Genomic DNA, 144,179 nt, shown 5'->3' on the forward strand with positions numbered 1-144,179 from the left:
ACTGATTTATGTGGCTGAATTGGAAGTTTCTGTGCACGTGTAACTTGTGTAATGGTCCAGTCAGAGTAATTAGCACATCCATCACGTCAAACAGTTGTTTCCTCATGGTGAAATACTAAGGGTGCTCTTTTCTATTCATGGTAAGGATCTAGAGAAAAGGGAGCCCTTGACATGGTTGGTGGTAAAGTAAATCAGTACACTCACTGTGGATAAGTGTATAGAGATTCCTCAGAAGCCTAAAAATAGAGCTGTATACAACACGATCCAGCAATCCTCTTCTGGGTACATATTCAAAGGAAATGATATCAACGTCTGAGGAAAAACATCTCTGCACTCTCATTTGCAGTGCAGGGAAGCATTTTACATCTTCGTATGTCTCAGTTTAATATTTTTTACATAATGCACAGGCACTGTCTTTATAATCTAAAAAACCATTGTTACTACTTTCAAAAGAAAGTGCTGTGTGATTCTGTTTCTGTGACATTCTGGAAAAGACAAAACTACAGGGACAGAAAAGAGATCAGTAGGAGGGCATGAGGGGGCAGGTGGTGTTATGGCATAGCAGGTAAAGCTGCCGCCTGCAGTGCCTTGCCACACCAGCATCCAATATGGGCCCAAGTTCGCGTCCCAGCTGATCCAATTCCGACCCAGCTCTCTGCTTTGGCCTGGGATAGCAGTAGAAGATGGCCCAAGTCCTTGAGTCCCAGCACCCATGTGAGAGACCTGGAAGAAGCTCCTGGCTCCTGGCTTCGGCCTGGGCCAGCCCTGCCCTTTGTGGTTACTTGAGGAGTGAACCAGTGGATGGAAGATCTCTCTCTCTGTCTCTACCTCTTATAACTCTGACTTTCAAATAAAGAGAGAGCGAGCGAGAGAGCGAGAGAGCGCAGTGGTTGCCAGAAGCCTGGGATGAGACAATGGGTTAAGGACAAAGGGGCAGAGCGGGAGCTTTGGGAAAGGTGGGGCTGTTCTGTGTCTTGATTATTGTAATAGTTACATGTCAGCAGGTTTTCTTTCTCAAAACTCACAGAACTGTAAAATAAAGGGGATAAGTTTTAGAATATGACAATCATATTTCAGTAAGCCAGAATTTGTTTTGAAAATTTAGGCTGGGTTGGCCGGCGCCACGGCTCAATAGGCTAATCCTTCGCCTGCGGCGCCAGCACACTGGGTTCTAGTCCCGGTTGGGGCGCCGGATTCTGTCCCTGTTGCTCCTCTTCAAGTCCAGCTCTCTGCTGTGGCCCAGGAGTGCAGTGGAGGATGGCCCAAGTGCTTGGGCCCTGCACCCCATGGGAGACCAGGAGAAGCGCCTGGCTCCTGGCTTCGGATTGGCACAGTGCACCAGCCACAGTGGCCATTGTGGGGTGAACCAACGGCAAAAGGAAGACCTTTCTCTCTCTCTTTCACTGTCCACTCTGCCTGTCAAAACAAAACAAAAAAAGAAGAAGAAAAAGAAAAAAGAAAAGTTAGGCTGGGGGACAGCACTAGCAGGTAAAGCCCCAGCCTGCAGTGCTGGCATCCCGTATGGGCGCTGGTTCAGTCCTGGCTGCTCCACTTCCCATCCAGCTCTCTGCTATGGCCTGGGAAAGCAGGAGAAGATGGCCCAAGTTCTTGGGCCCCTGCACCCAGGTGGGAGACCCGGAAGAAGCTCCTGGCTCCATAATGGCCCAGCTCCGGCTGTTGCGGCCAACTGGGGAGTGAACCAGTGGATGGAAGATCTCTCTCTCTGTTTCTACCTCTCTCTGCCTCTGCCTTTCTGTAACTCTGCCTTTTAAATAATAAATATTTTTTTAAAAAAAATAAAGAAAAGTTAGTCTGGCTCATATTTCTAGTTCTATCTTCTCTGGAGGATCTGGTGGAGGTCCTGAAGCTTTCAGAGGGTCTGGTCTTGTAAGGAAGATTAAAGAAACAGGTAAGGGAAGTTTTCATATTCCTGTCAGCATCTTAAAATTCAGCCTCAGCCAGTGTGGGCTTGAGTTTTGTTTTTGTTCTTTGCTCCTTTATTTAAAGTCACTTGAGACCAAGATTTATGTGAAAGACATAGTTTTCCTTGGTATTTAATGAGGTGACTTTAGTATGAATTCAAGTATATGATTTACAAGTTGAGTGATATCTTTATGAAACATTTACATGTGTGACAACACCTAGTAAAACTTTTTATTGGAAACATTGCTTATATGGTGAGAACAGACCGTCAAAATCATCCCCCTTGGAGCAGACACATCACAAGCTGGTTATTTACCCTGCTGTTCTTGCCAGCATCATATCTAAATTCAATCTGACGAGGAATAAAGGACAGAGCGTGTCAGTGACATGATGGTCTTCACGAATATTGGGGTTTTCATTTATTACCAGGGACATTGCATAAAGACTATCTGTCAGTAAGAAATTACATGAGTTAGAAGCTCATGGTTCCTGTCCTAGGGGAGGACTTTTTAAAAAAGATTTACTTATTTATTTCAAAGGCAGAGTTATAGAGAGAAAGAGAGAGGGGAGAGAGAGAGAGGAGGGAGAGGGAGGAGGGAGGGGGGAGAGAAGGAGAGAGAGAGAGAGTCTTCCATCCACTGCTTCACTCTCCAAATGGCTGCAATGACTAGGACTGGGCTGGTCTTAAGCCAGGAGCAAGGAGCCAGGAGCAAGGAGCCAGGAGCCAGGAGCTTCTTCTAGGTCTCCCACATGGGTGCAGGGGCCCAAGGACTTGGGCCATCTTCTGCTGCTTTTCTAGGCACATTAGCAAGGAGCTGGATCAGAACTGGAGCAGCAGGGACTTGAAACAGCACCCATAGCATTACCTGCTTTGACACAGTGCTAGCCCCAAGAGACACTTTTTCAAATTCAGTCATGCCATTTAAATAGTTGAGACCTGTTGTGTGCATTAAGACAGAATTACATCATCGTCCATAGCTACTGATGCTAAAGGTTGTATAGTTGGAGTGTAATGGAAGCCACCCTTCTGCTTCTTCCTCAAGTGAACAGAGAGTGTTCTACAGATCACTGTCATGGAATGAAGGTGGGTCACTGGCTCAATACAGAGAGCAGAAGCATTCCAGGTACTTTTGGCTTTAATTGACTATGAAATCTCTTCTGTTTCTCCTTGAAAGTGATTTGAAATGTGTGACCCAGGGACTGCACACACAGATGCTCCTGGTTCAAAGAAAATCAATTGAGAAGTTATAAATACCAAAAATGCCAAATATCTAAGCTACCAATCCTGGTAAAGGGCATGGTGAAAAAATGGCAGAGTTCTTGACAGAAAATAATAAAGCCATTTCTTCTATTATATTTATAAACTAGGAACTTTGAGCGCTAAACCCATATATCCAATTTTATAGACTTATAAGTCTGTGCTGCCAGACTGTGAGCCTTTTGAGAGCAGGAACAATTCCTTATTTGCTTCTGACTCTCCAGTACATAGGGTATGTGGGCATTCCAACAAAGTTGTGCAAGGAAAGAAGGGAGGGAGGGAAGGAGGGAAAAAAAGGAAGAAGGAAGGGAGGGAGGGAACAGAATTAGTAGAATCAAGTCATGGGTCACATGTGAGAGGTCTAAATTTGAAGCCCACTAGCAACACCCCAACAACAGGCCAAAATAGCAGAGTTTAGCTGGATACAGTCCAGTATAACGAGAACACAACTGCTAGCTTTACATGGACTATGCAGCTTTTGTCCTGGACTCTAACCAGGGCCAAATGGGGACCCTGAGCAGCCATCTTGAGAATGCCATGCAGGCTATCAAGAGGAGTAGTTGAGAACACAGAATCACTAGCCCCAGTGGTGGTAGGGTCTAGCCTCAGGAAGCAAGCTTCCTTCTCCCACTGATGTGTACACCTGAGCTCCCTCTGTGGAGTGGGGGCTGGGGCTGGTTCAAGAAAACCTTGGGGGGAGAGAGAGGTGGCTTTTCCTTCTTTAGTGTCCCTAGCGGCTACACCCCACTCTCACCTGGGAAAGACCAAGGTGAGCCACCAAAGTTGCCTTTATAGGTGAAGGGTATCTTTTGTGGGATTCTTGGCTTAATATATATTTTAGGTCAGCACATCTAGTCCTATCGTTTCTATGTAGAGAAATAAAATCCCACCAAGGAAGAAATGCAATCATTGTTTAACATAGAAGCAATCTTAGGCAGTAGCTATCGAGGCCAACACTGCATTTTTGAAAAATGACATCTCTGTGGATCATCTTTCCCTCAAGGTAATTCTGAAGTGACGTTTCCCAACTTCTCTGGAGGTAATGAAGTCTTCATCTCGGAAACACTGGCTGGGTGAGCTTGTGACTCACACCTCCGATGAATTAATAAAAGTTGAGAAAACAAAACCCAGATGTTTCCCTCATCTTATTATACGCCTCTACACTTTTTTTTTTCAGTTATACCGTCCCACTGGCTGATTTGCTTCTATTGAGGCAAAAATCAATTTTTGCACGGTGGGTGTGCATGCCTATTTGATGAACTCTCGCAACAGTTATTTGGCTCAAGCATCCAGAGGCTGCAGCTGAGGCCCCTTTTCCAGCGAACTAATGGCACACCGTGTTTGAGGACAGCGTAGCAGAGGGCTTTGGACACTAGACTGAATTTGCTAGAGAACTCTTGTGATAGCCTCTGGGGAAAAGCAAGAAGCCAAGCAGTCTCTCTGCTTGCACATAAACCTCCACAGAACCAGAAAGGGTCTGGCCAACTAGCCGTGGCTTCCTTTCCACATCCAGGATTCATTCCTGGCCCTTGACCCTCCTGGAAAATGCTAAGAACTGCAGTTTAGAAAGCCCACAACATATATTTTCATTTTTCTGGCCAGACTAGTGGGGCTACACTGAAACCCAGAGTGACGCACTTATAAAAGTTTCCTAATAACACCAACCATCGGTCCCTGAGAACTTCTGAAGCTATCTGATTTTTGCAAGGATGTAAAATAATAGATTTTTCCTCCATCCATTGTACTGGGTTAAAGCAAATATTTCCCCCCAGACACCACCCAAAGCAAAAAAGCTCCAGAGCTTCCTAGGTTAGGATGGGAGAAATGATCGCAAAACTCAACATCTTGCAAACTTGCATCCTTTCCCAACCTTGTTGTTTGGGCCCATAGTCCCCTTCTCCCATTCCTCTCTTTTCTTGATTGGGTTCCATGATCCCTTACGTAAGGGATCCAGAAGGAAATAGCCCCATTATGAAGCTTCTCACACAATCGCAATGCTCTTACCTAGTAGGATGCATTCTTGGTCACCTCTGTGTCCCCAAGTGCCTGGCTCAGAGCTCAGTCGGATGAAGTGCGCAGTGTGTATTAACTGGAAGTTAGTAAAGAAAATATTGGTTGGCCAGATTGTTTAAATATCAACCTCCTGATTGCCCTTAGAAGTGAAACTGTTGAGTTTCAATAAAGTGTTTAAAAAACCGATCTTGTAGCACAATCAGGGGGTCCAATTGCCATTACCTTGCTTTCTCACCCTAAACCAACTCTGAGATTGAAAAAATAGGCAACTTCCACTATTTGACAGAAGTCTTCCAGGGTTTTCAAATGAAAAAAAAAAAAAAAACAAAACAGTTCACATGCTTTTTGCCTAGTCCACATGGGAACACAAATGTATAGAAAATTCAAGTGAACAAAAAAAATCATGCAATAAAAGCCTCATGACTCCCAAAGCAACCAAAAATTGAATACTTCTCAAGCAATTTTTGTAGGATTAGTATTTAAATACACAGTGAACCACTTCAATTCCAACAAATCTGGAGAAATTAAATCTTGTTTCCAAGAAGTTCTCACAGAGCTTTCAATGCATTTTTCCGTCACTGCAAAAGAAATAATTTGCACAACTAAGCTGCCTTTCTTGAGTGGGGCCTAGTGCCCAGCAGACAGCACTCAATGGAAAATGAGCAGAACTGGTGTCCGACTGGGACCTTGAAGACAGGGCTCCCCAAGCTGCAATTGCATTGTGGGTTCCTAGTAAGAGACAGGTTCCCTTCATTTGGCAAACGTGGCCAGAAATGGTCAGGTCTCATGAAGTTCAGACTTCAGCATGTGACAGCCTGGACTAAGCCAGTTCTGAGTTCAGTCCTCACCACGGCAACTACTTGGGACATCTCCAACTTGCTGAACAGGAGACTCTGAAGGAAAGCAGCCCAGACTAGCTGCATGGTCGGCACAGAATTTTCCATATTTTATTGAATAGCACCTCATCAGCAAAACTTTAGAGGACTTGACTTCAGTTTCAAAAGCTTTCTGAATTCCAGTCAAAATGTCTCAATGTACAGCATTGCATTTGATCCCCCTAGCAGTCCTGGCAGAGCTATGTGGGACTTGCTTTCTAATCCAGTACCAACCACAGTGCCTGGCACATGGTAAGAGCTCCATAAATGTTTACTGAATCTGTGAATTGTCATCATTTTATAAGGGAAGAAATAGGCTTGAAGAGGTTTGAGCGGTTTCTTGCAAATGCCCAGTGGCAGACAGAGCTAGGCCTCGGGTCTCCTCACTGTTAGCTCATTTCTTCTCCCATTCCATTGTGCTGGCCTTCACAATCCAACTGATTAAAGGCCAGGGCATTTTGCTCCTTTGCCGAAAAACTTGTTGAGCATCCACCCTATACCAGAACTTTGCACCACTCTTCCTAGTTTCTGCCCGGTTGGCTCTTTCCAAGTCTTGGTTTTAATGGTACCCCACAAGGAAAGCCTAACTACTCCTACCTACAACTGGCCTCCTCATGCCCATTACCCTCTGTCACGTGTCCTATTTGTCACTCATCCAACCTTTAGTTATCTGATGTGTTTTATGGTCTACCTTGCCCAGCTGGAACGTAAGCTCCACAAGGGCAAGTGCTAGCCAAGGCTTGGGCTGTCAGTGCACTGTGAGATGAGGGTGTGCTGCAAGCCAGTGTGGTCTAGGCATATTTAGAAAAGCCTTGAGAACAACGGACTTCTATGGCTATCCAGAGAATAGGAAGGAGATGGGTTGTTTGGCCCAGAGACAGAACTCAGGGGAGACATCCAGCTCCTCTTTTCACATGCCTGAATTTCAGGCAGTAACATAGAACAGAGGAGTGGACTTGCCCAGGAGATCCATCAGGATGGTGGATGGCAGTGAATTGCAGGAGGGGGAGTAAGAGAGTCGCAGGGAGTGGATTAGGTTCAAGGTACTGCTGCTTATGCTTGTACTTGTACAATTGGAGGCTTATTATTTTCCCCTACTACAGATGCCAGGAGGGTAATCTCACATCGATTTTATTCCTCACTCTACACACAGCACAGCGCATGGTGTGTTTGTCACCCAATAGATATCTGGCTGTCTGGCAGCTGTATGGAATATCAATTGCAGGCCACTGTTCACTTTGCTTGTAATGCTCTTCATCCTGCTCCTCGTCCTCACTCACCTTCACTTGGCTGACCCTGGACATGAGGTCTAAGCTTAAATCACTTTATAAGGAACATCTTTCCAAGTCTCCACACCACCAGATTACATAATACTCCATACTTTTGCTTCATAGCATTTATAATGATTGTATTTAAAGTCGTTGATTACTTAAGATGGACATTGTTCTACTAGAAGACAATCAGTCTTTCTGGCAAGAATGATTCCTAACCCCTGAGACAGCTGTCAGTACCTCCTATAGAATACTTTCCATGAGTGCTGGAACTGCTTAGGTGTTTATTTTCATCGTGTGGCCACAGACATGGTGCTCAGATCTCTCCTGAATGAACTTTACAGCTAAGAAAATGGGAGGTTCAGCATGGTCGAGTAAGTGGTCAGCACTGCACACTAAGCCAGTAGCACAGCCTGCATAACTTCAACGCCTGACCTTTTTCTATTACACAAAACTGTGTGGACGTGAAGCCATTGTGTTCAGGACCAGAAACTCTGCTATGAAACACAGATGCTTTGGTGAAAATATCAGGAGGCTAAGTATGAAGGAATGCTACTAGTTAGGCTGCATTACCCACGGGTTTGATGAGACACAGGATGGCCCTTTGCTAACAATGCAACAACCTTGCCAATCAGTGGAATTCATGCCCAGCAGCCACCAACAATGTAGTAAATAGTGAGACAGAGCTGAGATTTCATGCGCTACCCTGGCCTAATGGCAGGTGGTGCCTGCTGGTTAGAAGTCTACAACTGGGGGCCGGCGCTGTGGCAAAGCAGGTAAAAGCCACGCCTGCAGTCCCAGCATCCCATATGGGTGCCGGTTCAAGTCTCAGCTGCCCAACTTCTGATCCAGCTCTCAGCTATGGCCTGGAAAAGCAGGCCCAAGTCTTTGGGCCCCTGTGCCTGCATGGGAGATCCAGAGGAAGCTCCTTGTTCCTGGCTTTGGATCGGCCCAGCTCCAGCCATTGTAGCCACCTGGGTAGCAAACCAGTGGATAGAAGATTCCCTCTCTCTCTCTCTCTCTCTCTCTCTCTCTCTCTCTCTGCCTCTCCTCTCTGTAAATCTGCCTTTCAAATAAATATTTAAAAAAAAAAGTCTACAACTCCATCAATCTTTCTGGTTATACTCAAGGTGGATTAGACAAAGCCAGTAGAGTAGTGGTTAAGAATCTTGCCTTTGGAGTCAGACTGGATTTGAGTCCTGGCTCTGTCAGTTACTTGCCATTTCTCTGTAGCTCAGCTTCCTCATTTGTCAAAAGGGGTTAATAACAGAATGTACCCACATAGCATGATTAAAATTACACTATAGATCCAAAAATACCTTGTGTACACACTGCCTATACCTAAGAAGAGCTCAACAAAGCCTCATCCTACATTATGTAGGGTGTACGTCCTGTGAAGGATTCCCTGATTATGTCAAAACATCAGTCCTGTCATGTCCTTAGGCTCATGCACTGGGTCAGGTTAACAAATGCACTTTGTCAAATCCACTGTAGTGAATTTGTAAACACAGATTGGCTGAAGCAAATAATCTGTTGCATGTAGGCCCCCACTCGTGTCCCTCAGTGGGCTATGCATAAGGAAGCTGGAGTGGACAGCAACACAACAGTACCTTGCCATTGCCAGACTAGACCATGTTGCTGTCAGCATACTCTAACCCATAAAAATCCTCAGGTACAAAGAAAGATGTTTCTTTAACTAGGACGAAGGGCTATGTGCATGATCATGCTGTCAGCCAAACTTGGAACCACCCTTTTACCCAACCGGATACAGAATTTACTCTCAACATATAATGGAACGAGTATTTTCATGACACTCTCCATTACTGAACTAACAGGCTACAAATCAATGCAATGGAATTTGAGGGCTTTGACTCATATTTCTTAAGTGGTCCAGTCGTGACCATAAACAAATACATCCACCCTTACACATAAGCACCAAAAATTTGCCACCCCATAAGTTAAGTTCTGTTAGGTTTCTGTTTGTTTTTTCAGTCTTCCTTCTTTTCCAGTAGGTCTATAGGTAGAAAAATAAATGAAGTCAGCACTCTTTACATCACATTAAACCGTGACTCAAATACAGTGAGTGGTTATTTGCAAGGCTATAATTTTTTTAATGACACATTTTTCCTAAAGGAAACCACTATAACATCTGTCCAAGTACTCCAAGGGAAAACAAAAAAAAAATACGTAAAGATTAGAAGTCTATTATTTTAACAGCACACTGCCAAACACGGACAACTAGGATTAATGCCAAGAAACCTTAAAAAATAACTTTAAAGTATGCAACGTTCAAGTCATTCAAACATTTAGGTGCCACAAACAACGGAAAAACAGGTCCAAGAGCAGTTCTACTTGTGCATGATGGCAACTCAGACTGTACTTCATCAAGGTCCATTCCGGTGTCTAAACCCAGCATGTGTCTGAGCAGAGATGGTTTTCTCTTCTTTGCTTGAAGATGTGTGTACACAGATTAGAGGAGAAGAAATATCTTCCAGATGCTGATGGAAGCACAGCAGGCTTGCTTCCCCTTTGATAAAGTACAAAGGCAGGTTAGTTGACTCAAGCTTTATCAGTTTCCCTAATGAAAAATCTTATGCATGCTCAAACAGACGAGTTACTGAATTTGTCATGCTAAGTATTTACAGCCATTTTCATAAAGTGAGCTCAGTAACCTGACAGAATAAAAAAAAAAGTAGTTGTTAAATTATTATGTAACCTTTTACAACTTGGATAATATCATGGGTAAATGACGCTGACATTCAAAGTTCCTCAAGCATACATTAACAAGAAATTATTTACTGCATGAAGAGGCACACATCATATAAAACATACACTTCACAGGAGGGATTCCTGCATGGCAGGAAAGTCGCTACCACTACGTAACAAATGGCTATGCCAACAGTCAAGGCTGCCACTAAAGGGTATAAGAGAATTCCCTTAAAATCTCAAGGAGTGCTTGCAACAGCACAGATACCTTTGGGAATAGGTACACGTTTTGTTCGCAAAGATTATTTCTCTGTGGAAAATTTGGACATCATGTAAATAAATTAGTTTTCTGATTGGATAACATTTAAGGCAATGCTTCACAGACCTGAGGAGGTACATCCACAAAGGTTTCTTTCTTCTGAATCATTAACAGGTCAGAATCAGCATCAAAAAAAAAAAAGAATTCCCCTTCCAAGCTCTCACTGCACCTTCAAGTCTTTTCAGCATTACAAATTAGAATCTACTCTCACACCCTGAATATGAAATAGGAAACGGTTCTGTGCTCTTCCTTGAAAACTGTCAGGAAAACAAAGACATGGCAGCTTAGATATTTGACATGAAAAATAACATGAAGAGGAAGACAACTACACCTGTCACACACAAAGGAGCCACCTTACAATCAATGCTCCAGAGTGCTAACATTCCCCTTATGGCTGACTTTGGCATAGTGTGGAACGATCATGGATTCATAAATTAAGTTTTAACATCAACTACAGACTAACAAATGACAATTAGACACAGTAAGTTCAAAAATTTTACATTTTTGCTCCTGTTTGGCTGCTAAAGAGCAGCGATTTGAATTGATATAAAAACTTCTGACAACAAAGCTTGCTATACAGATAAAGTATATAATCAAAAATTAAGCAGCAATTAACTTTCTTATTTAAACTTATCTGGTATAGAGTATTTACACATTTGGGAAGAGAGATCTCTGAAACCACCATTCTCTTTATTCCCCTGTTGCCCTCTGCCTGCCCCAGTCCCTCCAAGTCTCAGCCAAGTGCTCTGCACACTATACGCCTGTACTTTGGCTAAGCCAGCTGGCTGACTCCCATGTTCTTCATCTGCAAGAAAAGAAATAAGGGTCTTCGAAGTCATCTGCAGCCTCCTTTTCTGCACAGCAGTGTACTGTAATCAGCAAATCTGTTCTTTCACAGCAAGGCAGGAGAGGGCCTCCACACTCCCCCCCCCCCACAACCCGAATGGGGCAAGATCACAATGCTATCATCTCCTTGCACCAGAGAAAGGGAGAGGAAGAGGTCACAACAAAGGCAGTAGCAGTCAACAAAAGTTTCCCAATAAGGAGCCTCTCCTGTCCCTGGTATCCCTAGGAACTAACACTCCCTCTTCTCTCTCCCTCCTCCACTGCACACACAGAAAATTAACTCACACCACAGGAACTTGGTACTCTGGTTAAGTGTCAGGTAAATGGAACAAAGAGTTAACTCCGTCACGTTTTGTAATCTAACTGGAACAGAAAGATAACAGAACACACAACATTACTGTGAAAGAAACTTTCTAAAACAGATCCAGCCTACACAGTACAGCCAGGAAAACAAAAGAATGATCTGTTCACAATCTGCCTTGTACAGGATATTTATATTCGTTCTAAGCCATATAAATAGCATTTATATAGCAGACACATTCAGAGACATGCACTGGGACTTTTTAGGTAGTACAAATTTCTTCACAATCACATGTGCAAATTGTACAAATCACTAAGTGAGGACTAATAAGCTTAGGCTGGGCCGTGCCTTGTATTATCTAACAAATTTAACGGGGGTTCAGAGTCATCCATAGGAAGAACCAGGCGTGTCCCGCGGATGACCAGCTCATGGTCCCCAAAAGCAAGCTCTCGATCCAAGGCATCTTCAGAATTGTTCCCCATGAATCTTCTAGGGGCACTGGATGCTGCTGATTCAGTGTTCACAGTAGAATCCCCATATGTCAAACTGATATCGCCATCATTAAGAATGAGATCGGAATCGTCATCTTTCAATTGTTCCTGGTTCTAAATAGAAATGAAATAAGGTTTGAGAATTGTTAACAAATTTAAAAACAATTTCCAACAGGAGAATTTCAGAAGATTTCCTATTTAAAACCCTTCGGCAGTAGCCAATTGCCCTCAGAATAAAATCCAAAGTCCTTATCTTGGCTTAAAAGACCCAGTGAGACCTGGCCCCTTCAACTTTGTCTTCTGCCACAATCTCTCCCACACCGAAAGCCCCATTGTGTCCTGGGCAGGCTGAAGTGGTGACAACTGCCAAGATTTCTACTGCTTTCCCTTGGCGTCAGGCTGTTCTACATGCTGTCTTCTCCACCCCCTTCACATGACTAGCACCTGCTTATCACTTTCTACCAGAAGTCTTCCTTGAGCTTCCAGGTCTAGGTCAGGTGTGCCTCCTATGTGCTCTCGGGGCATCCCAGCCTTGGCCCTCTCCCTATAGTAGTGCTTACTATTCTACATGGTTTGCCTTCAAGGGGCTTAAGTCTTATGAGGGAGATTGGGAGGAGAAGATGAAGACATAAGTGGTTATGACACAAACAAACATAAGTGCTACATGGTCCAACCAGCTAACAGAATTTAGGGCACAGAAAAATATATAGACCCCTCACTGTATTAGTCTTCTAGCTCCATAAGCTTTGGTTCTAAAGAAAACCATGTGGCAAATATGGTATACTTAATAAAGTTCTACAAAGGGAAAAAAAGTCAAGAATATATAGTTCTGGGCCCAGCATTGTGGCATAGCAGGTACAGCCACTGTCTGCAACACTGGCATCCCATATGGGCACTGGTTTGAGATCTGGCTGCTCCACTACTGATCCAGCTCCCTGCTAAGGCACCTGGGAAAGCAGCAGAATATGACCCAAGTGCTTGGGCCCCTGCACCCACATGGGAGACCCAGAAGAAACTCCTGGCTCCTGGCTTCTGCCTGGCCCAGCCCCAAACATTGCGGCCATCTGGGGAGCGAACCAGAGGATGGAAGTTATCTCTCTGTCTCTCTGTTATCTGTCTCTATTTATTTCTCCTCCTCTCTAACTCTGCCTTTCAAATAAATAAAAAATAAATCTTTTAAAAAAGAATGTATAGTTCTATTGTGGTAGATAGAACACGTATGGGTATGCAGAAGAGCCTGGAAGGATATCCAAAAGATAATGAGTTTCATTTTCTTCTTGACATGTTTCTGTACTGGTTTGCTATTGCTAGAAATTTCCCTAAATACTCAGAAACAAAAAAATGGAGTCAAGCACCCAGAGTCACCAACCAGCCAAAATCCCTTCCTATCTAATGTGGTTAGAACAATAAGCCCAATTTTTGTCTTTCACAACACAGCTCGTGTGGCTCCTTCACAGGGCAGTGGAGGCTTGTCAGTACCTTCTAATGCCTTTATTGAGTTTGAAATTTGGGGTATTATCTATAAAATTTTAAGATCCATATGCCTTTTGACCCAGCGATTCTACTCTACACATTTACACTTTTTTTTTCTACTCTACACATTTTAATATGCTTGGGTAAATTCATATGTAAAAGGAGAATAACTCTTAGTACTGCTGGTAATAATAAAAAGCGTCTATCCTTAGAATAATATACACATATAAGTTTGTATAGATAAAATATATCAGAAAGTATTCACTGTAAACCTTCAAAAAACACTGCCTCTGGGGAATGTAGGTAAGAAGGCGGCAACTTTTCACTTTGTATATTCCATATTGTTAGAATATTTGGCCATGAATATGTTAGTTTTATAACTAACACAGTTAACAAAAATAATGTAAAATTAAGTTTAATGTCTATTTTGAGTTAGATTACCCCCCACACACACCATTAGATGTTGAAGTCCTAACCCCCAGGAAATGTGAATGTGACCTTGTTTGGAAATCAGGTGGGCCCTCAACTAGCACGACTATTGTCCTTCTGGAAAGGGGAAATCTGGACACAAAGATAGGCACACATCCAGGGAGAATACTATGTGAAGATGAAGGCAGAGATTTGGGTGATGCATTGGTAAGTCAAGGAATGCCCAAGATGGCCAGAAAATTCCAGAAGCAAGGGTAGAATCCTGGAGCAGATTCTCCATTACAGTCCTAGAAGGACCCAATCTTGCAGACACCTTGACCTTGAACTTCCCAGGCTTAAGAACTGTGAAAAAAAATCTTCTGCTGTTTAAGCCATTCACTTCATGGCACAGGCTGACATCAAAGGTGTTTCAGATTTTGAATTGTTTTCAAATCTTGGAATACTGGCATATATATAATGAGATAGAACCCAAGGCTAAACATGAAATTAATTTATGTTTTATATACTCATGCTCTGAAGGTAATTTTATACAATATTTTTAGTGTGCTTGTGTTTTGACTATAACATATTACATGAGGTTAGGTGTGGAATTTTCTACTTCTGGCATCCCACTGGTGCTCAGAAAGTTTTCCGGATTTCGGATTGTGGATTTTCAGATTAGGGATGGTCAATGTGTACTTCGTTAGATCAGTGCCAGCAAACTTAAAGAGCAGTGTGTCATATCGTGCTGTATTGCACAGACACAAAATTGTTGTGCACCTTTTTTCGCTTTTTGTGATGGCAAGCAGTCTCTCCTGAATCCATAAGCCAAGCTTCAGTACCAGAACTAACAGAGCTGGCTGAGCTCTCTGAGACAGTCACATGAGCTAACAGAACACAAGAGACACGGAGACAATGCTTGGGGGAGGAACCTGGACAAGGTGGGTGGGAGAGACCAGGCAACATGGGGTATTCACAGCCCACCAGCACAATCTGTCAGAAATGTATACTTATTCAACATAATACAAAGCTGTCAGATACTTCTCTCTGGCCCAGATGCCACCCCTACTCTGCCTACTGGTTCTCATGCATTGCCTGCAGAGTCTGCGCTAACGTCCCCCAAAGGAGGCTGTAAGAAGTGGCAGGTGCATGTCTATAATGCTTCTGTCTATTGAAGGTTCTGAGTGTTGTATCCAAGAAGTCAGAACTGGTGGGCTTTGTTAACAGTGGTGCCTACTGCACATCTAGAGCATCTCTAAAGGGTCAACTTAGAATCAAAGGGATTTTTTTTAAAAAAAAAACAAACTTTTAAAAATTAAAATGTTTACAGCTAAAAGCAAAGGCTGTTAGCACATCTGTCATTTTTTTTTCCTTAGCTGCAACATTTACTGAATTACTAATCATATGTTGGTAGCTAAGGAAAAAAATATGGTATCTAGATTCTCTCTATATACACTTGTGCCTCCTAGCAATGTGGAAGAGAGGCAGATAAATCTTCCCTAATATCTAAAAGTTAGGAAGTATGAAACAATAATCTGTTGCACTTCAAAGGTGTCAAACATTCTTTTGTAATCTCCTTACAGCAACTCTGGTGACCCTAATTTGTAGATGAAAACATGTACATTTTATATTGGGGTCAGGCCACATACTACAAATAAATGAAAGACAGCATGGGAGCACAATGACTTATTATAACCCTCTATAATGAGGTACTCTCCTGTATCTGTTATCAACTCATGTCTCAGAGGCTGTGCCCTATACATAGGGTTCAGTGTACTGCCTGGGTAAACAAAATATGCTTAAATTCCCTTTCATGGATCTTGTACCTCAAAGGCAAACTGAAATAAAACAAAACAACCCATCCATAGAACACAGACATACAACTTACTGAGGAATTTAGTTTGTGGATAAAAGCAACTTACTTCGTAAGCCTGGGGGCTGGTCAAGCATCTGGCGATGGGTCCGCAGCAGGCAGGGAGTGTAGTGGTGAGAGGAGGCCCACTGTGGGTCAGCAGAGGCTTCAGATAGCTGCACTGGTTAAGGAAGGGCTGTATTCTTTGGTTAACAATCACCGTCACAGTGTACCAACCACTTCAGAGGCTAACAAGAGGCTTTCCCATATGCCATATGATGATCTCATTTCATCATCACGTCATGGCAGTGACAGCAAAGGGGGATTTCCTCATCATCTCTATTTCACAGACATGGAAACTGAGGCTCAGAGAGGTGAAGGATCTTCCTAAGGTCACACCATTAAGTAAACAGGGCTCAAGCCACCAACCCAGATTGGTTTGATTTCAAATTTTGTGCGCTTTCCACTAGTGTATCATACTGCTTTTTTGATTTCACTAAAAGCACAGAGAACACAATATCAATCTAGGATTCTCTAGCACTGAGGGAGATAAGAGAGAATGAATAGAATGATAATGGTCAGAAGCCAGGTTGAATATTCTAGTAGAATATAATAATATAAATGTTTGTAACCATTTATTGTGGATTCACCTGGCCTCTTGAATGCTATGCGTCAAAGCTCAGTATCAGGTTGATTCTTCTCCCATGAGGCTACAAAGAGGAAAGGGAAGTCAATTCTCAAAAGGCATTTAAAAAAACTGCCTGAGGGGGCCAGCGCTGTGACACAGTGGGTAAAGCTGCAGTGCTGGCATCCCATAAGGGCACTGCTTCAAGTCCCAGCTACTCCACTTCTGATCCAGCTTTTTGCTATGGCCTGGGAGAGCAGTAGAAGATGGCCCAAGTCTTTTGGCTCCTGCTTCCACGTGGGAGACCTGGAAGAAGCTCCTGGCTCCCGATCAGCCCAGCTCTGGCCACTGTGGCCATTTGGGGAGTGAATCAGTGGGTGGAAGACTTCTCTCTCTTTGCCTCTGTGTCACTCTTTCAAATAAATAATAAATCTTTAAAATACCTGCCTGAATCAACAGCTTCTCTATCACAGATCCTCATTTCAGTATTTACTTATTCTCCAAAAAATAAAAATAGATGTGATAACATGATATCAGGAGAGAAAAGTGGGACTCACCCAAAGAGAGAGAAAGAGAGAGAGAGAGAGAGAGAGTGAGAGAGAGAGAGAGAGTGAGAGAGAGAGAGAGAGAGAGAGAGGAAGAAGGACACATATGCCATATTCTTCACTTTCTGAGAACCTAAGGTTGTTTGCAATTAAAAATGAGGAAGTTAGAGAATATTTCATGCATTCCCATAGTAATAAATTCTAAGTAAAGATTAAGGCACTCCATGTAAACACACTTCATAAATACCTGACCACTCTAACTAATAGAGTGCCTAAAAGGTTATCTGTAGGAGTGAAATTGAGAATCTAAGATGCGATGATTTTGAACAGCCCTTATCTCCACTACAAAGGAACAGTTTTTTTCCCCATACTATTTGCTGAACTCTGTACTTAGTGTAGGGTTAATCTGATGTGTATAAAGTTAATCTAAAATAGATCTTCATAACAAATAAGAATGGGAATAGGAGAGGGAGGAGGAAGAAAGGTGGGAGTGCAGGTGGGAGGGAGGGTAGGGAGGGAAGAATCACTATGTGCCTAAAGTTGTATTTATGAAATGCATGAAGTCTGTGTACCTTAAATAAAAGGATTCTGGGAAAGAAAATACCTGACCGCTCAAAGCCACTGAAAAACTGGAATAATGAATTCTACTAGTGCATCAAGTACAGAAATGACCAGGTCCTGATCTTATGGTACTAAATAGGTGTCTGTATTAAAGAAATTTTAAAATCTTCCCAGACATATAGCTCTAGGCCCAGATGCTTCACTGGGAAAATATTTCCAGCACTTAAGAAAGAAATTACATCAATATCATATAAACTCCTTCAGAGAACAGAAAAGGAGGGAAAAATTCCCTACTCACTTTACAAGGCCAGCGTAACCTTGCTATAGAAACCTGACAGACATTACTATAAAAAAAGATCACAAGCTAACATCTCTCATGAAAATAGAAGCAAAAACCAAACACAAAATATTAACAAATTAAATCCAGTGACAGACACGAGGGAGAACACATCATGACCAAATAGAATTTGTTCTATCAATGCAAGATTTGATTAACAATCAGTGAAATTGGCATAACAGATTAAAGGAGAAAAAATAAAACCTCAATTGGTGCATAAAATTATCTGATAATATTCTATGCCTGCTCATGATAAAAATATAAAGTAGACTAGAAATAAAAGGAAATATTCTTAACTTACTACAGGTGCCTCAAAAATCCTATAGCTTAACATCATACTTAATGGTGAAATAATGAAAATTTTCTCTGAGGTTACAAATAAGAATGTCCTGCACCATGACTCACATTCAGCTGTTACACTGGAGATGTTCAGACAGTGTAATAAGAAATGAAAAAGAAATATAAGAGATTAGAAGGAAAAAATAAAGCATCATTATCCATAAGTCACTTCATTATATACACAGAAAATTAGAAAGAATCTATAAACTATTAGAAATAGCAAGTGGGGGTCAGCATTGTGGCAGTTAAGCCATCTGTAATACCAGCATCCCACATGAATACCAGTTCAAATTCAGACTGCTCCACTTCTAATCCAGCTACCAGATAATATACTTGGGAAAACAGCAGAAGATGGCCCAAGTACTTAGGCCTCTGCCACACATGTGGGAGACCCAGATAGAGTTTCAGGTTCCTATCTTTGGCCTGGCCCAACTCTGCAGTTGAGGCCACTTGGGGAATGAACCAGTGATAGAAGATCTCTCTCTCCCTATCTCTGTCTCTGTCTCTCCCTCTGTAACTCTGGCTTTCAAATAAATAAACAAAATACATAAAACCTTAAAAAAAGAACTAGTAAGCAAACTTAGTAAGATTATTGGACAGAAGCTCAAATTGTAAAAACAGACTGCATATCTATATGTTAACAACAAAAAGGGGTGGATATTTGGTGTAGTAGTTAACACATTACTTGGGATGCCTACATTCCATATCAGAATGCCTGGGTTCAAGTCCTGGCTCTGCTTCTGATTCCAGCTTCCTGATAATACATACCCTGGCAGATAGCAGGCAGCAAAAAGTTGTATCTGTATCACCAATGGAGACTCAGATTCAGTTTTGGGCTGCTGGCTTCAGCTTGACCCAGCTGAAGTTGTTGTGGGCAATGGGGAATGAAACAGTAGATGGAAGATCTCTCTGTGCCTGTCTCTTTCTCTTTGCCTTTCTTCTTCTTCTTTTTAAGATTTATTTATTTGAGAGGCAGAGTTACACAGAAGGAGAGAGAGAGAGAGAGAGAGAGAGAGATCATCCATCCACTGTTTCACTCGCCATATGGCTGCAACAGCTGGAGCTGGGCTGATCCAAAGCCAGCAGCCAGGAGCTTCTTGCAGGTCTCCCACATGGGCACAGAGGCCCAAGCACTTAGATCCTCTTCCACTGCTTTCCCAGGCCATTAACAGGGAGGTGGTTCAGAAGCAGAGCAATCAGGAATTGAACTGGAGCCTGTATGGGATGCCAGCATCACAGTTGGGGGTTTAACCTACTGTGCCACAGCACTGGCCCCTATCTGCCTTTCAAATAAATAAAAATAAATGAAAACAATAACAATAAACAAGTAGAAAATTAAATGTCATTTGCAACACCATCAAAAACATCAAATACTGGGGTAAGCATTGTAGTGCACTGGGTTATGCCACTGCTTGGGACACCTGCACTCCATATCAGAATGTGAGTTCGAGTCCCAGCTATTCTACTACTGATCCAGCTTCTTGCTAGTGGCCTGGGAAAGCAGCAAATGATGGTCCAAGTACTTGGATTCCTGCCACCCACATTGGAGACCCAGATGGAGTTCCAGGCTCTTGGCTTTGGTCTGGCCCAGCCCCAACAGTTATGGGCATTTGGGGAGTAAACCAATGAACGAAAAAAATCTTGCTCTCTGTCTCTTCCTCTCTCTCTCTGTCACTCTTTGAAATAAATAAGCAAATCTTTAAAAAAATCAAATACTTATGGATAAATCTAAAGAAACATGTACAGTACATGTAGAGTGAAAAGGACAAGACATTAATGAGAGACATTATAAAACATCTAAATAGGGGCCGGCGCTGTGGCGCAGCGGGTTAACGTCCTGGCCTGAAGTGCCGGCACCCCATATGGGCGCCGGTTCTAGTACTGGCTGCTCCTCTTCCAATCCAGCTCCCTGCTATGGCCTGGAAAAGCAGTAGAAGATGGCCCAAGTCCTTGGGTCCCTGCACCAGTGTGGGAGACCCAGAAGAAGCTCCTGGCTCCTGGCTTCGGATTGGTGCAGCTCCAGCTGCTGCAGCCAATTGGGGAGTGAACCATTGGATGGAAGACCTCTCTCTCTCTCTCTCTGCCTCTCCTCTCTCTGTGTAACTCTGACGTTCAAATAAATAAATCCTTTAAAAAAGATCTAAATAAATGTTTATTGATTTAAAGTCTCAATATTAAGATATCATTTCTCTCCAAATTCACTATGGATTTAATGCAACACCAAGAAAATTGTTGGTAGTCTGTGTGCATGTGTACACATAAATTAAAAAGCTGTTTCTAAAATGTATTAATGTAAAAAACTAAAGTTGCCAACACAATATTGGAGAGCAAACCCAAGAGATTTACCCTGCTGGATAACAAGACTTTTAACACAGTATAGTAATAAAGAGAGTGTGGTACTGATATAAAAATAGAACTAGAGTCTAAAAATTGACCCCCACTTATTCAGTCAAGTGATTTACAACAAACACTCCACTACAATCCAGTGGCATACGGATGACATTTTCAATAAATGGTACTAGGTGAATTGGATATCCATGTTAAAATATAGATCCTGACTCATACTTCATATAAATAAAAATTAATTTGTAACAGATCAAAAATATCAAATGTGATAGCTAAAATAATCAAACTTCTAGAAGAAAAAAACACGAAAATATCTTCTGAACCTTGGGATATACAAGATTACTTAAGACACAGAAAAAACTAGACATAAAAGAAAAGACGAACAAAATGGACTTCATTACAATGAAGTTGTATTCCTCAAAAGTAAAGATTATGATGAAAAGGCAAGATACAGATTGAGGGAAGATATATGTAATTGACAAAAAAACTAATTCAGGGATATGTGTATAAAAATAACCATAACTCAATAAGAAAAAGAAAAAGACAACTCGGTTTAATAACAGACAAGACTTGAACAGAGACACTTCACAACTGGATATCCAAATAGTCAAAAGACATATGAAAGGGCGCTTGAACTTAAATTCAAAAGGTAACAAACACCAACTTTTGGTGGAGACGTGGAACAGCCAGAACTCCTTTAACTTGTTGGTGCAGGTGATAATAAATGCACCAAATTGGCTGGAAACAGTGAAGCTGGTTACAATCACCCTGGAAATCTGCTTGGCAGTATCTATTAAAGCTAAACATACACTTGTCTTAAATTCCATTCCTTGGTACATACTCAAGAGACATGAGTGCTTATGTCCACAAAAAGACACATGTGTATATTTGTGAATGTGTGCATGCATACATTATGGATAAACTACACAAAAGATGTTGAATGAGAGAAGCGTAAAAGAGTACATAAGGGACAAGCATTGTGGTGCAGTAGGTTAAGTCACCACTGGGGGCATTCACATCCCATACTATACTGGAGTGCTGGTTTGAGTCCTAACTGTTCTGCTTCCAATCCAACTCCTTGCTAATGTGCCTGGAATCCCTGCCATCCATATAAGAGACCCAGATGGAGTTCCAGGATCCTAGCTTCAGACATGTCCCACTCTGGCTGTTGCAGGCATTGGGGAAATAAACCGACAGATGGAACTTCTTTCTTTCTTTCTTTCTCTCTTTCTTTCTCTCTTTCTTTCTTTCTCTTTCTCTCTCTCTGCTTCTCCCTCTGTCACTCTGCCTTTCAAATAAATAATTAAATCTTCTTTAAAACGAATAGATATGATTCCATATTCATGAAGATCCAAAACAGATAAAACAAATCCATGCTGGGGGGCAGGGAAGGCATTACTGACTGCAAGGAATCATAAGGTACCTTCTGGGGTGTTGGAAATGTTTATACATATTTTGATATGGCTGATAGGTACCCTGTGTAGACATAAGTCAATATTCATTAGACTGTACACTTAAGAGTCATGTACTTTATTGTATTAAAGTTATACGTTAATTATCACAATCTGGCTACACAAAGGAATTAACACCTAGAATGATGAATAGTTAGTTCTACCTGGCCACTAGGTATTAAAATGATCCGATTTTTGTTGAGTACTACTTAATAGGGTTGTACTGAGCCAAACAAATCTTGATGCTTACTTCTATAAGAATATATAGAAAAATAAGCTATCATTCTATTCTTTCTCTACATGAGGATTATTCATTTGCTTTGTATAATGTGTAGAAAATGTGCAAAACATTTTATGTAAATACTGCTATTTTTTGTTAGAGACGAAAAAGTCCCAGGAGATAAAGAAGTAACTTATATCCAAATGCTCACAATGGAGCCAAAAATGATGACATAATTTTTAAACAATTTTTAAAAGACAGGTGCTCTCTCCCAAAGGGAGCTTTAATACCACAGATATGATTGTACTTTTTGTTTCTATATAGTAATTTAATTTTGAAGTACCTGCGAAAAGTGAATGCAAAAATCTGGTAAACAGAATACAGTAACTAGTAGTTTCTAATCCTAAGTGTCAAGTGCACTTTTCTTAAATATTCAAGGCTTTGATCATAAAGTTGGAAGGAAAAAAATCTTTACATGACTCTCAAATTTGCTTCAATGGAACCTACATGAAATTTTGATTCATTTACTCACAAATCTTAGCCTGAAAGAACTCCGTTTTCTATTTTAATTTTTAAGAAATTAATTTTAATTGTGGTGAAATGCTTTTTAAAAGGCATGACTTAAGCAGGTTATAAACTATCAACAATACTCAAAGTATATATAGCTATGAGGAAGACTCATAACAGGACAAGAAGGAAATTTTGTGATCAACCAAAAAAAAACATTAGCTACCCACAGCATTCTGAATGAAGAGGGGGACTCTCAGTTTTTGGAACGTCAGAGGGTAAAAGGCATATTCTTGAAGATTGCAGTATCTGACACTACTGCATTCTTGTCTCACTCTCAAGTTTTTTCCCTTTGGGAGCCTTTTCTCTTTCACCCTATCAAGTACACTACCAAGAACAAACAAGTACCTTTTGTAGGAGTCAGTACATTAACCAAAGGCCAATAAATATGAAAATTTGCTCAATAAATAAACCCATATAGCAAAGAAAGCATGTCATGCAGGGTCTGGATTCCCTCCACATAGGCAGCTTTTGTACTAACCAGTCCCTACTGGCCTTCTGGCTTTGCACAGACATTCATTTGTATGGGTTTCCTTTTCCACTATACTGTTGGAAAAACGGAAGACTGAAGGTAGGTTTTGTATTCTTCAAGAGAGCAATGGTCAAAACAGCTGTCTACTAAACTGAAGTTACTCATGTTCATACTATCATTTTTTCTTGGCTAATCCTCCATCTGCAGCGCCAGCACCCCAGGTTCTAGTCCTGGTTGGGGTGCCGGGTACTAGTCCCAGTTGCTCCTCTTCCAGTCCAGCTCTCCGCTGTGGCCTGGGAGGGCCCAAGTGCTTGGGTCTCTGCACCAGCATGGGAGACCGGGAGGAAGTACCCAGCTCTTGGCTTTGGATCGGTGCAGCACCAGCCGTAGCGGCCATTAGGGGAGTAAACCAACGGAAGGAAGACCTTTCTCTCTCTCTCACTGTCTATAACTCTCTCTCTCTTACTGTCTAACTTTGCCTGGCAAAAAAATTTTTTAAAAAAGGATACTTATGATCAAAGTTGTACCATATCCGGAAGAGCCAAGCACTCTCTGCTTTGGTAGTTCTCCTTTCATTTTCAGGAACACCCTGTAGACAGGTAATATATAAATCAGTATATACACAAAGATACAACCACATTTATTTAAAACTATCAAAAATAGAATAAGAATTCTTTCCAATGTGGATAATATTAGAAATCTAATAGTATGGTGCCAGCTCTGTGGTATAGCGGGTTAAGCTGCCGCCTGCAGTGCTGGCATACCATATGGGTGCAGGTTTGAATCCCAGCTGCTCCACTTCTGGTACAGCTCCCTGCTGGTGCTCCTGGGAAAGCAGCAGAGGATGGCCCAAGTACTTGAGCTCCTGCACCCACACAGGAGACCCTGAAGAAGCTCCTGGCTCCTAGCTTCAGATTGGCCCGGCTCCGACTGCTGTGGCCATTTGGGGAGTGAACCAGTGGATGGAAGATCTCTCTCTCTCTCTCTCTCTCTCTCTCTCTCTCTCTCTCTGTGGGTGTGGGTGTGGGTGTGGGTGTGGGTGTGGGTCTGTAACTCTGTCTTTCAAATAAATAAATAAATCTTAAAAAAAGAAATGTAGTAGCATGTATTTTGCAGCTTTGGAATAAGAAACTGAAATATTCTTCTGAATACCTCTATTACTCAGGTGGCTTGATAATTTGTGACTGTACTGTCATTTTAAAAAATCTGTGCATAGTAATTCACCTCCTAAATCTGAAAGAGTTCATTCTTCCAGGCACTGTAAATAGAAAACATCACATCAACATCCTTGAGAGTTGTCATGAGTATCAAAAGTAGCCAGCTTTTTCAAAGTTGCTACAATGTTCTTAGAACACTAGCAAAATGAAAACAAGTAGGGAAATTTAGTAAGGCTGACTGGTTAGGAGGGAAAACTAACATAGTAAGCAGGCATCTTTTAAAATAGCTTCCAAGAGTAAAACTATGTCCCTATTTGTAATAGGGTGTAGTCAGTAATGCAGTTCTGTGTTTTGGTTCCAGTTCCAGCTCATTAACATGAGTTTATACACATCCTTTTCCCTCTCTGGACCCAAATTTCTTCAGGTATAAAACCTAAGGTTTAGAGACTTCTCAAGGCTGTTCCTAACACCAATGTTCACTAACAATGAATAGCTCCACAAATAGTACAGAGTTTAGATGATGGATTTGGCCCCTTCCTGTCCCTCCTAGTCCTCGAAATAAATGACTCTTTACCCTCAACATGTATCCATACACAGGCAACATAAAAACATCTGAGCACACTGTATAGGCTTACAAGAGCTCCAAAACACCTGAATTGTCGATTTTCTTTCACATCACTGGGCGTAGTTTGTGTGTCTGCACTGCTGGAAAAGCAGTTTATCAATAGCTCTCACAGTGGCCTCACCACATGAACACCTGATACCCATACCCCCCCTTCCATACTTACTATAATGTTCCTCTGTGCTTCCTAGTGGACATGCAAAATTATTGAGTAAACAGAATAACCAACACATTTAAACAGTTCTGAAGGCAAGCAAAAATTGGTATGTTTTTCTGTATGTTACAACTGGTACCCATATACCTGGCTCTCTCTCTGTCACTCCATTTCTCCCCTGTGGCGACAGAGGTGGTAGAGTTTTATACAGACAGTGGTCAAGCATTTGTCTTGTGACCTCTGTGGTGATTTGATTCTTGTTTTGGTACAGGAGTGGAGGCACTGAGGAACCAGTTCCCCTTGGACTCTATTCCTGCAGCATGGCATAACGGGAACTTACCCTGCCTGGGTGGTTTGTACAAGCTTTCAAGCCCATGAAATTCTACTTTAAGCTTCTGACCACAAAAGAGGCATGTACTTACTATATCACATATACACAAATTTACTCATCACTCAAAAGCTGACAAAATTAGCACTTAGGAAATGAACCCGATAAACATGTTTTTAAAACATACCCTAAAGACACATATACTGGAGCTAGCTTCAGTTAAGACAAAGAATTGTGTTTTGAAAGTGTTTTGAGACACTTTCCATTTTCAAAAAGCTACTTTGTGTGTGGGGCTCAGAAGTCAGTAAAAAAAGGGGGATGGAAAATACCAGAAAAGGGTTGTCAGTTGAGAGAGGCAGCCAGTTACACTAAAGTCAGTCCAACAGGCTCAGGTTCACTGAGAAACAGAGACGTGGAAGGAAGGAAGGAAGCAAGGAAATGTGGCCAACACTGAGGCCCAGAGTAAGAAAGTGTGTTCCCCTAGTACAAGCAGGGAAGACTGGGTCAAGCTTCTAGGCAGTTCTCAAGGGCAGCTGCTGGTCATCCAAATTGAAAGTTATACAGGAAGAGCAGCTGGAGTGAGGCTTACATCAGAGACAAGGCTTCATGCGCACACCAAAGTGGAAAAAGGCTCCTGGTGCCAGAGCAGTCACTTGAAAACCCAGAAGCACTTAACAGACTACTCTCCTCTGGGGCAAAGGCCAGGGTGGTGCACAGATAGGAAAGGTATCACCTTTGATATCCACATGCCACCTAAAATTTGGTTCTGTCTGTATGGCGCAGTGACAAATGCCAGGAATGATGTAAGCTAAAAGCTGAGGCAAACAGCTTAGGATCTAAACAGTAGTGTGAAGTCTACTGTAGAATGTTTTCTTTCCAAATGACCGCACATTCAACAGAAATGCCAGGGATAACACAAATGCATATTTACCAAATGTTCCTGGTCTGAATCAACACCAACCCTAAAGGAAAAAACACAAAGAGCAAATGAGATTTTGAAACCATGAAAAGGTCTACCTACAAAAGTATACTTGTCCAGCAACTACCATTCCCAACACAAAAGCTATGTGGAACAGTTAATAGCTTCTTGCTTCTCTGCTATTGTCGAAGTAAATTTTTGGCTCCTGCTACGTTCCTTAGCAACAGCTTGGATTCTAAGGTAAGCAGAGTATACTAATGATCCTCTTGCTGAAATCCCACTACTGGTTTCAGAAAAACAACATTTTCTTCCCTGAATTTAAGTCTACTTTAAGCAGACTCAGGGAGAACACTGCCCCTACTGCTGAATAAGAATGACTACGTAGATCTAAAATCAAGGCTGCCACAATGGAATTCTGGGAGGGTGCTGCATGTTTTTGGACCTCGGCGCTCTCATGGCAAAATTCTGTTATGACAACTGAAGAGAGGGTCCAATTACAATTTTCTCATTGAATAACAGACAGACATTAGTCTTGGTTCTTCAAAATTTTTAAAAATGTATAATTAAATTCCTGTTTTCCATAGCCCAGGAAAGAACTTAATTAAGAAGTTCTCAAGCTGGCGCCGCGGCTCACTAGGCTAATCCTCCGCCTTGCGGCGCTGGCACACCGGGTTCTAGTCCCGGTCGGGGCACCGATCCTGTCCCGGTTGCCCCTCTTCCAGGCCAGCTCTCTGCTGTGGCCAGGGAGTGCAGTGGAGGATGGCTCAAGTCCTTGGGCCCTGCACCCCATGGGAGACCAGGAGAAGCGCCTGGCTCCTGCCATCGGATCAGCGCGGTGCGCCGGCCGCAGCGCGCCTACCGCGGCGGCCATTGGAGGGTGAACCAACGGCAAAAGGAAGACCTTTCTCTCTGTCTCTCTCTCACTGTCCACTCTGCCTGTCAAAAATTAAAAAAAAAAAGAATAAGTTCTCTTTGGATCTGGGATTGTGGTGAAGCAGGTTAAGCTGCCACCTACAAGCCAGCATCCCATATTAGAGTGCTGGTTTGAATCCCAGCAACTCTGATTCCACTCTAGCTCCCTGCAAATGTGCCTGGGAAATCAGCAGAAGATGGCACAAGTACCTGGGCCCCTGCCATTCACATGAGAGACCTGGATGGAGTCCCAGGCTCCTGGCTTCGACTTGGCCCAGCCCCAGTTGTTGTGGCCATTAAGGGAATGAACAAGCAGATGGAAGATTTCTTTCTCTCCCTCTCTTTCTCTGTTGTTCTGCCTTTCAAATAACAAACAAATCTCTTTTTAAAAGGGAGGGGATAGTGTGGCACATCAGGTTAAGTCACCACATACAATGTCAGCATCCTTATCAGAGTGCTGGTTTGGGTCCCAGCTGCACTGCTTCCAGTCCAGCTCTCTGCTGATGCTCCTGGGAAAGCAGCAGCAGATGGCCCTACTGTTGGGCCCCTATCATCCAAATGGGAGACCCAGATGGAGTTCCTGGCTCCTGGCATCAGCCTGGAACTGAGAGTTCCCAGTCCTGGCCATTGTGGCCATTTAGGGAGTGAACCAGTGAATAGAAGAACTCTTTGTCTTTCCTCTGTCGCTCTTTCAAATAAACAAAATAAATGTTTAAAAAGAGAATTAAAATTTAAAAGTTCTCTTTGACACCTTTGTGGCCCCTAAACACAGGAATCATCAACTGTTCTTTCTTCCTCTGTTTCTCAGATGTTTTCTCTCCTGGCCATCCCAGGCACTTCAGGGCAGGGACTCATTCTGACTCACAAAGTCAGTTGCTTCAGGTTCTCCTAGCTGCCCAGCTCCCAAAGACCTAGCTTCTAAAGCACAGAACTCACTGGGTTCCTCCCTTGACAACACTCTGAGGGTTGTTTACATCCCATAGGGCCAGATCTGTAGGTCTTTATGTGGCACTCAAGACTCTGTATAAACGAGAGCCTCCCTTCACTGCAACACACCTTGGTACACTCACTTCTCCAAATTCTCTCTACATTCCTTATACTAGCCATATTCATCCACCCCTCTCCTCAAACCTGTCCTCCCCTGAGCCTCCATGCTTTTGGGCTGCTGTTCCCTCAGCTGACATGAGCTTGCCTTTAATTTTCTGTCCTACTTGTTTTTCAAGTTCCAATATTTCTATGTCGCATCAAGCAGAATCATTTTGTCCTCTGTGCTTTCACAGCACTTCCTAGAGTTCTTTCTTAAAATGCTTAGTACAGTAGAGTTATTTACCTGTCAGTCTCCCCAAAAAGACTGTGAGCTCCTTGAGGGTAAAGGCCATGTCTCAATTCATCTCTGTATCCCCAGAGTCTAGCACAGTACCTGACACACAATAGGTGCTCAAAAGTTTATCTATTAAGTTAAGTACTGCAGACAACACAGAAAAAACAGCAGCATGAGAAGCTGTACCAGTAGCATCCCAGAATACAATTAACACCACAGGGGGAAAACTGGAAGACAAGGGAATCACAGTCAGGTATTTGGAAACAGAAGGCCATGACCAGATTCGTAATCCAAAGACAGGCTCGTTTTTTTCTTTGTTAAAATGGCCAAGAAGCTGTTTAATATCTTCTTAGTCACATTAAATGCTAACATCATCTATGCATCTCAAGTGACATCTAGTGGCCTTGCAGAAAGCACACTTGTAATACTTAGATGGAACATTATCGGAAGCCAGTGCAATTGAATAACATTTATAGAGCACTTATTATTTGCCAGGCACTGTACTAGGCACAGGGCATAGACATGAATTAAACATGGCCCCTGTACTCCAGGAGCTCAGAGACTAGTGAGGGAAACGGACAGAACTACAGCATAATCCCTAAGGACTCACTATCAGAGAGTACTGTGTTCAAATCTGGACTCAACTGGCTTTGGCTGTGAGAACTCAGCCAAGTTACGCAGCCCTATGAATTGCAATCCCATCACCTAGAAAATGGGGGTAATATCCACCAGAGTTGCTACAAGGACTAAATGAGAAAAGGTATTGAAATATTGTAGGTGGCCGGCGTTGTGGTGTAGCAGGTAAAGCTGCCACCTTCAATGTCAGCATCCCACGTGGGCACTGGTTCCAGTCCCAGCTGCTCCACTTCCAATCCAGCTCTCTGCTATGGCCTGGGAAAGCAGAAGATGGCCCAAGTCCTTGAGCCCCTGCTCCCACATGGGGGACCTAGAAGAAGCTCCTGGTTCCTGGCTTCAGATCAGCCCAGCTCCAGTTGTTGCAGCCATCTGAGGAGTGAACCAGTAGAGGGAAAACCTCTCCTCTCTCTCTGCCTCTCTATAATTCTACCTTTCAAATAAATAATCTTTTAAAAAAGTATCGTAAGAATGTCTGATACATTATTAATGAACTCTAAGTGGAAGCTCTTAAAACATTATTATTACAAGGCTGAATGAGATCAGTGCTATAATAGACCCAATGTCACATAAACAGTAAAGCGGTTCTGGGAGAAAATAATTGGGGAACACAGTGGTTAAGACGCTGCTTGGTACATCTGCATCCCAAAGAGTGCATTGGCTGGAATCCTGGCTCTGCTTCTAATTCTAGCTTCTTGCTAATGTGAGCCCCCAGAGGCAGCAGGTGATGTGTCAAAGCAGTTGGGTCTCTGTCACCCACATGGGAGATTTGGATTGAATTCCAGGATCCTTGCTTTGGTCTGGCCCAGATCCAGCTACTGTGGGCATTTGGAGTGAACCAGTAGGTAGAAGATCTCTATCTGTCTCTGTCTGTCTCCCCTTCTCTTTCTGCCTTTCAAATAAAATCAAAGTAAATCAATGTTTTAAAAAAAAAAGGAGGAGGAGGAGGAGGCAGCACTTAGCCGTGTCATCTTCTAGGCCAAGGGAAAATAGGAACAAAGGCTTGAAGACAGATAAATGCAAAGACTACATGCTAAATGACAGGAAGCCAAATGTGACTGTCACAAATTATGTGAAAGGATGTAGGGGAGCCAGAGCTTTGGTGTAGCAGGTAAAGCCATTGCCTGCACTGCCAGCAACCCATATGGGCACCAGTTCGGGTCCTGGCTGCTCTACTTCCAATCCAGCTCTCTGCTATGGCCTGGGAAAGCAGTACAAGATGGCCCAAGTCCTTGGGCCCCTGCACCCACATGGGAGACCCAGAAGGAGCTCCTGGCTCCTGGCTTCAGATTGGCACAGCTCTGGCCATTGGGGCCAACTGGGGAGTGAACCAGCAGATGGAAGACCTCTCGCTCTCTCTGCCTCATCTCTGTGTAACTCTTTCAAATAAATAAATAAATCTTAAAAAAAAGGATGCAGGAACAGGTGGCTGGTTCTAATCCATTGAGGAGCCACTGGCCACACAACAATGAGAATGATCCTCTCACACTGTAATTTAATCTTGTTACTCCCTTGTTTTAAAATCCTCCAAGATTTCCAATTATGTTTTCAAATCCAAACCCCTTGTCATATCTTTCTGAACCCTATGGTAAGGGTTCCACAAACGATACTCCACGAGCACATTTGGTATCCCTCCTGTTTTGGTAAATAGGGTTTTGTTGGGACACAGTCACTTTAGCTGGTTTACGTACTGTCTATGGCTGCTTTCATACTAGAGTTGAGTAATTAAGACAGAGAGTCTATGGCCTGCAATGCCTGAAAGATTTACTATCAGTCCCTTTACAGGAAAAGTTTGTAGACCCTGTGGTCTTGCCCACCTCATTTTCTACCTATCTTTCAATCACTGTATTACTCCAGCCACGTGAACTATATGCATTAAAGGGGCCAAGTTTGTTCTTGCCTTAGGGCCTTTGCACTTACTTTTCCCTCTGCCTGGAATACTGTTCTTTCTCATTGTTTACCTGGCAATATTGTCACTTGCACAGACTGAGCTCAAATGTAACCTCTCAGAGACACTTTCCTTGCCTCCTCATGTAAAATACACCGCTATCGCCAGTCACTATCAAAGTTCCTTATCTGACTGCCATCACAGCAATCAATATTATCTATTCATTTTATCAAAAGCTGTCATGTTCTTTCATTTGTTTACTGGCTTACTGTCATTTTCCACTAAAGTACAGTCTAGGAGAACAGGAACCTTTTCTCTTCCTACTACCACTGCCTTTTTCTAGAGCTCGGTTTCTTAACCTTAGCATTACTGACATTTGGGCCCTGATAATTCTTTATGGGCAGGTGGGGAATGTGCTGTGTACTACAGAATGTTTAACAGCGTCCATGGCCTGGGTCTCTACCCACTAGATACCAGTAGCAGGCCCTGCTCCCAGTTATGACAATGAAAAATGTCTCCAGACAACTGCCAATGTCCCGTGAGGGGAAAACAACTACCCTCATCTGAGTTGGAACCTAGAACAGTATCCGGTACATGGCTGGTATAAATTGTTGTCAAATGAACAAATACAAAGTACAGTTGAGATGCTGTACTTTACAGAAATTAGTTCACTGAATCCTTACAACAACTATAGGAAGTAGGTGCTAAGAAACACATATTACAGATGGGGAAACTGAGGCTTTAAAAGGTTAAAGATCACAGCAAGTGAAGGAGTAAGAACTCAAAGCAAAATCTGTCTACGTGAATCATAAGCCTTCAGGCCTTATCATAATCCTCAAAATTGTACTAGACAAACTTTAGGGGAGAGAAGGGAATCTTAAAATACAGCCTCTGTTTGCAGAGGGCCCCTGAACTCCAATAAAACACTAAAACTCAAGAAGTAATCTAAGACTATAAAGCAATGTATATAATTAAGCGCCAACAATGTTACAGGACAGGCAAGACAGGCCAAAGAGCTTTCAAAGCTTCTGATATAGATTATGTATGTGAGTAGTTAGAGCCTTATCTTGTGTTGTTCTTTTGGAGGAGGATCAGGGTGAATATGGGTATTTTGTTTGATATTTATGGAGGGCAATTTGGGAAGAAAAATGATTCTACTTAAACACAGAAGACTCCATTGAAGACTTTTACTTTTCCTCAATCATCTTTAATTTTGTTCTCCTTAGTAGAGTAAGGAAGAATCTTCATTTCTAGACTATTGGGAAAAGAAAAGGGCTCAGTCCTTCTAAAACTGACCACCCTTATTTCTTGATGCAACTCAGTGTAGAAGAAATCCAGTGAAAAGTGGAGGTCCTTTTGTCCACCATGTAATTATTTACATAACCTTGAACAACTAAGAATCTTTCTAAGCCTATTTTTTCACTTGCAAAATGGAGTTTATTGTGATTAGATAAATAAGTAAAAAGCACTTAGCACAATGCCCAGCACATAATAGGTGTTCAATAAATGCCAGGTCCTTCTTGAAGTAATATATTAGGGTTATCAGAACATAATTTTTGATCAGGTTTTTCTATTATACAACAACAGCACATAAGTTATAAGAAAGGGATTTCATTAGTAAAGAAAGAGAAAGACAGTAACAACAACATTCAAAATATGATTTTGGGCTAGCTAGGCTTTAGAACATTAAAAGAAAGGCATAATAGAATGGGAAAAAATGGAGGACAGATTCTACAAAATGTGTAATCTGTTTTCTCTAATGAACCTGATGTATTCTGGAAGCTGGGTAGCTTTTCACATCTACGAAGTTTCAGCCAAACACAGAACTAAAAGCTACAAAGGCTTTAGCAACATTGGCTGCTGTATCCATGGAAACAAATGCAGAACTCTTGAGATACAACAGAGCTTTCAAATTGAATACATTAGCTAGTACACATCTAAGACTAAGACCTCAGGATCATGGCCTTGTATTTTTAGGTTAGAAATAGTGCTGATCATAAAGATGAGAAAGAATGTAACAACATCTAATGTTGATTAAGGTTGGAAAAAATTGGATTGCCTTATATGCTATAGATGGAGGAAAAAATTTTTCATCCAACCTGATGATATGGATCAAAAGCCGTAAATATAGACATATCCTTCAGACCAAGTAATTGCACTTCTAGGAATGCTCCTTAGGGAAACAATCAAACAAGGACACAGTAGTATGTACATTTAAGAATGTTCACATTGCTAATGGTAGCAGCAGCAGCAAAGTCCTCAGATGATACTGGTAATAGCAAAATCCTAGAAACAATATGAAAGTTCAACAACAGGGATTTGTTTAACTAAATCAAGAAAAAGATGTAAAAATATTTACTAATGAAAATGTCCATCATATATCACAAAAATCAGTCCACAACAGAGCCTTTAGTGCTGCCCATTTTTGTTAAAAATAATATAATGCATAGCAAGTGGTCTGGAAAGATACCCCTCAAACTGTTAACAACAGTTTGTTATTTTTCTTTTGAATTTTTCATTTTTTGAACTACATGTCACACACTTTTTAAAAGAAAAAATAATTGCAGATTCCAAAGCTTCAGAAGGCCAAAGCTGAAAAATTTCCTCATGACTAAAAGAAAAATAAACCAAATGCAAAGTTAATACTACAGTGAGGTCCACAGTTACCACTTACCTGATATGCAAGCACGACAGCATTGCGGTAGTGCCGCCACCAAATACCCACACAGTAAAAAACACTATCAGAAGTGTGGTGCTGAACATCATTTGGCGAGCATATGTGGCAGTATCACGAATGGCCAAAGCAAACGCCATTGCCCCACGGAGGCCTACAATGGAATGGAAGAAGTGTTTTTTTCTAGTAACTCATTACCAATGCAGGCTTTATAAATTCAGAGTAATAAATCACATTCTAAAATCTTAAAAGCATGAGAACAAATACATAATAAATACCAGGGTACTTCAAAAACTTTATGGAAATGGAACTATAATATCTTATCTTTAAAATCCACACATAGTTTTTTCATAATATGAATCTTTTATGAACTTTTTGAGGACCTCTTGTATTAACATGCTTGAATGCACATACAAAGGATTTAATATATGATACTGGCATCATTTTTACAAATCTTTAACTTTTATTTTTAAATTAACATAAAATTTGCTTTTTATGACATCTCTATGAGTTTTGACAAATGCACTGAGATGTGTGACCCTGATCATTATGAAGACCCCCACTCCCAATTCCTCTGTGCTATCCATTTTGAGTTCAATAGCTTCATCACCACCTCCCCTCTCAAAGCTCTGGCAGATCACAGATCACAGATCTGTTCTCTACTGCTATGATTTTGTCTCTCTGAGACTGTCATAAAAAAGGAATCATATATTATGTAACCTTTGGGCACTGGCTTCTTTCACTCAGCACAGTGCCTCTGAGACTCAGCCATGTTGTGTGTATCAATAGTTTGTTCTTCTCAGAATGAATGGTATTCCATGGCATGGTCAAGTGAGTTGTATCCAGGTTTTGGCAATTATGAATAGAATTGCTATAAACATTGACTTACAAGGTTTTGTGTGAAAAAACATTCATCTTTATTTTCCTCACTTTATGTGACATATTTCTAAACCAAGGATATAGATCCAGCATATGAAAAAATTCCCATAGGAATGAGACACTATAAAAAGAACTTTTATTTCAGGGTGCAATTTCAATGCTTTAAGGACTCTTATGCTACCAGCATAACATTTCAGCTTGAAATCAAGCTCGCATATGAATTGTGAAGGGCTTCTTGGGGTGGGGAAGAGACAAAAGTTATAACTTACCAGCAAACATCATCATATGCTGAAAATTTGATCCAATCTTACTTCTTCTACCCAAATTAAGTAAGAGGGATAAGGGGTAAATATTGGCAGCTCTTCCCAAGAAAATAGCAATCTAAAATTATTAATAGGTTAAGGATCATTTCTTTTTTACCATTAATATCTCTTAGACTCTAAATTCAAGATGGTAAAAGACTATTTTAGGGAGCCCAGTTTTTACCAAACAGTTGCTTGGTTCCATTGTCTAACAGAGCACTGTACCACAGAACCTTCTACAGTAGAAATTTTCTATATCTGCACTGTCCAATATGGCGAGCACCTGAAATGTAGCCAGTGTGAAGGAGGAACTGAAGTTTTAATATATTTTCATTGTAATTGATTTATAGTAAACAATCATATGTGGCTAGTTGCTACCAACTTAGACAACACAGTTCTAACATGGAAAATTCATCAGAGGAAGAGAAACATGTTTAAGCAGAGCTTCTTTACCATATTTTTAAAAGACTCATTCATTGATACACTCATTTGAAAGAGCAATGGAAAGAGATGGAGACAGAAAGAAACAGTGAGCTCGTCCATATACTGGTTCACTCACTGAATGGCCACAAAAGCCAGATCTGGGCCAGGCCAAAGCCAGGAACTCCATCCTGGTCTCCCACATGGGTGGCATGAGCCCAAGGACCTGGGCAGTATTCCACTGCCTATTCAGGAGCATTAGTAGGAAGCTGGAGTAGAAGTAGAGTAGCTGGGACTGCAACTGGCATTCTGATATATATGAGATGCTGGTGTCACAAGGGGCAGCTTAACCTGCTGAGCCACAATGCTGACCTATCTTTACCATGTTTTTAAGATTGACTACAATAGGTTAATTCACGGTCATTGTCAGTGTTGACAGAATGAGGAAAAAGACTAGCTAAACTTCCCCTTCCTCCCTCAGAACAAAGGAAAGGAGCACATTGACCACATCATAACACTGAAATTCCTGCTAGTCCTAATATGTCCCAATTAAGTCTACACTTCCAACCTGCTCCAAAGGAAAGGCTTAATGTGCACTCAGATTGGTTTTAACTAGAAACCTTTCCTCCAGTTGCTAGCTATAGATAATTTTTTTTTTACAACTACATCTTTAATTTTATGGTTCATAACACAGTTTCCACCCCATTTCCTGAAAGGAACATAAAGGAAAATGTCATATTAAAAACAAAACAAGGATGAGGAAATAGTGCTGGCCTAAGGAACTTGGGAAAAGGGTAGGGTCTGTAAGCTGAAAGGCAACAGGAACTGCCACCAAGCATTGTATGCTCATCCATAAAGTTGCTTCCTGTGGGAGTGCTGGTTCACAATTCTGATACTGTTATCCAAGTTTACTGGAACTGAACAATTAAGTAAATGTATGGCAGATGGCAGGAGCCAGGTTTCTTGCTGTTGAAATGGGAGTTTACAGATCAATTAAGGGAAGAGGCTGTGTAGACAGTGATATGAATTCATGCTTAGCTTAATAGTGATATAGATGGTTACACAGAGAAACATGATAGATGTATGCACATCTATGAGTTAGTACATCCATACAGATTTAGTTAGTATATACATATATATTTCCTTGCTCTGTCTGCCAAGGGGGCACTTCGGCTTCCACCTTGGTACACTCTCAGCTCATTCATTCTGGCAGAAGCCATGCTATGAGCTGCTCCATGGAAAGGCCCATGTGGGAGCCTCCATCCATCAGCTATGTCAGTGAGTTTATTCAGCCCCAGTCAAGGTTGAAGAGAAGCCGCTGCCAACAGTGTAACTGCAACCTTCTAGAGATAGATCCTGGAGACAGAATCACCCAGAGAGGCTGCTTCAGGATTCCTGACCCTTAGAAACTGTGTGAGATAATGCACCTTTGCTGTTTTAAGCAGCTAAGTTTTAGGGTAATTTGTTACAAAATAAATGATACACTTCCTTATGTCACTCTCAGCAGATGATCTCACCTACTACTTCACAAATAAAATAGGCCCCCTCAAGTAGGAGCTCCATCTACATACCCTATTCTCTCTTGTCACCGTGAAAGAGCCAGCCCTCCTCTTAGTGAAGGGCAATTCCTCTCCATATACTTTGGGCTATATCTCCTCCTGCCTCCTCTTGAAGCTTATGCTATTGACTTCTCACTTTCACATATTAAGTTTCTTTATTTCAATTGGTTTTAAAGACTCAATTTGCTCATATGAGTTAGTGGAGGGAAAGAGGGAGGGAATGAGAGAGCAAGCACAAGCATATATCTTTTTCTTTTAAAAAAATTATTTATTTACTTATTTTGAAGTCAGAGTTACAGAGGGAAGGAGAGACAGAGAAAAAGAGAGGTCTCAGGCCGGCGCTGTGGCTCAACAGGCTAATCCTCCACCTTGTGGCGCCGGCACACCAGGTTCTAGTCCCGGTCAGGGCACCGGATTCTGTCCCAGTTGCCCCTCTTCCAGGCCAGCTCTCTGCTGTGGCCCGGGAGTGCAGTGGAGGATGGCCCAAGTACTTGGGCCCTGCACCCCATGGGAGACCAGGATAAGCACCTGGCTCCTGCCTTCAGATCAGCGCGGTGCGCCGGCCGCAGCGCGCCTACCGCGGCGGCCATTGGAGGGTGAACCAACAGCAAAAAGGAAGACCTTTCTCTCTGTCTCTCTCTCACTGTCTACTCTGCCTGTCAAAAAGAAAAAAAGAAAAAAACAGAAAAAGAGAGGTCTTCCATCCGCTGGTTCACTCCCCAGTTAGCCACAACAGCTGGAGCTGCACTGATCTGAAGCCAGGAGCTTCTTCCAGAACTCCCACACAGGTGTAGGGGCCCAAGCACTTGGGCCATCTTCTACTGCTTTCCCAGGCCACAGCAAAGAGCTGGATCGGAAGTGGAGCAGCGGGGACTCAAAGTGGCGCCCAAATGAGATGCCGGCACTGCGGGCAGCCATGGCCTTAGCTGCTACGCCACAGCGCCTGCCCCCAAGCACACATCTGAATTCAACCTTTTCTCATCTTGTACCTACTTCCCTGTAGCATGATCTGCTAACTGTTCCCAGGAATCTATCATTTCCTTCTCTTTAGTAGAACAGGACAATTGTATCTTTTGGACTTGGCAGAGTCTCCTGACTTTTATGATATTTCAATTTGTCAACAATATTTGTGCAATAAACAAAAATAAAAATAGGGGCTGGTGCTGTGGCACAGGAGGTTAAAGCCTGGCCTGTAGTGCCGACATCCCATATGGGCACGGGTTCGAGTTAAAGCTGCTCCACTTCCAATCCACCTCACTGCTAATGTGCCTGGGGGAATCAGCAGAGGATGACCCAAGCACCCACAAGGCAGATCCAGAAGAAGTTCCTGACTCCTGGCTTTGGATCAGGTCAGCTCTAGCCATTGCAGTCATTTGGAGAGTGAACCAGTGGATGGAAGACCTCTCTCCCTCCTTCTCCCTCCCTCCCTCCCTCTTGCTCTCACTCTCCCTGTAACTTTCAAATAAATAAAATAAATCTTTTTAAAAAATAAATATAGATGGGGCCAGCGCTGTGCCATAACAGGTTAAACAACTACCTGCAGTGCCGGCATCCCATTTGGGCACTGGTTCAAGTCCCGGCTGCTCCGCTTCCTATCCAGCTCTCTGCTGGGGCCTGGGAAAGCAGAAGATGGCCCAAGTCCTTAGGCCTCTGCACCCATGTGGGAGACCTGGAAGAAGCTCCTGGCTTCTGGCTTCGAATTGTTGCAGCTCCAGCCATTGCAGCCAACTGGGGAGTGAACCAGTGGATGGAAGACCTCTCTCTCTCTCTGCCTCTCCTTTTCTTTCTGTGTAACTCTGACTTTTAAATAAATAAATAAATTTTTAAAAAAACATTCCATAAAAATAAAAATAAATAAATATAGAACAGAAAAAAAGTTGTGGGGCCAGTGTTGTGGCATAGCAGGTAAAGCCACTGCCTGCGATGCCAGCATCCCTTATGGGCACTGGTTCATGTCCCAGTTGCCCCATTTCTGATCCAGCTCCTTGAAAATGCACCTGGAAAATGCAGCAGAATACCCTGCAAGTGCTTGGCCCCCTGCTACCCATGTGAGAGATCCAAAAGAAGTTCCTGGTTCCTGACTCCAGCCTGACCCAACCCTGGCCATAGTGACCATCTGGGTAGGTGAACCAACAGACAGAAGATTTCTCTCTCTCTCTCCGCCTCCCTCCCTCTAATTCTGACTTTCAAATAAATAAATAAATCTTTTTTTAAAAAAATGTTGCAATCCTAGGGCCAGAGCTGTGGCGTAGCAGCTAAGGTCGTGGTTGCCTGCAGTGCTAGCATCCCATATGGGCGCCAGTTCGAGTCCCCGCTGCTCCACTTCCGATCCAGCTCTCTGTTACGGCCTGGGAATGCAGTACAAGATGGCCCAAGTCCTAGAGCCCCTACACCTGTGTGGGAGACCCGGAAGAAGCTTCTGGCTCCTGGCTTCGGATCGGCACAGCTCTGGCTGTAGCGGCCAACTGGAGAGTGAACCAGTGGATGGAGGACCTCTCTCTCTCTCTCTGCCTCTCCTTCTTTGTCTGTGTAACTCTTTCAAATAAATAAATCTTTTAAAAAAAGTTGCAATCCTTATCTGCCTTTCTCAAAGGAAATTTTATACATTTAAGTGTGTTCTTATCAACAATACCCACCCCAGACTACATGAAAATCTCAATTAAAAATAGTTTGAAAATAGAACACATGATAAAGGATACAAATGCTCCTACTACAAATGTTGGGTTAAAGACATGGTTCTGGAAGGTGAACAGTGTCAGTCCCATGTAGGAGAAGATGAAATTCTCTGCCAAGAAATTGAGAAGCTCAAACAACTGAAATGAAATTTTAAAAGATTAGTCCAGTAAATAAATTCCATTATATAATTTTAAAGCATGAGTATTATTAAGATAATGAAATACACATTTCAAATACATGACGTTCATGCATACACCAAAAAAATATGTAATTTGGAAGGAAGCAAATATAGATGGCATTTCCAGTCTCATAGAAAAAGCCTGGAATGTTATCACCCCCTGCCCCAATCAGCTTCTCTTCTCCAAACTCCCCTCTTCAGTCATTCTTCTCTTCCTCCTCCAAACCCTGATGACTTTTCTATTGGAATGTTCCTTGTGTCCCTGCCACTGGCCTAGTCTAGTCTTCATCACTTCCCCTAGAATGCTGCCAAACAACCCTAACTGGTATCCTGCCACCCACCATCTTCCACCCTGCCCATCCAATGCATCCCTAAAAATAGCAGTTTAAGGTATCTTTTTTTTTTTAAACAGGCAGAGTTAGACAGTGAGAAAGAGACAGAGAGAAAGGTCTTCCTTTTCCATTGGTTCACCCCCCAAATGGCCGCTACGGTCGGCGCACTGTGCCAATCCGAAGCCAAGAGCCATGTGCTTCCTCCTGGCCTCCCATGTGGGTGCAGGGCCCAAGCACTTGGGCCATCCTCCACTGCACTCCCGGGCCACAGCAGAGAGCTGGACTGGAAGAAGAGCAACCAGAACAAAACCAGCGCCCAATCCAGGACTAGAACCCAGGTTGCCGGTGCTGCAGGCGGAGGATTAGCCAAGTGAGCTGTGGCGCCGGCCAGGTACCTCCCTCTTTACTAGCTATAAATCTAGTTCAATTTCTATTATCCTGGCATAGAGAGTTTCATGACAACTCTTAATTTTAAAGTGGTATAACTGAAACACAGTTATATAACTTGCTTCTGGTTACACACCCAGCAATGGGCAGAGTCAAGATTTGAAATAATATATTTACTTCAGAGTCCCAGATTTAATTAATACCACAGGGGTTGGCAAACTTTTCCTGTGAGGGACCAGAGAGCAAAATATTTGGGGTTCTGCAGACCACAAGGTCTCTGTTACAATTCTGCTAGTATAGCACAAAAGCAGCTATAGACCATATATTTTTTAAAAATCAGTGTGGCTGTGTGCCCAGGAAACCTTATCAGTAGACACTGGAATGTGAATTTGCTTTAACTTTCATAGGTCACAAAATATTTTTTGATATTTTCCCAACTGTTTAAAACGTAAAAACCATTCTCAGTTGTCAGAATGGTGAGGGCTGGATTTGGCCCAGGAGATTCAAATTTCCCAAGCCCTGCTCTACTTCCTACAGCCATCTAAGTGTATTAATTCCCCGTAGGCCTTTCCAAGTCCTTCTCAACCGTCTAGGCACACCACCTTCTCTATGACAGGTCCCCCACTTTTCTGATGTCTTCCATTGCATACAATCTGAAGCATACACCATCTAAGTTCTTATGAGTTGTAGGCATCTTGTATCTACAAGCTTTCTACCACTAACAAGATTGGAAACTCTTATTCTGTTGGTTTTTATTCCCCACCCATACTATGTAGGAAAATAATGAATCATTCAGCTGGTTTTCTTCTCTATAAATAGTGCACTGAATTTACTGGTAAAAAGGATTTGTAACCCAAATTATATGCTTAAGGGGGGGAAAGCCTACTTTCTTTTGAGGTGTTGGGAAAGCAAAGGTCATTCACTATGTTTGTGGCTCAAGAAGAAAGAAATAAAGCAAAGGTACTGTTGTTCCTGCTTTAGCATTGGTCCTCTCTACGCTAATCTCACTATGTTCTAATTATCTGGCAAAACTTAAAGCTTCACAGTTCTCACTCTAACCATAAGCAAGTATTTATCTGCTTTTATTTCTTGAAAGCTATTTCCTTTACAATTCCCTCCAGGTACCCTACACATCGAATCACTCAGCACCATCTAAAGCCCAACCACTGTTGTAGTCTCCTGATGTTCCAGAACCAAAACAGCTTTGCATTGCTTGAATGAAGACTGAAGGAAGTTAATCATCTCTATATCACTCAGCAGAAAACTGAGTCACACCAGAAGTTAATCAATCTGTACAACATGACAATCGTTCTAACCAAAACTAAAGTGAACTTCCAAAACATTCCTCTTAGAAGTTATTAGATTAGGGAAACAGTATGCAAAAAGGAAGTTAGCTGACTGGTTATTGGAGCCACAATAATAATAGGTACTACATATTCTGCTGACCTATGTCCATTCTAAAAGTTGTCAACCTTCAACCTATCAGTTCCATTTATTTCTAGAGTCAAAAGAAGAGTCTTAAATAGATTAATGATTAATTCTGAGTAAAAAAGAAAGCCCCTCTATTTTGAAAGAAGGAAGTTTATTGTCAACTATAATTTTCTTACCTGTTTAGTTCTGTGCTGAGACTCCGTAGACAAGTTATTGTAAGTATAATGTGCTTGTGTGATGCCACAAAACAACACTGCAACCACACCTATAAATATAATGAGTTCCAAGTTTACGTAAAAGGATGATTCTCAACTTTTACACTGAGGCTTTTATTTACAGACACAAATTATATGCTTAGGATCAAAAGTTTCATTTGTGACTTCCTGTTGAGAAGAACCACATCTCATTGAAAATATTTTTTACATTCTAAAGTGGTAGCCTAAATCCCAAGCATAATATGTTCAAAATACTAAAGAAGTTGATCCATTTGTAGAAGAAGTGACTTGCAAAGTCACTCCTCATTAGGGTTTATGATCAGAAGGAGAAAGTAACCTACCTGTGAATCCCCATGCTTCAGCCAAGAGGAAGGTACTCCAGGACATCAAGAAGAACAAGCCTGTCTCCAACAACTGGAACTCCCGTAATTTGGTAAACTTTGTTACGTAAGACTGTTAAGGTTGGTAACAAGATCTTGTAATATGACAGTGTGAGCAGACAAAATAGTATAAATGAGGCAATCATAGAGGCAAAAGAAAGGTTCTCTGGCCTCTCTAACACAAAAGTCAGAGAACAAGGAGGCACCAAAGTATAAAAAACTTCTAAAGTGAACATCTTCCTGCAGTTTTCAGCCTTCCTTTTAGTGAGGAAGTCCTACAGTTTAGCCACGTCTATTGCTTTAAGGATGTCACTGTCACAGACCTTGCCAGAAACCATGCAGCAAGGACAGAGAGCCAGGAACAATCAGGCCCACAACATGCCAATTCTATTAATTTACGACTCAAAGGAAGACTTTTGCAATTTTAGCAATTTAAATTTATGAAAACATGTAATTTTCATGAGATTTGACATTTATTTGATCATCTATCATCTCCTGTGATGTAGAGCACTCATTCCATGATGAAGAAACTAAGGCACTTCATTCACTTACACTACTCTAAAAAGTATCTGTAGACAACAGTGGAAGGGGCCTATGCCAAAGGGTGACAAATCTCAGACCAGAATCTAGAACCACCTCAACAACTACATGTTGCAACAAAATGATAAATAAGATATACCTGTAGTTCCTATCCTCAAGGAATCTGTAATAAGGAAGAGATACTATCTGTTCTGTCTCCTTCATAACTCTTTCACTGCCCCTTTATGTCTCAGTTCATCATGAAAAGGTCATAAAAAAGTCTCTTCCAGCACAAAGAAGCAGTATACCAACCAAAGAGAAAATAGAAATATTAAAAAAGGTATTTTTATACTAAAACATATTTGTTTTATAAGAAAACAAATATAAAAACAAAAAAAATTGTTTTATAAAAAAACAAATAACATGTTATTTGTTTTACAAAAATGTATCTTTATAAGTTTTAGAGCTGGAAACTAGATACTATCTAGTGACACTCATCTTTCTGTCATCTCTGCCCTCCACTTTCCTACACTTGAGAGCCAAAGAGGTGAAGTGTCAGTTTCTATCATGTTTGCATCTGTCCCTATAACAGAAGCTCCAGGGAAGCAGAAGCCACATTTGTCTTGCTTATCTTTGATACTCACAGTCCACAGTACAGTATCTAGCATGTAGCAGGCAATGAATAAGTGCCTTCTGAATGAATACAAGAATGACTTGCCCAATATTTCTCATAGGTCATTAGTGGCAGTACCAGGACTTTAGCCCAGATTCTTGGTGTTCCCAACCTGAAGCTTTAGAGCACAAAGGTTAAGACTGGGAAAGCTGAGATGTCCTCTGATATATCCTAACCTGGAACCACGTTTTGTTCATTTGGTGGCATGGTTGTACATTTCATACTGGTCCTATTAAAAAAAGAACAGAAGATGGCCAGGCTGACCAGCAGCACTCAACACCCAAAGGCTTTTTGGAATATATCTACTGCTACATCGATTTAATTTACAGCCTTAAAATTCACCCTCAAGGGGATACTATGTCTAATTAGATTATTTTTTAAATTTAAGTTTTAGATTAACATATAACATTTGAACATTTTTAAAGGAGTACACTGCAACTTCTCAACACTACAAAAAGTTTACACTGATCTTACCAACTCTTATATTGAATGCTTTAGGGCACTGAGCTCTATGCAAAGCAATGAAGTCCTCTAATTTATTTACTGGTAAACATTATTGCTTAATATTTTCAAACCAAGCACTTGGTTATAAGGTTAATAATTACAATGCAATATCCATCAGGGAACTGGGAGAAACCACAGAATACAGCATTCAACTACTCAGTTAAGGAAAAGATTAACATAATAGCAGGATATTAAAGCTGTCACCACTCCAGTAGCAGCACCCATGGCAAAAGATCCACTGAAGATCCCAAGGAAAATCCCAATAGACTTAAACATGGCTGTGACATCAAAAGTGTGACTGTTGTCTCCAGCTGGCTGGTATGCCACTATTGAGCTACAAAAGAGAGAACATTCTTACTTCTAGAAGGAACTTTTACTTTAAAACATTAGCAGTATAGAGATCAAAAGAAGAAATCAGAGGAAGAAAAAAACCTCCAAAATCTATGGGTTTCAATTGCCAAAACAATGTCAAAAGGTGGTTTTCCATTAAACGACAATTTTAGGAGGTGAACCTTTTAAATTCCTCTCCTTGAAAGCAGAACCAAGATTTTCCCTCCAACCTCAATATACTGTACCACATTATTCTTTTATGATTCTGTCTAACAAATGTTAGTATTGAGTGCCTGAACACCCTAACATACTAATGGGAAAAACTAATTAAAAATCCTACTTGTTTCCAGCAGAGGTACAGATATAAAGATTATTAATTGTTCAATACTCACTTGATCACATTTTGGTTTTCCTATATGGGAAAAAAGATTACTGAAAGACCCTTTCTTTCCAACTTTCAGAATATCAGAATGAGCCATTTACCTAATATCTATTCACTCAAATGGACTTTTCTTTTTTTAACGATTTATTTATTTGAGAGGCAGAGTTACAGACAGAGAGGCAGAGACAGATCTCGTTCACTCCCCCAAATGGACACAATGGCCAAAGCTGGGTCACTCCAAAGCCAGAAGCCAGGATCTTCCTCCAGGTCCACCACAAGGGTGCAGGGGCCCAAGGACTTGGGCCATCTTCAACTGCCTTCCCAGGCCATTAGGACTCGAACCAGCACCCATATGGGATGCTAGTGCCACAGGTGGAAGCTTAACCTACTATGCCACAACGATGGCCCCTCAAATGGAATTGTTCAGGAGAAAGGATTCAAAAGGCCATACAAAGAATTAGAATCTCCTTAACAGTACTTTGAACACAGATGGATCCTCTACCCCAAACTTGGGACAGTAAGTCACTCTGAACCAGGCTATGAAAGGCAATTACAGAAGACACTCTCCATCTTGAACTCACAGTCCAAACGTGGTCTGAAAAAGCTTCTTTATAATGGTCAGCCTAGGAAATAGAAATAGCTGAGAAAATCACTGCTGCCAGCAGGTCTCTGCCAATAGTGCTTATCTTATGAAATCAGTTCTCATCTCAGTTAACTGAGATACCAACATTATAAAAAGTCCAGACTCCAAGACATCATACAAGCTGAGTCAAAGAAAAGGAAGAGGAAAAACATATTCTTAAAAAATATAATGGGGGTTGGCGTTGTGGCGTAGATTAGGCCTCCGCCTGTGGTGCCGGCATCCCATATGGGCACCAGTTCAATCCCAGCTGCTCCACTTTCAATCCAGCTCCCTGCTGATGGCCTGGGAAAGCAGCAGAAGACGGCCCAAGTGCTTGGGTTCTTGAACCCACATTGGAGACCCGGAAGTTCCTGACTTCAGATCAGCACAGTTCCAGCCATTGCAGTCATTTGGGGAGTGAACCAGCAGATGGAAGACCTCTCTCTCTGTCTCTCCCTCTCTCTGTCTGTAACTCTGTCAAATAAATAAGTAAATCTTCAAAAAAATAATTAATTCTCCCTGTGGTTTCTACAATGTTTCTCTAGTTCAGGGATTAAAAAAATCTGCTTGCTATATCATGTACAACAAGTTCTTTTCATGCCTCCAAGATTAAATTTAAAAACATCTAAAAGCAAACTAAAATTTCCTAATGTGTATCTATTTAATTGAAGTATAACACTGACATTAATTCCTGGTAATGACACCTAGAAATTTCTGAGACTCCATCTGAATTGAAAGTTTTAAATATTTGTGTTTAAATGTTCAAAATAACTAAATCCTTTTTGGACCAGCCATTTGACACCGTTTTGATAAATAGGAAGAAGCTTTTAATATTATGTTTTTTGTTGTTAAAACAACCTTCCTTCTCCCTGGCAACATTTTTCAAAATGCTGAGTGTAAAAAATATCTATGCCATGCCTCCTGAGGTTGATTCCCCTGGATCCGTTCATGTAAATTCAAGATTCACACTAATCATTATTTATTCTTTAATCACTAAAATGTATATGAAACATTAAAAATAATTTGGGCTAAGAAGAGATGAGAGAGGTTTGTTTTCTTCTATTTTAGGCCAATGCTTGCCTCTGCATTGAAATCTGAACTAATTTTTTCCACAGCGGACAACATTTTATCTTGAGGCAGCAATATTTTTATGATTTACAAATCCTGAAAGTAACACAACGTACTCTTTAGAGGGAAAATACCACTCTATCATTTCACTACCCCTATAGATCTTATTTTCTTTCTGAGTTTCCTCCCTCTCTTTTTTGTTACATGCATTCTGTTCCGTCCTCAATTGTAGTCCTAATGAACTTACAGCTTCAAATTCTACTTCTTATTACAGTCTCTATAAACATATTAAGATTTCAAAGTAATCCAACTAGATAAAGTATCATTAAGCCATTTCCCCAGGGTTAGACATTTAAAGGCTGATTCTAATATTCTGCTACTATAAATGACAATGTAGATGAACATCTTTGTGCTTTTTACATATTTTGAACTATTTCCTTATACTACATTTCTTTTTTTTTTAATTTTTGACAGGCAGAGTGGACAGTGAGAGAGAGAGACAGAGAGAAAGGTCTTCCTTTGCCGTTGGTTCACCCTCCAATGGCCGCCGCGGTAGGCGCGCTGCGGCCAGCGCACCGCGCTGATCCGATGGCAGGAGCCAGGTGCTTCTCCTGGTCTCCCATGGGGTGCAGGGCCCAAGGACTTGGGCCATCCTCCGCTGCACTCCCTGGCCACAGCAGAGAGCTGGCCTGGAAGAGGGGCAACCGGGACAGGATCGGTGCCCCGACCGGGACTAGAACCCGGTGTGCCGGCGCCGCAAGGCGGAGGATTAGCCTATTGAGCCGCGGCGCCGGCCTTACATTTCTTTTTTTAAAAGATTTATTTATTATAGGGCCGGCGCCGTGGCTTAACAGGCTAATCCTCCGCCTTGCGGTGCCAGCACACGGGGTTCTAGTCCCGGTTGGGGCGCCAGATTCTATCCCAGTTGCCCCTCTTCCAGGCCAGCTCTCTGCTATGGCCCAGGAAGACAGTGGAGGATGGCCCAAGTCCTTGGGCCCTGCACCCGCATGGGAGACCAGGAGAAGTACCTGGCTCCTGGCTTCAGATCAGCGAGATGCGCCGGCCATGGCGGCCATTGGAGGGTGAACCAACGGCAAAAAGGAAGACCTTTCTCTCTGTCTCTCTCTCACTATCCACTCTGCCTGTCAAAAAAAAAAAAGATTTATTTATTTGAAAATCAGAGTTACACAGAGAGAGAAGGAGAAGGGGAGAGAGGAGAGAGGAGAAAGAGGGGAGAGGGGGAGAGGGGGAGAGGGGGAGAGGGGGAGAGGGGGAGAGAGGGAGAGAGGGAGAGAGGGAGAGAGGGAGAGAGGGAGAGAGGGGAGAGGGGGGAGAGAGAGAGAGAGAGAGAGAGAGAGAGAGAGAGATCTTCCATCCACTGGTTCACTCCCCAATTGGCTGCAACGGCCAGAGCTTCCACCAGGACTCCCACGTGGGTGTAGGGGCCCAAGGACTCGGGCATCTTCTACTGCTTTCCCAAGCCATAAAGAGAGCGGGATCGGAAGTGGAGCAGTGGGGACTCAAACCGGCACCCATATGGGATTCCAGTGCTGCGGGCGGTGGCTTTAACCACTACACCACAGCGCCGACCCACTTGTACTACATTTCTAAAAATGGACTACTATCTTACTTATGGCTAGTTTCACATGTTGCTCAACTACTTTCAAAATGTTCTTAGTGTAGGGGTGGGGGGCAGGTGGGAGTAGTGTCATGATGCAGCAAGTTAAGTCCCAGCTGCTGCACTTTCAACCCAGCTTCCTGCTAATGTGCCTGGGAAAACAGTAGAAGATGGCTCAAGTCCTTGGGCTCCTGCCGCCCACATGGGAGACCTAGATGAAGCTCCTGGCTCTTGGCTTGGGCCTGGCCCACCCCTGGCCATTGCAGCCATCTGAGGAGTGAACCAGGAGATGGGAGTTCTCTCCCTCTCTCTAACTCTGCTTTTCAAATAAAAAACAAATCGTTTTTTAAAAAGTTCTCTGGTCCAGCAATGTGGCACAGTAGGCTAAACTATGGCTTAACAAAACTAGCATCTCATTGTAGAACTGGTTTGAATCCCAGCTGCTCAATTTCCAATCCAGCGCCCTGCTGATGTACCTGGGAAAGCAGCGGAAGATGACCCAAGTCCTTGGGCCCCTGCCACCCATGTGGGAGACAGAGATGGATTCCTTGCCCCTGGGTTGGGTCTGGCACAGCCTTGGTTGTGCTGCCATTTTGAGAGTGAACCAGTAGATGTAAGAGCTCTGTCTCTCCTCTCTCTGTTATTCTGCCTTTTGAATAAATTTTAAAAATAAAAATAAAAATGATCCAACAGAAACATTCTCAGTAACTCACAAAAATTTACACATAAATATCCTTACTGCAAAGCTAGTCATAGTAATGTAATATTAGAAAACATCAAATATTAATCAATAGGGGATTGGAAAGGTTAATTTGTAGTGCATCCACATAATAGGATAATAGAGGTGTTAATACAGTATCATGTGCAAGTGAAAAATTCAAGTTACATAAAATTAGATATAGTACTAGGCCTATGTTTAAAATTATTAATGTATTTGTATATAAATGTATATAAATATCCTAATGGAAAAAGTCTGGTCTCTCTCATTTTGTTTCAGGAGCCATGTGGGAGACCCAGATGAAGCTGCTGGCTCCTGGCTTCAGCTTAGCCCATTGCTGGCTGTTGCAGGCACTTGGAGAGTGAAGCATTAGATATATGATCGCTCTCTCTCTCTCACTCTCATTTCCTTTCAAATATAAATAATTAATTAAAAAAACAAAAATAACTTTAAATATAAATTTCAAGAAGGGTTGTTTAACATGTTAATTGGCAAACAGAACTCTTTCAGAAAGAGGCTCCCTCCCCTTTGATGAAAGGCTATTTAAAATATATGAGGAGGAAACCTATTATCTTTTAATCCCATTTTTGAAGCCCCTTCATACATGGCAGATTATCATCAAACTAAGACCATACACCACAAAGTGGAATATTTGCATCTTATGTATTTTAAACCACATCAAAGGCAGATAAAAGATGATAATCAACACATTTCCAAGCACTCCAGCCAGTAACCTCCCAGAGTCAGCAACACAACTGTTTTCCCTTCAGCTCTTGGACAAGAACACATTAAGATACACAACTGACAATGTTCCTGCTCTGACGCTATCTAGACAGAGTCCTCTTTCATGAGAGTTCCAGCAGAGAATGTAATGAGTTAACTTATCTCATCAACCTAGAATGGTACTAGCTACATGCCATCCTTAGGAGAACTGAGAAAGAATCACACAAATGGTTTTCCATTCCGCTTCATTCTCTCAAAGAACACCATTTGCAAAAGGCTGCAACCGAAGGACCAGCACAACCCTTTATGCTAAGTGCTATATGGAAAGGGCTTCTCTTTGATACATGTATGATTCACACACAACAATGGATCCCCCCCCCCTTCCTGCTCCAAGCTCAAAATCTTTCAATAAGGTTTTCTTGCTTCCTCCAACAATATTCAACCAATCCTAGAGTTGCAGAAAATAAGAAACCGAAAACCAAGGCACAGGGCACATCAGTTCAAGACAGGACCAGAGCAGAGATTGGCTGACTCTTAATCCATCAGGACAATGAGAAAGGAACATTTCCTTAAGATGATTAAGCAGGAGAACTGATGCTAAAAGTAACTTCCTATACCATATTGTTTTCATTCAGCAGCACTGATAACCTCACAAGTATCTAAGTACTAGAAGATTAACCATCTTTATAGCTTCATTTTTATAACACTTAATTTACAACTACAGTATCCATTTCTTCCTCCCTTCAAATAATATACAATTTTCATTTTGCACATATCATCCATCACTCAGTGCTTATGTTCAGTATCAATAGGAGCTACAGCCTTTAGGTTTAATTTCTTAAAATAAACTTACAGTAGCTGCAGACAGTTGCAAAACAATCCAGTAATAAATATGGCAGGGAGGGTATGACATTTATATAAGTTGCATTCCCAAAAAGACTGCATCTGTTTTATATATTTCATACATATCATTTAAAGGATTAGTGTAACATCTCAGAAATAGTAATTCCCCACTTAGCAGTCAGGCAATGGAGGCAACCAGGCTATGCAAAGCAGAGTGACTTACTATTCTCTTTTAGTTATTAACAAGGTAGAAATTTAGGAGAGAGGGGCCAGTATTGTGGTGTAGCAGGTAAGTCACCTCCTGCAAGCCGGTTTGAGAACCGTCTGCTCCATTTCCAATCCTGCTCCTTGTTAATGGACCTGGGAAAGCAGCAGAAGATGTCCCAAATGCTTGGGCCCCTGCACCCATGTGGAAGACCTGGAAGAACTCCAGGCCCCTAGCTTTGGCCTAGTCCAGCTCTAGCAGCCATTTGGGAAGTGAAACGGTGGATGGAAGATCTCTCTCTCTCTTTTTCTCTAACTCTGCCTTTCAAATAAATAAAAAATAAATATTAAAAAAATTAAGGAGAAAAATATAAAGAGACGATGTGAAGGGCTCTTCTCACAGAAATTTCTGATATGAAGGGAAGGCAACTATCTACAGTGGGCAATATTTGCTTAGTAAGAGTGGGTAGGCAGGACTGAGTTTCTCAGAGGTTCAAACCTGTTCTTCCAAGTGCAAACACCTTGTAATAACTTGTACAGTAATTTCTATAATTAGACAAAAGACACTACTCATTCAATAAATGTCTTCAATAAAAAATACATCAACACTTCCAAAGATTAAAAATCTTTCTGAAATGATTATTTTAAATAAAAGAAACACAAATTAAGGTACAATGAGATACTTCTCAATTATCAAGTTGGCAAAAATATAAAAACTTAACAAACTCTCTGGTGAAGCTATAAGGAAACAGACACTTCCTTAATTCAGTGGGTAAAGTGCAAAGTGGTATTATTATTTTATAGGCAATTTAGCAATGTTTAATAACATTCCAAATATATTTATCCCTCAACCCACCAATCTCACTTCTGGGAGTTTATCCTACCCTCATACTTACGCATGTACAAAATGAAAAAAGTTCAAGATTAATCACTGCAGTATTAATTGGGTCAGCATAGAGTTGAAAATCCTTCAAATATGCAGCAAGGAGAGACTGAGCAAATAAACTATAGTATAGTTCACAATAAAATTCTATGTAGCTGCACACAAAAAATAAAACTCTTTTTTAATATGAAAGATCCTCAGAATATACTTATGTGAGAGAGCATATATAGTAGGCTACTTTAAAAATAAGAAATGAGAGGCAAGTAAGCATAGTTATGTATATTTCTGCTTAAATTTGAATAAAAAATATTAGGATACACAAGAAACTAATGAAATGGTTATCTTAAGGGTCTGGGAACAAGTGGAGAGGTACAGAAGTAAAACTGACTGTGAACATGTGAATATATTATCTGCTCAAAAAATTAAATCAAATTAAAAATTAAAAGGGTGGTTGTCTTCTTGGAATTGTACCTACGAAATACATGAAATCTGTTCTCCTTATAATAATAAAAATGTTTAAAACAATATACACAAAAATATTAAAATACAAAATTATATAGACAGTGCAATCATAATCTTGTAAAAACATCATGCACAAAAGAGTAATATATAACATTTTCTCTTCCTTTTCCTTCCCTGCATTTTCCAAGTTATCTATAAAGTACGTCTTTCTTCAAGAGACAAAAAAATGCCTCATTGATGCAAATGTTTCCATTCATAATGCACTTTATTCAATAAGAGCCTTCCCATTCCTAGTAAACACACTTTGAACATTTAAAAAATAATAAGAAAAGAAACACTTACGAGGACAGCACTATGGCAACAGCATCATTGAGGACACTTTCACCAAACAGAAGTGCATAGAGTTCAACATCTACTTGAAGCTCATGGAATATGGCAAGAACAGTCACTAGCAAGTACAAATAGAAATATTCAGACATTACAAATAACACATGTCCCCCTCGCCAGACAATTATAAGAGTTATTTACAAATGCATTTCTTCATCTTTGAATTCAATCCCCCAAAACATTCTCTTACACCATATTAAAGATTCAGTGATTTCATGTCAATATTTTGCTTTTCCCTAAGTGTATACATGGAACATCTCCTTTCTCTCTCTTAAAAACAGCTGAAAATAACCTAGCAGGACTGAATTGCCCTACATTCTTCATGCAAATGTTAATATTCCCATTTGTGCATCTCCTTTCCATAAAGAATAAATTCAAAATTTCTTATAGACCAGGTAATCATTAATTTTTAATTAAGAAGAGTATTATGAAAAGCATCTCTTGCTACAAACATTATTTTTGCCTTGCATCTTTACAACTCACTTCTATTTGATTGGCAAACTGAAAGTACACCAGTTTGGCAAAGACAGTAGGAAATGAAAACACAAGTTTAGTTTTTAGTTGGGATGGAATTTATGACCAGAATTATAGCTGCTATATTTGACTTAAAAAGAAGCCAACTATCAGGATATTACAGCCTCTGAAGGAAAAAACAAAAACAACAAATCTTTCTCTGAGGAAAGCAATTACATGAGAATTCTTAGAAAATCAGATGAGATTGAAAAGTTGCATTATAACTGTAACTGCTGAGTCACAGCTCACTCAATAAATAAACCCAAGTAGTCATGAAACATTAATATAAGTAAAGATAGGGAGCCTTTTCCAATGTCAGCTATAAAAACAGGAAACCTGCATTTTAAAGATATAATTTCTACTGCAAGGCATTGCAAGTGGAATATACTGATACCAAATCTTTCCAAGAGAAAGAGAGAGGAAGGGTGAAGCAGTGCTGCTCTTTTGAAAAGAGAACCTATCACTCACCCTTCTAGCAAGATGACAATTGCAAAATAACGGAATTGGGACAAGTACCTACAAACTTCAGAAAAAAATAACTGTTCAACTTTATATATGCAAAATATTTTTGCTTTAGTCATTCAGGCAATACTATATATTAATATAGGAAGTCAACCAACTTAAGTTTCTCATAGGCTCTGAAAAGTAGAAGAGGTTGCTGCTAGCATGTAGACACAGAAACTGGAGACAACCGGCTCTTTGCAAAAAAAAAAAAAAAAAATTCCTACCTGCATACCGATAAAGGGAGCAGTACAAACAAAAAGGTGACAACCTTGGTTATCTTTAAGGAAGCATTTTGATTTCTATCTTTAAAAATGTCAAACTACACAAATATCTCTAAAACAGTCCTCTGACTAATCTTTAAAATCCTCTCTTATGGGGTTGGCACTGTGGCGCAATAGGTTAAAGTCCCCGCCTGCAATGTCGGTATCCCATTTGGGTGCTGGTTCGTGTCCCGGCTATTCCACTTCCAATCCAGCTCCCTGCTAACATGCCTGGGAAAACACCGAAAGACAGCCCAAGTCCTTGGGCCCCTGTACCCACATGGGAAACACGGAAGAAGCTCCTGACTTCAGATCGGCTCATTTGGGGAGTGAACCAGCAGATGGAAGACTTCTCTCTCTCTCTCTCTCTCTCTCTCTCTCTCTCTCTCTCTCTCTGCCTCTAACCTCTATAACTGTCTTTCAAATAAATAAAATAAATCTCTAAAAAAATCCTCTCTTATGAGTATAGAACACATTTTTCTCCTTCCTCATAATGTCCTGTGTTATCAGCATTAACACAGGAATTCAGAGATAACCTTATCATCCTTCCTTTAATTGTGCTGGAATGATAACTAAAGAAGATGATTAACTTACAAGGTCAAAGGTAAAACAGAACAAACTTCTACCAATGCCTCAAGGTATAATAAAAGAAAATGTCCATCCTTAGTTCAGAAACTTCAGTCTATGTTCCTATCTCAGTATTTTCATCCTACATTTTCCTCACATTCTAATTTGAATGTGGTTGTTAACTTTATCAGAACTACTAGGAAAATTATAGTCAGTACAATTAAATTCATTCTATAATACAACTTTCCAGAAGATCTGACACTAAAAGGACAGGGGAACAAGCTGTGTTAATATAAAAACAATTTTATAACCCTGAGGCCAATATTATAAAAACAATTCCTCAGTATTTATTAAAGGTGACAAATGATCCAAAATCATACCCGTGTTAGCACAGTTGCCTAACAATCATTTTAAAACTTTGTTTTCTTTTAATTTTTTTTTTACAGGCAGAGTGGACAGTGAGAGAGAGAGACAGAGAGAAAGGTCTTCCTTTGCCGTTGGTTCACCCTCCAATGGCCACCGCGGCTGGCGTGCTGCGGCTGGCACACCGCGCTGATCTGAAGGCAGGAGCCAGGTGCTTCTCCTGGTCTCCCATGGGGTGCAGGGCCCAAGCACTTGGGCCATCCTCCACTGCACTCTGGGGCCATAGCAGAGAGCTGGCCTGGAAGAGGGGCAACCGGGACAGAATCCGGTGCCCCGACTGGGGCTAGGGGCTAGAACCTGGTGTGCCGGCGCCGCTAGGCAGAGGATTAGCCTATTGAGCCGCAGTGCCGGCCAAAAACTTTGTTTTCTTACTGTTAAATGCAGATAGCTGAATATAAATGGAAGATTTTTAGGGAACTGTTTTTTTACACATCTGGAAGGACATATATAATTATTACCCATTTAAACTAATTTATAATCAAGTTTATCTGCTCCTATACCCAATCACTAGGGACAGAAACCAGTCTACATGGTGGGTGTTCTGGCGCAGTGGATTAAACTGATGCCTGGGAAGTTGCAACCATACCAGAGTGCCAGTTCAAGTCCTGACTACTCCGCTTCCCATCCAGCTCCCTGCTGATGCATTTGGGAAGGCAGAAGTGCTTGCATCCTTGCCATGCATGTGGGAGACCCTGATGGATCCAGTTCCTGGCTCCTGGCTTCAGCCTGGCTCAACCCTGGCTCTTCCGATCACATGGAAAGTAAACCAATAAATGAGGTCTCTTTCTCTCTAACACTCTGCCTTTCAAATAAATAAATCTTTAAAAAGAAAAGAAACCAACCTGAATTTCTGAAAAGAAAATCTTATAGCCCTTGAATAAACAATTTGTGGGCTGGTAATAGGCAAATGTAAATAAAAAGTTTTAAAAAATACAAAAATCTGTGCATAAGTCAAAAAGAATCATGAATTTTGTTTCTTCCTCTGCAATTGGAAAGTATAGTACCAATCATGAATTGTACACCCCAACAAAATAAATACCCACATGTGCTTTGACTGGAAAACACTGTATCTGAAGTGCTAAAGCTCCATTCATGGAAAACATACCTGGATCAGTTGCCGATACGATTGCACCAAAGAGTAGGCAATCTGTAAAGTAAAAATCTCCTGCAAGTTGTCCAGTCACTTTCATCAGTGTCACACAGCCGTACATTATGGACCTGTTCAATAAATATACTCTTGACTTTAGAAAAAAAATTAACTGGGTTAAAGAAGTTAGAATAAGAATTAAGAAGATGCAAGGTGGGTGCTTAGCCAAGTAGTTAAAATGCCCATGTCCCACAGAGGAGTGCCTAAATTAGATTCCTGGCTGGGAGGCAATAGGGATAACCCAAATAATTAGGTTCTTGTCATACCCTCCCTGGATGCTGTGGCCATGTAGGGAGTGAACCATGGACAGAAACACCCTCTTTCTGTCTCTTTCTCTCTGCCTTTCAAATAAAAAATAATTTTTACAAGAAGAATAAAAAGATAGTTCTACTGTAGTATATACTTTTTGACTAATCTCAAATTTAATTCATGTCATTTAAATATGGTATCACCAAAAAAGGCAATTAAAAAACAATAAATGTGGTAACACCCTGGCCTTAAGGAAAATTTAGTGCAAAAACCCTTAGACACATTCAGAAATATGACATTTAATAAATCAAAAATGCATTATTTCAAAATTACATTTTGAAGTTTAAAACGTATTTTGAGCTTCAAATACTTACCCAATAACAAAACAAGAAATTGCTGTTCCAAGAAAGGCATATGCTAGAATAGATCCAAGGTTTCGAAAGAAATGTCTCTGACAAAAACAAAAAAAAGTTACTCTATGTTAGAATATTCACAAATTTCTTGTAAAAGGTTTTCCATTTTAGTGTGTCATGCTAATACTAAATGTATTGTTCACTAGAAGAAACAAGTAAGAGAATTCTTACACAGGCATAAATTTCAGCATCTAAAAATGATAAGGAGAGGGTAAGCGAGGAGAATCTGGAAACAACGGCCTTTTTCTGAAATGTTTAATATTCCTTAAAACCCATGAGTTTGGGGCTGGTGTTTTGGTGTAGCTGGTAAAGCTGTCACCTGCAACTCCAGCGTTCCATATGGGTGCCAATTCAAGTCCCAGCTACTCCACTTCCAATCCAGCTTCCTGCTAATGGCCTGGGAAAATAAATGGAAGATGGTACAAGTGTTTGGGACCCTGCCACCCAACGTGGGAGACATGGAAGAAGCTTCTAGCTTCCAGCTTCGGCATGGCCCACTCCTAGCCATTGCAGCCATCTGGGGAGTGAACCAGTGGATGCAAGATTCATCTCTCTCTAACTCTTACTTTCAAATAAATAAATAAACAAAACCCCATGAGTTCAAAGGAAATGAAATACAAAAGCACTTACCCTTTTGAGACTATAACCTGCATAAAATATGATAGGAGGAAGTAGTATGTTGAAAAATACTTCTGGATCAAAAGTAACCTGTTAAAATAAAGAGTTATTTTAGATGAATCCCCTTAGAAGGTCTCATATTACATTATCAAATTATAATAAAGAAAAAAGATAAAATGTTACACTGGTCAAAGGCAAGAACATTAGTATGGAAACAATGTTTCATATAGGATAACTATTGTTCTGATAATCTCAATAATAATAAATTATGAAATATTTTTCAACCACACAACAGAGATAGTATTGGAACAATCAATTAAGTCATATCTGTGGAAAGTACATTAAAATATTTAATAAAAATCTATAAAATAGGAGAAACCATGAACGTATCTTTGCTTTAAACAAAAGAGAGCCAAAACTGGTGAATCTAAAATTTAGAAGCATGGCATTATCATTGGCAAGAGGAAATAGATTTGTTATATCAGTGATATCTCTAAAGTGTATACAGATTGAACATCTCTAATTTGAAATTCCCAAATCTGAAATGTTCCAAAATTCAACACTTTTTGAGTGCCAACATGATGGCACAGGTAGAAAATTCCACCCCAGGAAACTTTATTTCATGCATAAAACTATTTAAAATATGATATAAAATGAGCACCAGGCTTTGTGTATAAGGTATACATGAAACATACATGAATTTTATGTTTAGACTTGAGTTCCAGGATACCTTATAATGTCTATATAAATATTCCAAAATCCAAAATGCTTCTGGTCCCAAGCATTTCAGATAAAGGATACTCAACCTGTATAATACTGAGTTAAAAAAAAATTCTATAAAACTCAGATTTCTAATCCTGAAAGCCCAATTCATTTTAAGACTTATTTGCTATAATAATGCAGATGCCCCCTTCTGTTCATAAGGCTGCAGTAGGATTTGACATAAACACAAAGATGCCACAATTACACATGCTAACATGTAGTTATTTAGCATTTTTAAGAAACTGGAATTTTCCACAAGTGGAGAGAGCTCTTGCTGCAAAGTAAACGTTAAGGTCATATGATATTTTAAAAGCATTAAAGATGGTCAGCAACACAATTTAGTAACTATAAAAGTCAAGTTCTGGGGCCAGCATTGTGGCATAGCGGGTTAAGCGGCCGCCTGCAGTGCCAGCATCCCATATGGGCACTAGTTCAAGTCACGGCTGCTCCACTTCCAATCCAGCTCCTAGATAATGTACCTGGGAAATCAGTAGAAGATGCCCCAGGTACTTGGGCCCTTGGAGACCTGAATGAAGGTCCTGGCTCCTGGCTTCAGCATGGCCCAGCCTTGGCCACTGTGGGCATTTAGGGAGTGAACCAATGAATGAAAGCTCTCTCTTTTTCTGCCTCTGCCTCTCCCTCTCTGTAACTCTGCCTTTCAAATAAATAAAACTTTAAAAAAAATGAATATAGGGGCCAGCACTGTGGCTTAGCAGGTTAAGTCTCGGCCTATGGCGCTGGTATCCCATATGGGCACCACTTTATGAGTCCCGGGTTGCTCCACTTCTAATCCAGCTCCCTGCTAATGTGCCTGGAAAAGTAGTAGAAGATATCCAAGTGCTTGATCCCCTGTACCCACATGGGAGACCTGGAAGAAGCTCCTGGCTCCTGGCTTTGGATCGGCCCAGTTCTGGCAATTGCAGTCATTTGGAGAGTCAACAAGTGGATGGAAGATATCTTTCTCTCTGTCTCTACCTCTCTCTCTGTAACTTTAGCTTTCAAATAAATAAATAAATCTTAAAAATGAATATAATTAAGGCAAGAAAGAACTCAAAGAAATAAAAAATGTATGGAATGTTTCAGATATTACCAAATAAACTTAATGTGCTAAAGCACTATAAGGACCATCTGCACATTCAAAGAAATGTTTACAAATTCTGCTTAACTCAATTCTGGTCACCATTTATTACAAATGTAAATGATACAGAGTGAAACCAAAAGGGTTACAGCAATTATCCTAAAGGAGAAAATGAGATGTCCAGACATACACATTTCCTTACATTATTACATTTGTTAACTGAGGTTTAACTCCATTTAAAAAGACTAATTATTTAAAATATCATTTATTTATTGTTCTTTTAAATCACTTGGTGCCAGTTAACATACTTGAAAAAAAATCCAAAGATTCCCTTTAATATATAAAACTTACCTTTCTAAGCATCTCATTATCTTGAACATTATTAAGTTCATGGGAGCTAATCTCTCCTTTCAGTGTATACTCATAAAATTTTCCACTAACGTTTACCAACAAGGTAGTTGGACTTGACTGCACTTCACAGCTCAGGGTAACATTATTTACATCGCTTGGAACATGAATGCCGTACCGAAGCACAAGGCCCACCAAAAGACCTGGAAATTAAAAAAACAACATAAGTTCTTCTTGGGAACAGATATCACTTCTTTTGTGTCCCCCACCACCCCTCTGGATTCATAACAGAACATCTCTGATGGTAGTCTCCTGTGGCCTCGAACAAATTTTTAAACCAAACACAGTTACAGTTTAAAGTATTACTAAATTCACATATACAAGAGCCCACTTTATATACTCAAGTATAATAGGAATGAAAAAGATTCCTTAGGGTAATGACACAGACCACTGCATCTCTAGATCAATCAAATGATAAGAGAAGTAACAAAATGCCTTTGGGGCTGACATTGTGGCACAGTGGGTTAAGCTGTTACCTGTGATGCCAGCATCCCATATGGGTGCCAGTTCAAGTCCCAGCTGCTTCACTTCTAATCCAGCTCCCAGCTAATGCACCTGGGAAAGCAGCAGGAGACAGCCCAAGTATTTAGGGTCCTGCAACCCACATGGAAGACCCAAAGAAGCTCCTGGCTTTCTGCTTTGGCCCAGCCCAGCCCCAGCCATTGTGGCCATTTGAGAAGTAAACCAGCAAATGGAAAATCAATCAATCAATCAATCAATCTCTCTCTCTCTCTCTCTCCATCTCTCTCTGTAACTCTGTCTTTTGAATGAATAAATCAGTCTTTTTTTAAAAAGAACAAATATCTTCAAATTATCTATACAAGGAATATGCTCTAAGGCAGGGATGGGGAGCATCTGGCTCATGCCATATAAGGCTCACAAAATCATATGGTCTAGTCCTGCCATGGCATCCACAGGTGGCACTTGAAATCCAATGATTTACAGCAAGATAATTTTTAAGTTGATAATGTTATTATATAGCCTGCAAATGATGTTATAAATATCCAAATGGCCTTTGGCAGAAAAAAGTTTCCCCACCACCACCCCTGCTCTAAGGTATCTCAACCTGACAGTTCAGCCATGTTAGAAATGTGTTTTTCTACCTAAATCCATCAATTCACAAGACTTAAACACATACACTGCCCAAGCTTAGTCCCAAACAACATGGCTGGCCAAATAACACACGCTTGACAATTGGAAAGTCAATATTTGTAGATTGACTGAGTTCTTCCATTACTGAAAGGCCAGATATTGCTTTTAAAATATCGGCTTCAAAATCAAAACACAGAATAGCAGTCCTGAATCTGGGGCTATGAGATCACTATATGCCTAGGATTTTACCTGGATCATCCTATTGATATTCAAATATGCACAATGTTCAATGCACAATAAAGCTGTATTGATCAACCACAATTTTTTAATAACAGCTTGAGACAATCTACATATCATAAACTTCACCTTTTTTAAATTGTACAACACCATGGTCTTCAGTATGTTCCCAAAGTTGTATATCAATCATTACTATCTTAATTTCAGGATATTTTAATTGCTACAAAAAGAAGCTGCAAACCTAATAGTCCATTCTCCAACCTCTCAGTCCTGTACCCCCAGCAACAACCAGTCTGCTTTCTTTCTCTATGGATTTTCCTATTCTGGACATTGTATATAAATGGAATCCCGTAATATGCTGCCTTTTGTGTCTGACTCCTTGCACTTAGTACAATGTTTCCAAGGTTGATCCATGTTGTTGTATATATCAGAATCTCATTTTTATGGGCAAATAATATGCCTTCATGTAGATATATCTCAACAGGAAATTGAAGCCAAATTTCTGGAACTTTCCTTAACTCTAAGATGCACATCATATTACTAGCAACATTTTATCTTCCTATTGCCTTTCATTCTGACTAGCCAGCCATTCTTTTAATATGTGACTAGAGAACTATGCTAATAGGCCCCCAGGGTTCAGGACAAAAACAAGGACTCTCCTGCAAGGAGTTTCCAATCCAGTCAGCAAAAATAGACCACATAAAAAATCATATTACAGCATATTTGCATAGAAGGCATTAGAAAAACAAAGAAATACCTAACCAAGCCTGAGGTAGTGAGGCCTGAGGGGAATTTTTCCAGAGGTGTCAACTGAACAGGTAAGCAAAAGAGAAGAAAGGTTCTATTTCAGTTAGGGGAATAGCAGCACATATCCAGTTAACGAAGCAGGAGAGCACACAGCCCATCCAGGGAGTCAAAAGTAGTTTAGTATGGTGGGCTTCTAAAGTGCAAAAGTTGATGTTAGAAAGATAGGCAGGAGCTGACTCATAAAAACACTTGACATGTTGTGGAAGGGAGTTTTAACTTTATCTCAAAAGCAAAAGGGAAGCGTTCTAAGCAGCAGCTTTACATCAGATTTCCATTTTCGAAAAAGTAGTCTAGACTAGAGACGGTCTAAGAGGCCAGCTAGATGGCCAGCACAGGAGTTCAAGAAATAAGAGTTTAGGATTTAATCTAGAACAATAGTGACATAAAGAGAATACAGAAAAGGACTTTTAGAAAATACTAAATTTCAGAAATATTTAATGACACAGAATAGAATACGGGGTAGGGAGATCAAAGACAGAGTCTTAATCAACTTGGTAATCAAGTGGAGAAGTTGGCCTGAACACCTAGGTGGACAGCAGGACCATTCATTGAAGTAAGGGATACAGGCAGAGTAACAGATTCACAGGCGGAAAGGCTGAGTTGAGTTTTGGACATGCTCAGTTCAATGTATCTGGGATGCATGCACAGTTGGAGTATGTGACATCTGAAGCTGGAAGAGATATATACTTTTGGAGATATATACTTTACAGTAATAAGACAGTGCAAGTCAGGTGCAGATGAGATCCACTGGGGAGCAAATAAAATGGAAAGTCGACTATAGATACAGGCCTGGGATTTTATTCATTAATAGCCAACATTAAGTGGCTGCTAGAGGAGGAGGGACTGATGGAGAATAAGAAGGAAAACTGCTAGAGTAGGAAGAAAAGAGAAGCCAGTTGGTGACAAAGAATTCAGGAATAATAAAGGGAAAATTTGCTTTTGATGAAGAGCAAATGATGATAACTATCAAACACTGTAGCAAAATCAAGTGAAGCATGTATTAGAAGTATCCATCAGGTTTGGAAACAAGGAGGTGATGAGTGACCTTGATAATGGCAATTTTACTGGAATAGTAAGGATAGAAGCCAGACCACAGGGTATAAGAGCAGTAGTTGGCCAGGAGTGGAAGAGGGAGTTGGGAGGGATGAGGGGTTCTTCTAGTTAACTCATAGTCACATATACGGCTTAGTATGGGGCCAGCACTGTGGTGCAGTAGGTTAAGCCACCACTTGCAACACAATCATCCCATATCTGAGAACCAGTTCAAGTCTCCATTGTTCTGCCTCTGATCCAGCTCCTGCTACTACTGCTAATACACCTAAGAAGCCAGCAGATGATGGCCCAAGTACTTGGGCCCCACCACTCATGTGGGAGACCCAGATGGAGTCCCCAGCTCCTGGCTTCAGGTCTGGCCCAGACTTGGTTGTTGTGGTCATTTGGGTAGTTAGCCAGTGGATAGAAGATTGATCTCTCTCTCACCCTTGTTTATTTATTTGTTTCAAGTAAATAATCTTTTTTTTTAAAGAAGCTCAGTAGAAGCTGTCCTCTTATATTTGCATGTAAATATCACAGATAAGCTACAACAGATACTAACATCAGCAGCATAAATTATTTTTCAAAGGATTATTTATTTGAAAGTCAGAGTTACAGAGAGAGGGGGAGAGACAGTGAGAGAAAGAGCTTCAATCTATTGGCTCACTCCCCAAATGGCCACAAAAGCCAGGGCTGGGCCAGGCCAAATTCAAGAGTCTGGAACTCTATCCAGGTATCCCACATGGGTGGCAGGGTCCCAAACACTTGGGCCATCTTGCACTGCTTCCCTAGGCATGTTAGCAGGGAGCTGGCTAGGAAGCTGATCAACCAGGATCCAAACCAGAGCTCATATGGGATTCTGGCATCTCTGTGCCACAGTGCCTGGCCATAAATTCTCATGTCTCCAAGCACAACTGTGCAAGGAACCGTATCCACTGGTTCTACTGCACACTCAACCGTATGCTAAAATATCACCAGGTGCCCTGAGGAGGATCAGCACTTGGTCAGCTTTGAAACACACCCTTTGGTAGACAGAACAGCATGAGCGATAATTACTGAGGCTGGAAAAAAAAAATCAAGATCCTTTTATTATGGCCATAAGCATGTGAAAAATTTAAATTTGTTCGAAAAAAGTTGACAGATCAAATTAATATGGGTTACTTAAAAGGTCAAATTCTGGGGATGGTGCTGTGGCATAGAGGGCAATGCCACCGCCTGCAGTGCTAGCATCCCATATGGGCGCCATTTTGAGTCCTGACTGCTCCACTTCCAATCCAGCTCTCTGCTATGGTCTGGGAAAGCAGCGGAAGATGCCCCAAGTCCTTGAGCCCCTACACCCATGTGGAAGACCCAGAAGAAGCTGCAGGCTCCTGGCTTCAGAGAGGTCTAACTCCAGCCTTTGTGGCCATCTGGGGAGTGAACCAGTGGATGGAAGACCTCTCTCTCTCTCCCTTCCTCCTTACCCCCCTTCCCCCCTCTCCAACTCTGCCTTTCAATTAAACAAATAAATCAAAAAGAAAGAAAAAAGCGGCTGTTCAGAAGATAGTTAAAAAAAAAGTTTAAAAAAAAGGTCAAATTCTAATCATGGAGTTAAAGTGATTCTCAGTACAGAGAAAGCACACACAAAAAAGTGCTTTGTTAAGATAAGGCAGAAACTTCTAGACAGAGGCACAAAAAATATTGACATTATAAAATTTAAAATTACCACTAACAGGCAACAAGAAACACAACCACAAAGAGATATCTTTCACTCAAACAGAGAAGCCCTACTCCTCCTACACATTCCTGACCCACTTGTGCTGGAAACCCTCCCAGTGAATGAAACTCAGAATCGCCCAAGGCCCCACTATTGCAAGACTCTGTTAGGAGAAATTGGTATTCTTACGGATTCTAGCCCATTCTTCAAGCCAGAGCACCTGACACCTCTGACAGTCAAAAGAAATCACTGCCAAATCAAGCATGGCCAAAACTGGTAAAAAAAAAATCCACAGATTAAAAGAGTGTGTATAAACATATTTACTACTTGCTAAGAAAAAGGGTGCCATAAGATTTTGCGTTAAAAGCTAATGTAGGGGCAGGTGTTGTGGCATAGCGAGTAAAGCTGCTGCCTGTGGTGCCTGCATCCCATACGGCTGCTGGTTTGAGTCCTGGCTGCTCCACTTCCGATCCAGTTCACTGCTAATGTGTCTGGGAAAGCAGTGGAAGATGGCCCTAGTCCTTGGGCCCCTGCACCCATGTGGGAGACCTGGAAGAAGCTCCTGGCTCCTGGTTTTGGCCTGGCCCAGCTCTGGCAGTTGCAGGAGCACTAAGCAGTAAGCAGTAACGTTGGGGAGTATACTAGCAGATGGAAGATCTCTCTCTCTGTAACTCTGCTAAAAAAAAAAAAAAGCTAACATAACTTAAGATAGCCAAGAAACTCAAGGCTTTTGCTGACCTCTGGTAGTTTTACATGCAGTTATGCATCTCTTTGTATCTTAGCACATTCTCAACAGTGGCTCTTCCAACCTTTATTCTCCTTCTCAGGCCCCCAGCCCCATTTCCTACTTCTATGAGATGCTAAGAGCCATCGACACAGGCTACGTCCATTCCAAGCCTATCTCAATACAAGCTCTTTTATCTTCAGCCTCCCTCTCAGGAAAGAGAAACATCCTTTTCAAAGGAACCCCTTCACCAGGACCATAGCCAATTCCCATCCTAATTGGTTTGTATAGATTATTTGATCCTTATAACCTCTTGACATATTTATCCTTGTCACAGTCCCTGCGTCATCTGTAAAATGGGGATAACGGACTTGCCTCACACTATTTTTCATCAAGTGACAAAGCCAGAATTATAATTTAAGTATTCCAATTCCTAAACCTCTACAAATTTCTAATCACCTCCTTACTGTCACCTCACCAAAGGCTTCTCCAGCGGTTCTCTGGAGAACCACCATGGCTTAGGTCACCATTATCTCACAGCCTTCCAAGCCACCTTTAAATCCTGCCCCCAAAGATATAACTATTACCTCATATATGTGATACTACAAGGTTGAGTGTAGCACAGTATCAGAGGAAAAAAAGCACAAGTTGTTAGACAAATACACGAATTCTGCCTACATCAAGTTCAAGTTTGTGCTCTTAGGGCAGTTAACCTCTCATTGAACTTCAGCTTCCTCATATGCAGTGATGATAATATTAATTCACTTTGTCTTTACAGTTAAGCTTTATCTCTTCAACAGGAAGCAATGTACTTGAAGGGGCTAAAAAAAAAAAAAAACAGGCCTTTTGAGCCAGAGTGACTGTGTTTGAATCCTGGCTCAATACTTATAAGTGACTTTAGACAGGTCACTTAATCTCTGTGAGCCCCAATTTCCTCATATGTAAAATGAGAAAGATAATAGTCCCTGTCTCCCAGGGTTGTTTAGAGGTTTAAGTGAAATGATACTGGCTGTGTGCCTAACACCGTGTCTAACAGATTACAATGCTCAATACATATTAAGTCACTAGACTGTATGTGCTTTGTGAGCAAGGACTATGGCTCACACCTGTATTTTCCATCAGATCTTACACAAAATAAATGTTTATTGATGAATCACATGAGTTAAGCCTAGGACCTTGAATGCCTTAAGTGTAAGGCAAAATAAATATTCCGTCTTTTATACTATCTGTAATCACACTGCAGTGAGTGATCACTTTTCAGGCTTAATTAACTACCTCGACAATTTTTACTAACAGTGACTCACTTTTAAGCTTCTTAAGAAAGGTAGACCAAGGAACAAAATACGTGGGCGCCTTGAGATTGTGTGTTTGCAACCAGAGCAATTAGTCCACATTACAATCTAGAAATTGACCACATTGGCAATTTAAACTGTTTTTTCCCCTACCTTTGTTTCTCAAAATGATAAAGCAAAGGCTTGTTTTAAATAGCATTTTCCTCGGATTTAAGTAGCTAAGCCTACACCACAGGAATAAGATCACCTGTGGGCTGAATGCTGGAGGTGGAGGCATTCCCTTTACACCTAGAAGCCAAGCTGAAAAATAAAGATAATAATATAGTAGGGGCTGGCGTTGTGGCACAGCAAGTAAAGCCACCTTTTGTGATGCTGGCATCCCCTATGGGTGCCAGTTTGTGTCCTGGCTGCTCCACTAATGATCCAGCTCCCTGCTGATGTGCTTTGGGAAAGCAACGGAAAATAGCCGAAGTCCTTGGGCCCCTACACCCACGTGGGGGACCCAGAAGAAGTCTCTGACTCCTGGCTTCTACCAGCCCTGGTTGTTGCAGTAATTTGGGGAGTAAACCAGCAGATGGAAGATCTCTCTGTCTCTCCCTCTCTCTCTGTAACTCTGCATTTCAAATAAATAAATAAATCTAAGAAATGTAGTAACACAATAGCTATGATGGTGCAAGAGTCATTAGAAAAGGTAAATGAGAGTAATTAGGGTTAGAAAGCTTCAACTTCTTTAGTATTTAAAATACTTTGGCCCAATCCCATTTAGTCTCCTAGAACTGCATTTGGGAGTTACTTAAGGGGCTGTTTAGCTCACATTGCCCAGATAGAGAAAATGGGAAGGCTAAAGAATGTCAACTTAACCCCAGATTTGACTCTCAGATTAACACTCTTGTACTATATATATTCCATATTGGATACCTTTGCTTTTCCTTCAGAAAATATTAATACTAAGGCACTCTATCACTTTCATCAACTTAGAAACGTCCAGAAATACAATCAGTAAGCCAACTTTTCTACTTTAGCCCAAGACTTAGATGAGGTTAATAGTATCAGCTACCCAAGAGCAAATATTTTCAGAGCAATTCAAAGTACCTATCTGATATTTAAAAATTACACTATCTTGGGGCAGGTGTTGTGCAAGGAGTTAAGTAACTGCTTGGGACAACAGCATCCCATATCAGTGTTTGGTTAGAGTCCCTGCTACTCTGTGCTTCCAATCCAGCTTCCTACTAATGCACCTGGGAGGCAGAGGATGATGGCCCAAGGGCTTGGTTTCCAGCTACCCATGTGGGAGACTGCATGGAGTTCCTGGCTTCAGCCTGGCTAGCCCTGGCTGCTGCAGGCATTTAGGGGAATGAACGAGTGAACCAAGACGTCTATCTCTCCATCTCTGTCACTCTGCCTTTCAAATACATGAATGTTTTTAAAAACACGTTTGCCTTTTAATTTATAAAACTGAACAATTAAAAGAACTGTCTTGAGATTAACTCGAGACAAAGCAATAGCAATAATATTAATAGCACAGCTAGCATTTATTGAACTTTGGAATTAAGCACTAGGCTAAAAACATTGCTTTCTCACCATAATCCTACTATCATTATCCCCAATATACGAATACTGATGAGGTTAAAAGGGGGAAGGACATTACTTAAAATCACAGTGGGACAGGAATTCAAGCCTGATTTAAAGCAAGGTTCTGCAAACTATACCCCTTGGTCTGTTTTTGTATGGCCCAAGAGCTAAGAATGGATTTCATGATGCTAAAGGTTAAAAGAAAATGCAACAGAGACACAGAGATCTATGTGACCTGAAGAGTCAACAATCTTTACTATCTAGCTGTTTACAGAAAAAAATTACCAACTTGTGGTCTAAAGCTTTGTACCTTTAACTACCACGTCATATCTCTATTTGGAAAGAGGTATCAGTGATCAGTTCCTTGTTTAACACTGAAATACTCACTTGGCACTTAACTAAATATAAGAAGCCATTATTTTCTGTATGTGTATGCACACACACACACAATTTCTTCAAGTTCCTTGAAGGCAAGGGTCTTATACCTCTTTATAGTTTTGGTGCATCAGGCTAACTGTTAAGGATAGCAAATAAATCACATACTGTTATATAGAGAAATGCTTATCTGTTTGCCATTAGGAGCCCTGCAAATGAAATGCAAAATAACTGAAATACAAAAACCACCTAACATATTTAAAAACGAAGAATCCCAGTGAGCAAATATTTCACATACAGGCTTAGAATTCTATTAAAGTAATGAAATCAAAGAAATAAGGCCAAGTATGTGCATTTTCCTGAGGCACACAACTACCTTTCTGTGTTATCTTTGGGATGCATATTCTAGAAGTCTGGATTTACTGGAAAGGTGTTGGAGGGGAGGGTGTTGCATGGAGCAATGTCTTTTGTGCCAAGCTTCCTCTACCTATCTGTAGATCTGAGGGCCAAATCTCAACACACTCATCAGTTTAAGACTGTTCTGAATGAAGATAATCTTAACACCTGGGACTGCACAGACAGGATTGTCTGCTGTCATCTCTTCAGCTGTAGCCTCACAGCAGATTCAAATGGTCAGCAGTATATAGCTTCTTTTTCCCTTGACGCCTAGCAGCACTCAAAATGCCTCCAAGCCCATGGTTTGATTTCCTCTTCTCATCTCCCCTTGTTGCCAAAAAAACAAAAATAAATATGTGACCTCAAAAAGAAGGCACACTGAGACATAAGAACCAAAGCCATTTATTTGGCAATTGGTCAATAACCTCATGTCAACAACAAGTCAGCCACACTGCATGTATGTAGTGTTTGTAATTGCTGCTTGGCTGACCTGTCCTGATCATCATGTAGTACACCACTCTGCTGGAAGAACCTTAACTCTTCCCCACCCTCACTTCTGTACGGCTGAATTGGAAGGGTCAACCATACTCCCCGTGACAGATATTACAGGCATAGTACGAGAAACCAGGACATCATTAAAAACAAATAAATAAAGCCCTTAAGCCTTCTAGAGCCTATTTCACGCTCAGATTGTCACTTGGGCTCTACAACGGAAAGGCTTTCGTTTGTAACCTCGAAAGGACAGGGCGTAGCAAGAGCTAAGTGATGAGGAAAGGTCGACTCTGGCTCCAACAGAAGGCCAGGCCAGATCCTGGGCAGCAGAGACACCGCCGCAGCTTCACTGAACCTTCCACAAACTGCCACCCGGGAGAAATAGATGCCAACGATGCCTTCCCCTCCCCCAGCCCCCAGCCCAACCAGAGACACCGCACCCACTCCCTTCCCATCCTCAGCCCTTATCCCGAGCTCCATAGCCAGAGAAAAGGGGGGGAGGGTGCTAAGGAGAAAGGGGGTGGGGTCGGAGGAGAAAAAGGTGTGGACAGGCAGAGAAAATGGTGAATGAGGCTTAAGAGGAAAGGGGGTGAGGCAGAGAAATGGGGGGCGTAGCAGAAAAAAGGGAGTGAGGTAGAGAAACGGATGGGAGGGCGGGATGTCTAGGCAGAAAATGGAAGGAATTACAAGGGAAGGTGAACACAGGCCGAGCAGGGCCAGGAGAGGAGACAAGAGAGGCAGGCGGGGGGCGGGGGTAGGGGGGACGGTGGGGGAAAGGACAGGGGTTAAGGCACTTGCCATAAATCATAGCCAGGCCAGTTTCGTGCAGGAAGCGGGCCCGGCGGTGCTTGAAGAGCCAGATTGTGAGAATGGTGAGGGTGAGCAGCAGGATGAAGATGAGTAGGTTGGCGCTGTCCTGCCGGTGGCTCTCTTCAGCTTGTTTCTCGGACACTATCTCCTCGTCCATGGCTCTCGCCGCTCGGCCAGAGCCGTCCGAAGCCCCGGCCCAGCCAAAGACGCCCACTGCGAGGAGCAACCACAGGGGCCGCATGAGCCGGCGAGTCCTGAGACCGCCGCCGACGCCGCGACGGAGGGGCGCCCGCCGCCAGCCGCGTCCAGCCATCTCTCCCCCCGCCCCCCGCCCCACTCCTCACCGGCAACCGCCCGCGGTCGGACCACTCCCCGAGGGCTCACGGGAAAGGGGCGGGGCCCGAGGGAAGCCGTCGGAGCGCGCGCCGCCACCGCCGCTGCCGCGGCCGCCGCCCTTAAAGGCGCCGCGGCACCCCAACTCCCTGTTCCCAATTCCTTTGCCCTTCTGCCTGCGGACAAGCACGCTCGGCGCTGCCGGCAATTGGAAGGCTGTCAAATTGTAGCCCACTCCTTTCAGCCAAGGAAACATTGGTTGAGTGTAACCAAGCAGAGGCAGGCTGAGTTCTACTTTGACCGTAGTCTTGGAGCTCTCTGGGGAATAGATCTTTTATAACCCATCTGAATATTGTCCCCCAGTGTCACTTAACAGGTTAAGAAGTTGTCCCCTTGGGAATGGCTTCAATCTCCATCTCTGGAGTTTAAATCGTATTCTGCTTGTTCTGTTCTCGTTGGAAAAAAACAACACAGTAGCTCATAAAATAATTGACTCAAAGTGTGTGTGTGTGTGTGTATTCGGTTTTCTTTACATGCAAAAAGCTGATATAAATCATCTCTCAAGCTAGGAACCTATACAGATAAATTCATTAACCTCGCAAAAAAAAAATTCGATCGCTTTGTGCTCAGGTTTACCGAAGTTCAGAAACACTCCAACCTCCTCCCAAAGAAGCAGTCTTTGGTGGTGTGGTGGGTTTCTCACTTCCCTCTAAATTCTTTCTACTCCTCTCTAGAAGTTCCCAGTGGAGACTTCACACTTAACACCTCTCTTTCTCAAGGAATATTTTCTTGTTCTCAATCTCTCAGTTTCTCAATGAGAATTTTCACAGTTCTCACCTCCTTACTCTAGCTTTGTCTTTGAGAACAGTGGATTCCTCTTTTTTCCATGCTTTTAAAAATCACTCCTTGTATGCGTGAGCTCTCTTTGCTTTCTCTAGACATTATTTCTCCATGAATGAGTTACAAATGTCAACTCCTAGCCTGCCACTCTCCCAGCAGGTCTCTACCTGTTGGATACTGATCGTATCTTGTCCAGACACCTACCACCTTCAAAACTAAAAATGTTTTGAAATAGCTCTTTCACGCTTTATATATATATATATATATATATATATATATATATATATACTTTCTCTATATATAATATATATTATATATACATATACTTTCTGGGGCTTGCGCTGTGGCATAGTGGGTTAAGCTGCTCCCTGCAGTGCCAGCATCCCATATGGGTGCCAGTTTGGGTCCTGGCTGCTCCACTTTTGATCCAGCTCTCTGTTATGGCCTGGGAAAGCAGTAGAAGATGGCCCAAGTCCTTGGGCCCCTGCACTCATGTGGGAGACCCAGAAGAAGCTCCTGGATCCTGACTACGGAGCAGCTCAGCTCTGCCCATTACAGCCATTTGAGGAGTGAACCAGCGGATGGAAGACCTCTCCCTCTCTGCTTCTGCCTCTCTGTAATTCTGCCTTTCAAATAATAAATAAATAAATCTTAAATATATAATTTCTTTCACCCTTTATATATATATATATATATATATATATACTTTCTCTCTCTCTCTCTCTCTCTCTCTATATATATATATATATATATATACTTTCTCAATCTTTGTACTATCAGAGGTACTACTACTAATCCCATTTCTGTCATTCTGATTAGAACTCAAGGTTCTCAAATGTTTTCATCTCATAGTCATATAAGCTCCCTTTTACAACAAGAATGCCCAGGCCACTTCAAGCTGCTGCAGTATGGATTCATACCCCTCCCCAACTAACCAGCTCTTTAGACTCTGTAACAGTGGTAGGATTTAAAAAAAAAAAGTTCTAAAATGGAGTTTAACTCCCAGTCCTGTCCCTGTCATGTGAGTAACTGCCCTAGACCACAGATTGTCACTGTGTGTTCATTCTCTCCTATTACTACCTGGATCCATGTCTTTCCAGGAATATCCATGGATGCCTGCCCTCTACACCCTGACCCTAGCCTAACCACACTTTTCCTGTTCACACAGGGGTAGGCGTTCTAAAGGCAAGAAACCCAGGTAAGCATCCTTTGCAGGCTTCCTGCTGTCCCCTCCTCCCCTGAATATTGGGGTCACCCCAAAAGAGCTACCTAATGAGCTTAATCCTTTCTTGTAGTGTAATCACTCATTCCAAGGCTGGTTTTCAGCAACACAGAACTACTTTCCACTCCCACAGTGTATGGAACTTGAAACAAAACTGTTAGATTGCTTCTCTGACCACAGTTAAGGGAGCACCTTTAAGCCAAGGATGTGGCCCCAGCAACTTAGTCTACGCTGGTAACCATCTCTTTATATCAAAGTTCCAGGAAGAATCTTGAGATGGCAATCACTCTACCAGGCAGCCAATCCTGCAAGCTTTGGGCTCCTTCCAGAATGTACTTCTCTGTGGACACTTCTGACTCCCACCTCCCTGTTTCTCCTCTCACCGATGCCTTTCTTGAGCACGTGCCCCCTGGAATGCCCTCTTTTTTAAGCAAACTACCCAAGTCTCAGCTGCTGGAATTGATGGCCCCTCCACCTCCTTCTTTTACTGGAACCTGAATGTCTCCCAAGATTCACGTGCTCTGAAGCCGTTTCATGTGGAGGCTGTTCATTTCATCTCAACCTCACCCCCCCACACACACACAGACATGCAATTCACACCCAGTATCATATGGCCTGAAGGAGTTGGCACTTTGCTCACTCCCTATTTTTAAAAAGATTTCTTTATTTGAAAAGCAGAGGCAGAGAGAGAGATTGAGAGAGAGGTCTTCCATCTGCTGGTTCACCCTCCAGATGGCCGCAACAGCCAGAACTGTGCTGATCCAAAGCCAGCAGCCAGGGGCTCCTTCCGGGTCTCTCACATGGGTGCAGGGCCCAGGGACTTGGGCCATCTTCTACTGCTTTCACAGGCCATAGCAGAGAGCTGGATCAGAAGTGGAGTAGCCGGGACTCCAACCAGCGCCCATAGGGGATGCTGGCACTGCAGGCAGAGGCTTTACCCGCTAAGCCATAGCACTGGCCCCTCCCCATTGTTCTAACCCATTACTTCTCCCCCCTTCATTAAGGACCTAACACCTTCTCCTCTCCTCTCCTTGCTGTTGTCATTTACTGATTTCCTAGTGAGGCCCACACATTCACAGAGTACTTATGCATCTGGTTCCCAGACTACCCCCCTCCCTCCCAGCCCTGCAATCAGATCATCCCGAGCAAATGCAATGCTAATATCCAGAACTCACCAGCAAATTCCAGTTTTGCCTCCTTTTTCACCAGGAAAATCCTACCCTGCAGCTTTTTCATTAGGAAAATCACAAGGCATTCTGGGGAAATCCTACTTGAAGCTTTTTCACTAGGAAAACCCTACCTTGCAATCTACTTAAACACAACACCCCTCTAGCTTCCTGCTGCCTTCCAGGGTGTGCCTCACAAAACTTTCCAGGATACCCTCAGGTTAAGTTAGGAACCAACAGGGCTCCATGAGCCCCACCCCCACCCCCCACCCCCGAGCAGGTCTCTATCCCCCCCTCCAGGGAGGGTGTTAGATTTTTAAGTTTGTTATTCTACAGGTCATGAGAACCTTGAGGGCAAGGACTAGGTGTCACTTATTTCTGTACTGACAGCACCTAGCACAAGGCCTAACCAAAAGAGGTACTCAGTGTAACATACACAGGAACTTCGAAAAGTTTATGGAAAATGGAATTAAAGGATAAGCTTATTGGGGTGCAAAAATTGAAATTCACACATGGCTTTTTTTCACAATATATATTTTCCATGAGCTTTCTGAAGATTTCTCATATGCAGGGATTTAAAAATACTTTTGTGGGGCCGGCACTACGGTGTAGCATGTAAAGCTGCCATTTGCAGTGTGGGCATCCCATATGGGTGCTGATTCGAGTCCCGGCTGCTCCACTTCCAATCCAGCTCTCTCCTATGGCCTGGGAAAGCAGTAGAAGATAGCCCACGTCCTTGTGATGTAGGCAAGCATATAGGATAAAATTGATTAGGTTCGTGAGCTGGAAGACCACGCTTTCACCAACGCCCCTGTTTGATCTCATACCCCTACTTTTTTTTAAATTTTATTTATTTATTTATTTATTTTTTGACAGGCAGAGTGGACAGTGAGAGAGAGAGAGAGAGAGAAAGGTCTTCCTTTGCCGTTGGTTCACCCTCCAATGGCCGCTGCGGCCGGAGCACCGCACTGATCCGATGGCAGGAGCCAGGTGCTTCTCCTGGTCTCCCATGGGGTGCAGGGCCCAAGGACTTGGGCCATCCTCCACTGCACTCCCGGGCCACAGCAGAGAGCTGGCCTGGAAGAGGGGCAGCCGGGACAGAACCGGCACCCCGACAGGGACTAGAACCCGGTGTGCCGGCGCCGCAAGGCGGAGGATTAGCCTAGTGAGCCACGGCGCTGGCCCTCATACCCCTACTTGACCCCACTTGTGCACCCACCTGTGGATCAGACTAATTAACCACTCCCGTTTGGAAGTGGAGTAAAGGCCTGAAACACGATGGGCCTGGCCCTTTTTCCTTTTTTTTCACTTTGCCCTTCTTTTTCCTTCCCTGCTCTTGATCCCTTGCTGCCCCCACGCCTTCAGGGCATGTGGTCTTTGGGCCACCAGCTCCAGGCTTCCTGGCCTGCATGTTCCTCCAAAGGGCTGGCTTTTAGCCTGCTCTCTGCTCCGTAGGAATCCAGATTTCCCTTTCTCTTTTAGATAGAGTCCTCACTCCCCTATGCATTTTTCTCACTGAATAAAAAGCTTAAAACTTAACATGCTGCCTGGTTTACTTGTGCCAGTATTCAGAATTCTTCTCTGAATGTGTGGCAAGAGCCCACATGGCTTATTAATATTAATATATTAATAAACAAATCAGTAACACTTGGACCCCTGCACCCATGTAAGAGTCCCGGAAGAAGCTCCTGCCTCCTGGCTTCAGATCGGCCCAGCCCCAGCCATTTCAGCTATTTGGGGCATGAACCAGCAGATGGAAGATCTCTCTCTTCTCTCTCTCTGCCTCCGCCTCTCTGTAACTCTTACTTTCAAATAAATAAATAAATAAATCTTTAAAAATATTTTTGCATCTAAATAAGCTAATCTTTTAATTCCACTTTCATGAGCTGTTTGAACTAGCCTCATATCTGTGCATCAACAAATGTTTCTTAAATATAATTCAGTGCCGAGAAAATCTCCAGGTTGTAGACGATACTAAATCCCCCTATGTATACAGGTTCAATCAAGGATAAACTGAAAGAGGGCTTTGCAGTACTTGGTACATAGTAAGTGCCCAAGTAAATAGCTGATAATTGAGTAAAGTGGATAAGTTTAGTCTACACGTTCCTTGATTCATTGGAGGTGCCTGCTAAACACTGAATTAACTAATTCACTTATTGAGGGAAAGGCTGGAAAGCCAGGCTGAATTCATACTGTGGAAGGTCTCCATACTATGCAAATTCTAACTTAATCATTTCCCTGATCAAAAACTTCCCCAATGTCAATTTGGCAGCAGAAAGATGGTAAATGAAGTGCAGAGAGATGAGCAACAGGAGGCCAGTTAGGAGATTAGAAAAGCAGTCTTGTTGAAAAGTAGTGAGGCCTCAATTTAGCAGGTATGGTAAGAATGGAAATGGGATAAGGAATTCAGGAGACAATGCAGAGGTAGGATTACCTGTCTTCACAATTGATTAGGTGCATGGGTGGGAAGTGTTTGAGGAGGAATTGAAAGATGATTCCAAGGTTTGGAACCTGGATAACTGGAAAACGTAGGTCTATGAGTAGCATTGTTATGTGAGTCAAAAGGTCTAATTTAAATGAAGGAATGAAGGCACTTGTGTGGCATCCTAGTGCAGATATCAAAATAGGCACTTAGAAAGTTGACCCTGCAGTTCAGGGGTGAGATCAGAACCAGCAGTCGACTTGGGATCCATATATGCAATATTGAAGCTGTAGGAACTATTGCATTCTCCAAAGAAGAGAAGGTGAAAATGTTACCGGAGAAATTGCAGGGTTCTTGTCTTCGCACAAGAAAGAATTCAGGCATGAGACAGAGAGTAATGGGAGGTAAAATAGCAAGGTTTATTAGGGAAGGGAAAGGACGGATGGGCACCTCTCCAGACAGAGCCTGAGAGACTGGGGAGGAGGAAGGAGGGAGGTTACATGTTGAGTGGAGAGATTACACCTGACCAGGCCAGGCGGGCGGCTCAGCAAAGATGCAGAGAGCTGAGCGCGCAGTCCAGTTGAGGCTGGGGGTTTTTAAGGAGATGGGTCTAGCTTCCCCACCTCTGCTCCTCTTGGAACAAAGGGCTTTTTGGATGTAAATAGAAAAACCTCTCTTGAAGGTCTGACACAAAGGACTTTATGGATGCAAATATTATCAGACAGGAGGAAGGGAGCAGGGTGTTTGAGATGCAGACACTAGGCTGCACCTGGGAGATTGTGGAAGATTGTCAGGCAGAATGGGTGGGAACCTCCACCTGGCAGGTTACCAGGTAGAAGGGGGCAGGGCAGGATGGGAGGGCCAGGCTGCCCCTGAAACATTATCGGGATGACTTTGAGATGCAGATGCATATGCTGGACATAGATGTCTTCTCTTTAGGCCTGTTACACACACATAAGCTCATAACTGACTTCCTACCTAACAAAAAGAGACCTCAGTCTCAGGGCAATAGTAGCCTATGTTCCAGTAGAATAAAGAAAAGGTCACAGCCATCAGAATGCGGCATAAGAATGCTGGAATTTTCACAGTTTACTTTCTGAACAAACCAACCCAATGTGCTACAAAAAGCAAGTAAGATTTTCAGTGCCAATAGGAAGGACATTTGGAATAAATAGTCATATTAACCTCATACAAATAACCTAAAATGTGGTAATGGAACTCTAAGAGAAATATTAATAGATCTAGAAATGGCCCAGTTAAGAACAATTAAAATAATCAAAAGGGAGAAGTATCTGACATTTTTGGAAAGAGTAAAGAGATACAGAATTTCCTCAGCTTGGAAAAAATAGTTGTAAGAGTCAGTAACTGTGAGACTATTATAACACTTTATATGTCTCAATGCTGAAGACAGCCTTATCAGATAAACATAACAATCATGTTCATTTTACAGACAAGCTAACTGAGGCACAGTGAAGTTCAGTACCTTCTCCAAAATCCCAGCAGTAGAAAATGAAATGTCGGAATTCAAACCCAATGTCACTCTAGGGCCTATGTTTTTAACCACTGTAGCATAAATTACCCAGTAAACAAATAAATCTTCAAGATAAGAATCATGTAACCACAGTCTCATTTACTGAGATTCAAAATGCAATTTCTAATGCATCACTTAATGCTTTAAGGAAAATACAACTTTTTGTTTGAATTTCTTACATTGAGTGTACATCACTTTTGTAAGAAAAAAAGTAAAGAGGATGCCATTTTGATATTGAAAATGCCAGTTTACTCAGCAGGTACTAAATTTCCAAAATTTGTTACCTAGAGAGGTTGTACTAAATACAAAAAACTTGAAGAAAAGTTTAGTATGTGCAATAGATATATATTTCTTATAGATACCTATAATAGTCAGGAACATATTTCCTAAGGAAAGTGTTTTTTTTTTTTATCTAGATAGGAAAAGACAATGTGTAGTAGACAGGGAGAATATGCATGGGAAGTGGAGACATGGATGAGTAGCATATGAAGACATTTGTGTAGTTGGGTGGCACGGAACAGTTAATGAAGTTGAAGACAATTCTGTGATAGCAGTGCTTTCTCTACTCAAGGTACTATCCTGGGAAACATGAAGTCTTTGCAAATAACATCCCAGGAGGAAATTCTTTAGACATTATTCTTACCTTCTGTAACATTTACATAATTTGTACACAGGACATAAGAAGAACAGCTGTTTCATTTAGGAAAAATTAAGGTGCTTCCAGGGTCATTTGGGAATTTAAATATTCTTTCCCATGAGGTTTGACTTTTGTTCTAAAATCTCATGAAAACAGTGCTGCCATTAGCTATACCTTGCACCTTGGAGATTAACTCTAATCTAGAGAACCATGTCTGAAGGGATTCAAGGTATTTCTCTGAAGGATATAGTCCTTGGTAACTGTGACTATGAATACTTTGGCTTCCCTTCAGGGTGCAGTCTACACATAAGACAATTAAAATCCAACTCCAAACACACGATTTAACCATTTATTATTGGAAAATGTGAAACTAGGCTAGCTTATCTTGTACTCAGTATATGAGTAACAGGTTGAAGACAGAGAGGAATGCATTTTAAGGGGAAACAGAAAAAAAATCTCAATGTCTGACGAGGTCAATTCCCTGAAGAACAGGATAATGCAATGATAGCTTATACAAATAGCAGATTCTGTACTGGCCTCTTTTTTTCCCCCATAACTTCATCTTTTGAAAAGAAAGGAAACAAACCTCAGATCCCTTCAGAACATTCCTAATCACTTTCTGCATCAGATACATTGGTATTAGAAGAGTTAAAACAGTAGGGCACTTGAAAAGCCTAATTTCAATTTGACCATTGTCTGAGTTAAAACAAAGTTCTAGGAGGTTGTTTTTTTTTTTTAAACTATCTTTTCCATCTTGCCACCTCCCAGGGGTAGAGAAGGAAGTACTTTCTTGCCAAGTACCCAGATTACCTCCTGGTTCTTCCTGATCGTGAGACTTATAAATACATTATACTGCATTTGATATTAATCAAATACTGTGAAAAATTTTGGCAAAGAGGTGAAGAAGCTGGAGAGGGCCTAGAGAAAAATAATGACTTTGACTAAAGGTTTGGAAAATGAGATCCAGCACCAAAAACATAAAGGCAAAGTTGAGGAAATATGAAGAATCCTGGACATCTTTTATTTTCTATTTTCTTTTTTCAGCTTTGGGGAAGGTCAACTGTATTAGGAAATATTTATAATCAAAAAGTTATCAAAATTTAAGAGTGCCTGCAAGTCCACAAGGGTGTGACCTCAATTCAAAACAGAAGGACTCTCTGTAAAGAGTTTTTCAAATAGAAATACATCTATCATATGTTCCCATATCCTTCATTCAACAAACACTTATTGAAAGCCTACGATGTGACAGTCAATGTTCTAGACACAGGGAAATCTCTGTCCTCTTGGAGCTTACGTTTCTGTGCTGGAGGATAGAAAGTAAACAATAATAAGCAACATAATAAACAGGTAAATTGTATAGTATGCTAGAAGGTGATACAAAAAATACAGAAGGCTAAGAGGATGAAGAATGGAATGTTGCAAATTTAAAAAGGGTGGTCAAGATAGGCCTCTAAGCTAGCGAGGATGAGCAAATTGATGCAGCTAAAAGGTAGAATTCTGTTAAGGTTAGGGGAACAAATGGTGATTACACTTTGCATTTACGCTGTAATATATAGAGTTTCCAAAGCTGTGCCACTCAGCCAGTGGATACTGGAGGAACTGATGCAGAGTTTGGTAAAAAGGATGAATTCTGGATGGGCCACTCACATGGAAACAAACGTCCAGCTGGTAGTCAACAGTGCGAATCTGGGGTTATGGTGAGTTATCTGAAACAGAAACGTTGATTTGGAATCACGATCATATCTACGCAGGTGAGAGCATCAGGGGAGAGCAGAGTAAAAACAGGCCCATTTTAGGGACTAAATACAAAGAAAAATGGAAGAAGAGTACATTTTGTCCTTGGGTTTAGAGAGAGCGCGAGAGAGCGAGCGCGCTCGCTAGGATTGCATCCTTTCATTTCCTCTTTCATTTCTTCCCTAAAGTTAGCTGTCCTCATCACAAGACACTTGGCGCCACGCTACACTTTTTTTGTGGCAAATCTTTCGTCAAGCCCTTTGGAAGGTAAGAGGGGAACTAACATTTACTGAGCATCCCCCGCAGGCCAATTGTTTAGGGCTCCAGAGCCCAGACTGTTGCCCTTGACACTCCAGCTGCTTCCTCGGTTTAACACCTTTGCCTCCTTCAGCAGTGCTTGCGCCTAGAAGCCGGAAGCGCAGGAAAGGTCTCCCGAAAACAAAGGACACAACTTGAAGGAAAACAAAAAAAAAAATTAAAAGTACCGTCGGGAGTCTGAGCCTAGCCCTTGACCGACTTTCACCAGTGCCTACACCTACAACTCCCGCCCCTCAGCCCCACCCGGAACCTCCACAGGCCCCGCCCCTTCTCCCGCGGCTCGCGCTCATTTGCCGGCGCCTTTCACTTCGCGTCCTCATTGATCCCGCTTTCCCCTCTTCTTCTACGCTCTTCGCTCAGCCCCGCCCCTGTCCCACAAGTCACCAAGCGCAGGCTCGTTGCTCTCCTAGACCTTTTTCCGTGTCCCTTACCCCTTCTTCCCGGCATTCCTGTTTCCGCTTTCTCACTACTATCGGTTTTTCACCACCACCGAGGCACTTCGCGCTCAGGGCTTCAGTGACGTCATCTCTCAGCGCCGCACTGACACCCGCCGGTGGAAAAGGGAACAGCTCCGCCGCCCTTCGCCTCTTTGTTGGGCTGCTGCTCCTTCAGTTATCATGGCGCCATCGCTGTGGAAGGGGCTGGTAGGCATCGGCCTTTTTGCTCTAGCCCACGCCGCCTTTTCCGCTGCTCAGCGTAAGTGCATGGGGGACAGAGACTGCTCCCATGTGGGACCCTGGGGGCGGTGTGTAGGTGCATCCCTGCGGGACTGTGAGACCGAGTGTCCAAAGAACGGTCATTGGAGACGTTACAGTTTGGGGTGACTAAGACAAGCAGTGCCGGGGTCCACTGGCTGGTGGAAGCTTTGGAGTTTGAGTTCGAGGCGAATAAGGCATCAGATATTGCGGGAAGGTTAGAAGGGAATGTCTAGGAGAGGATTCAGAGCGGGAGTCTATTCCAGAATCCAGGACAAGTGATGTCAAATCCAGCACGGGGCAGGTCAGGCAATGTGGAGTAAAGGAGTCCAGATGCTCGCGGTCTCGTGACAGCCAGGTGGACAACATCTTGGGTACTCCTGGGCTGTCCAGATACAGATGGAGAAGTAGTGACCCGTGCGTGGCCTTAGGGAGACCCGGGGGAAAGACCATTAGACTGGAAGTCTGAAGAACTAGTTAAAAATTTGCTTTACTGCTATAAGTGTATGTGACCTTGTACAAAGGATATGTGCTACACTGCGTTATAAAATTCAGTCTTTGGTCATTGGTTGAAACTGCATTGTGCTTAGGTGCTAGGGGTACAGTGATGCCCGGAGGGAGTTCAAAGTCTAGTGGAAAAGCAAGTGGATTGAGAAATGATCACAACAAAGTGACATATATGCTGTGCTTAAAGCATATAAGAACGCGTGGAGCTGGGGAATTAAGTATCTTCGAGCCTTGCTGCACAAAGTGTGCTCAATTGACCAGCACCAGGGAGCTCGTTAGAGACACCCAGGCCCCACCCCAGATCTGTTGAAACAGAATCTGCGTTTTAATAAGATCCCAGATGATTTGTATGCACATTGGTTTGAGAAGTACTGTCCTGGAGGAGATTAGGATACACTGGGGTACTGTCATTTTCTACAACAAGCTTCAGCTGTAAAATTGTATAATCATAGCACAAGGAGGGCCCTGGGAGATTACTGAAGTCTAATCCCTTCGTTTTACAGATGAGGAAATGCCTGGCTAAGGTAGTGTTAGACTCAGATTACGCTTCATGCAAACAGAAAAGCTAGCTGGGAATTGAGCAGACTGTAGGAGGTTAGTCAAAATCTATTTTTGGTATTGGTTTGATTTTTCTTGTACACCTGTCCTTATGATAAACCTAGTAAATTGAAACTTAAGAAATGTCTCTAAGTATATTGCCTTTTTAAAAAAAAGAGTCCATACATGCTTACTCGAAGCAATTTGAATATTTTAGTTCAAAGTACATTATTAAATAGAGATTATTCTGTATTTTGTGTTTTAGTTGATGAGAATGCCTTGTGGATTTTTCACTGTAGTGAGACCTTCTAATGCTCATGTTGGGAAGATGCTAATATTTACCTTTGAGATTGTGTCATGTTAGATTGTAGCAGGAGATAGTACACTATGGTGTTGCATCATACTCATCTTTGCCATAATGAACTTTATTATAGCAACACACTGATCATATACTACATTTCTTTTAATCTCCATGTTATTTCCATTTTGCTGTTAGGGAAACTTGGGCAATGAAAAGATAATGCATTTCTTTGATACTAAGAAACGTTCCCACTCCCACATTTTAAGGCTCTGAAATTGAAACATGTGTTACAATCATTGAGTGTGTCTTAAATTGAATGAGATACAGTTAATTGATGAGCTGTTACTCTACTCCAGGTTTATCAACTTCCACATCTGATTCTTTTGTCCCTTGCTGCCTTCTGAGGTGAAAGCAGCTGCACATTTAATTAAATAGCAGTAAAAGCAGAAACTGATGTCCTGAAATTCCTCTTCCACTGCCCCAGTGTGTTCTCTTAGGAGAAACGTTTCCACAGTAGTGTTACTTTGTCCGTACTATGTGATGGTGGTGCTATTTCAGAGTTAAGATTTTCTATAGATTTACTATTTTTTTTATTATTGTAATTTCTTTGACTATGCAATAAATAGTTTCAGAGGCTTCTACTTTTTGTAGTAATGGAAAGAAAAATTATGCTTAGGTATTTCTGCCTGATACTTGCTCACCTATAAATTTTTTACCCTGTTTTATAAGGTGACAAAGGAGGTCATAATGAGAATAAAATAGTTCAAGATAAGGCTGACTACCCTAGAAGATAGAAGTTTTTGAAGAATTAGGATTAGCATTACTTTATATAGCATATAAGTCCACCGCTTATTTGGTGTATTGATTTGATTGTATTTTAAGAAAGAAATATGGTTTATACTTTCCTTAATGGTATGCTTCTGGTTTATAGATCGTTCTTATATGCGATTAACAGAAAAGGAAGATGAATCACTGCCAATAGATGTAAGTTGGTCATTTATATTCTGTTAAAATATATTTTGAAAAGTTAACCACATAGGTTATAGCTTTTTACTGATTTTTATTCTCTTAACAATTTCCAGACATGAAATAACATCTGTTCTCTACTCTTTATACAATACAAAGATTCTGTTTCTAAAATTATAGATGAAATAGTCTTTCTAGAAGTTTCTCTGTTCATGGTATGAGATGGATTTTTTTTTAAAGATTTATTTATTTATTTGAAAGGCAGAGCATGAGAGTGAGTGAGTGAGAGAGAGAGATCTTCCATCTGCTGTTCATTCCCCAAGTGGCTGCAACAGCCAGGTAGGGGAAGCCAGGAACTCCATCTGGGTCTCCCACGTGGGTGGCAGGGACCCAAGTACTTGGGCCATCTTCCGCTGCCTTCCCAGGAAGAGAGCTGTGTTGGGAGCAGAGCAGCCAAGACTCCAATCCAATGCTTGGATATGGGATGCTGGTATCCCAAGCAATGTCTTAACTCGCTGTGCCCCCAATGCTGGGCCCTTGGCTTTACTTTTTAGAAAAGTTCCTATTTATATAAAGTTTTAAAGCAAGTAAAACAGTATGTTGTTTAGGGATATATATAGGTGGTCAAACTGAAAAATAAGTGTTTTTAAGCTCAAATGACATATTCATGCCTCACTCACAATTTTTCTGTTTACTGTGTTTGAAATTATAAGAGTAGTAAGTTCTTTGTAACAGAATCAATACCTGTAAAACTGAAAACCGACCCCACACAATTGAAACAACAACAAACAGACCTCATTCCTCAGCAATTTTCTGAACAGTTTGGAGTATGTCAGTAGTTCAGACTTCTTCCTATGCATAAACAATAGTGTCTTTATTTGTGTATGTGTAGTTTTGCCAAATCAAAAACAAAGTCTTTTTCTTTAAAAGAAAAATGGTTACACATGCATATATGTATAGTTTTACAATTAGCCTTTTTTATCAACAACTTTTCTGAAACATTTTCATGATAACTCAGATTGACAATATTCTTGTTAACAGTGCCATTGTTTGCATTGTGTAGAGTAAGTGTTCTTGGTACAGTGGTGGTGGGAATGTAAACTGGCATTACATGACATCAGATTTTAACTCAGAATAATACCTTGTGGCTAATTTTGACTGTAGTCGTCTGTAATTAAGGATATTTTAGATGTGGCTATTAAGTTATTCTCTTATCACTTTTGCTTTTTGGTGGATACACTTGCGCACACACATACACACACACACAGAGGTTAATTTGTGAATATTTTAAATAACTGTTCTGTTTACAAATTGGAAAATTTGAAATAAAGAAAATATACCAGAAAATATACTGTGCAGCGGATTAAGCCACAGCTTGTAACAACTGCATCCAATATTGGTGAGCCAGTTTGAGCCCTGGCTGCCAACATGTCCAGTCCAACTTCCTGCTAATGTGCCTGGGAAGGCAGCAGGTGATAGCCCCCTGCTACCGCGCATGTGGGTGACCAGGATGGAGTTCCTAGCTCCTCACTTCAGCTTGGCCCAGCCCTGGCTGTTGCAGCCATTTGGGAAGTGAACCAGCAGATGAAAATCCCTGTCTCTCTATCTTTCTGTCTCTCTGCCTTTCAAATTAATAAAGAAAGAAAATATGCCTATAATCCCATGTTGGTTAGTTTCTAATTGAAGGTTTTTGCTTGGATAACCTCTTTGAGAGCAAGTTGATATTATGTGAGAGTACTTTAAACAGTGTTTCCACTTCTGTGTTCCAGGAGATATATACAAGATTATTCATATTGCTTTGTAAAAGTTACAAACAAGAAACAATCTAGCAACATGTAATGGGCAAATTGTGCTATCTTCATATAATGAAATAGAAAACAGTGAAAGTAGACTACAGCTACATTAGTATAGCAGGGATAAATTTCACTACCAATGTTGATCGAGAAGGACTAGACCAAAAAGAGTACATTTTTAAAAATTCAGAATGGGCAAAAGTAAGCAATATATGTTTTAGAAATACATATATGGCTGGTTTGGCCAGTGCCGTGGCTTAACAGGCTAATCCTCCGCCTTGCAGTGCTGGCACACCGGGTTCTAGTCCCGGTTGGGGCGCTGGATTCTATCCCGGTTGCCCCTCTTCCAGGCCAGCTCTCTGCTATGGCCCGGGAAGGTAGTGGAGGATGGCCCAAGTGCTTGGGCCCTGCACCCGCATGGGAGACCAGAAGAAGCACCTGGCTCCTGGCTTCGGATCAGCGCGATGCGCCGGCCGTGGCAGCCATTGGAAGGTGAACCAACAGCAAAAAGGAAGACCTTTATCTCTGTCTCTCTCTCTCTCACTATCCACTCCGCCTGTTAAAAAAAAAAAAAAAGAAATACATATATGGCTGGTAAAATTATCAAGAAGAGCAAGGAGGGGCTGGAGTTGTGGCACAGCAGGTTAAGCCACCACCTGGAATACCAGCATCATGTTTGAGCCCTTGTTTTGTTCCTGGCTACTCCACTTCTAATCCAGTTCCCTACTAATGCACCTGGGAACGAAGTGGAAGATGTCTCAAGTGCTTGGGTTTCTGCCACCCATGTAGACCAGGATGGAGTTCCTGGCTTTGGTCTGGCCCAGCCCTGGCCATTACTGCTATTTGGGGGAATGAACCAGCAGATAGAAGCCCTCTCTCTCTTCCCCTTTGTCTCATTCTGCCTTTCAAATAAAGAAGTATAGCTTTTTTTAAGAAAAGAAAAGCAAGGAATTGGTTAAAACACAGTTACAATAGTTAATGTTGAGAGAGAGTCTGGGATGTAATTGGACAGGGATATGTGAGACTTGAAAGATAATGGTGATGTTCGGTGATGTTCTGTTTCTTAATCTGTGTGGTGGGTGAATATTATTACTTTTCTTTGCACTGTACACATAGGCTTTATATGCTCTGTGTGATGTTGAAGAATAATACAGTAAAAAATTCTTAGCTGCTCTTCAAAGTAGGTAATATTTGATAATTGAGTTCTGAGTGGCTCACTACCATGGCAGTACTCAGTGATTTTGCTTCTTTGGGTATGTCACTAAGTTCATTTATCAAGGCATCAGATGTATTTTTCCCACTGAGCCACAGAATTTGTAGAAGATTTTATCCTGAGTCAAAATCATTTCAAGTGAGAATTGACTCCTTGATGAATGATATTGAGAGAACTACCTGTTAGAGGCTGAGAGAAGATTGCAGATGCTTCTAATATTTGTGTGCTCTTTTAGTAATTTCAATCTTTATACTCACAGATAGTGCTTCAGACACTTCTGGCCTTTGCAGTTACCTGTTATGGTATAGTTCATATTGCAGGGGAGTTTAAAGACATGGATGCTACTTCAGAACTAAAGAATAAGTAAGTCTTTTCATTTTCATAGGCTTGAAATTCATTTTCATTCCATAAGGGTTTGCTTTACTTATGTAATCTAAAATTTATGTTTTCTGGTACATGAAAGTTAATTTTGTTTTTACATTTTGATTATGCAATTTGTGTGAGTAATGAGGTAAATATATTGAGGCAGTATTTGAAATGATAGGGCAAATGGAAGCTGAATGGCAGATTATTGACATTAGAATAAGATACAAAGTTGTTGTACTAGTTGCTTAATATTATCAATGATTGGCTGGTTGGCAATAGATAGATGGAACAGTAATCCCACAGAAATTTTAACCAAGCTTCCTCCTTCTACCCTTCCCCCTTCTTCCCTTCCTTCTTTCCCCTATCATTCCCTCTTTCCTTTCTCCCTCCTACTCTTCCTCTATTCTTTTCTTCCTCTTTTCATCCTCTTGTCCTACATTAGTCTTTGGAAGAGTAAGGGGTTTTCTGTTTCCTCTCACTTGAGTTTATGTTAATGTAAACTCTGCTCTCAGGCCCTTTTCTATCCCTGAATTAAAGAATATTTGTTATTCTACTTGCTTTTCTCTTCTGTACTTCTTCTAAGCTATTTTCTAAGCTATTGTTTCTTTGCTTGCTTTTCTTTTCCATATTTTTACTTTCCTAACATCCTCTGGTTTTGTTGAATTCCATCTTTGGACTTTACTCACCTTCCTGATCTGGAAATGATAAACCCTTTATAATATTTTCTTGGAAGGCTTCACAGTAAATAGTTATGTTAGAGGAAATGGAATCATCTTCCCATTTACATTTACTGTTATTTACATTTTAAATACTTACATATTAGGTCTCCTGTTTTGTAAGGGATGATACTTGCATGTTTAGGTGGGGTAACTTTGAGATTTGAGTTTTTAATCAAAGGAAGGATTCTCTTGTTCTTTCCAGGAAAATAATATTAAAAACAAACACAATAAAGGCCACACAGTGAGGTGTTTGTGAACTCATTTAGACCATATATATCTCACTGGGGAAAAAAAAAGGAAACTCCACTCCCACCACTACACCTACAAAAAGTCTATGAAGAATCACAGGCAAGGAGCCAGGAAAGAAAGAAGTGAAACAGAATGGCGTTAAGTAGGTGGTAGCAAAAATATATGAGCTTGGACAATAGCAGGTACAGAGGGCCAAAAGATTCTTGGAAAACAAATCTGTGAAGTAATCATGGCTTGAATTGTGAGCACCAAATGAGAATAATCAAGGAGTAATTTATGTACTGGTTTTGTAAAAGACCATTTAGCACGGGTTACTGTTAGATTTACAGAGGTGATTAAAGTTGAGTTAGTGCTTGCATTGTTCTTCTTAGGGGAATGGCTGAGTGAAAAAAAATTGAGGGCTTGGGAGCCAGCATTTAGCTTAGTAGTTAAGATGCCTGCATCTTATATTGGAGTTTCTGGGTTTGATTCCTGGCTCTGGCTCCTGCCTCCAGCTTCCTGCCAAGGCAGACCCTAGGAGGCAATGGTGATGACTCAAGTAATTGGGTTTCTGCCACCTGTGTGGCAGCCCTAGTTTGCAGTCCTGGCTCTGGTCCAACTTCAGCCATTGCAGGCATCTGGGGAACAAACCAGCAGATGGGAGCTCTCTGTCTCTTCATGTCTCTTCCTCTCAAATAAAAGAAAAAATAAGTAAGTTAACAGTTTAATGCTGCCATTCCAGGTTTGTTATTCTCTTTGAGCAGGAAAAGTGAGATACAGTATGGTTATCATTTATAGACTGATTTCATGAGCTTATAGTTAGTTAAAAATGTAAGCAATAGGAAATGCATAATTACTAGAATCCTGCTATTTTCAGATAGGCTTTTATGAAGATTATCTAAAATTGATGCCTTCTTTTTCTTTTAAGGACATTTGATACATTAAGGAATCACCCATCCTTTTATGTCTTTAACCATCGTGGTCGAGTACTGTTCCGGCCTTCAGATACAACAAATTCTTCAAATCAAGATGCATTGTCCTCTAACACATCGTTGAAGTTACGAAAACTTGAGTCGCTGCGCCGTTAATATTTTTACAAATTATAATAGGACAGGACACAGAGCTCAATATTGGAGTTTGGGGCATAAAACACTCCCCACATTAGTATTTATATTGATCTCTCAGACCAATTTAAAAAAATCTATGGCCCTTGTTTGTACACTGTTAGTCAAGTCCTTAATGCAGTATTGGTTATCTATGAAATGAGTCTTTGATTGAATTTTTGATGAATTTTTTTCATTTAAGACAAATTAACATATTTTGTAAAGTCACTATTTTGAACACATTGAAAAATGTTGATGGTTTCTGTGATTATTTATTTTCTTAAATTTTCTTTTCTTTTGCACTACAGTTTCTAGGATCCTTTTGGAAATACTGTGTGACTACTGCATTTTGCAGCATGAATTATAGTAAAATGGTCTTCAGTTCTTAATAAATGAACTTCCCTAATGAGACCAAAATGGTGACTTTTCCACTCTTCTTTTATCCCCTAAAAAGTGGCTCTGCTTCAGCAGATATTTGCCAGTTTTTAATTTATCCATGACTTCTTACTCCATCCCACTCCCGTATACTTTCTAGCATTGACTTGTCTTGTTTAATTACTTCTCTGAGATTCTGTGTACAGTGAGAAATTTTTGTGTTAGAAATTCCTTGTCATGGCAGAAGTATTTAACAGGTTCAACTTGTTGTAAAACTGTTTTTGTTCTCTTCATTTATGTGTAGAAATGTGCTCGAAGTGATTATGTAGTATAGGAATAGTTGAAGATAGACCAAAAAAGACCATTTGTGATTTCATTATCCTGCCTATATAAAGGAATGATAATTGTTGAGGAAAATGGATTACTTGTCATTAGTTTAACTTATTTAGAGTCTCTGTTAGTTTATTCCATGCTAAACTAGTGAACTAAATGAAAATAAAGGAAACTTCTCATTAATCTAAAGGCAGACTTAAAGGAATTGGGCCAAATATGTTCTAAATATTTGGAATGAATATATTTTTTTAGAAACCTCAAGGCCACTTAAGAAATTGTTTTGTAGTTTTGATTTATAGAAGGTTTAGAGTTTTCTATCTTCACTCTGTTGGTGAAGGTGAGGATGAGGATACAGAATTGAATTGTTCTAGGAACAGTGATTTTACTCTAGGAGAAATTTGGCTAGCTCTTTGATCTAGAAAGCTGCAGGAATCTCACCATTTTGGTATAGAGAATAATGCATTTTTTAATTGTACAGATGTAAACACATTGCTTTTGTTGAATTGTATGGGTGTAAAGGGAATAACTGTATGCAGGTTTGAAAAGGAAACATGCTTTAGGCAAGAGTCATAAGATGCCTTTATTCTTGATGGTGTTTTTCCATTAGAAACGAACCTCACTTCTTTTATTCTGCCTGGTAACGCACAGCCCCAAGGCATGAGATGAATTTGTCATTGGATTTTTATTAGTGTTGTTTTGTTCTGTTTTGTTTTGCCAATCCAGTCTGTCTGTGGAATACTGACTCTGCTCTCTAATGAGAACAAAGTTAGAATCTGCCGATAGCCTAAAATAAATTAGGAATATGTTAAAAGTGTGGAGTCAGGAGTTAAAGTGATGATAATTAAATCAAAATAGTGTGTGAAAAACAAGCTCCTTATATCAGTCTTGTCTACCTTTCCTCAGGTATAACTTGATTTGGGAGAGTTTCTTGTTTTCTTCTCTTTTGGGGCTGAATTCCTTTCCTAATATATTTCTGTAATGTTGTTGAGATGTAGTTTGCCTGCCTTATAGTTGACCCATTCAAAGGGTACAATTCTGTGACTTTTAGTGAATTCACAAAATTGTGAAATATCGGCCACAACCACTTTTAGAACATTTTGCAGTCCCAAAAAGAATCTCCCTGCACTTTAAAAGTTGCCTCATTTTCTCCCACTGCTGCCCCCCCCCATCAACCCTAGGGAACTACTAATCTACTTTCTATCTGTATAGGTATACCTTCTCTGGACATTTAATATAAATGGATTCATAGAGGATCTGGTCTTCCATGAGTGACTTCTCCCAAAGGATTGTTATATGGAGTGAGAAGTTGTTCTTATCTTGTGATTAATTATTGCTGTGAAAGGACATGATTCGCCAAATGAATATATTTAAGGAGAGAAGATCAGATACTTAACAGGTTTCTCAGTTGATCATATGTAATAGTTTTTTTTAGGCATTCATAATGTATTACTTATTATATTTTGGCTAGTTTCTAGAGTGGATATTGAACTCTTTGCCTGCCCAGCTAGGAAAGACCTGCTAAAAATGATGCCAAATAATTTGGCAAATAATTGACATAGTAATTTTCAGTGTGTACATCTTTGCTAGCAGCTTGTATACCTCGGGCCAGCTGAGCTCCCCAAATTTCTTTTTAATTGACTCCAGTCAATTTCTGCTGACTTTTCCAAGTATGTACCATAGGACTAAAGGTGATTTGGGTACATTGTAACCCTGCTAAATGTATTAAGTATGGAACTTGATTTACAGTACTATGAGACAGTCTGTTACTGCCTAAGGGCGTTAAAAACATGTGAGCTAGCTCAGTCTGCAGTTGACTATGATTTCAGTGACATTCAGAAGTGTGTATCAAAGTTCTCAAGAATACTGGAAGACTCACTTAATAACCAGGGAACCAGCCAAATGGCCCAGTGGCAAAAAGTGCAGACTTTTGCGTTGGAAACTCTTGTGCTCTCTAACTTCCTACTGATGGTTTCCTAAGCACTGTGGCTTAGCTTTGAGTGGCACAACAGCATCTTCCTGGTTGTATGTGGCCTGTTTCCATGATGTATTGAGTGTTTGTTGTGAGCATCAGTGCCTGTAACACCAAGCTAAACACATTTTTTGGATATGTTCTCTCTCTTTAAATGACTTTACCCTGTCCAATAAATAAATGATTGTCTCACCCTGTTTTTGGTAGTGGTTTTTTTTTTGTTTGTTTGTTTCATTTTGTTTTGCGTTTTTTATTTTTAATCTCATTTCTTCTGCTTCTCTGTCCCCAGAAAAATGTAAGAGCTAATTTTATGACTATATTTTCCAGTGTGATTTTGTTTTACTAAATTCAATAGATACTTTCTATTTAATTGTACATGTAAATTCTATTGCAGTTTTAAGCTTTAATAGAATGTATAATCTCATTTGTATTTATGAATCAGTAAGTGCTCTTTGAAGTATAGGAATTAGTCCTTGAGCAGCAGTGTCTATAATCATTCCATCACAAATTTCTTATAGGCAAACAGCCCATACAAAATGTCACTTTGTACCTAACAGGAAATCATGTTTAAAGTGTAAGAGAATGAGAAAATGCAAGGGGAAAAAGTTCTACTTTGTAAAACTTGGCATTTACCTAAAGTATTTTGAAAACATCACCAGTATTCAAGCCTACAGAGGACTACCTCAAAACAAACTGCTAAACAAATGTTATTTTAAAAGGAGAAAAAAAGACACACGTGACAAAAGGATCAGACAGTACAGAAAGGCATAAATCTTTTGTTCTCTTCCTTCCTACCCTAATATTTCACCCAAAGGTAACCAGCATCAACAGTCTTGTTGTTCTTATAGGAATAAAACCTTTTATTTGCCTGTGAACATATATTTTAAAAATTTTATATTAAGGAATCAGACTATATACTATTCTGTACCTTGCTTGCTTCTGCTGTGTTTTATGAAATCTTTATCCATACAGAAATAATGATTTTTAATAACTATGGTGTCCTATTATACAATAATGAGCTTTTAGGTTTCCAGTATTTTATTAAATTATATTGCAGTGAACATACTTATACATATAATGAGATTGTATCAGTAGAGTTAATTTATAGCAATAGAATTGCTAGATCAAAGAGTAGTTTTCATTTTCAGTGCAGTAGTCTACTGCCAAATTGTCCTCTGGAAACCTTGGCCCAGTGTGCTTCTACATACAGTGTGAGAATGATTGTTTATGACACTGGTGCTGATAGTGGGTACTACTTTTTATGTTTGATCATGTGAAAGTAAATGAATGATATCTTGCATCTTAATGAGGAGATGGAACACATTTTCATGTTTATGGATTACTGATATTTTCTGTGAACTGTATGATTATGTTCTGTTTCCTATTAGATGATTTGTTTATTGATTTGTATGAGCTTTTTGTAAGCTAAGGAAATTGATCCATTGTCACATGTTTAATAACATTTTCCTGTATATTATTGATTTATGTAGTTACACTTATCAGTCTTTATGCCTTCTTTCCTTAGAAAGGACTTTACATTTATGAATAAATGTATTTTTCCAGTACTTTTAAGTTTTTTTTTTTAACATTGAAATCTATGATTCCTTTGGAATTTATTTAGGTAGTAGCAATGAAGTAAGGATTAAACATTTTTCTCTTCCAAATAACTGGGTATCCCAACTCCATTTATTGACTTGCTTCCATACTGATTGGAAAAACAATCTCACATACACAAAACGATCTCACACACACATTTCTTGGCTCTGCAATCCGTTGCAAAAAATTCCACTCTTTTCATTATTTCCAGTTATATATTTTCATATATGACATTGCTAGTTCATAAATTATTCTTTCCTGGGATTTTTTTTCTAGTTGTTCTTGTGTGTGTGTTTTCCAGATACTTTAGTATCATTTTGTCCAAACCTGAAATCATATTGATATTTTTCCTAAAATTTTATTTTGAAAAATTGCAAACCTATAGATGTGAAAGAATAATAATGGTGAACAACCTTCACTTAGATTCACCCTTCCTAACATCTTTCCCTGTTTCTTTTGCTCTCTTCAAATGGGCTTTTTCCCCTCCTGAATTATTTGAGGTAAGTTGTAGGCTGTTCCTCCAAGATTAACAAATTACATTAGTGTATCTCTCCAATCTTCAACAATCTCTACCTCTTTATTAAAATGGCATTTTATGTTTTAAATTGTTATTTTCATTTTATTCAAGAGACAGAGATCTTCGATCTGCTGGTTCATTCCCAAAATGCTTGCAACAGATAGGGCTTAGTCATGCTAAAACCAGGAGCCTGGAACTCAACCCCAGTCTCCCATGTGGTGGCAGGGACTCAAGTGCTTGAGCCATCGTCTGCTGCCTCCCATGGTGCACATTAGCAAAAAACTGGAATTGGAAGTGGAGCTGGGACTTGACCTCCCCCTCCCACCCCAAAACTCAGATATGGGATGTAGGTGTTCCGAGCAGAGTCAACCACTGTGCCAAACCCCTGCCCCTGAAGTGGTATTTTCTAAAATAATTTTATTTTTCAAAGCTATTTTATATTTATAGAAAAATAGGAAGATAGTTAAGCGTTCCTATATACCCCCAAATTTCCCTTATTATGAACAGGGTGGTGTGATACATTTGATACAATGAACCAATGTTAATGTATTTTTAGTAACCAAAGCCCATGCTTTATTCAGATTTCCTTAGGCTTTACCTGATGTCTTTGTGTCCTAGGATCCCATCGAAGGTACCACATTGCATTTAGTCATCAGGTCTTGGCTTCTCTTGCCTGGAACAGTTTCTGAGACTTTCCTTTTATTTGTGAGCTTGACAGTTTGGAGGGGTACTGCTTAGGTGTTTTGTAGAATACTCCTTTACTGGGACTCCTCAGATGTTTTCCCAGGTAGTAGACTGAGGTTGTGTGTGTTTTGGGGGAGGGAGGCCAGCAAGGTAAAGTGCCTTTCTCATCACAACATATGAAGGGCACATATTTATTGTCACTACGGATATTGATCACCTGGTTGAGGTAGAGTTTGTCAGGTTTCTCCTCTATACTGTGCTTTGTGGAAGGAAGTCATACAGCCCACACGTAGCAAGTGAGGAGTTTTGCTCCACCTCTTTGAGAATAGAGCATCTACATAACTTACTTGGAATTCCACTGCATAAAACACATTTTGTTTCCCACTTAATAATCTATTGATTTAGTTATATAGGTTGGGACTCATAGTATTTATTTTATGCTTTGAATTACCATGTGATACTACTTTATTTTGTTGTTAAAATTTTTCCAGTTTTGGTCATTGGTAGAACTTTTAGTGGACTCCTGTGCCCCTTTTACATGCTCCTATCATGTAAGTGTAAATGTATCTATTTATTGAGTGAAACATAAATTCATGGTAATGTTTAATCCATTACCACATAGATCATTCTATTCCCTTCCCCTTGCTTATCTCTAAACTCCCACTCCAACTGAGAAACCTGACTCCCACCATCTGTTACCCACTTACTTGATTTGTTTAACTTCAGTATCCATGTAAAGTGGTTTCAGAATTGCTAACCTGTTCTCTCATGGGAAACAACATTATCAACTAGGCCACAGTGATTATGTAAGTTTTTCTGTTTGTTCATTTGCCATTAGTTTTACAGACTTCCCCTCATTTCCAAAGTGAACTTAGGTCAGCACTCCCCCACTCCATTGTCACTATGTTTCTGCCATCCATCTGTAATACAGATTGTTTAGTCACATGCATTCCATTTCGATAGCTCTCTGACTTCCTAAATGATTCTTAAAGAATTTGTAGAAAGTTCACTTTTTCTGCTCTGAAGTGAGTTTTGACAAATCCATAATATTATGTATCCACAACTGCATTACCCATATAGAATAGTTTCATAGCCCTAAAAATCTTTTGTGTTTCATCTTTTCATCCCTCCATCTCCTTCCCCTGAGCCCCTGATAACCTCTGATCCTTTTATTATCTGTAGTTTTGCCTTTCACAGAATGTCATATAGTTGGACTCAGACCATATATAGTCTTTAGAGACTGGCTTCTTTCACATAGTAACATGAATTCAGGGTTCCTCCATGTGTCTATATGTGGCTTGATAACTCATTTCTTTTTACTCCTGAATAATAATATTTTGTATGGATGTTCTCAAAGTTTGTTTATACATTCAACTATCAAAGAACATCTTGGTTGCTTTCACTTTTGCTGGTTATGAAGCTGCTGCAAGCATTTACATGCAGAATTTTGTGCAGGCATAATTTTTAATTAGTTGGGTAATTGCTAGATCATATGGTAAGATTATGTTCAACTTTATAAGACATCGCCAACTGTCTTTGAAAGTGGTTGTACCATTTTGAATTCCTACCAGTTCCTGTTACTCTGTATCCTTACCAGAAATTGTCAAGTTTTTAAATTTTAGCTATTCTAATAGGTGTGTAATGATATCTTTCTGTTTTAAGTTCTCATTCCCTAATGATAAGTGATGTTGAACCCTTTTCATGTGATTATGTGCCATTTGTATTTCTCTTTTGATGAAGTATCTGTTCAGGTCTCTTACCCATTTTCAAAGTGGGTTGTTTGTTTTCTTATTGTTGAGTTGTAAGACTTCGTGTATTTTGAATTTAAGTGCCTTACAGATGTATACTTTGCAAATATTTTCTCCTACTCAGTGGTTTATCTTTTACTTTTTGTAAAATGTGTTTGTTAATTTGAAAGTCAGAGTTACACAAAGAGAGGGAGAAATGGAGAAAGAGATCTTTTATGTACTGGTTCACTCCCCAAGTGATCACAATGGCCAGAGCTGGGCCAGGCAGAAGCCAGGAGCTAGGAGCTTCTTCCGGGTCTCCCACATAGGTGCAGGGGCCCAAGCGCTTGGTCCATCTTCTGCTGCTTTCCCAGACCATAGCAGAGAGCTGGATTGGAAGTGGAGCAGCCTGGACATGAACCAGCCCTACATGAAATGCCAGTGTGGCAGGCGCTGGCTTCACTCACTACACCGCAACACTGGCCCCCTATCATTTACATTGTAAAAGATATTTTATTTATCTGAAATACAAAGTGACACAGAGAGAGGGAGAGACACACTGAGAAAGAGATCTTCCATCCTCTAGCTCACTCTTCAAATGGCCACAAGAGCCAGATATGGGCCAGGCCAAAACCAGGAACCAAAAACTCCATCTGGGTTTGACCCAAGTACTTGGATCTTCATCTGTTGCCTCCCAGGTGCATTGGTAGGAAGCTGAATCAGCAGAATTAGTACTTGATCCCAGACACTCTGATAAAGGGATGCAGGCATCCCAAGCAGCAGTGCCCCAATTTCAGTACCTATCTTTTTTTTTTTTTTAACAGGCAGAGTGGATAGCAAGAGAGAGAGACAGAGAGAAAGGTCTTCCCTTTTGCCGTTGGTTCACCCTCCAATGGCCGCTGCGGCCAGTGCATCGCACTGATCCGAAGCCAGGAGCCAGTACCTATCTTTTCATGTTTATTTTGTAATGGTATCTGTCACAAAGAAGTTTTTAATTTTAGTGAAGTCCAACTTACCAAGTTGTTTTTTTTTTCATGGAGCATGCTTTTAAAAGCTCATTTCCAAACTTGAGTTCATCTAGATTTTTTCCTATGCTTCCTTATAGAAGTTTTATAGTTTTCATTTTACATTTAAGACTGTAATAAATTTTGAGTTAATTTTTGTGCATGGTATAAGATCTCTGTCTAGGTTCTTTAAAAATATATATATATATGGAGGGGCCAGCGCTGTGTCACAGGGAGTTAAAGCCCTCACCTGAAGCGCCAGCATCCCATATGGACGCCAGTTCTAGTCACGGCTTCTCCTCTTCTGATCCAGCTCTCTGCTATGCCTTGGGAAAGCAGTAGAAGATGGCCCAAGTACTTGGGCCCCTGCACCCATGTGGGAGACCCAGAAGAAGCTCCTGGCTCCTGGCTTCAGAGCTGCACAGCTCTAGCCGTTGCAGCCATGTTGGGAGTGAACCAGTGGATGGAAGACCTCTCTCTCTGTCTCTACCTCTCTCTGTAACTCTATCTTTCAAATAAATATAAATCTTTAAAAAATATATATCTAGTTGTTCCAACACCATTTATTGAAAAGACTGTGCTTTCTCCATTGAATTTCTTTTGCTACTTTGTCAAAATCCAATTCCCTATATGTATTTGGGTCTATTGGGTCTACTCTGTTCCAGTAATCAGTGTGTCTGTTCTTCCAATACCATACCATCTTAATTACTGAAGCTTTATGTTATGTCTTGAAATTGGATAATGTGAGTCCTCCCAGTTTGTTCTTATTTTTCAGTATTGTCTATTCAGGGACTTTCATATTTCCCTATAAACTTTATAATCAGTGTTTGCAAGAGTTATAAAATCACTTGTTGAGGTTGTGATTGAGATTGCTCTGAATCTATAGATCATTCTGAGAAGGATTAACATCCTAATATTAAACTTTCAATTTGTGGACTTGTAATATCTCTTCATTTGTACACATAGTTTTCCACATTTAGATCCTGTGCATATTTTGATTATATACATATATTTCATTATTTTGGTGCTATTGTGAGTGATATTATGTTTAAATTTCAAATTCCAATTGTTGATATTTTAGGAAAATCAACTTTTGTATATCAATCTTATATATTATTTCTTGTCGTTATTTTTTTAAATTCAGAAATGGATTTTGAATTTTTTCAAATGCACTTTTGGTATCTAATGAGAATAATATTTTTTCCTTTTTATGTATTAAAATGGTGAATTATAAGAATGGATTTTTTTTTTGACAGGCAGAGTGGACAGTGAGAGAGAGAGAGACAGAGAGAAAGGTCTTCCTTTTGCCGTTGGTTCACCCTCCAATGGCCGCCGCGGTAGGCGCGCTGTGGCCGGCGCACCGTGCTGATCTGATGGCAGGAGCCAGGTGCCTATCCTGGTCTCCCATGGGGTGCAGGGCCCAAGCACTTGAGCCATCCTCCACTGCACTCCCTGGCCACAGCAGAGAGCTGGCCTGGAAGAGGGGCAGCCGGGACAGAACCGGCGTCCCAACTGGGACTAGAACCCGGTGTGCCGGCGCCGCAAGGCGGAGGATTAGCCTAGTGAGCCGCAGCGCCGGCCAAGAATGGATTTTCAAATGTTGAATCATCTATGCATTCACAAGATGAATCAAGTACTCATTAAAAATAGCAGCTTGGTATGTTTGAGTTTTAAATTTTCCTTTAATGTTAGTCCTGATTTTATAATTTTGTTCAACCACAGGTTCACTAATAAGAGTAGAAGTCTTCTAAGGGTTGGGATTATTCCTTCCATGGTTATTAAAGATATGGATTTTTTGTCATATTTTATATGCCCTTCTTTTTATAGTCAAATATGTTATAATATAATATTTGGTTCCTATCTAAAAATATGTGGGATGTATATACATATACTATTACAGTATGCTGTAATGATTAGCCCTTTTGGTGTCCTCTTTAAAAAGTGTTTCTATGGAATAGCCCAAGATGGTAGCTGAGCAAAATTTCTGTTGACCCCTTTCTTACAGAGACCCCAATGTGAACAGCTATACTATACACACCAGCTATGGAAGCCAGGTGAGAGACCACAGTGCCTTGTCTTGTTATAAGAACAGTTGCACTGAAGAAAACAAAGAGTTCAGTCTCTTACTTGGGAGAAGGAGAGTGCACTGAATCTCAATGTCAAGCCCACTGCAAAAAAAAATTCAGTCAAGGTGAGCACCCACACCCCCCTCCCCGAGCCCCCAGGCCCATACCTGTGTGGTGACTCTTCGGAACCTCCTCAGCCAAGCAGCCTTTCTCCAACTGCTGGCAGAAAGCCAAATGCCAGCTATTCAAACAGCCCAGGAAAGGGAGCTTAGGACCATGCCTTGGAGCCCAGAACCAGGCCTACTATGCTGAGATCCAGCATCTGATAAATCCCAAAGGCTTCTACAACCCAGCTAGTGCTCACAGACAGAGCATCTAGACTTCTGTGGCCTCAGATCTGCATTCGTGGGGGTTGGACTCATTTTGCTGGGTATATCTGCCAGCCTCTGGTGGGCTTGGTAGATATTCCAGGACTCGGTAGGGCCTGTAACTGAGGGGCCCAGTGTGACCAGCCTGGAGCCAGTATGGGTGGCCAGAGGACCGCCTTTATCACTCTCCTCTGACCTTGAGTAGATAGCAAGGGTCCATGGCACTGTGTCTTGGGACTCAGAGTTGGTTTGCTAAAGCCCAGTGCTGGGCAGATCCTAATGGTTTCTGTTCCAAGGCAAAGACCTGTGATCAGAGTCTCTGAGCTTGCCCCAGTATCAGGTGGAGACCTGCACCCTGGTGAGACAGATCTGTTTTGATATGTATCACCACTGGTCTTTCAGGCCTGATGTGCACCCCTAAGATTGCACAGGGCCTGGCGACTGTGGGACCCAGATGTGACACACCTAGGGCCTGCTAAGGGGCTGCTTTTATCACCCCGTATACAACCTTGGGCAGACAGCAAATAATCACAGATATGTTTTGGAACTCAGATTAGGCTGATAAAACCCTACATTAGTGGTCCCTGTCCCTAGGCCGCTGTTAGAAGGCAGCCTCTGGACCTGCCTCAGTGCCCAGCAAAGATCCATGGCTCTTGTTAAGCAGTCTTACACTCCAGCCAGCATCATCAGTGGCTGATGGAATAAGGCAGTGACTAAAACTCAGCAGAGGACAGATCATAGTAGGGTGAGCTTTGGTCACACGCACGGGCGGCATTGGTCCTGGTCATCTTGGGATGTGATCTAGTGGCTTGGCATGTATGGATATAGGACAAGGAGTCTGAGGTTACTACACATGCAGGAAAAGGCTTACAGGGATGGAGTATCTCCTTTTAGGCACTTCTCTCATCTATACTGAACAACACATCAACTGCAAATTTGGGACAAATTTGAGTTTGGGGAGTATTGTAAGACTGAATCAGTAAAACTATATCACATAGAAGACCTGGGGTATGCTGCAACTTAGAGTGCCGTCTAGTGCTAAAATAACAAAAATATCTATAGCCTCAGAGAAAGTAGACTGATTAGAATTTCTAGGACAACCACAAAAGAAGCCAGATTATCACAACCAATTCTTCAATGCCCAGATGATATTGTACACCAACAGCATCAAGAACTTCCTGAAAACAGTGACCTCACCTAAGCTTAAGATAAGGTATCAGAGGCCAACCATCTAGGAATTGAAATTTCCAAATGCTTGGATGAAAATTTTGAAATAACTCTTTCAAGGAAACTCAATGAAATCAAATAGCCCAGAAAACTTATTCCATATTCTACAAGATTTGATAGGTTGAAGTAATTAAATAACAGCAAGTAGAAATCCTTCAGCTGAAAAGTACACTAATATATTAAAACATAATAGAAAACATCAATAGGAAAAATAGATCAAACAGAATAAAGAATCAATGAGCTCAAAGATAGGCTATTTGAAAATAGATGGAGGAGGAAAAAGAATCAAAATGATTTTAAAAAAGCTTATGAGATAGTATGAAATGAGCAAATAGTTGAGTCATTGTGATTCAAGAGGAACCTGAAGATGCTAAAGTGGTGGAAAGAATGTTCAAAAATATAATGACAGGGGCCGGCGCCATAGTGCAGCAGGTTAATCCTCTGCCTGCGGTGCCAGCATCCCATATGGGTGCCAGTTCTAGTCCCGGCTGCTCCACTTCCAATCCAGCTCTCTGCTATGCCTTGGGAAAGCAGTAGAAGATGGCCCAAGTCCTTGGGCCCCTGCACCCATGTGGGAGACCAGGAAGAAACTCCTGGCTTCAGATCAGTGCAGCTCCAGCCATTGCACCTAATTGGGGAGTGAACCAATGGAAGGAAGACCTTTCTCTCTGTCTCTCCCTCGCACTGTCTGGAACTCTACCTCTCAAATAAATAAAATCTCTAAAAAATATATAATGACAGAAAACTTCCAAAACCCAGAGAAATATACAACTATCCAGGTAAAGGACGATCTAAGGATACCAATCAGGTTCAACCCAAAAAAGTCTCCTCCAAGACATATTATAGTGAAGCTTACTAAAGCTAAAGATGGAGAAATATCAAAATTGCCAGAATAAGGAGCAAATAATACATCAAGGGGCCCCAATTCATCTGACTGCAAACTTTTCAACAGAAACTGTACATGCCAGGAGGGAGTGAGAAGAGATAGTACTGAAGGAAAAAAAATTGCCAATCAAAAAGAACACTATGTCCTCAAAGCTATCCTTCAGGTAAGAAGGAGAGATAGATATTCCCAGACCAAAAAATTTAAAGCTGAGAGAATTTATCACCACCAGACCGGTCTTAGAAGGAATGCTAATGAAAATGCTTCAAACTGAAAGAAAGAGTTGCTAACAAGAAGGAACTATAAGGTAGAAAACTCACTGGTAAGAGTAACTACACATACAAATTCAGAATACTCTAATATAAACATGGTGTGTAAGCCATTTATATCTTTACTATGAAGACTAAAAATGTATAATCACTACATCAAAATGTTGAGAGGCAATATTGAAAGAGATCAAATATAACATCAAAAATTCAAAATGTGGGGAGGAATGGAGCAAAAATGTAGAGTGTTTTATTATCTCTTTGTTTTTGGTTTGTCTCCCTATCTTAATTATCAATGTTAAGTTGTTACCATTTCATAATTACTTGTTATAGCTAAAAGAAGATTTTATAAGCCTCATGGTAATCAAAAGGCAGGAACCTATAACAGACTTACCAAAAATAATTAACAAGGAATCAAAGTAAACCACTAGAGAAAAATCACTTATTCACAAAAAATGTTTCTATGTGTGTGTGTGCATAAGAGAGAGAGAGAGAGAGAGAGAGAGAGAGAGAGAGAGACTATGATAAAAGTACAAAATAAATATTAAAATGGCAGTAATAAGACCTTACCTATCAATAATTATCTTAATTGACAATGGATGAAATTCTCCAGTTGAAAGACATAGAGTCACTGAATGGATGAAAAACAGGACCCAACTGCCTACAAGAAATTCACCTCTAAGGACACAACCAGACTGAAAATGAAAGTATGGAACAAGATATCCTATGCAGGGGTGGGCATTGAGCCACTTGGGATGCCTACACCTCATATCAGAGTGCTAGTTCAAGTCCCAGCTCCTCCACTTCTGAACCAGCTCCCTAATAATGGATCCTGAGAGGCAGCAGATGATGGCTTAAGTATCTGAGTTCCTGCCACCCACATGGGAGACCCAGATGGAGCCTACCTGCTGACTTCAGCCTGCTTCAGCTCTAGCTATTACAGCCATTTGGGGAGCAAGACAGCAGCTGAAGGTTTCTTCTTTCCTCTTTCTGCTTCTCCATCATTCTTCCTTCCAAATAAATCTTTTTAAATAAAAGATATTCCATGCAAATGGAACTGAAAAGAATGTGGGTGTAACCATACTCCTATCAGATAAAATATATTTTAAATCAAAATAAGTAAAAAGAGTCCAGGAAGGTCATTATATTAATGGTCTAGAAGCTCAACCCAGCGAGAAGAAATTACACTTGTAAATGTATATTCACCCAACATTGGAGCACCCAAGTATGTAAAGCAAATATCCACTGCTGAACTGTACAGAACTTTTAAAGGAAAACTAAGATCTATCCTTCTTACATAAATGATTTCAAAAAAAATGAAAGAGGAGGGAATTCTTCCAAATCCGTTCTTATGAGGACAGCATTACCTTGATCCCAAAACCAGAAAAGGACACAACGAAAAAAGGAAAGTACAGGCCAATAACCTTGATGAATATAGATGCAAAAATCTTCAACAACAACAAAAAATAGAAAATCAAACCCAATAATAATACATTAATAAAATCATTTGCCACGATCAAGTGGTATTCATCTTAACGATGCAAGGTCCAACATATACAAGTCAATAAACATGATACACTACATCAACAGAATGAAGGACAAAAATCGTATGATTGGGGTGGGCACTGTGGCACAGCAGATTAAACCACTGCTTGGGACACCTATATTGGAGTGCTGGATTGCATCTCAGCCATTCTGCTTTTGATCCAGCTTCCTGCTAAGGTACCTGGGAAGCAGTGAATGATGACTAGAGTACTAGAGTCCCAGCCACCAACATGGGAGACCCAGATGGAGTTCCTGGCTCTTGGCTTTGGAGTGGCCCAGCCCAGGCTGTTGCAGCCACACAGGAAGTGAACCAGGAGACAAAATCCCCTCAGCCCCCGCCCCCCCCCCCCCCGCTGCCTTCTCTCTCTCTTCTCCAGGTCACTCTGCCTTTCAAATGAATAAGTTAATTCTTTAAATTGGATGATAATCCCAATAGATGCAGAAAAAGCATTTGGTAAAATCCAACCTCCTTTCATGACAGACACTCTGGCTGAATTAGTCATAGAAAAAACATACCTCAACATGATAAACACCACATACAACAAGCCAACAGCTAGCCTCATGTTGAAGGTGGAAAAGCTGTAGGCTTTCCGTCCAAGATCTGGAATAAGACAAGGATGCCCACTTTCAAATACTTTTGTTCAGCATGTCACTGGAAGTCTTAGCTAGAGCAATTAGGAAAAAGAAACAAAGGACAGGGGCCTGCGCTGTGGCATAGCGGGTAAAGCCGCTGCCTGCAGTTCCAGTCTTGGCTGCTCCACTTCCAATCCAGCTCTCTACTATGGCCTGGGAAAGCAGTGGAGGATGGCCCAAGTCCTTGGGCCCTGCACCCGCATGGGAAACCGGGAAGAAGCTCCTGGCTCCTGGCTTCAGATCAGTGCAGCCCCAGCTGTTGTGGCCAACTAGGGGAGTGAACCAGCGGATGGAAGACCACTCCCCCCAGCCTCTGCCTCTCTGTAACCCTGCCTTTCAAATAAATAGATAAATCTTTAAAAGAGGGAACAAAGGGCAGCCAGATTGGAAAAGATGAAGTCAAACTGTCACTGTTTGCAGATAACATGATCATATATATGGGAAAGCTCAAAAGACTCACAAAATCTGTTAGAACTAGTAAACAAATTCAGCAAAATTGCAGGATACAAAGGTAATGTACAAAAATCAGTAACATTGTTATACACAAATAGTGAATCTTCTGAAAAAGAAATAAAGAAAGAAAAAAAAATAGATACCTGGGAATAAGTTTAACCAAAGATGTGAAAGATCTCTACAATGAAAACTAAAAATTGTTGATGACAGAAATTGAAGTGTACACATAGAAATATAAAGACATCCTGTGTTCATGGATTAGGAGAATCAATATTGTTAAAATATGCATACTACCAAAAGTGATTTACAGATTTATTGCAACTTCTATCAATGACACTTTTTACCAAACTAGAAAACACACTACTAAAATTTCTATGGACTGACAAAATATGTTAACCAAAGAAAGAGGCATTGTACTACCTGACTTTAAAATATATTACAAAGCTATCATAATTAAAACATCATGGTATTGGCATAAAAATGTATCCATAGACCAATGGAACAGAATAGAAACTCTAGAAGTAAACCATACATCTAGAGCCAACTGATTTCTTTAAAAAATTATTTATTTATTTGAAAGGCAGAGTTAGAGAAAGAGGGGTGGGGGAAGGGAGAGACAGAGAGAGATCTTCCATCGGCTGGTTCATTCCCCAAATGGCCACAATGGCTGGAGCTGGACCTATCAGAAGCCAGGAGCCAGGAGCTTCTTCCAGGTCTCCAACGTGGGTGCAGGGACCCAAGTACTCAGGTCATCCTCTCCAGCTTTCCCAGGAGCATAAGAAGGGAGATGGATTAAAAGTGGAGTAGCTGGATCTTGAATAGGTGCCCATTTGTGATATCAACTTTACCCGCTACACCACAGCCCTGACCCCTAGAGCCAACTGATGTTTGACAGAAGTGCTAAGAACATGCATTGGAAAAATGATAGTCTTTTTAATAAATGATACTGGGAAAATCTAATAGCCACATGCAAACATATGAAACTAGACCCCTATCTCTCACCATATACAAAAATCAACTCAAAATGGATTAAGGACCTATATGTGAAACCTGAAACTCTGAAACTATTAGACAAAAGCATAGGGTAAAAAACATCAGGACAGTGGAATAGACAAGGATTTTTATATCAGACTCCAAAAGCCCAAGAAATAAAAGCAAAAATATGCAAATGTGATTTCATCCAACTAAAGAGCTTTTGCACAGCAAAGGAAAAAATCAATGGAGTGAAGAATGGGAGAAAATATTTGTAAGCTATACATCTGACAACCTGTTACTATCCACAATAAAAGAAACTCAGACAACTCTAGAGCAAAAAAAACTAAATAATCCGATTAAAACTCAGGCAGTAGACCTTAACAGACATTTCTCAAAGGAAAACATACAAATAACGAAAATGTACATGAAGAGATGCTCAGTATCACGAATTATCAGGTAAATGTAAATCAAAACCACAGGGAGATATCATTTCTCTTCAGTAAGATTGGCTATTATCAAAAAGACAAAAGATATTAAATGTTGGTGACAATGTGGAGAAAAGGGAACATTTGCACATTGTTGGTGGGATTATAAATTAGTACAGCCATTGTGGAAAACAGTATGGAGGGTCCACAATAAAACTAAAAAGAGAACTATCATATGATCCTGAAATCCAGCTTCTGGGTATATATCCAAGGGTTGTAAAATCCATCTGTCATAGAGACATGTGCAATCTTATGTTTATTGCTGCACTATTCAAAGTCTCCAAGAAATGAAAACAATCTAGGTGTCCACCAACTGATGACTAGATAAATTGTGATGCATACACACAATTGAATGCTACTTGGCCTGAAAAAAGATAGAATGTTGTCATTTTTCAATTACACAGATGGAATTAGAGGTCATTATATTAAATGGAATAAATCCAAGCATGGAAAGACAAATATTCCATAATCTCATTCATATGTGGACTCTAAAAATTAAGTGATCTCATAGAAGTTAAAAATACAGTGGTGGTTACCAGAGACTGAGGAAGGAAGAGTGGGAGGGATAGGAAAAGGTTGGGTAATGTGTACCGGATTATAGTTATATAGGAGTAAGAATTTCTGGAGTTCTATTGCATAGTTGGGTGACTATAGATAATGTTGATATACTGTATATTTCTCTGTTAAAAAACTCTAGAAGATAGCATTTTGGATGCTTTCACTATAAAGAAATATTAAGTGTATGAAAGGATAAACATATTTACCCCAACTGGATATTCCACATGTATACATCTAAGAAATCATTGCATAGTACTCAATAAATACACACAGTTTTTAGCTGTTCAATTTTTTTAAATAAAATATTTTTCTATATTGAAGTCTTTTTTTAAGTTCTTTAAGGATTTCATTCAGTAAGAGAATTGCACAGGAAAATGAGGGGAGAAAGAAGTCTAGAAGCTAAATTGAGTCCATGCCAGGCAGAGAGCAGGTTGGGTGCCATGTGGAGCAAGCATGCAGGCAGGAAAGAAGAGGCAGGGCAGAGGCCATAAGACCTCACATCTGGAGGTGTGGTGCAACAAGGGGGCACAACCAAAAAAAGGAGGGGCCCAGGTGCTCCAGGCCTTTTATCTACTTCCAAAGGGGAGTGGTTATGTAATCTGATTGGCAGGTGGGCGTCCAGGTGAGACCAGGTAGGGCCATGAGGTCACACAGGAGGCATGGTCTCCAGCTTACAAATCTAATCGATTTTATCCTATCTTCCTGCCTGCATCATTCCCCCCTCAGGGACTCCATTCCTTTAATCCTAAGGGAAGTTGAAGGGCATAGAATCATATCTTCTTTAGCTGCTTCCTGCTTCTTAGGGATGTGGCACAGGCACTGCCTGTCCTGGGTCTGGAAGTCTCCGCCCATCTCATCTAATGAATTAGTTTTATGAGCTGGAGAATTTTCAGTCACCACCAATGGCTCTGTCCTCTGTATGGCCAGTTATTACTCTCAGAAAAGGCATTGAGTTCTGAAACATGTAGGTTTGTTAATTAGCATAAGCAAAACTGGAGCAAAACCAATTGAAAGTGGTCTGCACCTTAAGATGGACTTCCAGATAGTGGATGGTGATAGGCTACTCTTATGTAAATTATAAACCCATTTAGCTTGAACATAGAGGGTTATAATAGAAGAACCTATTAGCAGTTTTATTGTCAACAAAAGTTCCCAGAGAGAATCAAAAGAGGAGGCAGGTACAGCACAGCTGCCTTAAGGTGCAGCAGTCTTGATGTGACAAAAGCAAAAGCTTTACTTATCTTTTTTTTTTTTTTTTAAGAGGTATCTAAGATCTTCAATTGGCTTACAGGAATAATCAGGCGTGTCTTCTGAGTTCACCTGGGAAGACATAAGGGGTAGAAGTTTAATCCTAATTTTACTGAAGTAGTCGTGTTCAGGAGCACCTTGTAAGATCCCATCCATTTAAGTTGCAACTGATCTCAAGAGGATCTTTCTATGAATGACTTGCTCATGAATTCCTATGTTGGAACTTTGGTTAAAAGCTCTTTAATTCTTTAGAATACCTTCTGTAGCTTCCCTGTCCAGCACTGTATGTCTGTGTCAGGGCATTTTAAATCCTCATGCAAAGGCTTGGGATCTGAATCCTGGAATCCATATTCCATAGAATCCTGCCATGAGGGATTCCCAATGCTGGAGATTCTGTTAAAAGCTCCTTAATTCTTTGGAAAACCTTTTGTAGCTCCCCTGTCCAGCACAGTATGTCTTTTAGGGCCTTTTAAAAAATTTTTTAAAAAGTTTTTAAGCTTTTTATTTAGTGAGAGAAATACATAGGAGAGTGGGAGCTTTAAGGGAGAAGGAAAAAGTCTGTAAATTAAGTTGGGGTCCATACTGAGCAGAGAGCAGGCTGAGAGCCACGTGCAGTGAGCATTTGATTATGAGCAGCCACAAGCAGCTTAACACAAGCAGCGAAGAAAGGCAAAGAGCGTGCAGGCGGCTGTCAGGGCCTTTTAAAACTTTATACAAAAGCTTGGAATCCAAATCCTGGAATCCGTATTGCACAGAATCCTGTCATTCCCAGAAATCTCCTTAGCTGCTTTATATATATATAAAGTAGCTTCCTCTTGGGGTTAGAAAATATCCTAGGTAATCTACCTCTCATTTAGAAACCTGAGCTTTGTTGGGAAGTTCTGTATCCTCGCTTTCCCAGATTCTAGGTTTAGTGGGATGCAGAAGAAATTATCCCTTAGTCAAAGGCTTAGCACACAATAAGAGGGATTGAAACAACTGTCTCATTAGTAGCCCTGAGGGCTTTAACCATTCTGTACTCTCCACTTGACCTTGTGTTAAAACATACGAAACAGGAATATCACAGGGAGACATGGATCCAAGAGTGTGTGTTTGAGACACTTAGTTAGCTTTAAAGAAACACCTAAGAATACACACAATGGAGTTTGACATTTAGACATAACTAGAACTTATGATACATAAGAATATAACACACTAGAACAAAGTAAGTCTTAGGGAACAAGTTTTATCATTAATTCTAATACTGTAAATCTTTGAGGACAGAAGTCCTTCATGAGAAGTTAGCGCACAGTGACTCCTGTTGTTAAATTAACAATTAACACTCTTATGTATGACGTCAGTGACCACCTGAGGCTCCTGACATGCGCTGCCTTGGCTATGGAAGCCTTTTGAATCCACAAACTCTGTCAGTATTCAGACAAGGCCATAAGGAAAGTGGAAGTTCTCTCCTCCCTTCAGAGAAAAGTACATCCTTATTTGATGACCACTTCTTTCCACTGGGGTCCCAGGGAGGTTCTCTGTGTAGGGACACTTTTTACATGAGTGTCCTGGCTTCCCATGCCTGAAATGCTCTCATGGACTTTTCAGCCAGACCAGAATGCCTTCAGGGCTGACTCTGAGGTCAGTGAGCATTACTTACAGCAATTGCCATTCTATGAGTCTGCTGTATGGACTATTTTCCATGTTGGAGCATTCACTCCACTTTAATCTTTTCCATTATTATTATCAGACACTTAATCCTATTCATATGATCACTTTAACAATCCTGTCTATATGATCACTTTAACACTTAAGATGTTATTTTTTACCATCTAGCTCAAGGGGATTTGGGATCCTATGGCGAGTTTTCAAATGGTATCCTTAGAAGTAAGTCCATAGGGGTGGATTCAGAACTATACAGCTTTACAGTTTCTTTGTAGGCGCAGGCAGAGAGCAGGCCAGGTGCCACATGGAGCAAGCATGCAGTCAGGAAAGCAGAGGCAGGGCAGAGGCCATAAGGCCTCCAGCCCGGAGGCACAGTGCAACAAGGGAGCAACAAGGGTGGGCAACCAAAAAAGTGCTATCTTGAAGTCTTAAGGAAGTTCTCCTATAATATCTTCTAAAGTTTCATTTCACATTCAAGTTCTTAAACCATCTTAAATTTGTTGCTTTTTAAAAATATGGTGTGGGGGTGTGCAGCACTGTGGCTTAGTAGGTAAAGCGGCTGCCTGCAGTGCTGGCATCCCATATGGGCACCAGTTCGAGACCCGGCTGTTCCACTTCTGATTCAGCTCTCTGCTATGGCCTGGGAAAGCAGTAGAAGATGACCCAGGTCCTTGGGCGCCTGCACCCACATGAGAGACCTGTAAGAAGCTCCTGGCTCCTGGCTCTCTGCCTCTCCTTCTCTCTCTCTGTAACCCTTTCCAATAAATAAATAAATCTTAAATAAAATAAAATAAATAAAATATGGTGTGAGGAAGTAATCTAATTGCATTTTTTTTGACAGGCAGAGTGGACAGTGAGAGAGAGACAGAGAGAAAGGTCTTCCTTTTGCCATTGGTTCACCCTCCAATGGCCGCCGTGGTAGGCGCGCTGCAGCCGGCGCACCGCGCTGATCCAATGGCAGGAGCCAGGTGCTTTCCCTGGTCTCCCATGGGGTACAGGGCCCAAGTACTTGGGCCATCCTCCACTGCACTCCCTGGCCACAGCAGAGAGCTGGCCTGGAAGAGGGGCAACCGGGACAGGATCGGTGCCCCGACCGGGACTAGAACCCGGTGTGCCGGCGCCGCAAGGCGGAGGATTAGCCTAGTGAGCTGCGGCACCGGCCCTAATTGCATTTTTTTAACGTAGATTTTCAGTTGTCCCAGAGCCAAATATTTTACAACATACTCTTTCCCCAGTGATCTGCAATGAAGATTCTGAAATGTATCCACTTTTCATATATGCCTGGGGCTCTTTCTTGGGTTCTGCTATTTTATCTAGTTATTCAATTTTTGTACTTCTGCATTATTACCACACTGTCTTTATTACTAAAGGTTAACAACAAGTCTTGGGTCTAGTGTTGTGATGCAGTGGATTAAGCTGCAGCTTGGGACACTAGCATTCCGTATTGGAGCACCAGTTCCAGTCCTGGCTGCTCTGCTTCCTGCTAGGGTGCCTAGGAAAGCAGTAGAAGAAGACCCAAGTTCATGGGCCCCTGACACCTATGTGGGAGCCCTGGTTGGTGTTCCTGGCTTCTGGCTTTAGCCTGGCCCAGCCCTAGATTTTGCAGCCATCTGGGGGAGTGAACCAACCAGCAAATAGAAGATTCTCTCTCTCCCCCACCTCCTCCTCTCTTTCAAGTAAATAAATCCTTTTTAAAAAATGTCTTGAAAATAGTATGTCAATTCCCCCTAATTTTTTCTTATTCATGTTTTCCTTGACTACTCTTGGGAATTTGTCTTATCATATATATTTGAGAATCAGCTTGTCAAGTTCCATAAAAAAGCCTGTAGGGGGTTTTACTGTAATTTTCCTAAACTTATACACTAAATTGGAGAAGAATAGACATTGATCTTCCTCATCACAGTACAGCGCTCTCTTTAAGTCTTCTATGATGAATTTCCAGAAAATTTTATAATTATCTGCATACAGTTTTGTGAATAGTTAATTCATTATATACATATACATATACATTATATACATATACAATGTATATATACATATATACATATACATACATATATACAATGTATATATATATTATATACATATACAAACTCCATATATGTATGTGTGTGTATATATATATAATATATGAGTGGAAGCTAGGAATTCTTATAATGAAGTGCTAAATAAAAATGTTGTTAATGGGAATCCTTGTATTGTTCTTGATCTTACAAAGAATAATTCTAATTTGTAACCACTAGGAATAATGTACACTGTTGATTCTGGTAGATTTGCTTCTTAACAAGTGCTTTTCATTTTGTCCTTGCATATAGCTGTTGCATTTTACATGTGTTTCTGCATGATAAGGGTGATTGTACGAGGGGGTCTTTCAAAAGTTCATGGAAATTCTGGGGTAGGCATTGTGGTGCGGTGGGTTAACCTGCCATTTGCATTGGCCCACATCCCATATCAGAGTACCAGTTCAGGACTCAGTGGCTCTGCTTCAGATTCAGCTTCTTGCTAATGAGCCTGGGAAAGCAGCAGAAGACAGTCCAAGTGCTTGAGCCTCCATCAGCCATGTGGATGACCCAGATGGAGTTCCAGGCTCCTGGCTTCAGCCTGTCCCACTCCTGACTGTTGTGGCCATTTGCAGAGTGAACTAGTAATTGAAGATTTCTCTCTCTTTCTCTTTCAAATAAATACAAATGATAAATAACTTTTTAAAATTCATGAAAATTAATATTATGAAAAACTATGCATGAATTTCAAAATTTTTGTCACAAAATAAGCTATCTTTTTAAGAAGATTTATTTTATTATTTATTTCACAGAGAGAGGTAGAGACAGAGAGAGAGAGAGGTCTCCCATCCACTGGTTCACTCCCCCAATGGCCACAACTGCCAGAGCTGAGTCAATCTGAAGCCAGGAACCAGGAGCTTCTTCCAGGTCTCCCACATGGATGAAGAGGCCCAAGGACTTGGGCCATCTTCCACTGCTTTCCCAGGCACATTAGCAGGGAGCTGGATCATAAGTGGAGCAGCTGGGACTTGAACTGGCTTCCATATGGGATGCCAGCACTGTGGGCAAGGGCTTTAACCCACTGCACCACAGTGCCGGCCTGCTGTGTCACAGTGCCGGCCTCAATAAACAATCTTTTAATTCAACTTTCCATGAACTTTATCAAGTATTTTGTATGACTTCCCTGCTTTATTTGTTTTGTTGGTTGGTTGGTTGGTTGGTAGTTGGTTTTGTTAATGTTTTTAGTTATCAGAACTACTTGCTTTTGTTGCCTAAGCTTTTGAGATCATATGCAAAATGTCATTGCCCAGATCAATATTGCAAAGTTTTTTCTCTATGATTCCTTCAAAAATTCTGTAATTTTGGGCCTTATGTTTAAGTCTTCAGTTCATTTTGAGCTAATTTTTGTATATGGTGAGAGGCAAGGGTCCAATTTCATTTTCCCAGACTCAAATTGAAATATATTTATGGTATCTCAATGTTTGTGAGACATTGAAAATGCATCCTTTTCCTGGTGTTTACACTGAGCTCTTGAACTCTCTCCCCCAACAACTCTCTTCCTCCAACATGTGCCAACTCAGTTCATGAAAGCACCCGGTGATGTGCTGGTAAGTATGCAGCAACCAGCTGTCTATAGGTTGTGTGGAGTGGGAAGGTGGTGAAAATGTAGAAATACACCTGACTTGGCTGATTTCAAGCTATCAGCACACAGTTACTGACACTAATTCAGAATGAATTGGACACAAGCTGCTTTTACTAGTGTTGTACTGGCTCCTACAGGCCAAAGCCTTACAATCACTGTGATTTCTCTCTTACTCTCTCCCATCCAGTCTCTTAGCAACTCTGGCAACTCCATGTGCAATACGTGTCTTGAATGTGCATTTCTCCCGATGCCTTGCTTGCATTTTGACACAACCTCTTCTCACCAAGCTACTTCAGTGGTTTCCTTTCTGATCTCTGCGTTTCCCATCCTTGCCTTCTCTCAACCTCACTCTCAAACTATGCGGAGAGACCAGTTTGGCACATAAGGGGTATCATGCCATGTGCACCCCCAAACCCTGTCCTGAGCAGTGCCTTGTGTTCATGACAAAGCTTCAGTTCCTGACTGATCTGCAAGGCTCTGCACTGCTGGACCCTGCCATCCCATGCTCCTACAGGTCCTGTCAGTCTCCTCCTGGCTCTCCCTGCTTCTTCCCCTTACTCCCAGCCACATCAAGTCCCATCTGGGATCACGGCCTTCTCCAGAACCCGAAACTGTCTCTCTCTTGTTCTACATTGCACGGGTTTCTGTGACCCTACATCAGGCTCAGGTCAGGGGCTGACTCCTCCCCAGGAACTGTCTCCCCTATCTGGCCGGCCCTGGAGGCTGCTCTGCTGCTCTCCCTCACATACCTGCTTCCTTCTGGCCGTGGCCATTTGGATGGCTCACTCAGCACCTCCCATCTGACCTCCCCAGGAGAATGTGAGTTCCCTGAGGACAGCGGACATTCCTGTCCATCTTCTTCACTGCTGATCCCCATATGGACTTGGGAGTGACACAGAGGAGGAACTAAGGAAACAGACACATTTGACTTGAAGAAAAAAAGAAACCCACTTCTTTGGTACCCAAGGGAAGGCGATGAGGATCTTATACAGAGGGGATTGGGGGTGATGGAATGAAGATAAGAGTATATGGCTCTAACAGCAGACCACCTGTACTTTGTCAGAAATTTCGAGGTTCAGAGGTGTATGGTTGAGGTGCACTCATGTTGTCTGGTTACCAGCTCAGAAGAGTATGGTAGATGACATGCAAATGTCAGAAGTCATGACATCAAGTGATACTGTCAACCCACCAACTTGTAAAAGGCAAAAAGACAAGCAGCAGCTTTAATTGAGGAGTTCCAGGGATCTACAAATGCTTAGTAGTTGTGCAGTCTTACTTGGTTTCTGCATGTATTAGTGGTGCCTGGAACTCAAGAGGTGGCTTTGTTATCTTTCCTGGGATCAGTTTCTCAGGTCTGAGGTTTCCATCTGGTTCATCCTTTTGCTATGTGAAATAATAACTTCTTGGAAACAGTGAAGTCCTTGCGAGGGTGATGAGGGACACCCACTTCACAGCTCAATCTCTTTTGTTTTTCGGATGCTGCTGTTACTCATGATGTCCAAAAGGAGAAGATGGAAAATGGTCGAACCCCTCCTGCAGGCTCATTCTCAAGATCTGCTCTGCCAGCGCTGATGAGTGGTGGGAGATGGTTTTCCACCTGGCCCACTGTGTTCTTTGTTGGATGACCTTACTTGTCCTAGCAAAGAAGCGGTGATGCACATGCCTGCTGGTAATGCACTTGGAAGCACAACTGTTACCAGGGATTTCTCTGCAGTTGGCCCAAAAGTCACAGAAATGTTCACTTTGGGGACTATGACAAGCACATTTTATTAAGTCCAGAGGAAATCGGTCCTGACGCTACATATTGATTAATGAAAAAAATGACAATTTTAGATTAAGTAATGAAAGAATGTCTATCAATAACACTATGGGAAGCCTCCATTCTATTTTTAGAATAGATACAAGCTACCTTTTGAATTGAATGTTCTTATTAAATATTTATTTATTTATTTGAAAGGCAGAGTGACAGAGAGGAAGGGAGAGATACAGATATCTTACATTCACTGGTTCACTCCTCAAATTCCTCAATAGCCAGGGCTAGCCCAGGCCAAAGCCAGGAGCCAGGAACTCCATCCAGGTCTCCCATGTCGGTGGCAGGGACCCAAGTACTTTAGTTATCCTTTGCTGCTTTCCCAGGCACATTAGCAGGATCAGAAGTAGAACAACAGAGACTTGAGCTGCCGCTCAGCATCTCAAGTGGTGGCTTAACCCACTGTACCACAATGCTGGACTAGGGATACATTCTTAAAAAAAAAACGACAGAAAACAAAACAAAAAAATCCCATAAATGCTGGGGCTGGCTTTGAGACACAGTGGATCTAACCATTATTGGAGCTATGGTTCAAGTCCTGGCTGCTCCATTTTTGATCCAGCTCCTTGCTAATGCACCTGGGAGGGCAACAGATGATGGGCCAAGTACTTGGGCCCCTGGCACCCATAGGGGAGACCTGGTTGGAGTTCCTGCCTGCTGGCTTCAACCTGGCCTAGCAATGGCTGTTGTGAGCGTTTGGAGAGTAGGCCAGAGGATGGAAGCTCTCTTCCTCTCTGTTGCATTGCCTGGCAGATAAATAAGTGAATCTTTAAAAATATTATTGTGTGTTTAAGATATGTAACATCCTGTTGTGGTATACATATAAATAGTAAAATGGTTACTATACAGAGATAAATTAGTATGTCCCTATTCTCACAGTTTCTTTATGTATACATATATACAGAGTAACTATATATATATATATATATATATATCAAGAGAAACATATATATAACATATATAATATATATATATATATCTATATAAAGAGAAACTCTGAGATACACTGTGAAAGAATTGGGATTTTCCATAATTTAGATGGCTTCTTTTTACTTTGACTTTACAAACCCATTATGTATTTTTCCTTTTATTAATTTTTTTTTTTTTTGTTTTTTGACAGGCAGAATTAGACAGTGAGAGAGAAAGAGACAGAGAGAAAGGTCTTCCTTTTTCTGTTGATTCACCCCTCCAAATGGCCGCTACAGCCGGCTCGCTGCGCTGATCCGAAGCCAGGAGCCAGGTGCTTCTTCCTGGTCTCCCATGGGGTGCAGGGCCCAAGCACTTGGGCCATGCTCCACTGCACTCCCGGGCCACAGCAGAGAGCTGGCCTGGAAGAGGAGCAACTGGGACAGAATCCGACGCCCCAACCGGGACTAGAACCCGGGGTGCTGGCGCCACAGGCGGAGGATTAGCCTAGTGAGCCGCGGCGCCGGCCCAACCTTTTATTAATTTTCATAATCTTTGTGTGCAAGTGTCTAACTTACGAGTTTGAAATGCTAACTCTGGCCCACTAGCAATGATCACTGCAGTGGTGGGTACATAAACATTGAGCTCTATCCCCCCTCATATTTTAAAAACAGTCATATTGTAAAAATATTTTCAGTGTATGAAATAATATATATATATATATTCTTGAAGAAGTGCAAGGATCAACAAAAGTTAAAAAAATGCTGAATTTACTATCAACAGAAACAGCATGATAGGTGTAAAAGCAATTTTTAAAAGCATTGCTGCCCCTGCAGGATCAAGCTGGTAGGTAAAAGCCCTGCCTTGTTTCTCAAGCCCTGGCACTCATATTTTAAGCTGTCCTCACAGGTATTTTGGTTGTTATTATCTGAGTCTAAATCACTCTTCCAAGCCCCCGATGGGTCAGGTCAAAGCTTTGCCTGCTACGCCACAGCGCCGGCCTCTATGATTTCAATTAAAAAAAATCGTTGGGACTCTTTTTATGGCTTAGTATATGATCTACCCTAGAAAACGTTGCATGTACTTATTCAAAGGATGTATATTCTGCAGTTATTGTATGAAATGTTCTGTAGATATCTGTTAGATCCATTTGGTCTATATGTAGATTAACTCTCCTCTTTCTTGTTGATCTCTATTTGGTCTGGTTGATCTCTCCATTGGTGAAATTTGGGTGTTGAGATCACCCATTATTATTGTATTGGGCACATGTCTCACTGTAGATCTATTAACATTTTTTATAAAACTGGGTGTCCTAGTTTTTAGTGCATATGCATTTACTGTACTCATGTCTTCTTGTTGAATTGATACCTTACTCATTAGATAATGACTTTCTTTGTCTCTTTTTTTTGTTTTTTTACCATCTCACCCATATACAGTGCATTTTAAAATAATCTCAGATCATTAAAACTATAATTGTATATTATTATTAACCATTGGCTTTACAAAGACAAAAAACAAAGTTTGACAAAACTGTATTTGCAGCAATATTTATATATACAGGCATTTCTTTTTTTGGCTTTTGTTTTTTCTGATTTCTTTCTTTTTAAATTTTGTTTCTTTTAAGAGTTTTTTGTTTTAAAGTCCCTTTTGTCTGACATGAGGATAATAGCTACTCCTGTTTGTCTTTGATTTCCACTTGCATGAAATATCTTTTTCCATCCTTTCATTTTCTTTTTAAAAAGACTTGCTTATTTTGAAAGTCAGAGTTACAGAGAAAGAGATGAATATTTTATCTCTCTCTCTCTCTCTCTCTCTCTCTCGAGAACCCCTATCCACTGGTTCACTTCCAAAATGCCTGTATCAGCCAGTGCTGGGCTAGGAACCAGAAGCTTCATCTGGGTCTCCCATGTTGTGGCAGGGAACAAACACTTGGATTATCTTCTGCTGCTTTTCCCAGGCCATTATCAGGAAGCTGGAGCATAAAGGGACACAGACAGTCACCCATATGGGATGCCAGCATTGCAGGCAGCAGCTTTCACAACTATGCTACAACGCCAGCCCCCTTCCTTTCACTTTTAGTCTGTGTGTATCTTTACTGAAGTGTATTTATTGTAGGCCGTATGTAGATGTGGCTTGTGTTTTAATCTATTCAGCCAGTCTGTATCTTTTAATTTAAAAAAGTTAGTCGATTTATATTCAAGGTTATTATTCATAAGTAATGACTTGGTCTTGCCATTTTTTCATAGATATCCATGTTGCTTGTTTCGAATCTCCTTTATCCTTTTACTAGAATGTTTCTTCTCTTCACATTATTTCATGATGCTGATCGTCTTTCTCTGTTTTGGTGTGTAGTATATCCTTAAGTATCCCTTGTAAGGGTGGCCACATGGTGACAAATTCTTTTAAATTTTTCCTTGTCTTGGGAGGTCTGTATTTGACCTCTATTTATGAATGGGAGCTTTACTGGGTAAAGGATTCTGGTTTGGCAGTTTTTCTTTTTCTTTTAGAACTTGGACTATGTCTCTCAATTCTCTCCTAGCCTGTGGGGTTAAGGAATTTACTGTTAATCTGATTGGAGGTCTTTTAAAGGTGATCTGGTGTTTCTCTCTTGCAAATTTTAGGATATTCTCCTCATGCTTTATATGTGAAAGTTTGACTATAATCTGTCATGGTGAGGATCTTTTCTGATCATGCATATATGGAGTTTCTACACACTTCCTGGTTGAATCTCTGATCGAAGTATAGGTCCTTAGAGAGAGAACTTCAGACTCGGGGAACTCTTGCTGCCCTGACAGCCACACCTTTTGGAAGATATGGTCAAAGTCTGGGCTAAGTAGTGGTGCTACTCCAGTAGAAATCTAAGTCTGGCTTACTCCAGAAGTATTTTTGACTCTTTCACATGAGAAATGTTGTTTGATTGGTCTGCTCTAATACACCCCATCTTCAAAGCTGCAGTCTTTCCCAGGTCTCTGAGGCAATCTCTAGACTCACTGCCTGGGAAGTCATTGGGATTGGACTGAATGCTGAAAGCATGCTTGCCAGCACCAGCCCTTGCCTGCACTTGCTTTAGTCAGAGCTGACTTCATTAGCAACCGTGATGGCCTCACTTTAACTCGTCCTGAGTCCCCTGTGGTGCTGCAACCCAAGGTTCTCAATTGCCCTGTGCCGCCCAATCACATTCTTGTCTGGCAGCTGCTGTATGGACAGCTTCCCCTACGGCTATGAGCCACAGCTCAGTTCAGTGTCACTTGAATCTCCTTCATTCTGCACCACGGTCCTGGAAGGAGCCCCAGCTGGGCACCACTGCACACACCCAGTTGGTACCTGTGTTTCTGGTGGTCCTGCCTCCCCTGTACTCTTATCCTCTCAGATCCAGCCACACAGCCTCCACCCACTCTGGCAACTGCCAGCTGAGATGCTCTTTCTTTTGTAGACTACATAATCTCCCTATCTCATTTGTCCCTAGGATATCCCTGTGGATGGATCTGATGCACTCAAGTGAATCCTTTACAGGCAGGCAGCTCTCTCTGTTATAGAGCAGAAAAGGAACTGAGATATTCAAAGGACCAGAAGGATTTGGCACGATTTGAATGTGCAGGGTCCACATGAGAAGCAATGCAGAAAGTCTTAGGTGCTGACAGTGCCCCCTTGGAGACACCCAGCAGGAATTGAGGACCTCATTTCTACAATAGACACGTGAATAGATGTTCAGCATCATCAAGCCATTAGGGAAATGGGAATCAAAACCACACTGAGATAGTCCTTCGCATCACTGGGATGGCTGTGTTTAACACATGTTGAAGGTGTAAAGAAATTGGAACCCTCAGCCAGTGCCGCGACTCACTAGGCTAATCCTCCGCCTGTGGCGTCGGCACTCCGGATTCTGTCCCAGTTGCTCCTCTTCCAGTCCAGCTCTCTGTTGTGGCCCGGGAGTGCAGTGGAGCATGGCCCAAGTGCTTGGGCCCTGCACCCGCATGGGAGACCAGGAGGAAGCACCTGGCTCCTGGCTTCGGATTGGCACAGCGAGCTGGCCGTGGCGGCCATTTGGGGGGGGGGGTGAACCAACGGAAAAAGGAAGACCTTTCTCTCTGTCTCTCTCTTTCACTGTCTAACTCTGCCTGTCCAAAAAAAAAAAAAAATTGGAACCCTCTGGGGCTGGCGTTGTGGCATATCAGGTTAAGCTGTAACCTATGATGCTGGCATCGCATATGGTCACCAGTTCAAGTCTTGGCTGTTCCACTTCCCATCCAGCTCCCTGCTAATGTGACTGGTAAAGCTCTGGAGGATGGTTCAAGTGCTTGTGGTCCCGCACCCACGTAGGAGACCCGATTGAGGCTCCGGGCTCCTGGCTTCAGCCTGGCCCCGTCCTGGCCATTGTGGCCATTTGGGTAGTGAACTAGCAGACAGAAGATCTCTCTCTCTCTCTCTCTCTCTCTCTCTCTCTCTCTCTCCCCACCTTTCTCTGTAACTCTGCCTTTCAAATAAATAAAATAAATCCTTAAAAAAGAGCTTGGAGCCCTCAAACATTACTGGTGGGGAATATCAATGGTGTGCCATCCTTGGGAAACAGTCTAGCTTTTCATCAAATATTCAAGCATAAAGTTCCCAAATGGCCCAGTAATTCCACTTCTAGGTACATGGCCCACAGAAATAATGGTGTATGTCTGCTCAAAGATTTGTACACAAACATTTGTAGCTAGATCCAACATTATATAATTTCTGCCCTCTTTCTGCATCCTTAAGAAATGTTCTCACACATTGAACTTGGATTATTGTGTGTGCATTGGGAAAATAGTGCAGCTCTTTTGCTAAGTATCACACCTGCTCCTCAGGAATGTCATTTGCTAACTCACTGTTTTTGGCCAAAAGCAACAACTGTAAATGTAGGTTCAGAACCAAAGAGAGGTGGTGGTGGTCGCACCTGAGGAGGCAGCAGTGTTCTGCAAGGCAACAGCTTCTTGTGAGGCCCTTACAGTTGCTTCAGGCAAAGGGAAAACAAATCTACTCAGGAAGCAGTGGAAGGGCTGCTCCTTCTGGCAAAGATACCTCCCAGAACTGAGGAATTTGCAATGGATTGAGTGCCTGCATCTCTGCAAAACACATTTGCTGAGATTCTAACCCCTGTTGTGACGGCGTTAGGAGGTGGGACCTTTGGGAGGTGTTTTTCTGAACAGCATTAGGACCATTCTAAAAGGGATTCCAGAAAGCTGCCCTTCTGCCACACAAGGAGACAGTGAGAAGTCAGCAGTCTGCAAACTGCAAGAGTGCCCTCACAAACTCCCAACCATGCTATCATCCTGTCCTCAGACTCCCAAACCCCAGACCTGTGAGACAGGAATTTCTGTTGTGTATAATCCATTCAGTCTACAGCATTACAGCAGCCCAAACTCACCAAGACATGGTTCAAGATGCCCAGACTTGGGGCCAGTGTTGTGGCATAGCAGGTAAAGCACTGCCTGCAATGCCAGCATCTCATATGGATGCTGGTTGGAACCCTGGCTGCTCTACTTCTGATCCAGCTCCCTGCTAAAACACTTGGGAAAACAGTGGAAGATGGCCCAAGTGTTTGGTCCCTTGCACACACTTTGGAGACCCAGAAGAAGCTCCTGGCTTCAGATTGGCCCAGTCCCAGACATTGAGGCCATTTGGGGAATAAACCAGTGGATGGGCAATCTCTCTCTCTCTCTCTCTCTCTCTCTCTCTCTCTCTCTTTCTCTCTCTCTCTTTCTCTCTCTCTCTATTTCTCTGACTTTCAAATAAATATTTTTTTAAACAGATGCCCAAATTAATTGGCATATGCCTATATATGCCTTCCAATTTTCAGTGTCCTATCTCTCCCAATCATTGCCCTCACATTAACAAAAGAAAGACTATAAGATTGTGAATTCAATTTGTATCATAATTTAGCTACTCACAGGATTGGATTTTGAGTTTTGTGTTCCTAAATCCTGGCCTCAGGCAATAATTTCTTTAAATCTAGTCATAGATTTTATGTCATTTTTAAAATTGTTCTTTATTTTGATCTTGGTCAGGGATTTTAAGGCCCTGAGTTCAACATTGTCTGCTGGTTTTTCTACTTATTACCTGTTGGATTCTTTATTTAGTGGATGGTTAAGCTTGCAATTACACAGAAAATTGAAACTATGTCATTGTAAAATTTCAAAGAAAAATAACTAAAAAAGGAAGGAGGATGTGAGGGAGGGAGGGTAGAGTAGGAAGTAACATTATGCTCCTAAAGCTGTATATATGGGGGCCAGTGCTGTGGTGTAGCAGGTAAAGGTGCCGCCTGCAGTGCCAGCATCCCATATGGGCACCGGTTAGAGTCCTGGCTGCTCCACTTTCAATACAGCTCTCTGTTATGGCCTGGGAAAGCAGCGGAGGATGACCCAAGTGCTTGGGCCACTGCACCCATGTGGGAGACCCAGAAGAAGCTCCTGGCTCCTGGTTTCGGATAAGCCCAGCTCTGGCCATTACAGCCATCCGGAGAGTGAACCATTGGATGGAAGACCTCTCTCTCACTCTTGCACTCTCTCTCTTTCTCTCTCTGGCTCTACCTCTCTGTAACTTTGTCTTTCAAATAAATAAATATTTAAAGCAAAAAGAACCAGCTTTTAAAAACCTGCATATATGAAAGATGTAAAATTTGTTACCTTTTTATAAATAAAAAATTTAAAATAATTATTATTATTATTTATTTGACAGAGTTACAGAGCGAGAGACGGAAAGAGAAAGAAAGATCTTCTATCCAGTGATTCACTCCTCAGCTGGGACAGGGCTAGCCTGAAGCCAGGATCCAGGAGCTTCTTCTGGGTCTCCTGCGCAGGTGCAGGAGACCAAGCCCTTGGGCAATTTTCTACTGCTTTTCCAGGCAATAGCAGAGAGCTGGATTGAAAGTGGAGCAGCCTGGACTAGAACCGGCGCCTGTATGGGATGCTGACGCTGCAATCCAGGGCTTTAACTGCTATGTCATAGTGCCGGCCCCCAATTCTCAAGTTCTGCAGCACATGTAAGAACAACAAATAGTCCTTGTTCTGCCTGAATGTTTTAAGGCATCATAGATTCAGGTCATCCAGAAACTTCTCTTTTGTAGGTACTTGATTACAGTGTATAAAGGTGGAAATTTGACTTTTACCACTTCCTACTATAGACTACCAGTGCCCATTTCACCACTATAAATAGGATCACTAAACCTCTGAATCTACTCAGGTTAAGGATGTATTCCAGAAAACCCAGAATGAATTCAAGGTGAGCGTCATTAACTTTGTGTTCCTTTGTAATCAATCAAAAGTGAAATCTGTTTCAGTCAGCTTTCAGCCAGAGAAGCAGAGGTAATAGGAAATTGTGTGTGTGTCAAGATACCATGGAAAAGAAAAAAAGAAGAAGACCTAAATGAAAGATCTCTGGGAGTGAGATCCCAGTGGAAAGAACAGGGCATTCAAAGAAGAAGGTACCTTTCTCCGAAGGGAGGAGAGAACTTCCACTTTGACTATGACCCTATTGGAATAAGATCAAAGTCAGCGAACTCTAAAGGCTTCCATAGCCATGGCAGCTCATGACTAGAGCCTAAGGAGATTACTGACGCCATGAACAGGAGTGTCAAATTGTTAAGTCAGCAACAGGAGTCACTGTGTACTTACATCCCATGTGGGATCTGTCCCTAATGTGTTGTCTAATGTGCAGTGATGCTATAACTAGTACTGAAACAGTATTTTTACACTTTGTGTTTCTGTGTGGGTACAAACTGATGAGATCTTTACTAATTATATACTGAATCGATCTTCTGTATATAAAGATAATTGGAAATGAAAAAAGGAAAAACCTGGTGTTAATTGGAAATGGCATAGAAAATTAATTAATTTTTTTAAAAAACATATTATGTAAGATCTCTGTCTTTAATGTACTGTACACTCTTATTTAATGCTATAACTAGTACTCCAACAGTATTTTTTTTTCACTTTGTGTTACTATATGGGGGCAAACTGTTGAAATCGTTACCTAATATATACTAAACTGATCTTCTGTATATAAAGAGAATTGAAAATGAATCATGATGTGAATGGAAGGGGAGAGGGAGCGGGAAAGGGGAGGGTTGTGGGTGGGAGGGAAATTTTGGGAGGGGGAAGCCATTGTAACCCATAAGCTGTACTTTGGAAATTTATATTCATTAAATAAAATAAAAAAAAAGAAATTGTGTGTGTGTGTGTGTGTGTGTATGGGCACATAAGATAGATAGATAGATAGATAGATAGATAGATAAATGGTGGTTGTTGCATGGACCTGGTCTGGTACAATCATTTAGAGCTGCTGAAGTAGTATATATGTGAGTACTTCAGAATGTTCATGGAAAATTGAATTAAAAGATGTTTCTTTTGGTACAAAAAATGAAATCCATGCACATGAGGGGGGGCCTCCAAAAAATTCATGGAAAACATGTATTATGAAAAATGCATAAATTTAAATTTTTATACTTATTTTATTTATTTTGAAACACAGAGAGACAGAGAGAGAAAGAAATAGACAAACAGAGGCCTCCCATCCACTGGCTCACTCCCCAAATGCCTGCCACAGCCAGGTCTGGGCCAGGCCAAACCTGGAAACTGGAAAATCAATTCAAGTCTTACTCATAAATGACAGGAATACAACTACTTGATCTGTCATGGGCTGCCTCCCTGGGTGCACATTAGCAGGGAGCTGAAATTGAGAGCAGAGTCAGGACTTGAACCCACTCCAACATGGACATGGAAGTCCCAAGCAGTATCTTAACTACTATGCCAAATGCCCACCACTAAAAAAACTTCTTGCACCAAAAGAAACATCTTTTGTTTCCATTTGCCACAAACTTTTTGAAGTACCCTGGTTATACCTTTTGTCTCCAGGTATGATTTGTACATTCTGTGTTTTTAAAGCATTGAAATAAAAACAAAATTTTGTGTAGTTTTACTTTAATATTTGCACAGAGTTTATGTGATGTTTTTATTAATTTACAAATATTTGTGTGCAAAAAGATTCTGACTTTGCATATATAAAAATAAACATTTTACTGATTTTCACAAGCTCATTAATGCTGGAGAAAGTTTCAGTTGCCTTTCTGGTGAGTTTTTTGTTCTTTCATATGAACATAAATTATACCATTTTCTTTAAAAAAAAACTAAGGCAAGAACATAAGGATTTAGATTTCAAAACGTCACTCACTTTCAACAATGGTATTTGTTTAAGCTTGATTTGGAAATATGGAACTTAACAGCAAGAAAATCTTAAAAGAGATTTCAAGACAGAATATAGAAGCTATCAGCACGGAGGGGGGAGCTATACAAACTCTCTAAGCAAGTGATCCAATGTAGCTTAGTAAAAGAGGATAGATAGCTTGAATTATTAAAAAGAAATTGGCCTTATGTGATTATGGGAGGCTATAAAGCAGTCAGTCTCTAAGTTTGTGATTAGATCAACTAACTACAGGGAGGTATTGAACAGGCTGAAACTCACAAACAGGATCTGAACATTCTAAGGACAGATTGAGGTACATGTCTGTCCCTCTTACTGCTGCCTTTGTTAGCATAGGATATCCTGTAGCAGCCATTTGTCACGGAGTATAACATGCAGACCTGGCCCACAAGATAGAGAAGTTGAAGGACGATATAGAGGGACAGTAGAGAAATTGCAGGTCCAACTGCTGCCTCGTGTGAGTAAAGTAAATCAGGAGATCATCAATGTGCATGTGAGCTACAGGATGTGGCTTCCCTGCAATCACCACCCACAACCTTCAAGGAAGCTCACGGCGGCACACTGGATACGCTGCAGAAAGAGAACTGTGGGCAATTTAATTTGGCCTAGCCAAGATGACACATTACAAGGGATACTCTTAACACTTTGGTATCCACACACATTTTATATTATTCTTAATTTCTTTTTTTTTCTTATTGCCAATTTTTTTTATTTAGTAAATATAAATTTCCAAAGTACAGTTTATGGACTGCATTGGCTTCCCCCCCCATAATTTCCCTCCCACTCGCACCCCTCCCATCTCCCGCTCCCTCTCCCATTCCATTCACATCAAGATTCATTTTCAATTATCTTTATAATACAGAAGATCGATTTAGTATATATTAAGTAAAGATTTCATCAGTTTGCACCCACACAGAAACACAAAGTGTAAAATACTGTTTCAGTACTAGTTATAGCATTACTTCACATTGGACAACACATTAAGGACAGATCCTACATGAGAAGTAGGTATTCTTAATTTCTAAATGCAGACTATAACAAAGTTATACTTATGTCCTACGTGATACAATTTGCCCACAGAGACAATACTAACTTTTCTCCAAAAGAGGGCGCTGAAGTCCTATATTTTTCTTACCTCTTAATTCTACCTAATATTCACGTCCAGCCTTTACTATCTTGCATCTTAAATACTGAAAATAAAGTTAATTTTCATTTCTGCCTGTAGCCACTTCTTCCACTCTACATTCCTTTCCTTACTGCTTTTGTCCTCAGCAAGCACCTTCCTGGTTAAGGTTCTTTTCCTGGTGGGCTGACCCAAATCTTTATTCCTGAGGTTCACAGCTATTGTACTGGATGGACTAAGTTGTTGCAGTTTCCATTGACTTTAATCACTAGTTGTGGGAGTATTAAGAGACAATCTACAGGATCTGTAGCTCGGATATATTCCTCATTAAATTCAATCAAACCTTGGACTTAACTACTAAAGTACTTAAAAGCACATAAAACTTCATGAAGAGGGACCTTGCTACACTGAAAAATTTTTAAACTGTTATTTTTTGTCCCATTCTTTTTTTTTATAAAAGATTTACTTATTTATTTGAAAGTTAGAGTTACACACAGAGAAAAGGAGAGGCCGAGAGAGAGGGGTCTTCCATCCACTGGTTCACTCCCCAGTTGGTCGCAACAGCTGGAGCTGTTGCTGATCCGAAGCCAGGAGCTTCTTCCAGGTCTCCCATGCAGGTGAAGGGGCCCAAGAACTTGGGCCATCTTCTACTGCTTTCCCAGGCTATAGCAGAGAGCTGGATAGAAGTGCACAAGCCAGGACTCGAATTGTTGCCCATATATGGGATGCTGGCACTGCAGGTGGTGGCTTTACCTGCTATGCCACAGCACTGGCCCCTGTCCCATTCTTACTGAAAGAAAGCTTATAGCCCTTTTTCAAGGTGAAGGTGCCGGAGGGAAGAGAAACAATCAGATAACTCAATGATTACAGGACCCCAGCTCGGAACTGACACTAATTTCCTGGTTGACAAAATTTCACTTTGGTCCTTTTGAAAAACTTTTGATTTGGCCGGCACCGCGGCTCACTAGGCTAATCCTCTGCCTGTGGCGTCAGCACCCCGGGGTTCTAGTCCCGGTCGGGGCACGGTTCTGTCCCAGTTGCTCCTCTTCCAGTCCAGCTCTCTGTTGTGGCCCGGGAGTGCAGTGGAGGATGGCCCAAGTGCTTGGGTCCTGCACCCGCATGGGAGACCAGGAGGAAGCACCTGGCTCCTGGCTTCGGATTGGCGCAGTGCGCCGGCCACAACGTGCCGGCTGTAGCGGCCATTTGGGGGGTGAACCAACGGAAGAAGTAAGACCTTTCTCTCTGTCTCTCTCTCTTACTGTCTAACTCTACCTGTCAAAAAGAAAAAAAAAAGAAAAACATTTGATTTGTACTCCTACCTTTTTGATATTCAATATTTGGCCATGGATACCATGTTACCATGCCAGCCAAGCTGCCTGTTCTAACCTGTATGCTTTTTGATCCATTAATTCATGGCAATGTGCATTCACAGAAGTACTCCATTTTCAGACCAAAGTGATATGTACAAGATGAGACTAAAGCAGGTGCTGAAGTCAATAGTAAGGTCCATGAAGAAGTAGTCACAGTGTTCATGGACCCAACTCCTACCACATCACTCTTGTCTATGCTTATCAGAATTCTAAATGGTGTCCATGAAATTTACTCCCTAATTATGACATAATATCACAAAAGCAATTTGGGGATATAATTAAGATACTTGTCTCTTAAATTAAATATAGGAGGATTTTCTAAGTGGGCCTAACCTCCCTATATGAGCAATTTTAAATAAAGAGTGTTTGATGGGGCCTTTAGTCTAGTGGTGAAGCCACTGGTTAAGATGCCCATGTCTCTCATTGGAGTGCCTGGGTTTAATACCCAGCTCCAGCTCCTGACTCCAGCACCTGCTAATGCAGACCCTGGGAGGCAGCACTGATGGCCCAAGTAGTTGGATTCCTATCACCCACACAAGAGACCTGAGTTAAGTCCCTGGCTCCAGTATGGCCCAGACTCAAGCACTGTGGGTATTTGGGGAGTGAACCAGTGGATGGGAGCTCTTTCTATTTCTCCTCCCCTCTAATTAGTTAATTAAAAATAAAATAAAAGGGGAGTATTTTCCCCAGCTAATGGCATGAGAAGATAAAGTATCTATGAAGCATGAAAAGAACTCAGTTTGTAGTTGCTGGCTTGAAAATGGAAAGGGAATCACATGAAAAACCAGGTAAACCAGGTATCAGCCTCCATGAGCTGAGCGTGATCTCCAGCTCACAGCCAGCAACAAATCAACAGCTTCAACCCCACACGGCAAGCAATTATATTCGACCAAGAATATGAATGAATTTGGAAGTGCATTTCACCCCACACTTTCTAGATGAGAAAACAGTTTGTTCCAAATTTGGATTTTTGACCTTTTATGTCCTTAAGCAGGATACAGAACTGTGAGATAATAAATAAGAAATGGGTGGGGAGCAATCGCTGTGGTATAGGGGGTAAAGCCGCTGCCTGCAGTGCCAGCATCCCATATGGGATAAATAAATAAATAGATTTTTTTTTGACAGGCAGAGTGGATAGTGAGAGAGAGAGAGACAGAGAGAAAGGTCTTCCTTTTTGCAGTTGGTTCATCCTCCAATGGCCGCTGCGGCCAGCGCGCTGTGGCCGGCACACCGCGCTGATCAGATGGCAGGAGCCAGGCGCTTCTCCCGGTCTCCCATGTGGGTGCAGGGCCCAAGGACTTGAGCCATCCTCCACTGCCTTCCCGGGCCATAGCAGAGAGCTGGCCTGGAAGAGGGGCAACCGGGATAGAATCTGGCGCCCCAACCGGGACTAGAACCCGGTGTGCCGGCGCCGCAAGGTGGAGGATTAGCCTGTTAAGCCATGGCGCCGGCCATAAATAGATCTTTAAAAAATATTTTTGCATGGGGCTGATGCTGTGGTGCAGCAGGTTAATGCCCTGGCCTGAAGCGTCAGCATCCCGTATGGGTGCTGGTTCTAGTCCCGGCTGCTCCACTTCTGATCCAGCTCTCTGCTATGGCCTGGGAAAGCAGTAGAAGATGGCCTGAGTACTTGGGTCCCTGCACCATGTGGGAGACCCAGAAGAAGCTCCCGGTTCCAGATTGCCCCAGCTCCGGTTGTTGTGGCTATTTGGGAGTGAACCAGCGGATGGAAGACTTCTCTCTCTCTCTCTCTCTTTCTCTCTCTCTTTTCTTTTTTTTTAATTAAACTTTTATTCTTTTATTTAATGAATATAAATTTCCAAAGTACAGCTTATGGGTTACAATGGCTTCCCCCTCCCAAAACTTCCCTCCCACCCACAACCCTCCCCTTTCCCGCTCCCTCTCCCCTTCCAATCACATCATGATTCATTTTCAATTCTCTTTATATACAAAAGATCAGTTTAGTATATATTAGTAACGATTTCAACAGTTTGCCCCCATATAGCAACACAAAGTGAAAAAAAAAATACTGTTGGAGTACTAATTATAGCATTAAATAAGAGTGTACAGCACATTAAAGGCAGAGATCCTACATAATATTTTTTTAAAAATTAATTAATTTTCTATGCCATTTCCAATTTAACACCAGTTTTTTTTTCATTTCCAATTATCTTTATATACAGAAGATCGATTCAGTATATAATTAGTAAAGATCTCATCAGTTTGTACCCACACAGAAACACAAAGTGTAAAAATACTGTTTCAGTACTAGTTATAGCATCACTGCACATTAGACAACACATTAAGGACAGATCCCACATGGGATGTAAGTACACAGTGACTCCTGTTGTTGACTTAACAATTTGACACTCCTGTTCATGGCGTCAGTAATCTCCCTAGGCTCTAGTCATGAGTTGCCAGGGCTATGGAAGCCTTTAGGGTTCGCTGACTTTGATCTTATTCCGATAGGGTCACAGTCAAAGTGGAAGTTCTCTCCTCCCTTCAGAGAAAGGTACCTCCTTCTTTGATGGCCCTGTTCTTTCCACTGGGATCTCACTAACAGAGATCTTTCATTTAGGTCTTCTTCTTTTTTTCTTTTCCATGGTATCTTGGCTTTCCATGCCTACAGTACTCTCATGGGCTCTTCAGCCAGATCCGAATGCCTTAAGGGCTGATTCTGAGGCCAGAGTGTTGTTTAGGACATCTACCATTCTATGAGTCTGCTGTGTATCCCACTTCCCATGCTGGATCTTTCTCTCCCTTTTTGATTCTATCAGTTAGTATTAGCAGACACTTGTCTTGTTTGTGTGATCCCTTTGTTTCTTAGACCTATCCAAGCCATCGAATGTGAACTGAAATTGATCACTTGGACTAGTGAGGTGGCATTGGTACATGCCACCTTGATGGGATTGTATTGGAATCCCCTGGCACATTTGTAACTCCATCATTTGGGGCAAGACTGATTGTGCATGTCCCAAATTGTGCATCTCCTCCCTCTCTTTTTCCACTCTGAAATTTAACAGGGATCACTTTTCAGTTAAAATTTAAACACCTAAGAATAATTGTGTGTTAATTACAGAGTTCAACCACTAGTACTAGAACAACAACAACAACAACAAATACTAAAAAGGATAAAGTATTACATTGTACATCTAGAGTCAGGACAAGAGCTGATCAGGTCATTGTTTCTTATAGTGTCCATTTCACTTCAACAGGTTTCACCTTTGGTGCTCAGTTGTCGCCGATCAGGGAAAACAAATTATATTTGTCTCTTTGGGCCTGGCTTAATTCACTCAGCATGATGCTTTCCAGATCCCTCCATCTTGTTGCAAATGATTGGGTTTCATTGTTCCTTACTGCTGTATAGTATTCTATGGAGTACATGTCCCATAATTTCTTTATCCAGTCTACTGTTGATGGGCATTTGGGTTGGTTCCAGGTCTTAGCTATTGTGAATTGAGCTGCAATAAACATTAATGTGCAGATGGCTTTTTTATTAGCCAAATTAATTTCCTTTGGGTAAATTCCAAGGAATGGGATGGCTGGGTTGTATGGTAGGGTTATGTTCAGGTTTCTGAGGAATCTCCAGACTGACTTCCATAGTGGCTTAACCAGTTTGCATTCCCACCAACAGTGGGTTAGTGTCCCTTTTTCCCCACATCCTCTCCAGCATCTATTGTTGGTAGATTTCTGGATGTGAGCCATTCTCACCGGGGTGAGGTGAAACCTCATTGTGGTTTTGATTTGCATTTCTCTGATTGCTAGTGATCTTGAACATTTTTTCATGTGTCTGTTGGCCATTTGGATTTCCTCTTTCGAAAAATGTCTATTGAGGTCCTTGGCCCATCTCTTCAGTGGGTTGTTTGTTCTGTTGTTGTGGATTTTCTTGATTTCTTTGTAGATTCTGGTTATCAACCCTTTATCTGTAGTATAGTTTCCAAATATTGTTTCCCATTCTGTCAGTTGCCTCTTCACTTTCCTGAATGTTTCTTTTGAAGTACAGAAACTTCTCAATTTGATGCAATCCCAAATGTTAATTTTGGTTTTGACTGCCTGTGCTCCTGGGGTCTTTTCCAAGAAGTCTTTGCCTGTACCTATATCTTGCAGGGTTTCTCCAATGCTCTCTAATAATTTCATGGTTTCGGGTCGTAGATTTAAGTCTTTAATCCACGTTGAGTGAATTTTTGTGTAAGGTGAAAGGTATGGGTCTTGCTTCAAGCTTCTGCACATGGAAATCCAATTTTCCCAGCACCATTTATTGAATAGGCTGTCCTTATTCCAGGGATTAGTTTTGGATCTTTGATCAAATATAAGTTGGCTGTAGATGTTTGGATTGATTTCTGGTGTTTCTATTCTGTTCCATTGGTCTATCCATCTGTTTCTGTACCAGTACCATGCTGTTTTGGTAACAACTGCCCTGTAGTATGCCCTGAAACCTGGTATTGTGATGCCTCCAGCTTTGTTTTTGTTGTACAAGATTGCTTTGGCTATTCGAGGTCTTCTGTGTCTCCATATGAATTTCAGCATTATTTTTTCCAGATCTGAGAAGAATGTCTTCGGTATCTTGATTGGTATTGCATTGAATGTATAAATTGCTTTTGGGAGAATAGACATTTTGATGATATTGATTCTTCCAATCCATGAGCATGGAAGATTTCTCCATTTTTTGCTATCCTCTTCTATTTCTTTCTGTAAGGTTTTGTAGTTTTCATCGTAGAGATCTTTAACATCCTTGGTTAAGTTTATTCCAAGGAATTTGATTGTTTTTGTAGCTATTGTGAATGGGATTGATCTTAGAAGTTCTTCCTCAGCCGTGGCATTGCCTGTGTATACAAAGGCTGTTGATTTTTGTGCATTGATTTTATATCCTGCTACTTTGCCAAACTCTTCGATGAGTTCCAGTAGTCTCTTAGTAGAGTTCTTTGGGTCCCCTAAATAAAGAATCATATCATCTGCAAAGAGGGATAGTTTGAGTTCTTCCTTCCCGATTTGTATCCCTTTAATTTCTTTTTCTTGCCTAATAGCTCTGGCTGAAACTTCCAGAACTATATTGAATAGCAGTGGTGAGAGTGGGCATCCCTGTCTGGTACCAGTTCTCAGCGGAAATGCTTCCAACTTTTCCCCATTCAATAGGATGTTGGCCGTGGGTTTTTCATATATTGCTTTGATTGTATTGAGGAATGTTCCTTCCATACCCAGTTTGCTTAGAGTTTTCATCATGAAAGGGTGTTGTATTTTATCAAATGCTTTCTCTGAGTCTATTGAGAAAATCATATGGTTTTTCTTCTGCAGTCTGTTAATGTAGTGTATTACGTTGATTGTTTTGCGGACGTTGAACCATCCTTGCATACCAGGGATAAATCCCACTTGGTCTGGGTGGATGATCTTTCTGATGTGTTGTTGCATTCTATTGGCCAGAATTTTATTGAGGATTTTTGCATCTATGTTCATCAGGGATATTGGTCTGTAATTCTCTTTCAATGCTGCATCTTTTTCTGGCTTAGGAATTAAGAATTTGGGAGGATTCCCTCTTTTTCGATTGTTCTGAATAGTTTGAGAAGAATTGGAGTTAGTTCTTCTCTAAATGTCTGGTAGAACTCAGCAGTGAATCCATCTGGTCCTGGGCTTTTCTTTGTTGGGAGGGCCTTTATTACTGTTTCAATTTCTGTGTCAGTTATGGGTCTGTTTAGGTTTTCTATGTCTTCCTGGCTCAATTTAGGTAGGTTGTATGTGTCCAAGAATCTGTCCATTTCTGATAGATTTCCCTGTTTAGTGGCATACAAGTCCTTGTAGTAATTTCTGATGATTCTTTTTATTTCTGTGGTGTCTGTTGTTATGTTTCCTTTTTCATCTCTGATCCTATTGATTTGGGTCTTTTCTCTTCTTTTTTTAGTTAGTTGGGCCAATGGGGTGTCAATTTTGTTGATTTTTTCAAAAAACCAGCTCCTCGTTTGGCTGATTTTTTGTAATGTTTTTTTTGGATTCAATCCTGTTGATTTCTTCTTTGATTTTAATTATTTCCCTTCTTCTACTGCGTTTGGGTTTGGTTTGCTGCAGATTTTCTAGATCCTTGAGATGACTTGAAAGCTCATCTATTTGGTGCCTCTCCAATTTCTTGATGTAGGCACCTATTGATATAAATTTTCCTCTTAACACTGCTTTTGTTGTATCCCATAGGTTTTGGTATGTTGTGCTGTTATCCTCATTTACTTCCAGAAAATTTTTGATTTCTCTTTTAATTTCTTCTATGACCCATTGTTCATTCATGAGCATGTTGTTCAATTTCCATGTGTTTGCACGTGCTCTGGGGATTCCCGAGTTGCTCATTTCCAATTTCATTCCTTTGTGGTCTGAGAAGCTGCATGGTATGATTCTAATTCTCTTGAATTTGCTGAGACTTGCTTTATGGCCTAGTATGTGGTCAATCCTAGAGAAGTTTCCATGTACTGCTGAGAAGAATGTAAAGTCCTTAGATGTAGGATGAAATGTTCTGTAGATATCTGTTAGATCCATTTGGGCTATAGTGTCATTTAAATCTACTGTCTCCTTGTTGATCTTCTGTCCTGTTGATCTGTCTATCTCTGAGAGTGGAGTATTGAAGTCCCCCAGTACTATTGTATTGGGGTCTAAGTCTCCCTTTAAGTCCCTTAACAAGTCTTTTAAATAAGCTGGTGCCCTGTGATTAGGTGCATATACATTGATAATCATTATATCTTCCTGTTGAATGGATCCCTTAATCATTAAATAGTGCCCCTCTTTGTCTCTCCTGACAGTTTTTGTGGTAAAGTTTATGTTGTCCGATATTAAGATGGCTACGCCCACTCTTTTTTCATTTCTGTTGGCATGGTATATCTTTTTCCAGCCTTTTACTTTCAGTCTGTATGGATCATTGTTGGAAAGATGAGTTTCTTGTAAGCAGCAAAAAGATGGGTTTTGTTCCTTAACCCAATCAGCCAATCAGTGTCTTTTAACTGGACAGTTCAAGCCATTAACATTCAATGTGACTATTGAGAAGGAGTAACTTTGCCCTGCCATTTGCCAAAGATATTTTCTAATATCTGGTTTGAGATTCCTGTGATGTTTTGCTGTGAGGTTTCCTTCCTTTACCTTCTTTCATATTGGTGACCGTGTTTCTGTGTTTCTGTATGTAACACATCTTTAAGCATCTTTTGCAGGGCTGGACGAGTGGCGACAAATTCTTTCAATTTCTGTTTGCTGTGAAAGGTCTTTATTTCACCTTCATTCACAAATGAGAGCTTTGCAGGATATAATATTCTGGGCTGGCAGTTTTTCTCTCTTAGTACCTGGGCTATGTCTCGCCATTCTCTCCTGGCTTGTAGGGTTTCTGATGAGAAGTCAGCTGTAAGTCTAATTGGAGATCCTCTGAGAGTAATCTGGCGTTTCTCGCACATTTTAGGATCTTTTCTTTGTGTTTCACTGTGGTGAGTTTGATTACAACGTGTCGTGGTGAGGATCTCTTTTGATCATGTTTATTAGGGGTTCTATGAGCTTCCTGTGCTAGGATGTCTCTGTCCTTCTCCAAACCTGGGAAATTTTCTGCTAGTATCTCACTAAAAAGGCCTTCTAATCCTTTCTCCCTTTCCATGCCTTCAGGAACTCCTAGAACCCGAATGTTGGGTTTTTTAATAGTATCCTGTAGATTCCTGACAGTATTTTTTAGATTTCTGATTTCTTCTTCTTTTCTTTGACTGTTTCCTTTCCTGTTCTCTGTCTTCTAATTCCGATATTCTCTCTTCTGCTTCACCCATTCTGTTTTTAAGGCTCTCTAATGTGTTTGCCATTTGATCTATTGAGTTCTTCATTTCATTGTGGTTTTTTGTCACTATCTCAGTTTCCTGTTCTACTAGTTGTTTCATTTCATTTTGATTCCTCCTTAATATTTCATTTTCACGGGAGAGATTTTCTATCTTGTCCATTAAGGATTTCTGTAGTTCAAGAATTTGTTTTTGAGAACTTCTTAATGTTCTTATCAATTTTTTGAGATCTGCTTCTTGCATTTCCTCTATCTCTTCATCTTCATAATCTTGCATTGGCCTGTCTTGTTCACTTGGGGGCGTCATAGTGTCTTCCTTGCTCTTGTTACCTCGGTTTTTGTGTTTGTTGTTTGGCATGTTGGAGATAATTTATGGTGGTTTTTTTTTTTTTTTTTTTTTTTTTTTTTTGCTGTGGTGTTTTTTTTCTCGTTATACTATGCCTCTAAGTGAGCTGTCTGCTTTGTTGGATCCTTAGGGGCTGTGATGGGTGTGGCCAGAGAGCTATGCTTGATTCTTCAGGTTTAAGGCTGTGCAAAGAGCGACTCTCCCAGATTGCTCACTCCCTTGCTCCTTGCTGGCTCGCTCTCTCTCTGTTTTTTTTTTTTTTTGACTCAGTTGGGAGTGGAGTTGAGGATAGTTGAAATCTGGCCTCTGTGAGTATTTGTTTGATCTACCCCTGGGACCACACAAAGAGTTTATGCAGCCCTCAATGTGTTCTCGAGTTTCGTTAAAGTTACTGAGTTTGGCTGCGCTTTACATATGTAAAATCGCGGTGCTCTTTGTTTTGCTTGGTGAGTGAAGGGAGAGGCCTCTGTCCCCCCCCCCCAATGTCTCGGGTTTCTGAGTTCTTTGTCTTACCCTCCTCCGTTGGTTCCCGCGCTGGTGAGATTCTGTGGCTCTGGCTCGTCTCCCGCAGCTCGGCTCGTCTCGGTTGGTTTTCCAAGCGGTGGGCTCCCTGTAAGTCCTCTGTGTCACATCCACTAGATCCGGAAGCATTTCCTCTGCAGTTTTTTTCTTGAGTCTTTTCCTGAGGCTACAGTAATTCCACTTTTATGAAACTTTATTTTTTTTAACTTTTATTTAATGAATATAAATTTCCAGTGTACAGCTTATGGATTACAATGGCTTCCCCCTCCCATAACTTCCCTCCCACCCACAACCCTCCCCTTTCCCGCTCCCTCTCCCCTTCCATTTGAATCAAGAATCATTTTCAATTCTCTTTATATACAGAAGATCAATTTAGTATAAAGATTTCAACAGTTTGCACCCACATAGAAACACAAAGTGAAACATACTGTTTGAGTACTAGTTATAGCATTAAATCAAAATGTACAGCACATTAAGGACAGAGATCCCACATGAGGAGCAAGTGCACAGTGGCTCCTGTTGTTGACCCACAAAATGACACTCTAGTTTATGGCGCCAGTAACCATCCTAGGCTGTCGTCATGAGTTGCCAAGGCTATGGAAGCCTTCCAAGTTTGTTGACTCTGATCATATTTAGACAAGGTCATAAAAGACAGAGTGAGGATAGTAACCAATGATCCTAAGAGTGGTATTTACCAGGTTTGAAAAATTATACAGCATTAAATGGGGAAGAGGACCATCAGTACACACAGGTTGGGAGTAGAGCCATTGGTGATAGAGTAGAGGTTATGATTACAAAGGAATGAGGCCCAAGTGCACTAGACAGGGCCTAGAATAAAGGACAGAGTCATTATTAGAGGAGCTAAGAAAGGTGCTGTCTAAGCTACAAGTAATTTTTCTGATTGAGAGGCAAATAGAACCTGATAGAAGGGGCTTGATAATAATCTGGTGGGCTTTAGGCCTTGTAAATTCAGAGGCCCACGCTTATCTATCTCTTCACATGGGGTATAACCTAAGGGAGGTGTGAACCTCCTAGGGGAAGGCACTCTGTTGACTTTCATTACTTGGCTGGCCTGGGAGGAGAGCTGGCCAGGTAAAGGCAGGTGGCATCTCTAACAAGAAATTTACAGTTCTGCCTGCAATGTTGCTGACCCTACTTGACCCTCCCCTCAGCTGCAGTGGTCACTTTGGAAGCTGGGCTGAGTGAAGGGCTTTTCAGCTTCGAGCCAATAAGATCTGTGGCTCTGACCTGGGCATCCTTCGACTCCAGGGCAGGTCCATTTCCAGTGATCCAACTCTTGGCAGAGCTGCCAGGGCTCTTCACAAGCTGAATTCTGCTGAAGCCCAGGCTTACCACATTGAAAGCCACTGCAGTGCACTGGCCTGTTGGGTCTCCTTGAGGGCAGATCACTGTACAGATCAGCCATTAATAGGCCTGCCACCCATTGCTTCTGATGCCTAGCTTTCTTTTCCTCCTGGTTTGTGTTAAAGCTGACCAGAGGATGCAAGACAAGGGAGTGCCCAAGTCCTATCTCTAATCTCGGTGGCCTGAACTACAAGTCTATAGTCACAGGCATGTTCTGTAGTAGTTTTTCTAAGGTAGACAATGCCCATGAGGAAAATTATATTCTCACTTAAAAACTTTCTTTCCCTTTGGTCTGAAAGGGAGGTTTTTTCTACTTACTGTATACTTTGCTGATGTCAAAGTGAATCTAGCTATGAGATTATTATTTAAGTTCTTATTTTGGCTATGCTATTACAGAAAAATGTTAGCCATCTCTTTTATAAGGTCTAAAGATTAAATTGTGCGTCCTACAGATTCCTTTATAATAGAATTAGTTTCCTACCTTGAAGAGAATAGAGAAATAAAAGAACAAGTTGGGCTTAGAATAGAGAAATGAGGGAGCAAGTCCTAGATCGCTTGCTGACAATAGCAATATTACATGAATACTTCGCAAACCGTTTCAACCATTAGATAACAACTTAAGAAAACATTTACCAGAAGGTCCAATGCCTTCTATAAATTTTAAGAATCATGTATTTGAAAACACCTCTTAAATATCTAACATGGTGTAGTTTGTTTAGCCAGTAAACTTAAGCACAACCATCTAAAATGTTTTTAGTTTCTTTCTACCAACACGTTTAAAACATATGATACACAGATTCAGGTCACACAAATTAAAATGTATCTTTGATTGATTTTAGCAGCTTAAATTTATGGACAATCTTATCTATAAGCCATTTAAAATAAAACTCTTAATAAAATTTCCCCATGTGGACATACAATATGTACACACATATAACATAGCATAATAGACCAATATAGCAATTTTAATAATAGCTTTTAAAATCTTTAACTCTTTTTGTAGATTGCCAATTGATTTGAATTGCTTTTGGAGAGTGTTCATTTAATAAAAACAGCAAAGTGCCTGTTTCGAGTCTGGGCAACTCTACTACTCACCCGGCTTCCTGTTAATGCTCACCTTGGGAGGTGGCAGGCGACGGCCCAAGAACTTTGGTCCCAGCCACCCACTTGAGAGACCCAGAATGAGTTCTCCTGGCTTTGTCCTGGTTCAGTGCCAGCTGTTACAAGCATTTGAGGAGTGAACCAGCAGATGGAATCTCTCTCTGTTCCTCTGCTTTTCAAGTAAAAGATGAAAACATTTTAAAAAATCATTTCGGGTCATAACTAGGTCAAGAAAAATTGCCACACATAGCAATTCTCCTAAATGAAATGAAATAGATGAAGAAGTATAGTTAGAAAATATGACAAGCTTGCATCCGTTAATGCCAGAAAGTACAATAATAATTAATTTTGGTTGGGGTATATGTAAAATAAATAAAATAATGCTGTAAGTTTTTGCAAAACTACTTTTGAAGTTTTCAATCTCTCTTCATCAGGGTATCAACCTATATGAGCACTGGTTTGAGTCCTGGCTGCTCTGCTTCTGATCCACCTCCCTGCAATTGTGCCTGGGAAAACAGCACATGGTGGCCCAAGTGCTTGGGCCCTTGCCGCCCATGGAGGAGACACGGATGGGGTTTCAGGCTCCTGGCTTCCAGATGGCTCAGTCCTGGATGTTGTGGTCATTTGGGGAATGAATCAAAGAATAGAGGATTCTCTCTCTCTCTCTCTCTCTCCTTCTATGTTCTGTGTGTAGGGGGTGGGTAGGAGGGAGGTGTAACTCTGCCTTTCAAATAAATTAATGTTTTTCAAAAAAATTTTTAAGGGTTCAGCACTGTGGTGTAGTGGGTAAAGCCGCACCTGCAGTGTCAGCATCCTATATGGGAGCCAGTTCGAGTCCCGGCTGCTCCACTTCCAATCCAGCTCTCTGCTATGGCCTGGGAAAGCAGTAGAAGATGGCCCAAGTGCTTGGGCCCCTGCACCCACATGGGAGACCCAGAAGAAGCTCCTGGCTCCTGGCTTCAGATCCTCACAGCTCTGGCCATTGTGGCCAACTAGGGAGTGAACCAGCAGATGGAAGACCTCTCTCTCTCTCTCTCTCTCCCTCTCTCTCTCTCTGCCTTTGCCTCTCTATAACTCTGCCTTTCAAATAAATAAATAAATCTTTAAAAACACAATCAAAAAGAGATCCAATAAGAATAATGGTATTAATTTGGGAAGAGCAAAGCATAGCAATGGGAATACACATGCCAGGGAACACCGTGAGGACACAAAAATGTTTATGGAAAAGTGGAACAGAAGAGAGTTTATTTGCTGCCAAAAATTTTAAATCAATGCATAATTTTTCCATAGAATGCCTTTTTCATGAACTTTTTGCAAATCCTTTATATGCCTGGATTTTGCAACTTTCTTGCACATAGTTTATCTTTTAATTCTTTTTTTTTTCAACAAATTTTTAAAAATTGCTTTTATTTTTTTGAGAGGCAAAGAGATGGAAAGACACACACACAAATACAGAGAGAGTTCCCATCCTGTCAGTTTACTGCCCAAATGTCCACAATAGCCAGGACTATGCAGGGCTGAAGCTAGGAGCCGAGAAAGTCAAGCCAGGTCTCCCACACGTGTGGCAGGAACCCTGTGACTTGAGCCGCCACCACTGCCTCCCGAAGTCTGCATTAGCAGGAAGCTGGAGTCCCGAGCCAGAGCTGGGAATTGAACCCAGGCATTCCAGTGTGAGACCTAGACATCTTAATGCCTAAGCCACATGCATGCCCTTCAGAAAACTTTTTGAAGTAACCCATGTATAACCTCTCTCTATCCTTTGACTTCTAGACTGAAGTTTAGCAAAGAAATCCAGTGTCCTGGATAGCTCACACATTAAATGTGAACTTCCTGTTGAATTCATATGTGCCTTTTCCTAACATGGTTATTTCTAGTTTTCATCAGATCTTCCAAAAAGTGATTTAAAATCGCTTGGAATCAGGGCAGGCATTGTGGCACAGTGGGTAAGATGCCACTTGGGATGATGTTATTCTCTACCCAAATGTCATTTCTAGTGCTGGCTACCAGAAGAAGGAGGTACCTTTCTCTGAAGGGAGGAGAGAACTTCCACTTTGACTAGGACCCTATTGGAATAAGATCAAAGTCAGCGAACCCTAAAGGCTTCCATAGCCATGGCAACTCATGACTAGAGCCTAGGGAGATTACTGTCGCCATGAACAGGAGTGTCAAATTGTTAAGTCAGCAACAGGAGTCACTGTGTACTTACATCCCATGTGGGATCTGTCCTTAATGTGTTGTCTAATGTGCAGTGATGCTATAACTAGTACTGAAACAGTATTTTTACACTTTGTGTTTCTGTGTGGGTACAAACTGATGAGATCTTTACTAATTATATACTGAATCGATCTTCTGTATATAAAGATAATTGGAAATGAAAAAAAAAACCCTGGTGTTAAATTGGAAATGGCATAGAAAATTAATTAATTTTTTTAAAAAATATTATGTAGGATCTCTTTCTTTAATGTGCTGTACACTGTTATTTAATGCTATAACTAGTACTCCAACAGTATTTTTTCACTTTGTGTTGTTATATAGGGGCAAACTGTTGAAATCTTTACCTAATATATACTAAACTGATCTTCTGTATATAAAGAGAACTGAAAATGAATCATGATGTGATTGGAAGGGGAGAGGGAGCGGGAAAGGGGAGGGTTGCGGGTGGGAGGGAAGTTATGGGAGGGGGGACGCCATTGTAACCCATAAGCTGTACTTTGGAAATTCATATTCATTAAATAAAAGTTTAATAAAAAAGTTTACCTTTTAATTCTGTTTTCCACAAATGTTTTGAAGGACCTTCGTGTGAGCCTATTCGGAGAGGCTGAGGCAAGGGGCAGTTTTTAAAGGCAAGATGAGCAGGATTGACGACTTAAGGTATTTCAAAATGTTTCTATTTGACTACAGGCTGAATAACCAGGGTGTCGTCAGTCTAAGCCTAAACAGGCACTTGCTGGGCCGAGGTCCTTGCACAAATGTTTTGTGGAAGATTGCAGTGTGTTCATGCAAGAGGCTTCTGTGAATGGTTCTTTCATCAGATCAACATCATGGGAAAAACTTCCATCCTTCGTAAAGCCCCAGCTTTATTCGTATTTTGGATAGAGCCCAACAAAAAGGACTGCATTTTGGTCAGAGAGGCGGTGCTTCCCCAGAGCATAGTGGTCCCACAAGGGCTTTGAGGCCCCCCAGACCTCCCTACCCAAGCAGCGGCCTGGAGGTGCTGACGGCTGCTGCTTAGCACAGAGCCTGGTACTCAGAGGGTGCCCAAGAGCTGATTACAAGTTGGAGGACTACAGGGACACTGCGCACCCTTTGCCTTTGGGATCATTTCACATGGCAAGCTCAGGTACTTAGGGGCCCTGTGGCAGCAGTTCCAGATCACTCTTATCCAAGGAAACCCAAGCAAGTGGCTCACTTGGGACTTGGGGCAGTGGGACTCAGTGCCAGGAAGCACCATCTCTCTCTTTCCAGCTACAGCCAACTGTTAGCAGGACAGCAGACAGCTGTCTGGCAGGATCTGGCAATTTAATTATAATTTCACATCAGCCATGAAGTTAAGGGTGGTGTTTGACACAGCAGTGTAGACACTGCTTGGGATTCCTGCATCCCAAACCATAGGGCTGGGGTTTGAGTCCCAGCTTTGCTCCTAATTCCAGCTTCTGGCTAATACAGATATGAGGAGAGAGTGGCAATGGCCCAATAATTTGACTTGTTTGCTCCCAGCTTTTGCCTGACCTGGCCCAGCGCTGGTCACTGTGGGCATTTGGGGAGTGAACAGGCATATGGGAACTGTGTGTGCTGTCCCCCAGCTCCAACTGTCTCCCTCACGCCCTCTCTCTCTCTCTCTATATATATATATATATATATATGTGTGTGTGTGTGTGTGTGTATTCTAATATGTGTAATTCTCATATATAAAAATAAAATACTAAAACCAGAAATAATAAATGATCAAGAAGCCGTACTTCCTGGTAAATAGCCAAAATACTGAAAGCAAGGTCTTGAACAGAGATCCACACACCAGTGTCCATAGCAGCATTTATTCACAATGGCCCAGAGCTGGAAGCAACAGAAGTGTCCACCCACAGATGCCTGGATACACAACATGTGGAGTGTACTTAGATAAAATGGAATATTACTCAGTCTTAAGGAGGGTGAAACTTCTGGAGCTGGCATAGTGGGTTAAGGTGCCATTTGCCACACAAGTGTCAGCCATCAGAGCACTGGTTGGAGTCACAGCTGCTCTGCTTCCAATCCTGTTCCCTGCTAATGTGCCTGAGAAGGCAGAAGAAGAAGGCCCAAGTGCTTGGGCCCCTGCACCCATGTGTGGGAGATCCATATATACTTAGTGGCTCCTGGCTTTGGGCTTGTCCAGTACTGGCTGTTGTAGACATTTGGGGAGTGAACCAGTGGATGGAGATATCACTCTCTCTCTTTCTGTCTCTTACCTCTATCTCTATCTCTCTATCTCTCTATCTCTATCTCTATCTCACCCTCTCATACCTGTCCCCCACCATCATTCTGCTTTTCAAATGAATCAATCTTTAGAGAAACAGGAAGACATTTTTGACACATGTTCAGCATAGACAAACTTTCAGGACATTATAAAAGCGATATAAACCAGTCAGAAACAGCTACCTGAGTTATGTCTAGTGTAGGAAATTCAGAGACAGAAAGTAGAATGGTGATCTTCAGGGGCTGGGGGAAAGGTGATGCTTGAAGAAGTTCAAGTCGTAGATGTCTGCAACCCACTGTTCACTATGGAGCAGATACTGGTAGAAGGCGAGGATGCCTATTTCCCTTTGTATGTTTCCTTGGGAGTCCCTTGCGCTGATTTGTCTCACAAAGCCGGCACAGTACCTGAGACGCTTTCCAGCCTGTATCTCCACTTTCATGTTCTGTAGCTGCTTGTTCAGAAACTCCTTAAGACAGCTCTGGGAATAATGCATTTATATACACTGCATAACTCAACTGTGAAAGTCAGCTTTTGCAGAACACCATGGCAAGGCAGAGACCACCCACACATCTGCGGGAAAAGTCACGTGGGAACTCTGGGTTCTGATTTGGGGGCAAGATGTGCATTTGAATTTTGACAATCATCAGGCTGGGTTAGGTTTGGCATGAAAGCTGGGCAGGAGAGCTTAGGCCACAGGTTAATTTCATTCCCCTCATCAAAGCTCCTAAAATATTAGCTGCCTCCAGGGGCCCTGTATGGTTGTGTGTTCCCAACCTTTAAGTATGGGCTTTGCCATTTTACTGACAGTGGGACTCTTGTCATCACTTCATGTCCCTTGGTCTGGATTTTCTCATCAGGAAAGAGGGGTTTAGAATCTCTATATCACTCCATCCTCAGTTGGAATTCAGGAGGTTAGACACTCCAAGTGTCTGCACAGTGCAGAGACACATGGAGGGATGGCACAAATGTCATGAAACAAGGAATTAAGAGATCAATTTAGGGAAGAGCTGTTTGTGCAGAGGTTAAGACAGCACTAGGGATGCCAGCATCCCATATAGGAGTGGCTGGGTTGGTGTCCTGTCTCCAATTCTGATCCAGCTTCCTGAGAACGCACACCCTAGAGGCAACAAACCATGGCTGAAGTGGTTGCATCTCTGACCCACATGGGAGACTTGCATTGAGATCTGTGCTCCTGGATTTGCGCTGGCCCAGCCCTGAGAGTTTGGGCATGTGAGGAGTGAACCAGTGGCTGGAGGTCTGTCTCCGATCTCTCTCTGTCTCTGTCACTCCACCTTGCAAATAAAGTGAAAGTAAATGAAATTAAAAAACAGTAAGTTTATTATAATATAAGAAATTTTCAAAATCGATGCACACTTTTTAAAAAAGATTTAT

General features: G+C 41.3%; 2 protein-coding genes across 3 annotated transcripts; one reads left to right on the top strand and one right to left on the bottom strand.

The window, feature by feature from the left end:
* Positions 1–9,437: 9,437 nt before the first annotated feature.
* SLC9A6 (solute carrier family 9 member A6) lies at positions 9,438–70,282 on the bottom strand. 2 transcript variants are annotated; one of them, XM_062183250.1, is made up of 17 exons: positions 69,958–70,282; positions 59,388–59,587; positions 57,209–57,286; positions 56,540–56,616; positions 55,875–55,987; positions 52,458–52,563; positions 44,455–44,596; positions 42,528–42,633; positions 42,148–42,236; positions 39,667–39,780; positions 34,956–35,067; positions 33,808–33,961; positions 28,622–28,711; positions 26,392–26,422; positions 23,709–23,788; positions 15,807–15,912; positions 9,438–12,117 (listed from the first exon to the last, which is right to left on the bottom strand). In XM_062183250.1, the coding sequence occupies exons 1-17, from the start codon at positions 70,280–70,282 to the stop codon at positions 11,845–11,847; spliced, it is 2,196 nt and encodes a 731-aa protein (XP_062039234.1). In that variant the 3' UTR covers positions 9,438–11,844. The 2 variants fall into 2 exon arrangements, with proteins under 2 accessions (XP_062039234.1, XP_062039233.1); XM_062183249.1 differs by lacking the exon at positions 28,622–28,711.
* A 10,261-nt stretch (positions 70,283–80,543) lies between these two features.
* MMGT1 (membrane magnesium transporter 1) lies at positions 80,544–92,761 on the top strand. Its single transcript, XM_062183865.1, has 4 exons — positions 80,544–80,868; positions 83,144–83,196; positions 86,444–86,547; positions 88,426–92,761. The coding sequence occupies exons 1-4, from the start codon at positions 80,790–80,792 to the stop codon at positions 88,583–88,585; spliced, it is 396 nt and encodes a 131-aa protein (XP_062039849.1). The 5' UTR covers positions 80,544–80,789; the 3' UTR covers positions 88,586–92,761.
* Positions 92,762–144,179: the final 51,418 nt, after the last annotated feature.

This window comes from Lepus europaeus, chromosome X (genome assembly GCF_033115175.1).
Source record: "Lepus europaeus isolate LE1 chromosome X, mLepTim1.pri, whole genome shotgun sequence".
Lineage (NCBI taxonomy): Eukaryota > Metazoa > Chordata > Mammalia > Lagomorpha > Leporidae > Lepus > Lepus europaeus.

What these genes read in the sequence shown, in the direction of transcription:
- SLC9A6 (XM_062183250.1), bottom strand. Translation starts at nt 70,282, where the DNA reads ATGGCTGGACGCGGCTGGCGGCGGGCGCCCCTCCGTCGCGGCGTCGGC. An exon ending in CGTATCGGCAACTGATCCAG is followed by an intron (nt 52,564 to 55,874) that starts GTATGTTTTCCA and finishes TGTACTTGCTAG; the next exon opens with TGACTGTTCTTGCCATATTC. An exon ending in GCATATGATGATGTTTGCTG is followed by an intron (nt 33,962 to 34,955) that starts GTAAGTTATAAC and finishes ATTCCATTGTAG; the next exon opens with GCCTCCGTGGGGCAATGGCG.
- MMGT1 (XM_062183865.1), top strand. Translation starts at nt 80,790, where the DNA reads ATGGCGCCATCGCTGTGGAAGGGGCTGGTAGGCATCGGCCTTTTTGCT. An exon ending in CGCCTTTTCCGCTGCTCAGC is followed by an intron (nt 80,869 to 83,143) that starts GTAAGTGCATGG and finishes TCTGGTTTATAG; the next exon opens with ATCGTTCTTATATGCGATTA. An exon ending in ACTTCAGAACTAAAGAATAA is followed by an intron (nt 86,548 to 88,425) that starts GTAAGTCTTTTC and finishes TTTTCTTTTAAG; the next exon opens with GACATTTGATACATTAAGGA.